Source organism: Dermacentor albipictus, chromosome 4 (genome assembly GCF_038994185.2).
Source record: "Dermacentor albipictus isolate Rhodes 1998 colony chromosome 4, USDA_Dalb.pri_finalv2, whole genome shotgun sequence".
NCBI classification, from domain to species: Eukaryota; Metazoa; Arthropoda; class Arachnida; order Ixodida; family Ixodidae; genus Dermacentor; species Dermacentor albipictus.
Genome location: NC_091824.1, coordinates 121,239,582 through 121,374,139, shown reverse-complemented (window position 1 = coordinate 121,374,139; position 134,558 = coordinate 121,239,582). Strand labels below are relative to the sequence as shown.

At 44.9% G+C, this 134,558-nt stretch overlaps 3 protein-coding genes and 1 long non-coding RNA gene across 4 annotated transcripts; all 4 read right to left on the bottom strand.

Moving 5' to 3' along the window:
- Positions 1-26,362: 26,362 nt before the first annotated feature.
- Positions 26,363-64,228, bottom strand: LOC135917752 (glyoxylate/hydroxypyruvate reductase A-like). The gene is made up of 11 exons (XM_065451346.1): positions 63,848-64,228; positions 63,160-63,306; positions 61,531-61,568; positions 60,454-60,584; positions 57,602-57,684; positions 52,673-52,766; positions 47,689-47,806; positions 31,420-31,487; positions 30,284-30,368; positions 27,859-27,903; positions 26,363-26,612 (listed from the first exon to the last, which is right to left on the bottom strand). The coding sequence occupies exons 1-11, from the start codon at positions 64,101-64,103 to the stop codon at positions 26,526-26,528; spliced, it is 1,152 nt and encodes a 383-aa protein (XP_065307418.1). The 5' UTR covers positions 64,104-64,228; the 3' UTR covers positions 26,363-26,525.
- A 462-nt stretch (positions 64,229-64,690) lies between these two features.
- LOC135917757 (putative ammonium transporter 2) lies at positions 64,691-93,842 on the bottom strand. The gene is made up of 8 exons (XM_065451351.1): positions 93,710-93,842; positions 80,557-80,783; positions 78,759-79,081; positions 77,456-77,527; positions 72,514-72,573; positions 70,085-70,161; positions 68,248-68,564; positions 64,691-65,789 (listed from the first exon to the last, which is right to left on the bottom strand). The coding sequence occupies exons 1-8, from the start codon at positions 93,840-93,842 to the stop codon at positions 65,400-65,402; spliced, it is 1,599 nt and encodes a 532-aa protein (XP_065307423.1). The 3' UTR covers positions 64,691-65,399.
- Positions 93,843-107,868: 14,026 nt separating this feature from the next.
- On the bottom strand, positions 107,869-118,045 carry LOC135917756 (putative ammonium transporter 3). Its single transcript, XM_065451350.2, has 8 exons — positions 117,961-118,045; positions 115,819-116,362; positions 114,357-114,428; positions 112,137-112,196; positions 111,958-112,031; positions 110,536-110,855; positions 109,550-109,750; positions 107,869-108,480 (listed from the first exon to the last, which is right to left on the bottom strand). The coding sequence occupies exons 1-8, from the start codon at positions 118,043-118,045 to the stop codon at positions 108,253-108,255; spliced, it is 1,584 nt and encodes a 527-aa protein (XP_065307422.1). The 3' UTR covers positions 107,869-108,252.
- A 14,428-nt stretch (positions 118,046-132,473) lies between these two features.
- On the bottom strand, positions 132,474-134,208 carry LOC135917781 (uncharacterized). The gene is made up of 2 exons (XR_010569407.1): positions 134,109-134,208; positions 132,474-132,777 (listed from the first exon to the last, which is right to left on the bottom strand). It is a non-coding gene; the product is annotated as an uncharacterized lncRNA (long non-coding RNA).
- Between the last annotated feature and the right edge of the window lie 350 nt (positions 134,209-134,558).

The following is a 134,558-nucleotide window of genomic DNA, read 5'->3' as shown; positions in this document are numbered from 1 at the left end:
GCGCGCTTACCGACCGCGCCGTCACCCCCTGGCAACCGCGCCTCGACGAGTTGGAGGCGAACAGGGACGCCCAAGTAACGTACAACGAAATCACTAAACACTTCTACTTGGGACAACGTCTCTTTCTGCCCCCGCACCCCAAACTAAACAGGCCTTATGCGCTAACGCTACGCTTGTTACAGACACATACCTATCCGAACCCCGCCACGTTACACATCATCTGCCCGGACGTCTACACCGGACGATGCGTGCCCCTCGTGCGGGGTCACGGCGACACTCGCACACGTGCTCCGGGAGAGCAGAAACGCTCTGCCCGACTCTACCTCGGACAAGTGGGAGAAGACCCTGCGAAGCCCGCCACTACAAGACCAGCAATGGGCCGTCCAGCAGGCTCGCGCAGCGGCCGCCAGGTACTCCATGTCGGTCCCTGCGTGGGAGACGCCCACTGAGCACTGACGTGCGTCCTGCAGGACCTTCAATAAAGTTTATCCAATCAAACTACTTCTAAATAAAGGACCCTGTTTGTCATATATTCGCATTGGCTCACTTTCATTTCACTCGCCCTCGTGTATATTGCAGAACTCCTGTATTTTATATGTGCTCTATGTTGCGACTATAATTTCGGTGCAATTACTCACAATACGCGACCGGTCACAGCTGCTCCTGCACAATACATTCCAACAAAGGACAGCGTCATTGAGATTTTTCCCTGGCCGTTGCATATGCATAGAAATGTCAACAAGTTCTTCAGTGACAAAGTTTCATTAAAATATTTGTCCTCAACTTGTTCATTTGATGGCCTTTACATTTTTCATATTAGCGGCATGCACGGTTTTGCTGGTTCTAAACTGAAGGGTTCTAAAGTTCGTGTGGTATTTTCCATACTTATTAAATAGACAGAAAACATGGAAGCATTGATATTAGTTATCTCCGCCACAATTTTTCAGACATACGAGTATATTCTTTCATGGGAAAGAATCTCAGTGCCCTTCACTCTGTGAAGGAGGATGACCAACGAAGCTGTGTATGTGGGCCCCTTAATGGTGAGCTGCACCTCCGCCGTGGGTCGGCCCGGCATTGCACTACCTTCGGGATCGGGCCACGTATGGGAAGTGCTTAACGCCTGCTTCACTTCCGCCTCGGGTCGGAACGGCATTGCACTATCTCCGGCATTGGCCCACGCATAGAGAGTTTTTTATGCGAAGCATGTTACCAGAGCTCAACCCAGCTCCTCAGGCGCGGCGGTGTCGCCTTCAATGACCTTTGACCCCATGCCATACCACGTGACACCGTGACGTCACGACAGAGGAGAAACGGGGCTCCAACTCGCGCCGTCGCTCGCGGCCTCGCCTTCAAGGCTGACCACGTGACACCGTGACGTTACGACAGAGGAGAAACGGGGCTCCAACTCGCGCTGTCGCTCGTGGCGTCGCGGCGGTATATAAGCAGCTGCGCTTGTTTCTAGGTGGCTTTGGCTCAACTCTTGCAAGATGGGCTGGGTGGGAATCGAACCAGGGTCTCCGGAGTGTGAGACGGAGACGCTACCACTGAGCCACGAGTACGATGCTTCAAAGCGGTACAGAAGCGCCTCTAGTGAATGCGGTGTTGCCTTAGAAACGAGCTGTTTCTAAGGCTCAGGCGTGCGTCGCTTGCTCAGGCGCACATTTCGTTGGCGCGCCGAACGCTGCGTTGCTCGACGCTCACCGTGTCCAATGCGGGGCGCGTAGTCGCTGCGCCGTAGCCCATTGTCTTACACCCCTTGGCGGGTCGACGGGAACGCTGTCACGTTCCACTCTTGAAGGCGAAGCAGAGTAACGCATGAGTTGTTTCTTCGTCGCCGAACCAAATATAGCCAAGCAGTTCACCAGGCTAAACAGTGGTTCAACAACTAAAATAAAGGCTAGTATGCTTCGCATCCTCGGCTTAACCTCAGCTAAGCCACAGCCATTTTTTTGCTTACCCCGCCAACAACACGAAAATTTCCTTGGAAGGTAGAGGTATACGCTTCGCTGTAAAACCATATTTTACTTGTCTTGGCAGTATGTAGCGTTCAAGAATTGGTTTGCGACATCTTTGACAATGGCAATGCAGTTATTATTTATCTATTTAATACCTCGACAAATACTGTAAGGAGTCCGAACTGCAACGTGAGCCCCCCCCCCCCCCCCCCCTCCGAAAGAAATTTCTGGCTACGCCACTGGTCATCACGTTCCCGCAGCTGTCGCGTAAGAACGCGCTCACAATTTCAAATAATGCACGATGCTTGAACGCCATCGACGGGCCCATCGTGGCTCGTAGGCAGGCTCATAGGTGATTATGGCATGTTCTGGAATTTTCCCGGTCACCGCGCGCTCACGCATCTGGAAGATTCGATGGCACATGCAAAAAGCGGCCTCACACAAGCGGCCTTCGGGGCCATCACGGCCATCATCCGACTACCGCTGACCGCGCTCGTTGCAATTTCCATGGCCACGTTGTTTCGCTATAATTTGTTTGCGGACACAAGCACAAATTTACCTCATGAAGCAAGTCCTCGCCGCTACCTGCCTTTCGGCTTGCCTGACAATGCACCTACACGCCTCAGTGAATATATAAAGCTGATTACAGAACAAGACAGCAGCCCTGCACCGTACCAAGGTAGGCCTTGCGAAAGCAGAAAATTGTGTAGGGGCTCTTCTTGTACATTCCAACATTTTCTTCGTGGCATGACGTAGGCGATTCCAGAAAGTGATCCCCGAAGGGGCGCTATTCTCACGCGATCCCCTAAAGTGATCGCGCGAGAATACCACCCCTGACCTCGTAAGCGCCGATAGTAAAACACATGTTAAATGAGATATAATTAGTGGTGCACAAAACATGGCGTCTGTTACGAGTTTCCAGCTCCACAATCGCTTCTGGCGCCTGCGGTGAGCAAAAGCATGGCCTTTGAGATCAGCTTCTGCTGCCCAGAGAGAGCTGCCGCTGGGTCGTAGATTTAGACTATTCTATTGCAATGCTGTTCCCCTTCGCGTTTCGTCAGTGGTTCGAGCAGTGCTTCACCCATGTCGTCACCAGGTTCGGCAGCCGGTGAACGGTGAAGGATACAAATAAATAGAAGCGATCGAGAGATATCCGTACATAATGCTGGTTCTTAGTTCACCTAGTGACAATACAATGAGCCGAAAGGATGGCTGATACTTCCTCGTGGTACATAAAGACTTTATTATTAGACATTAGTATTAGTAAAGACTTTATTAGTCAATTCTTCACTCGTACAAGTACAACTTGCATGTTTTCCCTCTACCTCTTTTAATTTTCATTGACATTCTTGTTATTGCGTGAGCGGCATCTTCAACGTACGTATTCCAAGTCGCACGGTTCAGGGCAGACCTGGCTGCGAAGGGCTGCGGCGTTTGTGCAGGTCTCGTCTGCGTCGTAAATCTTGAAGACCGTATTGCCATCTGCATCGGCCACTGTGCACCAACCAGAGAAAAATAAACACCACAGTAAATGCACATTGAAATTAGTAATGTTGATGCTCAATTCCAACTTCAAAATATACACACGTGCATGGATAGGATTGCGTAAGCGTGCCAACCTAATTTTGAATTTAACTACGCAGCTACGAAAGTGCAAAGCCAGATGCGCTACCCGTCATTGTAGCTCAGTGGCTGTGACGTTGCACTGCTGATCTCCAGGTCACGTATTCGATCCGGCCCCGATGTCCGCATTTCTACGGGGCGCAAAATGTAATAACTATCGTGCAGTTTGATTTAACTGCGCATTAAAGAACCCTCGGTGGTCAAAATGAGTCCGTAGTCCCCCACCACGGCGTGCCTAATCAGGTAATGGTTCTGGCACGTAAAACCTCAGGATTTCATTTCAATTTAAAGCCAGATACGAATATTTTCCACCTCTCAAAATAAACGCCAATAAACATATAGGGTGGGTAATTTTTTTTTTTAGCAGCACCAATTTAAAAAAAATTGCCTGTTGTGTATAAGACAATTCTAGCTCTTGAGCTAACTTACTCGATGAGGCTGTCATTGCTTCTACGAGAAATAGAAATGATTAATTGAACAACTAACTTAATTAGACTCATTAATGTATTAATTAATGACTTTACGGCACATGTTTGAATCTACGAATTGTAGCTTGTGAGTTTGCGAGACTTATACATTTTGAATGAATTCTGAGGAATTCGGACTTTGAAGTGGCATGGTCTGCCGATGAGCAGCGATGAAATTTGGCGCTCCGAAACTGTCCCATTCGACGTGAAACTACTGCTTCTAACATTGGCGTAATAGTGCTAATGACGGAACCGAGATAGCACAGTGCTCCCTCATGACTGACCTTCCTTGAAGTAGTAGGCTTCACCCTGGTATGGAGGTTGGAGTTGGTAAAGACGAATCTGTTCACCTAGAACGGGAAGAAAACAAAAATAATGTGCCGTTGAAAAAATTAATTTTCAAAAAGTGATGTAACTTTCTTTTAATCCCTGCAGCCACATATGGAGAGCAGATGGATAGATGGATGGAAAAACTTTGTTGACAGTCCTGAGATACGCGATTATCGCTCAGCGGGCCGCTCCAACGTTGGGACGGGCAGGCAGAGCCTGGCCGACGCTTTGTGGGCTCTCTGGACGGCCCAGATTTGGTCCCCGTATTCGGGGCTTCGCAGTAAGGTACTCCGTCTCGACTGGTCTGCTTGGTCTGTGCCTCGTAAGGAGGGGCATCGTCAGAGCATGTGTTCTAACTTCATTGATCCGCCGCACTGAGGGCAGGTATTGCTAGTATACGTGTCTGGATAGATCGAGTGTAATAAAAATGGGCCGGGGTATATGGCTGGGAAGCTTTTCGAGCGTCGTGCGTTGCAGAAATTGACACGTGACCATAGGAAAAGGGTCAGTGTAAGAAGGACGAAGAGAATATGTAGGTGGACGTGGGAAAGGATAAATAACCAAATGTGGATGTGCGGTGGACGCAAAAGATGCGAAAAGAGAAGTACTCCAGGGAAGAGTGAGGCCATACGTGCTGGAGGCGTAGCTGAAGGTAAGGCGAAGGGACTCGCGAACTAAATGCGCGATGAACACGTCTTGTACGCAAGTAAAACCTTTTGCGGTCTGGTAAGGATTTCAGACCACCCTCCGGATGACTCCACAGTAGCGTGGTGCCCCGTTGTGAGCAACAGCCAGGCCTTAAACGCAGGCTTTCCGAGTCGTGCGAAAGCGGCAGTCTTGACAGACGCTACATTCATATTTGCCCTCGAAATCTCGAAAACGTGCTCTCATGCCAGAAGGTGAAATTATGAGGCCGAATATGGCCAATTCATTATGGTTCTCGCCACTACAGAAACCATCGCCTGTTATGGGAAGGATGTGGTCTCTTTCTCTTTCCTGAAAGTACCTTTTAGGTTACTTAGCGCCATGGCATTAAATTTATTTTCCAGTACACCTGAAACTACGCAATAAATTGTCATAGACGTGCTGCTGATGCTAGTGTTCGTTCTCCCGGTTGGTGTGCATCGATTGATCTTAAGTGATAAAAATACTATGCTCTTTATTAGAAATTGCTTTGATTTCCTCGCTATCTGACGCGCACATACATGCCAATACATTTCGGGTATCTGCAACTCTATAGGGAATTATTCTTCCTCTACAGGACTCTTCTTAAATGTTCGCGTATGTACACCCGTGAGCAGAAGTATGCGGACGAGGAATTGCGCGATAAAGTCCATTTTTTTCATCTGCCTCTGAATGCAACTTGAAATTGAGGACTGCAGTCCAAACATGGCATTGCGAACTTACCAGCGTACTCATAAATTTCACTTTGTGCATGTTAATTACAATAAAATTATTTCATCGGCGACCCTGTGGTCCGTGTACTTTTGCTCGCGGATGTATGTCCACAACTCATTATGCCTTGCGCGGGAACTACTGAACGTACAGGTAATGGCGCGCGTCACAATTCTTTTTATGGGTGTCTTGTAAACCCCTTTGCATGGCTGTGCGGCTGTATCCACATGCCTCAGAGTGTGCAAAAACCAAATAGTTAAATTCTCAAGAGGAAGTAAGTAAGTGGGAAGTATTTACGTCGTGAAAAAGCAGCCTATTGAAGCTTAGATTTGTGGCGTTTTATTGATTCCAAGTATGCCAGAAAGACGTCGTCAGATAAATGCCAACATGAACTACGGTAACTCTGCGTATAATTACTTTACGTTTGTTTATTTATTTTTAATATGTTTCGCATAATAAAAGAAGAGGTGTAGCACGAATACGGTGCCGGTTAATCCTGGTCTAATGAAGGGTGGATGTCTTGCAAATATGCTTATTTGCATGGTAAAACATACACAGGTACTTGTGTATGTTTTACACTTGTGTCCGGTCTTGAAGCGTTGCTCTTTCTGTGTAAAACAACTGTGACACTTTTGTGCATGTAATACACTGTACATATACAACATACTGCATCTGTACTACTTAAGACGCACTCTTCTGCATTACAGACTAGGCTATAACAAAGAAACCCTCAGAACAACAGTGCGAAAAAGACAGCGCTATATATATGTGTATATATATATATATATATATATATATATATATATATATATATATATATATATATATATATATATATATATATATATATATATATATATATATATGACCACATTTATGAACCAGACCTTTGTTTGAGTTCAATAAGCAAATATCTTTAGTTTGTCACTTTTTTGGCGGCGTCATAAGATCTGGAGCATTAGCTCTGGGGACAAACGACCACACAATTTCAGCTAGCATTCCGAGACGCTTGATACGTTCAGAGCGCCGCATAGCAACAACTGACTTATAAAATTTGGAGCACGCTTAAGCTTCACCCTTAAGAGTGGAACGCGATAGCATTCAAAGATCTTGGACTGCTTCTCAGGCTTCCCGGTAACCGCAGCTTTCTTGCAGATGCGCGGAGGAGAGCACCCTCTGGATTGCGTAGTTGCAATGAACCGAGTGGGTCGCGCCATTCTATGAATTGTAGAAACGCTGATAAGGGGGTTTTCGTTTGACTTTCCAACTAACAGAATTGTTTTCTGGTATATACAAATTAGTCTGACGCTATCATGTATGTACGTAGTGTTTAGGTCGTACTTTACGATTTTTCTGACGCATTTTACTTTGAGGAATTCAGTTGTTTCACCAACACCTCTGCGCCACCCGGAAGGCCTGCGTGGTTGCGGTTCGGAAAGATTTCTCGCGAAACGACGTCCGACGCCGACACCGGATTTTTTGCGACACGGGGCCCTTAACGCTATGGCGTTAAAAAGATGGAATTTACGGGACGGGCTCATCGCAGAAATTCGCTGCTCGTTTGACATCGTACTAAGGCGCCATGGGATGTTCTTAGATAAGGTCCCTAGAAAAACCGGGAACTTTATTTCTACAACGTCAAGCAAGTCATGTCTTGTAATTTGACACGTTTTAAGGCTAAATAAATGTAACACTTTCTCAACAAGTCACCAATGGCGGCTGAGGAATGCCCTCATGATTAAAATCGGCAGCGCGTCTTTTGTCGTAATGCGCCATTTTGCCTCGTTGGCTCATGAAAGCTTCGCGCACACCAATTCCCGGTTCGTGGGATCTGCATATTTTTTTTTTCCTCTGCTATAAATGCAGCAGTAGAAAGGAAAGTAAGCCTATGGCAATTTTATGCGAAGCATATTACTAGAGCTCAACCCAGCTCCTCAGGCGCGGCGGTGTCGCCTTCAATACCACGTGACACCGTGACGTCACGACAAAGGAGAAACGGGGCTCCAACTCGCGCCGTCGCTCGCGGCGTCGCCCCCCGCATCGGACGCGGTGAGCGTCGAGCAACGCAGCGTTCGGCGCGACAACGAAATGTGCGCCTGAGCAAGCGCCGCACGCCTGAGCCGACGCCGACGACACCGGCTTTTCTGCGACACGGGCTCCTTAACGCTGTCGCGTTAAAATAAAGGCTAGTATGCTTCGCATCCTGGGCTTAACCTTAGCTAAGCCACAGCCAGTTTTTTTTTTTTGTCTTCTCGTTCGCTTTTCTAAGCTCATTTGCCAGACATTCTCTCGCTCTAGGCAAAAAAAAAAAGAATGAAATAAACAAACGGCAGCTTATGTGTACGCGCTATCCCTGCCTTCCACTTTAGCGTTAACCCCCTTTCCAACCAACCCTTTTGAATCTTCTACTAGAGATCAGTGTAGAGGTTGCTGGCGATGGCCGAACGTACCGTCTCGTGATATAATGGCGTAGTCTCCTTGTGATTCGTACTCGGCAGAGGCTTCGAACCTGCAATAGGTTGAAATTGTTATGATGTGACCAAAAAGCTACAAAATCACGAAACAGCACTAACGAAAATTAATAACGTCGTTGTGAATATTTTCTCACTCCTACTGGAGTGTTGATTGGGATAGCATCTCTCTTATTTTTTTTTCTCAGGGCACCTGGATTCAGTTTATGATCCCTGCTCTGACTTTTGTTCATCTTTAGAACAGTGCGCAAACATTGTAAATAGTGTTCTCGTTACAACTCCTCAGTCAACAGAGAAAATCGGCATCGTTATAGTACCTAACATTTACCCGAAATTTTTCATGTGCAGTTCCGGGGCCGAATTCAGGAAGCTTTTCGTTCGTAAGTGATGTTTACCATTGCCTGATCGCCTTCGATAATAATATGTCCCACATCACTATTAGCTGGCACGAGCGCTTTTAGCGTAAGAACGTTTTTGCGAATATGGGTCCTGGTTGGTAATAGTCAGAGCTTACGTCCTACGTCATGTTCAAAAAGTCTGCGATGATCTTGTGGCACTACGTTAACGAGAACAAGTACAAGGTCCCACTTCGCAAAGTTGGCTAACTGGATGGTGCCCTGCGAGTAAAAGCGTAGGTTACACACCTATTTGGTACACACAGAACGCAATTAAACGCCTTATCTCACTTTAGTAAATTCAATACTGTTTCGCGCTTCCATCTTTTACCTAATAGAAAGAGGCTAGTGGCATTGAGGTCGTAAACAACTCAGTGTCAGACCCTGGGATCCAGAGTGTCGTTATTCCATTAGACTTTCTTTTTCTTTCTAAACTTCAAATAGACGCTACCTGGCTATGACAACTACAGGCCAAGCTTGTTTGGTGAAAATTACAGATATAACCCATTAGTTTGATATGTTTTCTGGTAATTACGTTGACTTATATTCGAGTACGCACTCTAATATAAACACACGTAACTAGCAGCAATCTTATATAATTGCTGCAAGTTCGTGTTGCGGCTACAAATTTTCTTGTCTAACGTGAACTTCTATTACATTGCCGATACTTGATGTCAGTGACGCCAGGCTACCAGTTCTCCCGCTGTATTTAGCTGTTTTAGTTTCGAGGGGAGGGCTTTGCTAGTGCTCCTAAGGCTATAGTTGGCCTACAAGGAACGCCATATCAGGAAGGCTCCTAGCTAAGTTTTGGCCATGCTCATTTGCACCAAAATCTGAGCACACGTGCGCACATTTTTCCATTGCGCTTGGTACTAAAAGTGAATGTTGTTCACATGCGACCTCGTGTGGAAGCACCTAGACAAGTGTATTCGAAACGAAAAGAAGAAAAAAAGGAAAGGTGACTACCTCTGGTTCTCACGGTTGCCGGCAAGCTGGTACGTGCACAATAATTGTGCTTCGTTATTGGGCAGGTCCGAGCCTTTCCACAGAATGGTGAAGTCGCGCGATGAGGATGGGCCGAGCGTGGTACCATTTCGGTAGCATTGGTACGTCGTCACCTCGCCTTCATTGTGTATCCTCTGCACACATTCGGCACGTCATACGTCGTATGGATTCATTGTTTCTAACACTAAATTTTTAACACTTTAACGCTCTGTGTTAAAAACGAGGTGCTGGCGCTGATGGAAGGTACTTCACCATCAGAGTAACCCAAGAAAATGTGGGCTCGAAGTTCGTCCTTACAGCAGCATTATTCGAACAAGTTCACAATTAGCAAGTTAACTGCGCGATAATATACATGTTTAACGATGTTCTTCGTCAATTTGCTTCGCTAATGAGCCTCCTCGTTGCCCAAGTTCTTCTCATGCATTACCGATGAAGAGCCGCCTTTGTGGCAGTCTCAGTTAATAAAATCAAACTCATTACTTTATTCAGTGTTCTGCCGCAATACTGCTTCGGCAACATATAACGCACTAATAGAAAGTTTCAGTCATGTGTTGCCGTACGTTTGCAGCGCGGTAACTGGTGCAAGGCATGTGGTTTACCGTACTACTGTGTGGCAAGGAATTCTCGGTAGGGTAAGACGGGGGGAGGGGTGGCTAAAGCTCTCTAATAGATCCGCACCTAGGCGCGAGAAATTTTGACGCCTTTAGTCCCGCTGTCTCGGTAGTGGCCTCTCCCCACAAGCGCCAGGTTGAACGGAACACTCCGTCGGTGTTTTACCTCCATGCGTGAAACGATGAAACGCTCAACACCCGTAAGCGCTGGCTCGTTCCCCTCGTAAGAAAATCGCGTGATTCAAGGGTCTTCGCGGTGCCCTCGTGGCCGTTAGTGCCGACTGCCGTCAAGTGATTCAGATGAGCGACCGAACATGACAACGAGGAATAAGGGCTGTATACATATGCATTCCTTTCCTTCAATTCTGTCCAAATCTTGGCCGCTCTCTTGTACACGTTCTAAAAACCGGCGTTCAATGTCGCCTCACGCGATTGGACTAGATTGGCCTAGGCCGTGATATCGGCGCAGCCTGGACAATCGCGCGAGGCGAAATCGAACGTCGGCTTTTCGAACGTGTACAAGATAGCGGCCCTGGTCACTCGTCCGAGCAAATGGTCAGTATACTGGCTGTGCGACTGGCGTCATGCCAGCCAATGACGGAAGGCAAAAAAGAATGAAAAATAAAAGAATCTCTACACAATGCGGTTCCAGCAAGCCTAGTATGCCTAGAAATGTTTCGTATTTAAAACTTTCGCGTGATTCCCATAGAGATGTCTGCGTGGCACGAGAGCAAACGTACGTAAAGGCGCTTTTTTAGCCCATAAGCCTGCTTCTGACAGCAAGTTCACCATTTAAAAACGATTCGTTTTTCCGTTCACCGCGGGCCACTGTCGTTCGACTTTATTTGCACGGCAGGCGCCGAACGCGAACGAAGCGTGCCGCCCCGCGTGGGCAATCTGCTGGTGTCTCTCTTCATCTCGCTTCTTTTTTTCTTTTCGTAACACTGTCCCCCGCGCCTCTCGCTGACGTCATATACTCCTCCTTTGACTTCGTTTAACCCTCTCTCTTGCTCTGTTCGTATACCGGTTGCGACACTAATACAGCTGGCGCAACACGTGTAGAATAGAGTCGTTACTTGCCTGAAATAAGTCCTCCAGATCAGCTGACCCGACCGCCACAACCATTGCAGCAATCAGAGAAACCACGTGTGCGTATCGTATAGACATGGCTGGAAACAACCAAGCGATGGATCATGCGCTTGCATCGAGACACCTCGCAGTTCTGTAGAGGTTTCTTTTCTTTTTCTTTTGAAGTCTCAATACCCAGGCCGCAACCTGGCTTATAATAACTCGCTAATCTGTTTCGCTTACGTATGTGGCGCCAAAGTATGACAAGTGTATAACTATGCGACTACTCGCATTAACCTGTATATTAAACAAAATGAGATGACCTGATGATAACATGATTATTGCGCCATTTCTCCACTACATCCCCTGCAAGATATGACTTTATATGGTGTTTGTTTTATTAGTAGTGTGATAACTAAGCTGTTTTCCCAGGAACTGTCGTCACAAAGAAGCCAAATATCGGCGGCACTTCACATTACATTTAAAAAAAAATCATCGCCTAGCAATGTTCTCCGCTGTGCTATATGGCTATATGCGTCTGGCTTGAATCATCACTTTCTTTTAATTCGTATGGCTTTCCCTGCGGCGCATGCGGGGATTCTAATCAAAGCACTCGGGCCCTCCTTGCGTAGAAATCGTAGTGTTGCCTTAGAAAGCATATCGTCCATAAGCCAACGAGTCTGTATGTCTGTCTGTCTCTGTCTGTCTCTGTCTATCTCTGTCTGCCTCTGTCTCTGTCTGTCTCTGTCTGTAAATCAGCTCGTTAACTTGGCAGCTCTACGAATTTTCTCTCGTGGGGGCCTCGTTTCTGGACAGTCACATGTGGTGAACTTCCACTATAGGTGATGAGAATGTACAATTGGGACAGTTCCCGGGGCACTAGGGTGTAAGACCCTTGACCCAAATGACGGAACTACCTACTTCCTGGGGTACCCCGCCCTAACTATAACAAACTCATTACCCAATCTGTCAGATTTGTCTGAACGGAAACCTCTACATGACCGGCAACTACAATTTCTCGATTCTGGTGCCCGTTATACACAAAAATGTTTGCGACGTTTTCTCAAACAATGGTGCGCTGACTCATGTGAACGATGGTGTTTTATATGTTTTATTCGAATGCGAATACAACGAGTCCATTTCTATCGTTACGTTCGAAAAGCGGGTCATGTTCCACTGAGTAACATTCACCCAATTTTAATTTCACAATATTTGGCTAAAACTGCAAAACATCACACAAAACGACATACAAACGTCGGATTCGTGATTTCGCAAATGGCGAAAATTTGTGTCTGAATCCTGTAACCAGCACCTCACAGTAGCGCTAACTGTTTAGATGTATAATATTTCGTCCTATCGAGACATTTATTTCGGTATAGTAACAGCCACAAGACCTCCGTCGGCCCAGTTAACAAGAACATATCAAGTGTAACATAAAGGTCGGTTTTCTTTTGCCTTAACGTAAACGTAACGTAAACGTACCATTTTAGAGTCAGCGATAAAGTTGCGAATTTACTATATTCATGTTTATTTTAAGATTTTCGAATGCTCTTTAATATCTATGAATTCCGAGAGGCGCTAAATGAATTATTTGTACCATTCATCCACTGGAAATAGACTATTCATCCAAAAATCAGCAAATGGTATTCGGCGCTTCATTAGCGAAGGCCATTGTGTATACTCACCAGTGGTTGGAGTTGCAGTTCAGCTCTGACCAGCAGCGTCGCTTTTGCCTATATTGCAAGTGCCTACACTCTCAATAACTGTGCGTGTACATGTTCAGTTATATGAGGTCTGTTCAGGCTGACAAAAAACGATCCCCATTCCATGGATATGGTTGTTGACCCTGATGTGGACAACTTTATGTCCTAAGGAAACAGCTCGGGCGTCCGTAGCCCGAGTCGGAGCCCTCAAAGAGTTGACGTACAGCACCGCGCTCAAATGACGCCGATATAGAACACGCTGTGTTAGAACTATACTCGGAGGATGCGGTTGTTTCCGAAATTAAGGAAAGGCTTGCGGGGCACGTTTTTACCCCAACATTCCACAAGATTCGTTGCCTGACCTATAAAGGCAAGTAAATTTCGCGTTCGCACGCGTACTTTAGAGGGTAATTTTAGTTCTCGCGGATGCTGTCTTTCTCATTGTATGATCTTGTTCTAAGGCTAATTTTTCACTAAAATTATGGTAGAACGTGGTGGTCATTTTGGTAAAGCCACTTGTTGGGATTTCTAGAGCTGTATACCTGTCAAAACGTGGCGTGATTTATGCAGCGCGAAGCCGCGGAAGGACGGAGAGGAAAAGATAAATAACGACACAGTGCCACGTGTTTGTTCTTTTGCCAACGCTTTTTTTTTCGTTCGTATCCGCACGTCAGTGCTCCACGCTGCAGAAATCGCGCCATGAACTCACACCATTTTGCCCAAATCACTACTTTATGTAAACATGTTTCCATGTCGAACGAGACTGTGCTCGTGTGACTGTTGCATAGTTGCATGGGTGAAGCTACACCTGCACGACGGTCGTGAGGTGAAGACCAACGCATGCAGGGTGATTGGTGATTGACGGCTCACTTGCGGGTATCCCTATAACCTTTCTCACAACGTCCACCTCAAGCTAATACCACCACGGCTATATAAATAAAAAGGGGCGGGGGGGGGGAGGGGGTTGATACAGCAATTACTAACTTTACCAGTGTACATAAACTTTATGCACATATGCACTAGAATATTTCTGCTTAAGTATTCCTCGTCGAACTGTCACCTCGCGTCAAGATAAATTTAAGTGCGTCTCACTGCGACCCTCCCCTCTCCCGTGGTATTTCCTGGTGCCACGGTCTTCTTGTTAGGACTACATGAACAGAAAACATAAATCAAGATTTCGTTCGCTGCTTTTTGCACTAATGTCACCGTGATGTTCTGCACGTCGACGAAGGCTTTGAGTTGTGTGGTCTGTAATAGCGTCATGGACAACGGCCCCATTTTTCTCAACGTTATTCTCTTGACACTTAAGCGCACTTTCCGTTTATTTTTTACTTTCCTTTTGCCTCCAAAGCAGATTAATCCGACACAGATCTGCTGCTCATAAAATCATCAGTCATCATAAAGTCATCCTTCCCGAGGACTGAAGTGAGTTTTATATTCGGGGGCAGTTTCACGAGAGAACAGAGTTTCGGCCAGGAAACTCCATTCAGTTGTAGGCTTAACTTTGTTTTCATCGCTGCTTCCCACACTAGTACCTAACGAGAGACATGTAATTAATTACTTGTATTCAATCACACATTTAGTTGTCTTGTTTTTTATTGATTACTCTCTTTATTCGGTAATACTCACAGTAATTCAATTACTTTTTTTTTCAGTAACGACTTACATGTAACTACTCACTTTATTGACGAGGCAAGCTGTAACAGGCAACGCAGCATTGAGCACTTGAATTCAGCGGTAACTACACAGTACAATACCAATGGTTCTGGCACGTAGCAGCATCTTTGAAATCTTATTTTTCAGACACGCAGGGCGCTCAGCATTTCCTTCCTGCACCAGATATTGGACACCACCAGATAGTGGTGCCAATTTCGGAAGTTGATGCCAGGATATCACCTATATATGTACGGACGACATTTTTTTTGTGTGTGCTTTTCATTTACCCTAAGCCACCGGGAAGCGCCTTTTCCAAAGACCCAGTGACAATGACGAGGTGCGGCGCTTCAAAGAGAACCCAGACGTGAGCATGGCGGCATTGAGTAACCTCATTCTTTCGCGCAAGTTGTTCGTACATTACAGCACTGTCCTTCCCTGTAACGCACACAAAGAGCACCAGAGCGTACATACGGCGACCAGAAACGATATTTTTCAATGTCGCCGCTAGTGAATGCTAATGCTTTTGCAAAAATAATAATTAAAATAAATGAGGGAAGATTAGCGATGGTAACTTTAAAAAGTTATTGTTACTGAAGACACACAAACTGTGAAGGGCTGCAGGAGGTGCATGGAATAAAGAGCCAAATCAGCTGATTCTATTTACTATATTTGAACGACATTAATAAATCTGGGAAGGAAGGTAACATAAAAATTAACCATTGCAGTTTAGTAATTGCTCAGTTACTTTCATAGATCCTTAATTGGTCAATATATTCATTTGCATTTCTGAATGAAGTAATTGTAATTGTAATCGGTTACACTTTTTCCTGTAACATGTACAGGTCTGTTGCTTCCGTACAGAGGCAGACTTCAAATTAGTATACCACAAAAAGAAAAAAAATGAAGAAATCCTAATGCTGTTGCGCCATTAAAGCACCCGCTCCCCTTCCGAGAAGTTCCCAAGATCCCCGAGGTTGTGTCTTTGAAAAAGTCAAAGCTATAACTTTCGTCGAGATAAGCGTACTACTCATTCTCTGTCCCAGTCACTTTCAGCGGAAGCTCTCGTGGCGGCTGTCGGCGTTTTCCGTCGAAGCAATCCGCGGAAGGTTGGTGGCCGTGTGGTGATTTATAGATCTTTTATTTAAACGGGTTCGTCGTTCCGGCTTTACGACACTTACATAGTGTAAAGCCAGCAAACTGAATTGTTCTTAAATGGCTCGAAAGCATTTACTCGGCCCTGTATTCTCAAAGGACACAGAGAAGAACATATATTTCACCTGTGTCAACCCTACAAAATGTCGCATGCCCGCGCTTTCACCAGGCACATCGAATGTAGTTAGTCTCATACTACGGATTTTGAAGCGACGAAATGCAATACATATAAAAGGTGTAAATCCCCTACTCCTCTCTTTTTTATTTATTGAGTGGTTTGCGCACCCCCACTGTACGTGTCTGGAAACCATTGGACGTAGCAGCTTACATGCGTGGCATACTTGTCCACGTTGCAGGAAAAGAAAAACGAATACAATTACAATTACATTATTGAAAAATGTAATTGATTACAGTGAACAACTAGCGGAGGCACAAGAAGGTCGCGCGGCTTACAGAAAGATCGAGCCAACGACAACTGAACTAGCGAATTTGTGACGCGTGTAAATCACTCTGCAGAATTTTAAGGCGGTCGCGTGAAAGATAATTCACTACAGACTTAAAGAACTCCCGTTCTAATCTTTGACCAGCCCACGCCGGTCAGAAGGGCCATTCCTCTGAAAACGGAGCCGCGACCTTTCACCCGGCACGATGGAGTCGATATGTTACTATAAATAACTTTGTGGAAGCGCTTGCGTGCCTCCACACTTCCCCCTATCTCGCCCCCCCCCCTCCAATCCCCCCAAAAACGTTAGCTCTGCAGCCACTTGGAGTTGCACGCTGAGCCGTGGGCTATACGTTTAAATTATATGCACTCTTTCACTTTTCCATCTCACGGCCTTACATTGCACGCGAGTATGTACAACATACAGTGGTCAGCGGTGAGCCTTCCGGGTTACTGGAATACCAAGCGAGGCGTCTCTTTAGCCACGTCAGCACAATCATACGTCTTTCGCGCGTCGTTCTATTGAACGAAGTTTTCCTCCATACCGTGCGCGGAGTGCAGCTTATGCAAGTATCGGTGGTGGTGGTGGTGGTGGTGTTTAATAACTGTACACCGATGGAAAGCTAGGCTACATAAGAGCCGAGTATCCCAATGCACAGTTAAGGAATGCGCACACACATGTCGTCGCACACACACACACACATACTAACTCTAAAAAATTCTAAGGAAGAGAAAAACAAACTGGCAGATTCCTTTATGACACAGCTCCTACGTTTGTTTTGGTAACGGAAATGGCAAATGGCGCATACATCACAGAAATTACGTACAGATCATTAACATTTACACATATATGTGAGTATAGATTACTACTCCGCGATAAAATGAACCTAAAGTACAGTAACATATCGTTTATGCCCCTGTGTAAGCGTAAACACAGCTCTAGAAAAAGTGTGAAGTGTGTACAGTTTCCGGAATGGTACCTCTCTGCCGTACAAATAATCGCTATAACAGCCTACGTAGAAAATCGGCTAAGCTTTTCTTTTTTTTTATAAATGACCGTTTTCAGTTACAAATTCTCTGGACATGAATCAAGCTGCTCCTAAAATGTATTTGTTAAGTATATTTGTCTTTATTTCTACGTCATGCTGTACTCCAACTGACGTGTATTGAACTTGTGAAACGGCGAATATTTTTGTTACTGTACTTTCAACTACTGTTTCAATTTAGTATCCGTTTAATAACAATGATTATGTAACAGATAGTATGCAGACGAGGGGTCCCAAAGTCAACGACTGCAATGAGACTTCATTATGTACATTTTTTTTCTGTATGAAGGTTCTTGTATTGTGTGATGATTTCTTGCCTTTTTGTTTATTGGCATCTACGTTTTCATGCTTTGTTAGACGCTTAACTAGTGTTAGCGCGACTACTGTCGTGGCGACTTCATGTAAGGATGCGTAGAGGGAGCCTGTCAAGCTGTCGAACTACAAGATATCGCCCTGCTCCCTGCATTTCTCATGTATGAAATGCAGAAATAAAATTGAATTGAAATATAATCGAATTAAATTGAAATTCCTGCTAGCATTTCTTGTATACATTACAAAATATTAATGCTATCCTTCCGGCAACAAGGCTGGGTGAAAAAAATTTACGTAAACTGGATATAACGCCGACGAAAAGTTATTCCATATAGTCCTTCAATAAAGTATTAAGGGACTCTAATTATTCGTTCACTGCTGCAAATACGCCTCATCGCTAAACGGAGCTATACTTAACCATTCCCCTTCGCAGCGACGGGCATTTTACAGCAGCACAGTTTGTTCCAATACTACTTGCCAAGCCAGAAAAAAAAAAAAGAAAGAGAACAGGTTGACGCAAGCTTTAGCCTCTGTAGAACTTTCCCATTGCCCAAATTTTTCGTACGTGGCAAACTCCACGCAGTTAAAAAAGAATAGATTGATCTTCACTCGTGAACTGTACGTGCTACCCATGGCAGAATCTCAGAAAAAAACTCCGCAGTGAGCGGCGGGGTACTAACGCGTACTCCTTGTTCCTCACACGGACTCTGCGCTGACTATAATGCGCGAGGGCCAAGCCGAGTCCTTCGAGTAGCTCGTAGATGATGGCGTGTCGACAGTAGAAAAGTCTAATTTTCCTGTACTGCAGGTCAGCACTGCAGCACATGAACGCGTAAATGTGGTTTTTTGCCCAATATTTTTCGCCGAACTTCTATATACGTGAGGTTCCAGACGTCTCAATACGTATCGACACATTCATTCGTGACAAATATGCGTCAAGCAAACTTCGCTGCTATTGGCTCTTAGATTCGTCTGACGCTGTTGTACTTGGGAATTTAAAAAAAAAAGGTTCAAGGAGATGATAAATTTACAAAATGGTGAAAACATAATGCATACTTTATCGAAGTAAATTTTACACCAGAAAAGGGCTTCCTCTGCACCTAACCAGCAACAAGCTTCTGCAGCTTTTGCAATGTTCGAGCGTATTCAGTGCACACAAACTGTACTTTACTATAATATTTATCAGATTCCATTACGAATTTGCCTATACCCTGGCGGTCTCAATTACTTGAGTTGGAGAAACCGATAAACAGCCTTCACACCAGCGCGCGTGGCAAAGCAGTGCTCCAGTTGACGTCACACGCGAGAGGGCGCCAGTCAGGCGCGCGCTCTCCACACCCGCGAACGTAACTAAAAAAATATGTTGTTGACTACTATACACATGGAACTGGAACGCGGAGGAACTCACCCCGTTTCTTTATTCTTTTTGCATAATCAGTCATGACTAATTCATCAACTTGGCAAGCTTAGAGTTAGCGAAAAACTGTCAATGAGAAAGCTGATCCACGCATGGAATACATGGCAGTTAATGCAACCGGTGGATCAACAAACAATTCATCCGGGTTCGCAGCAATCGTGTCCACCAAAACAACAATGGGCATAACTGCGCTCGTGGTAAACCAACCGACACAGTAAATATTTCGACCGGTCCCAGCCAGCCTAATTAGTTATCGTTGCTTTTCTGCACAACGATCTGCCGTACTTGACTGTCAACCGGAAATTACAGGCTAGATGTGTATTTGATGTTTTGTTCTCCCTGTCTTTTCCCACTTTCGTTTCCTCACCATGCACCTGTGTTTATTATTGATAACTTAGGTGTAACTGTGTATTATTTGCCCGCGTATATGTAACTGTGTAATAATGAACAGTGAGAATGACAAAAAGAACATCTACACAAGTCTAGGTTGGTTCCCTACCCATTTATGCTCATTCTGTGGTGAAGCTGATAGATAGTTTCTTTTTATCCTGTCGGCGTTTCAGAGTATTACGAACTTCCCTTCGCAATCTTGGTCTGAATTTATCTGTTCCTGTAACCACACTGCAGCGCACTAGACATCTAATAGACTGTAGCAATGCTGCCTCTTGGAACCTCTATTCTTGAATTCACTTCAGCCACATAAATGTTCCCTCCACAATGCGGGACTATCTTACTGAAACCAATCGATTATCTTGCTAAATTGAATTTTTGTTTTCTTTTTGTATTTGACAAGGTTCAAAACCTAAATTCATCTCGTTCGTCAGTGCCCATTTCTCGTAACAACCCCAGTCTTGGCCAATCTCCCACTGCGGACGAGGGAAAGATTTTAATGCGAGATGGCTTTGTCAGGCTGGCGAGATGCCTGACATGATATATACTCCAGATGACTAAGGTGAAATCAAAACTAAAGGCCAGGAGCAACAAAAAAGAAACCTTCCAGTCAACAGCAACAACTACAGCGCGGTGTTTTCTGGAGCTATATATATATATGTCGTACGCGTTTACCCATCCAAAAACGTAGCCGTAGCAACCAGAAATGGAAGCGCGGACGACGGCCTCGATATATCGGCTGTGTTCGGCCTTCGCTGCTGTTGCCGATGCTGCGCCAGAGCGGCGGGCGAGCACAAAGAAACGGACCGGCTCCGTCCCCCACGGCCTGTCCATCACAAAGCGCACTCCGCGCCCCCGCTGAGGCGCTCGGAGGGGGCCGTCGACGAACAAGGGCGCTCGGGACACGGGAGAATCAAGTCGATCCCCCGCCGACCAGACGGGAGCGCCCGGGAGGACGCATGCGGTGGTCGTTGCTAATCCCGGACGCCGCAACCTGTTGTCGTGGCAACGGTACCAGTGTCGAAGTCGTGGCCACAGTGTTTCACGCTTCGCGCAGGCTTAAAGGGACTATAAATATTTAAAAAAATATTAATAAGTTGACTTGTAATACCCTTCTATAACTTTGAAAAATAACATTCTGGGGTTTTACGTGCCAGAAACCACGATATGATTATGAGGCATACCGTAGTGGGCTACTCAGGATAAATTTCGAGCACCTAAGGTTCCTTAACGTGCACCCAATGTACGGTACAGGAGTATTCATAGATGTATCCACCGGGGGGCACTTGCATACACTTAAACATCACGCACAATTCTTTGTTTAACTATTAAAATTGTAGCAAATGCGCATTTGTTATGTGCACTGTACTGCTGCTACTGGCGGGCTCCAGGACCTCTGTGCGGCACTCATTGCCTTTTGTCCATGGGCGATCTTGACATTTTACATAGTTGCAAGACATAAATGCAAATTTAAATAATTTTTCGGACCCCCATGGTTCACCACGTGTGATTGATAAGTAGGTCTGTGTCCGTTAAAGATAAGTAACTGACGGACGCATTTCCAGGCTCTCTTACTTATTGTTATAGCAATTCGCAATATATATATATACACGCACACACACACGGAGAGAGAGAGCTCGGATCATCTGCGGTTTGTCCCCCCTCCCCCCCCCCCCCAACTCCATAAATAGTTGATACGCGGGCATTTTTGCATTTCGCCGCCATCGAAATGCTTCTATGTATAACTTCAGGTCGTTCTGTGTGCCCTGTTGCGCTACACCTCGAGTCATGCGCAGTACCAACCAGCCAACCAGTCTGTTCTTCACCCTTCTATATATTCACTGACGACTTTCCATGGCAACAAAGGAAATACGGTGGTAAAACACGCTCGAGTAAGGGAGTTTCTGAAAAAAAAAAATACATCCCATGCTCCGCGTTACTTTAAGCTGGGGAATACAGGACATAAACACCTTATATACGACCGAAAAATAAGACAAACTAGACCAGTGAGTGTTAAACTCTGCTTTTCTCTTTCGCGCTCAAGCAAATGAGAAACCGCCATAAGTGCAAGCTACGCCGAAACCGTCATGTCTATCTTGAAATTTGATTGCCCCACTATTTTGAAATTTCTGACGTCACACTTCGGGTTTCCGCGCAACATTCAAAACACGGAAGTGAGGATGTCTTCTCGCATTGGCAACCTCTTTCTGCGAGATTAACAACAGAGTTTTGAAAAAATAATTCACCTCTAAAGTGATCAAGTGTTTCCATTTAGTGCCCATTTCAGTGGAAATTCTCATGTGTTCTCTGCTTTTGCAGCACGTCGCGTATACGTCTCATGATGTCAGAACTTCATTGATAGACTGAAAGACAAGCCCTAATGGTATCGAGGGCCATAACGTGTAAAACAAGGGATAGAGAGAGGAAGAATGAATGAATGTATGGTTTTTATTGGCGCAAGGGCCAGGTATGGCCAAAGAGCGCCAGGTCCGTGGTGATTAGTTCGCAATGTAGTTATGAGTTCTATGAAGTTGATGTGGCGTGGCTGTAAAGGGGCCTTAAAATATAGTCGCTCTAGAATGCGTAAAATCTATCTGTAATAAAATTATGTCGATGACAAATGACGTGTTCTATGAGCATTAAAATACATCGTGAAAGAATGATGCTAAATAGAAAATATGAGATGGTAAAATTACCTGGAGCACTACTGCCTCGCCAGAGCTCTTGAAACACGAGGACCTAGAGGCATGTGCTATACGAAACAGCTATCACAGCGGCATCCTCTGAAGAGAGGAGACGCTACGAACGTGTGGGGCTAATAACATGCGACACAACATCTTTCAGAAAACCTAGGACTGCGTTGGTGTCAAAGAGCGATTCTGGGCCGAGTAACATTACAGGATGAAGGGGGATGTGCTGCCGGTATTCTATGGGAAAATGTTTCTTTCTTTCAGGTTCGGCTTTTCGACGCTCCAAGAGGACGTGGAGGATGGTCAGCCTCTCACCACATCGACCACAGGTTGGCCGTTCATTTCCAGTAAGCAGAAAATTGTGGGTACCAAATGTGTTCCCTATTCTGAGGCGACAGAAAGGGACATCTGTTCGCCGACATGTTGTTGGGGAGGGCCAAAAACCTAACTGTGGCTTTATAACGTGCAGTTTATATTTGTTTCTGCGTTCCACATGCGTTGCCAGTTTTGTCGCAGTTTCTTTCTTAAGAAAGGCTTCACATCTGTGACAGGGACAGCAGCCGTGGAAAAAGTGATTAGTGATGTGAGTGATGTGGCCATTTTGTCAGCTAGTACATTACCCGCGATGCCTCTATGGCCAGGTACCCAGCATATTACTACGTGTCTATGTGATGGATAAATATTGCATAAGAGCGAGTAAAGTTAAATGACAACAGGCTTTGTATGCTTTTGTAAAGTAATGAGCGCTTTTACAAGACTTAACGAGTCTGTAAATACTATTGCTCTGTCGAGTTTTAATTTATTTATGTGTTTTACTGCAGACAGTGCTGCGTAGGCTTCTGCAGTGAAGATACTTGTTAGCGGGTTCAATACGCCAGATTTAGAAAGAGGTGGGACCAACAGCAGCATAAGACGCACCAGCATGTGATTTTGACGCATCTGTGTAGAATTCTGAGCACTACTTCGATTGAAGTTCACGGAGAAAGAATATACCTTATTTGGCAAGTTATAAGCGCCCCAAGGGCCTTTGTGCTGCATAGCCTTGGACGCCGTCCTTAGCCACATAGCATATGAGGCGCCACCTTGTGTTCATGATCGCGCAATTAAGGGCGATATACAGGTGGCGACGCCACGCCGACATTGTCGCACTAGCCTCGATTACGTCACAGACCGTAGCAGTGTCTGGCCTGCGTTACTTAGCATCATTCAATCGACAAAAACTCGGCGGGGCAACTTCTGTAGTTCTTTTTTTACTTTTGTTAGCGTGAAAAAAAAATAACAATTCAATGTACATAGCAATACTGCGAAATTCACGACGACACAAAATTACGGCAACGACACCGCATTCGGACAAACAATTCAGATTTGGCCTTCCTTCTCTTCATCGTTACAACACATTTCGTTGCTGAACAGATACCCAATCCTTGCCAGAGCAATACGGTTGTCAGTGACACCGAGTACGCTACGTGCAAGCCAAGGGCCTGTTTAATTTAGATTGCGCCACAATATTCACAAGTTCCGCAGAGATGGCTTACAAGTAGCGCACTTGATATCACGGACAATCACTTCGTGAACCATTCGTGAACCTTCGTGAACAATTGCGCAACGAAAACAGAAACATTTGCTGTCGCTTCAACACAGCGTCGTTTCGTCACTGGCAACCACTTCTTGGACCGGACTGCATCGCTGAAGCCCGCAGTTGTCTCGGGCACCATAGTTTGCACGATGCTACTGGAAACTAACGGATTAAACGTAGGTTCCCAGCTCTCAACAGAGCCATAGGACCGTGTAAATAATTATATATATAACGGCGTTCCTGTTTTACACATCACACTGCTTTCATGCCTGGAAGACCTGCAATATGCGGAGACGTTTTGAACTGGCAGTAAGAGGTTGCAAATGCCTAGCGAGCGACTTCCGATATAAGAACACTCCACAGCTATTGTCAGTGGTATAGTTGCGCTCTAGAAGCAATTTGTCTCAATAAGAGAGAAACATTGGTTTTCTTTATCATCATCATCATCATTTATTCTGTTGTTTTCAGCACATTATCGGGTGCACAACAAGCATGTTCCAAAATTGCTTCAAGAGCGGTGGTGGCAGGTGTTGCCCAATAGAGCAGGCAAGTTGCCTTGAAAAACGTTGTTGGTGTTCTGGCAACAATCTTCCAACATCACGAGAGCCACTTGCACGGAGACATATTTGAAAAGCTACATCAAAGCTCCACACTTGTGGGAACGTAACTTGCGCTTTGCATTAATTAAAGAATGAAAATGCTAAAAGAAACACACAAACACTATTTCTCCTGTGCAATGTTAAACTATCCGGAAACATCCCTACAGGTTCTTTGCAGCCGAACAACTACACTTTGCGTGCAACACGCCTAGACATGCCGATCCATGCATGCATTCGCGAGTGAAAATTCCCCGAAGCTGGCTTCACCACAGCATGTGTACTTGCGGGGGAAAGCCCACCTTTGAACGACGCTGCATATACTTTGCGTATATGAGGGGAAGTTTGTGGGTGATGTGTAGCCAAAGTTCAAAGTGTGTACTTCAATTACAGCGTAGAATTTAGCCCACCGTCCTGTGAGAACTATAAGTGACCGATATCAAATTTGGTGGATGGTGGAACATTATGGCCGACATGCATGCAAAGTTAAAAGCACGTGGGTGATGCACAGCCGATTGAAAATTCTTTAAAATAAAAATAAGAGGAGCTGGGAAAGTTGGTGCGGTAACACAATGAAACAGCTCTAAAGACAAACGCAAAAAAAAGAAACAAGTAGCAATTATGCACCCAAATGCGTTATAGTGTGTGGGAAACAGTGCTAACGCATGAGTGATATGCGAACAACATATTAAAGTGTGTGGTTTTTACAAGACACTGAAATATGTAATGCAACAGCTTTGCTGGAGATTAGACTGTGATTCCAACAAGTCATGCAAGCCTGTTGTCTTTTTTTAATTGTGGAAAAATTTCCCTGCAGACATTAGTTATTCCTACGGTTGAGTCGCTTTCAAAGACCTGTGAAACAGAATTGAATTAGGCGTGTCTCAACATTATTGCTTCTTTTCTTAGCAGCGCTAATGGCTCATGAAAAGACTGCTTAATTATTTACATTTATCAGTAATGAAAACATTGCCACTTATGTACACAGGTCTATGCGAGTTAATACATGGCTTTTATGCTTCACGTGGTGGACATTACGAGCGCGAACAACTCCACTTCTCAAACATATATTGACTAAAACTTGCTTTAAGCCTGCAACAACAATTCTGGAACATGCAATACAAAATTGAAGCTACCTAGTATGCAAAGCATACCCATTTGCTAGCAATCTCTTGCCTTGCACCCCTATCAAGAAATGTGCCCTGAAAATATGTGGCTATTGGATTGGTGTTTCATTTACCGCGAGTGCATTTTTTGATAGTTTTGCTAAGTGCTAACTACTAATGCAGCTACAACATATTTAAAGAATTGACAATGCCAAGCGAAATGTTAGTTGTTTTGTAAATGCCACTTGCTCTGCAGCTTCCACATCATTCCACAGCTTATTTCAAACAATGATGTAGTTTAAGATGTAGTTTTTCCATTAATTTATATGGTGTTCTGCACAGAAGTAGACACAACCGATCAATATTAATCAAAATAAAGCAATCAATGAAAGGCTCACACAACTTATATATATTTTTCATAGAATGTGTTCCTATAGTGTTTATATACGCAAGAACATACACACAAAAACGTTTATTCTGGCATTAGGAGAGAGATTCACACCCAAAGAATGTTGTGTGAAAGCCATCACAGCCATTGCCAAAGACAGACCTGTAGTAGCAACAACTTAATTTGGGCGAGTTTATTGATCTTGAGTAAAACTTGAAGCAGCACAAAGAGGGCGATGACGGGAACCAAAAGCAAACACTACTTGTGTGTTTGTTTTCAAAACTAAATTGCAGGGTTTTAAGTGCCAAAACCACAATCTGATTATAAGGCACACCATAGTGGGAAACTCGTGAATAATTTGGACCACTCGTGGTTCTTTAACGTGCACCTAAATCTAAATACACAGGTGTTTTCGCATTTTGCCCCCAGCAAAGTGCAGCCGCCATGGCCGGGATTCGAACCCGTGACCTCGTGCTTAGCAGCCAAGCACCACAGCCACTAAGCAACGACGGCGGGTAGCCATAAACATAATCTGTTCACTGATGCCAAGAATTCAGAGAGAAGCTTAAGGTATGAAAATACAATATTTATTAGTAAATATTAAAAAAGTACAGTTGTAATATTCATTATTTTTCCGCATAGATTTTATTTTATATATTAAAAGCTGTGACTAGTATACTGTACAACTAGTATTCGCCTTGGAAAACATGGTGTTGAAGGCATTCAACCTAATATCCAGATTCAAACGAAAATTTATGTATGAGTGGTTGCCCTGCCAGGAACTTTTCAAAGTTGATCATGAAACTCTTGACCACCTGCAAAACAGCAAAGCACAAGAATTTAGCACATGCACAGTATTAAGAAAATAATGAACTCTGTGTGCAAAGCCAACACTATTCAAACACGTAAATGTTTGCAACCAGCAGTGTGCAAGGCAAAGTTATGGCTAATATGCATCCACTATATAAGCAGAAGATGGCTGTAGGTTGCTGCAGCAATTATATTAAAGATCAGTGAAGACAAAAAATGTCGCAACTGGGGTTCCAAATTCATGTTCAGGTGAACCTAGAAGTGCATCAGGCATCAGTTTTTTGATTCCATAAGCACTTAAATCAAAGCATCCTTCCTGTATTTCTCCATTTCCACACACATGCAGTTTGACAATTTGGTGGATGCACTTCAATCTACCAGATCAAAATGTATTGATTTAAATCTATGTTGTCCTTAAATGTCAGCAGATACCCAAAAATAAAAGTCAAAAATAAACATTTCCTTGAATGTAACCCAGCTACATGAATCGCTGACACAAATGATTCACTTTTTCATCAATGATAGTTGCAAGTCCTTAAGGTAACTACTTGGCATGGTTACGAGCTCCCAGCTATAATTATTTATGGGGCTTAATGTCCAAAATCTAACAGCAAGCTGCGAGAAACACTGCAGCAAAAGGCTCTTGATTAATTGACAATAGAGAGTACACCTAAATGTAAATGCACAAGCATGTCTGTATCCTAACTCCACTGAAATGTGTTCATGGTAGCCTCAGCTTACAATTAATAAATTAGAGCTTCTCAATTTTTCGGGTAAGTGGTACAGTATTTTCCCCAGTGCCTTCATTACACCATAACATTCACAAAAACAGCAAGTTCAATATGAGGGTTAAGCTGCAGTCTGCGCTAGCTGAAAAGACAGCAAAAACACTTTTAGCAGTTAGTGATTCTGCTCTTGCAAGTGCCTCACACCATGCCAAAATGTGCAAAGGCCTCACACTATGCCAAAAATCCGGCAAAGGCCAATTTCAGGATAAAGATAACAATAGTTTAGGCCCATATAAATTCATGGGTGCTAGTCAGGACCTTCGGTCGGGATTGAATTAACCGAAAAATCAAAATAACCGGAGTTGAAATAACGAAAGTCTACTATACTGACCACTGTAAAAGCACAGGCCATACACTACTGCACTGTGGCTATTTGCCATTACTTGTTGCTAATTAACATGAGTAATGTGTAGCAAAGCTGCACTACTGTTAACCAAATGAGTAATGAAAAAAAGATACTTACTTCTTGTGGCCTAGAGGGGCCAGACATGTGGGGTGTGACAATGACCTACAAAGACGCAAGACATAAGTAAGTAAACTGAAATAACAAGTGGAAAGCTGAATCTTGACATCAACTACCTTAAAGGGGAATGAAAGGCTAGAGCAGTAAAATGCAGTCTCCAAAAAATATCTCTGCATTTCTGCCCCAGGTGATGACACAGTCTGTAAGAAAATTACAAATGAAGATAGCCTTTCATCTAGCAAAGTGAGCAGCAGCATCTTATTTAGATGTTATAGCACAGTGCAAGAACACTGTGCTAGGCCAACAACCTTAGGAGCCATGCTTCCTGAGGTGCTTTTTTTATGCAATCACACTAGCAACTGATAGAGGTCACATGGCTGGCTACAACTGGCACCCAAGAAAAAACTTGCGTGTCAAGAGATGTTCACATCGGTAAACGTGATCTGCCTGTTGCCACACCGAAATTGATCAGGATTGGTGCTGCTGTTTTAGTCTGCTAGCACCACTATCGCCACATAAATAACTATCAGCCTATTCCGACATCCTGCTTTAGACACGAAACAGTTGCGTTTCAATCAAAGCAACCTGTTACAACCAACTTGGACGTGTGACCTCAAGGGCTCACTAGTGTGAATGCACCCTCTGTGCGAACTGTGGGGCCGAACACAAAGGGGTACCACCCTCTCGGAAGAATAGACTGTCAGGCTTGTTGGTTCATGATGAATAACTTGAAGTGCACTTGCAGTGCTCTTGACAACACTTGCAGCATTACCATGCGCTGCAATTTCTTTTCCCTCCTACAAATAAAGCCAGTGGTATGAAGAGTTATCACCGAGTTCTACTGCAGAAAAATTCAGTAATATTGGGCAGACAGCAAGTTTTGTGTATGATGGCAAGAGCCACTACAACTACAGTAGAACCTGTTCATACGTCATTGAAAAAAGTGTGAGAAAGAATGTACTAACAGGGAAAAGTGCAATCTGAAGCCACAAATAACATTTGGCACACTAAATTTTAGTTGGCATCTATGTAATACAAGATGTTGTGCGAAACGTTGCAGAACAAAATGCTGATGCATACTGAGCTGGTAGCACCCGAGACTCGAGTTGTTTTTGCAGCTTCGGCAAGCTTTCGTTTGTGCTTGTTGAATTCAGCCTGGGTTAGCAGCTTCTTCGGGTGGAGCCTTTTGGCGGAAAAATTTGAGGTGCCCTTTTGGTGAAAATTACTGTGGCATGAGATGCCGATGCACGTTGCGCTGGTGGCGCGCGAGCAGCCTGCTTTGTAACTTTTCTATTGCATAGTGTTTTAAGATGGCAACACGAAACCGTAACATAATTGAGCTGATAAGCCATAGAGTGAAACATAATGCTCACTTCGCACCAGATGCATGTTTGGGTTATTGCCTGTTGAAAGCCTGCAGTATGCTTCCCACGGCACTACTCCACATGCGCTGTGAAGCACAGGTGAAGATGCTTACTTCAATACGGTTGGCGGTGATAACTGCGAATGTGACGTACGACAACGCACGAGGAGATTTGCTGGTACCGAAACAGGAACTTGAGTGTGTGTCAGTATTTTCACGACACAGGTAGGTGTGTAATGCAGAGAAGCTGCCATGGCAGGCACCTACTACTTTCAATTATGCGTGCCTCATGCCTTTTCTTGTTCTCATGGGATCTAGCGGCCGGTAAATGTAGAATATGATCGCAGTTTGCCAAAGTACTGAACGTTGGTGCCGAATGACTGCATTTTCTGGAAACGTATTAACCAGTAAAGGGAAAGTGCAACTGTATGGGATAATTTTTGATGTTGTCGATCACGAGCATTGGTGGTGGGAAATGGTACAAAACAGGATTGCATCAATGAGGTTTTACTGCATAATGCACCACCTATCCAGTTGTACCTTAAAAAGATTTTAGTACACCAAATGCATATTCACAGAAACTCTTTCCTCTTCAACATGGAATCCAGCTGTAGTCAGTCACTCACTCTTTTAAATTGCTTTGTATGTGTATCTACATGACTACTGTACCCTTAATTGTCTTGGGTCATATATAGTTACAACTGCAAACAAATTAACACAAACATCTATTGTCCCAATAAGTTTCAATTATATAGCATGAGTTACATGCATAACCTGCAACTATTCACAATATTGATACTGCAGCATTTAAAAGATTTAGCAATTATTAAACAGGGATGCAATATTGAATAGTAACAGCATATTACTCATTCCTATTTGGGAAGTCGACCAGTTTATTTATTAAAAAGTGTTTCAAAATTATGTTACAAATGCCTGCTCAAGCTCTGAATTTACTAATTCAAAAGAAAGAAGGTGGTGATGGCTAACCAGGGCTGGAGCAAGTTGTCAGGTCACACAACATTACGCTGTCTAGTCAAAAAAAGAAAATATTAGCAGACTTACATCCTGAGTTGCCCAAAGAGGACTTGATGTAGGCAGTGGCTCGACTTCAAAGACATCAAGCATGGCCCCTGAGATCCACTTCTCCCTACAAGACAAGGCTCTAATCAGGTTGGCTCCCACGTGTGGGAAGTATGTTGCCATGCTGTTATCCTTTAAAGGGCAAATCAGGCAAATTTGTGGGAAGTATGTTGCCATGCTATTATCCTTTAAAGGGGAAATCAGGCTAATTTAATTCCCCAGAGAAGTGATATCATAGATATGTTCATTTTGTCTTAGCCTATGAAGACAAATCAGCATGACGTGAATGTATTAATTTGGTGCAGAGTTAATGGAAATGTCCGTGCATATTCAAAATTTCTCATAGAGAGCACATGTGATATATGTGGTCTCATCCTCTTCGTATTTTATGACACACAGCAAGCTTTCCCATTACATTTTTGCATTTGCATATTGCACATTCCATTTTTGCATATTGCATCATCCAAGCCATATGTGTCAGGATCTCTCCCTCCTCACTCATCAAGAAAAGAGAAAGCTTCTTTGTCAAGCTATTAGTGGACCATCAGACAGTGAAATGCGTCAGTCAGTTTAGATGTAGGAAAACACGGGTCAATTTAAATCCCGAAATGTTTATGGAATCACTGGATTATCCTTTTAAAAGTTTTGCGTGGGAGTTATGAACACCCCCAAAGGGAACCAAATAGAGAGAAAGAGCACCTCTTCAAAACATAACAATCACTGCCACAAAATTCGTCTACCTGAATGAATGTCTCACTCGACATAGTAGTACACAACCGCAATATTCACCACCATTTCTCAGATTGAAGAAGCTGAGATGCAGTTTGTCTATTAAAATGAGGCAAAGCTCATAAGAAGGAGCAAACAAGTATTTAATGGATGAAAAAAAAAAATTCCATGCACCCTTACTGAAGAACACACTGTGAAATGTTGCGGCTGTTCTGGCTGTCAGGTCAGTGGGTTCAGATGCAAGTACTAAAAAATGAATGAGCATTCTTTATTTAAGTGGCAAAGCTTAGAAAAGAAGTAAAACTTTCTACGCAACATTGCAAACAAACTATACCAATCCTGTATACTTAAGTTATAGTCTACACTGTACAACATCGACTCAAACTCACTTCAGAGCATTCAGCAGGCAGCCCTCGGAGATTACATTCCCGCGACCAATATTGATGAACACGGGGCTCTGTGCAAGGAAATGAATGCAAATTAAAGGAATTGAAGTACCAAAGCTGAAAAATGAATGAAGGTTACAAAGCTCTACATTGAAGCTGTGACAACAGCCACTGCTAGATATCCTATTCTAAATTATAAAAGCAACCATTAGCGAAACATTAAGCAACATTGAGTGAAATAAAGCGACAACAAAATGTTTAAGTGACAATAGCTGTGATACGACAGTTTCTGAGCAACTTGCATTGGTGCTAACTCTTAAGGGGGCACTGAGTTTGTTTCCATTTTTTTTAAAGAAATACAAAAAAATAAGGAAGCAAACGTCAGAGATTCCTTCAGCTCTGAACTCATTCATTGCAAAAGCAGCATTCTCCCACAGTGAAGATCATCAACATGTTTTTGTTTGCTTGCTTTTGCCCTCAAATAATTGAGCTCACTCATTATGGGGGAATAAACAAGAGGCCCGCAGTGGTTGGTTCAGAGGGGGAAGCGGGGGGGGGGGGGAATTATGCATTAATGTAAGAATTTGAAAAAAAGCACATATTTGAAATATTTAAGTGGCTATTATAAATTTGTGGTAGTACAGAAAGTAATGCAAGTTCAGACAAATAATTTATGACTTCATCTTCCTTATGACGTACGTAACTTCCTTTCTGTTTGGTATAGTAATGCGTGTGGTAGGATAAAAAAACATGCAGACTTCAGCGCTCTAAGACTCCCCATATACACTTATAGTAATACTTTGCATGCAAAGTTGAAGGGGGGGGCCGCTTTTACTTCACTACATCCATTACTTTGTTATAACAATTGGCTGCCAGGAAAGGTTGGGGTGTGCTGTCAGTAACCAGTGGGTAAGCCAATCCATAAGCACACTGTGCACCAATGAAGGACCCCATAAGATAATTTTTTTTTCCACACATTCATCAGCGAGACGACTGTTTCCTGTCATGCAGCCTGTCAATACTAATACATCTTCACTGTCATCATGAGAAGTAATGGCGCAGCAGATCTTTGTGCTTCGTGAGCATGCCAGCAAAGTTCTGCAAGCCCCTGACCTCGCATAATGCTCATGGCTGTACACACGCAGACGCTTATACACAACAAAAGGCATTTATTTTTGGTGGCATCCAGTGACGGGCATTGTGCTAAATCGGAGGCTAGCAGCGCTCCACTGACATATTCAAGAAACGATGATAAGCCAAGCGATCGCCAAGAGAATGAGCAGTGGTCATATCGGGAATCAATTTTATTTTTTATTCTTATCATCTATAACATAAAGTGCTCAATCCCCATAATAGAGGTGGCATGGGTTTGCCATAGCCAATGACGAAGTACAAGAAAGAATGGAAAATTAAATGGATGATAATAAAATACGTTTCTTGGCTGTGTATGAGCAACAGGTTACTGTGGCCACTGTTAGACGCTGCAATATGCCACAGTTAGATGGCATGGCATGTATCACATGTAACTTCATACTACAAGCCACATACTTCTTCAGTCAAGGCATATCATGCCATGTGTATGAGAGCACAGGAGCGCATGGGAGCCAGTGGCATTGGCAGAGTGCAATACACAGCAGCAATCACTGACTTACCAATGTGGCCAGTTTGGTGCGTTGGTAGGATTTTTGAACCGCTAATTCAGACAACTTAGAAGCAGCGTTACAGGCCATCTCATTTCAACCTAAGTGGCTCTAAATGGTCTGTAGATCTCCATTCTGAACATAAACAAGTTAATTATATCTAGTTAAAGTAAATTTTTGCTTCATTAGACCAAGGTTTTTGAATGTATGGGTTTCCATAGAAACTTCATGAGGCACTAAGATTACTTCGTTATAACCCATTTCATTTAACAAGGTTTCAGTATTATACTAATTTTACTTAGTTCAAACGTATAGTCAATACAAGATATACCACACATGAAGGGGATGACAAAATGGTTCAATATATAGATAATATGAAATACTAAATTTGCCTGTCTGAAAACTCCACATGTTTCGAAGTTTCCTGACATTGTGAAAAGCAGAAATTAATGGATTTATTTTTGCAAAGTTTTGTTGAATGCATAAAAATTTACTTAATTTACTGTGATAGTAAGTATAGGGGCACACCACGTGAATTCCTGCCGTTGCTATGAAGTTCTGTCCAAAGTCTAAGTGTGATAAGAACCTGTTGTGCCTCCCGACACCATACATAACCCATGCTGTTGGTGTGAGGAAAAGCGTGACAGGGTGAGCCAAGAAGGATGGTGGCTTGACATGTGTCGTCTTCCTCCTCGCCCAGTGTTGTGTGCAAAAGACCATGGGGAGGCAAAGGCAGGCTGGTGAGTACGCTAGCCTGGATGTTGCTGTGCATGGCACGAACGAGTATGGCCATGTAACTTGGAAGTAACTTGTGGCGGGTACAAAAAGTGCCCGAGTCAAGACAGCTTGCGGCTTCATGTGCGCTATGTTCTCGAGCACCTAGTATTGATAATCAGACACAATGAAGTTAGAGGCAGCACGAGAGAGAGAAAATGATAAATGAAAGGTAGGGAGGTTAACCAGGACTGAGCCCGGTTGGCTACCCTACACTGGGGAAAGGGAAAGGGGGACGGAAAGATCAAAAGGCAGCACGAAGTGTTCACTGGTCACTACTGCTGCTCTTCATCATGCCAACGTTCTGACAGTGAACATCTGCAGTTATCGAGTGAGATGTGTTCATGTTTGCTTGTGCACGGATGACACCATGCTTGTTAACTTAGTATGAAAATGTTTACTGCAGTCTATACAGATGATAAGCCTACTTACCTTACTTCATATAGCTGTCTAATAATTTGCTGCTGCAAGCAATGCTTCACCTTTCAGGCAAACCTGTTGCTTCTTTTGCACATGAATGCCAGAAATGACTCATGCTGCAGAATGGTCTTCGATATACAACCGTATTTACTTAAATCTAATGCACACCTTTTTTTCCAATAAAACAGGTCCAAAAATTACATGCACGTTAGAATTGAGTGTGACGCTAAATCCGCGTTACCATATCGCCATTGGCATTCGGGAAATGGCCGCCTCGTACGCGCTTCTAGCCTAGCTGCCGTAGCTTCCTCCATATGCATACCTCCATGTTGTACATATAACCAGGCGCTAGTGTAGCCTAGTCTACCACCTGTCTTCCCGTTTTCTGCATTTATTCAATCAGCATGGAAGTGCCGACTGCGAGGATATGCCGAGTCCACTATGATGCCACATTTAAAAGGAAAGTTATGATGTGTGCGGAGATGGATGGAAATTGGGCCACATCACAGGCATTTGGAGTACCCGAAACTTGCGTGCGGGACTGGCGCAAACAGAAGGAGAGTATTTTCACCAGCAAAGCAACAAGGAAGGGTTTAAGTGGACCAAAGCAGGGCCGCTTCGCTGAAATAGAAGAGCTGCTCACAAAATACGTGAAAGAGCAGCGAGCGGCACAGCAGCCTGTGACAACCAATCCGCTCAAAGTACGAGCGATGCAGTTAGCCCTACAGAAAGGGCTAATGCGGAGTGACTTCAAAGCGAGCAGGTGCTGGCTATCAAATTTTATGAAAAGAAAAGGCTTTTCTCTTCGAAGGCAGACTGCGATATGCCAAAAATTGCCCAAAGAATGTGAAGAGAAATTGCACTGTTTTTAACGGTACGTTCTGAAGTTGTGCTATAGAAATGGCTACCACTTCGGACAGACTGGAAACGCCGATCAGACGCCACTCTACTTTGACATGCCTGCCACCACTGCTGTTGAAAAGAAGGGGGCGAAGCAAGTGCACGTTCTGCCTTCCGGCCACGAAAAAAACTAGAGTCACCGCAATGCTTCGTTTCGCTGCAGATGGGCACAAGCTGCTCCCGTATCTTATCTTCAGATGGAAGACGCTCCCGAAGGGAATCGCGTTTTCGAGTGGTGTGATTGTCCACACAAATGAAAAAAGTTGGATGACCGCGGACTTGGCAGCTGACTGGATTGATAACGTTTGGCGGAAGAGACTTGGTGGCAGTTTGGGTCTGCACGGGATGCTTGTGCTCGATGCGTTCAGGTGCCACCAAGACAAGCTGGCTGCATCACAGCACAGCTCCAGCCGCTCGATGTTTGTTTGAACAAGCCAGTGAAAGATAGAATTCGGGTGCTCTATACCAAATGGCTTGTCAGTGGCTGCCACAAATCAACGCCCACCAATAAAATGAAGCATGCCTTGCTGCAGGACTTTGCTTGATGGGTGAAAGATGCATGGTGCATGATCCCATCTGCCATGGTTAAGAAGGCCTTTAAAGAGTGCAGGATTTCGAATGCCATGGATGGCACCCAGGATGAAATGCTTTGGTCTATTGATAGTGATAAGTTGTTTGATAGTGACAATAAGCGATATCTATTGCCCCACACGACTCGCACCGGAGCAGTGAAAACCTTGGCGGCAAGGTATGCCACTTCCATTTGTGTTTTGATTCATTGTAACTTTAGCGTATTGGGAATACATCTGTTTTTTTCAAATGAGAGTAAATAGTATTTCTACATGAAAGCACGAGATGTGCGGTATTGCACTCTTTTTTTTTTTGTCATGAAAAACGGGTGCGCATTACAATCGAGGTTATAATTTCTTTTTGGTCACAGAAAGCGTTACAATCAAGGGCACGTTCGAATCGAGTAAATACGGCAATCACAACACTAACTCTAAAAGCTTGCATTGCCCAACTGAAAGACTGCGGTGACCACAGTGTGCCTTGCACGTCGAAGTGCTTGTACATTTCTATGCAAGATAATGCACATTACACTATCCATTTGCTTCTGTGCTGCATGGAAGCAGCAGGGAAGCAAACGAGCCTGTATGTATGTGTGCCGTATTGCCTCCAGCGTAATTGTACTGGTTATCACGCACAAAGGAGTGTGTCCTGTGTGTCCACTACAATGCACCTTGTGACTGGTCATCATATGCCAGCAGCAAGTTAATCCGGGCAGGCACTGTTAGATCCGAAAGTTCCCTTAAGATTGTAGAACATCTGTGTCCATTCCCACTCACATGTAAACCTGCAAGCCCGAATGAAATGCATTCAGCGTGGACCCACAAATCGCGCAGTGATGAGTCTTGCATGCCGCTGCTGCAATGTTCTTATCTTGAAGGCCACTGAAGTGTGGATGTAGCGAGTGGTGGTTTTGTTAAATCTACTGTTTTGTAAAAATCTGTCCAACTGAAGGTAGGGATTAGATTCGTTTTGGCTCTACGTGGAACCGTAAAATTCCTTTCGTGAAACTCCTGGTCTGAATTGAGAAACCCAGTGGCACAAGCATATCTGGTTTGGCATCCCATGCCCACAGCCACTGAAAAGATCAAGTGTCATCCACACTTTATTGTGGACGGTCTGGACGAGGAGTCCTTACGCACTGTTGAAGCAAGGTGGAGATTTGATGTTTCCAATATTGAACAGCCATTTGTAGCAACATGTACCTTGCTCGGTTTCCTATGTGGCATGTACTGCCCTTCAGATTCGATGTATTGTTTGACAGCATGCATCTCCCAATACAGTGGCATTCCATTGGCATTGAATACTCCTAAGGGCAAAAGCGTCTATAGATGTTGGGTGCAAGAAGTGATTGCAGCATCGTTAGAAGAAATGCACTTGCATGGATGTGTGGTGAACGAATGTCACGGTGAATAGGAGTCTGATACACGCATAGTACAGCACTATACCTTTAACATGATAGCATTCAGGGTCTCATTTCGCAGAAAATCTGGTGTCGGCGCCCGGCGTCCCGCATTTCGAACCACATATGGCCAACTACACAGGTCCTCCATATACAACGATAAGACATTTGAGATTACCGCAGAACGTACCAAGCCGGTGACCCAGCGCACGCCTTCGCCTCTCCCCGCTGCATCTAGCTCTTGTAAATCTGCCTAACAGTTACCGAGGGGTAGTGGCCGTGGGTTAAGCGCAGCTCAAACATCAATTTTATTTACTAATATCCGAAGTGTCATCAAAAGACGTACTGAACTCTCCTCTGCCATAAGTGCGTGTTCCGCTGACATCGTCGTCCTAACTGAAACTTGGCTGCACGAATACATACGTGATTCTGAGATATTCGATTCATCAAATCGGTTCCACTTCTATCGTTGTGACAGGAAAGATCGGCAAGGTGGCGGCGTACTAATAGCAGTCAGTAAAAAAATAGAGTCATATTCTCTTCACATAACGTCAAGCATCGATATCATATGGGTATCTCTTCAACTAGGCTACCGCAGAATAATCCTAGGCGCATGCTACCGGCCGCCTAATGCCTCTCCTACATTTGTTGCAGACCTTCACGATGCCATTAATGTCATAGTAACGCGTTACCCCTCGTCACCTATCTTTCTATTGGGTGATTTTAACTTTCCGGGCATCAATTGGTCCTCGGTGCAACCATCCTCCTCTTCGGCGCTATGCAAGGAATTCACTAATTTATGTTCACTGTTCAATCTTACCCAAATTGTTACTCAGCCTACTAGAGTCACTGAAGTTACGAGAAGTACATTAGACCTCGTACTAACAACATGCCCAGAACTGTGTTCAGAAATAACCTACATGCCCCAGTTAAGCGACCATTCTTTGCTAAATTTTTCTGTAAACATTCCCATACAAAAATCTGCTAGTCACACTAAAATAATACGCATGTATCATCGCGCCGACTTCAACAAAGTTAATAATGAACTGGGCTCTTTCCTGGCCACCTTTTTCGACAAATTCGACTCGCGATCGGTGAACGCAAACTGGCTCTTATTCAAGAACAAAATCTTAGATCTCACCAGCCGTTTCATACCCACTCGCGTAATATCTTATCACCTGCATGCGCCATGGTATAACGCGCATCTTAAGCGCTTGTCTAACCGTAAAAAACGCTTCTTCCGTTCAGCTAAAGAATCGCGCACTGAACATCATTGGTCCCGTTATCGGTCTGCAGCTTTCAGTTACAATTTTGCGGTCATAAACGCTAAAGCAAATTACCAGAATAACACTCTACCGGGTATGTTGCTCAATAACCCAAGAAAATTTTGGAGCGTCATTAACCCCTCTGAAACGTCTCGAATAATACTAACGAATTCAAGTGACGAACCAATATCCGACACTGCCTGTGCAAATGTACTGAACGATGTTTTTTCGAGCTTTTTTTCACATGGTGAAACTACGGATTTGCCTCAACTGGATCATAGCAACTTCCTCCCAATGTACCCTGTAGTCATCCACCCTGATGGTATAGCTAAAATAATTGACAGTCTTAAGATATCTTCCAGTGCTGGTGTCGATCTCATTACTACAAAGTTCCTAAAAAGTACTAAAATGTATTCATCACTTGCCTTAACTAAAATATTTCAGCAATCATTGGAAAACGGTGAACTACCGGCCGATTGGAAGATAGGTAAGGTGGTTCCTGTACATAAATCTGGTAATAAACACTCGCCTTTTAACTACCGGCCCATATCTATTACCAGCATCCCATGCAAAATCTTGGAGCACATACTCTTTTCACATATTGTCACTTTCCTTGAATCAAACTCGTTTTTTCATCCTTCTCAGCACGGTTTTAGGAAGTCTTATTCATGCGAAACACAGCTACTCTTATTCACGCACAAACTTCACGCAATTTTAGACTGCCGCTCTATCGCCGACTGCATCTTTCTAGATTTCGCGAAGGCATTTGATAAGGTTTCCCATCATCTTTTGTTACTAAAGCTGCGCATGGTAGGATTAGACACTAACATTCTAAAATGGATTGAAGTGTTCCTTACCCATCGTCAGCAATTTGTTTCCGTCAATAATGTTAACTCCGCCGTTCACCCTGTTCTTTCCGGTGTGCCCCAAGGCACTGTCTTGGGGCCCCTGCTTTTTCTTATATTTATCAATGACTTACCCAGTAACCTTTCCTCTTCTGTACACCTTTTCGCCGATGACTGCGTCCTTTTTCGGCAAATAACAAATGATAGTGATAAGCACATGATTCAGTGTGACCTTAACGCTATCTCAACATGGTGCAAAACTTGGAATATGACTTTAAATGCTGAAAAGTGCAAACTTATGCGCATCTCTCGTGTTAATAGTGAATTACCAGTATATACTCTTAATGGTGTGGTGCTTGATCCTGTTACAAGATACAAGTACCTCGGAATTCATATTACGTCTAACCTTAGCTGGCATGCGCACATTGAGCACATCACTAACAAGGCTAATCGCATGCTCGGATATCTGAAATGCAACTTTCACGCAGCCCCAACTAGCATCAAACTTCTACTCTATACCACACTCGTACGTTCACAACTGGAATATGCTTCATCAATCTGGGACCCTGGTGTTAAGAGTTTGATCGACCTACTGGAGATGTTACAACACAAATCAGCGCGGTTTATTCTTTCTGACTTTCGGCGTACATCAAGCGTAACCACTATGAAGACTACCCTGGGCCTAACTTCACTTGCATCACGACGCAAAATTGCACGCCTGTGCCTTTTTCACAAAATATTTTATCATGAGTCCATTGGCTACGAGTTACTTCTTCGCCCTTCATATGTTTCACACCGCACAGATCACATACATAAGGTAGGCATTTCTACATGCAAAACTAAAAGATTCTTGGATTCTTTTATTCCTCGCACGTCATATGACTGGAACCACCTTCCTTCCTCAATTGCCACAATTCCTGACCCTGTATTGTTTCGGACTGCTGTTACCGCTTCTATTGAATGATATATTGTGTTGATCACTTATCCTAACTTATCTATGTCTTGGTAATTGTTCTCTGCTGTTGCTTGTATTTCTGTGTTATGTATTACCCACTCCCCTCTGTAATGCTTTGCCCTGAGGGTAAAATAAATAAATAAATAAATAAAAAATAGCACAAGAAAGTTACTGAACTAATTGAATTTCTCAAGGTAAAATGTGTAGAAATATCTTAAAGTACGACTTACACACAACCTACAGACATGGTAGCGTCGGATTGTAATTTGAATATAGGAGAAAACATAATTCTGTTACACGAAAACTCAAAACACAAACCCCTTTCACAAATCTCAAATGCCATAAAGCGGCGCGCCTAGTTCTTTGCAACAGCTCCAGATAGCGCTCGCCTCCGCCGTATCGCAGCCCACGCAAGAGGCCACGTTTCCGCCAGCATGCTTGCCTACGTGCATAGCGTTCGTAACCAGTGTTTCCCGGTAAACATTACGGTGATATAAGCTGCAGTTGCCGGAAAGCATGAGAAGCAGTCGGCGACCTTTGAATGCTATCGTGTTCCACTCTTAACACTTTTGTTACCATGCCTATTCAAATTGATCCCCAGTGATCGATGCTTTAGATCACCGATTTCGACATAGTGGAGCCGTTTCTTATCCACCTAAAGCCATCAAGTACTTAGTACAGGCATTGAACTTTCAGAATCGGTTTAAATTTTCACATTCTGGCAATCTTGCGATTTTTGACGGACCTTTTTGCGAACTAATGTCCATATGTTGTAGATAATAGAGGCATGGCTGCCACCTTCTGCCGCACTCGAGAAAAAAAATGGCGCTCACAATTCGCTGCACCAGCGTCAAAATTTTGTAAACGAATGACTCCCAGCAAGTCAAGAATTAAATTATATCGCTGGCTTTGCCGTCCGACAGTGTCGAGTGGTGATAATTAACCAAAAATGACGCCAGCTGTTCGCTAGTGAGCTTAAGTTTGGAGTCCGAGTCGTTTTATTGCGCCAAAGTGTATTTCTGAAGGTGCTCCACATGTCCAACATATGGGCCTGGCATTTTCAACCAGTTTCCAAGAATTTTTGTTTCACTTCTCTCGTAAAATCCAGGAAAGGGGCGCTGTCGGTGTCACTATGCCGTTTTCGAAAGTCACTCCCATGACATCGCCCCGCGTGGCTGCGTCGCGAGAAAAGTATCATGGTCAAAACTATGTTGCGCCTGCACTTCAATTTAGTGATGAGGACTTGAGTTATGATTTCGAAGATGACAGTAAAGCAGATTCGAGCTCTGACAGCGACAATGTTTTCAGTCAGCATGGGTAATCTGCAGCTGTTCACCAGCGAGTTTCCTTTACGGCCTTGAGCAGTCTCCTTCCTTGTGCGCACTTATCTGCTAATCTTTGCACGACCTGAGAACTCTACTGATTATCTTCAGGGTGCATACTTCGCTTGGATATGATGTTCTAGCTCAGAAACTTCCATTCACACCAAGAATGCTGCCTGTAGCACATCTCGGCCCAGCACTACAGATCAGTGCAAGACAGTTTACAACTGCTTGGAATTTCTTAATACTCTCCTTCTGTGCAGAGGTGATAAGGACAACCTGCAAAAATGCAAACAAATATGCTTCGATGCATAATCTTGTAGTTCCCCAGCTATGCTGAGAGTGATCGATCCTGGAAGAGGTGCAGGACTCTAGACGAACTGGTGAAGTACATTCCTTGGACTTCTCATCAGACCATCTTCAGAAGATGCCGGAAAGGCAGAACTACAACATGTGTTACGAAGACCGCAAAGATAAACAAAACAAAGACATTTTGTGGGAAAAGTGCGGAGTGCACCTACGCTTAATAACAAAATTCAGGAACTGCTTCACTGCTTGGAATGAGTGATGAACTGGTCTTAGTTTCTTTTTTGTATCCAAAGAAAAGCGATGCATTGAGCATTTATTTTTTCAGACACTATTCCTGGGTTATTTATCTTTGAAAGGTATATTCTGAATTCCCTTTGATATTAGTGTTTCTGTAGATATGTTTTTTTTTTAAGAGGCAGCAAAAATGGCATTTCTAGAATTTTTATGTTTTACACAACAAAGTTTTTGGTTTGGCAACGTATGTTTTTAAAAAGAGCATTTCATTTTGCACAATATGCTATGCAGCAACGTGTGCTGGAATATTATTTGTAGTGGTAATAATTTTTTTCCGAGACCTATAAAAACTACCATTTTCGTGTGGTATGGCACTTATGCTTTTCTTAGGCAAAGCATAAGTGCCCTCCAAACTTTTGCTTAGGATTTTCAAGAGGATGTTACAACAGTTTGATACAGACAATAATTCCACATAGTATACAGATTTGATATATTCAGGATCGATTGCATAGCTTTACAGTACCTGATGTTTGCAGCTATTTCGCTAAACGCTTATGACCATTTGTTTTTGTTCGAGGCAATTGAACTTGTTATTTCAATATATGATTCAGACAGCATTGCTTCATCATGCTTATTTCCATTCCTTTTGTCTGTCATCATCACCTCGGAAGCAGGAAAAGTATTTCATATGCCTACGACAGTACCCGCCTTCACCCCTCTCCCCTTTAGAAGAACCCCACCTATATATACCATATACACTAGTGTAAAGGCCACAATTTTTCTTTCCACGATTTTGATGGGGTGCGGCCCTTCCATGGAAATGTGAAATTTTTGTTCAATTTTCGGTCTATGTATGAAAAAACCTGTTTAATCGTGCCATATACATCTAACGATAGGATATCTGGCATCTAGCTGCAGACATCCTCGCTAGATGTCTTCATCGGTATAGCTGCTCGGACTCGGCTCGTCGCTGCTGCTCGGGTCATCCACACGTTCATGTATCCAATCGTCCTCAGCTGTCCATGGCATTGGAAATCCCGGTGACCTTAAAACTCTTTACAATAATGTCCGTGGACACCGCACGCCACATGTTTAAAATCCAAAAGTATACCAGCTGAAGTGACGCCCTCCTTAGTCGTCTGGTCAGCGTTTTCTCGTGGTGACTCGCTGCCATCCATTCAGAGTACTGGCGCCTGAATTCTTCTTTAAACGGCCTATTAATAGACACATTCAGTGGTTGCAGCATGCTTGCTAAACCGCCGGAGATGACTGCCAGATGCATACGAGCTTCTGCAAGACGAGCCTTCATGCGCTCTGTGAGGTGGCCACGAAAGCTGTCCAATACGAGCACGGCCTTCCGTCGCAGCAGGCCTCCCGGCCGGTTAGCCCACCCCGTTTTCACCCAGTCTACCACTAGTTCATCGGACATCCAGCACTTTTCTTGCACTCTGACGATGATTTCATTTGAGAAACGCTCCTTGGGTAGCATCTTTCGCTTAAACACTATGTACAGGGGGGAGCTTCCTTCCGTCTGCTGTGACAGATAGCATTACAGTGCAACACTGACGCTCGGCATCTGTCGTGCGCACAAGGACGCTCTTCGCGCCGGTTTGGTTGACTGATGTGTCCTCATGAGCACTGAACCAAACAGGCGTTCGGTTCACGTTTCCTATCTTGTCTAGGTGGTACTTGTGGTCCGCTCGCAGCCAATTAACAAAGCGGTGAAACTTGATCCCTCTGTCATCGTACTCACGTGGAAGACTTTGGCAGAGTGTTGTCCGGCGGCGGATGCTGAGTTGTTGTCGCTTCATAAATCTCCGAAGCCATCCCTCGCTTGCCTCGAAATCCGTAGCTGAAATGTTCATGTGGCGTGCGATTGCAAGGGCCTTGACATGGAGCATCTCATTTGACAATGCTTAGCCATCTTTCCTGATGTCCATGACGTATTTCATGAGCTCTTTCTCGAGTGTTGGAAATTTGCAAGGCTTGCCGCGGAATGCTTTCCTAGTCTTGTTTGTTGCGGCCAGCTCTTCCTTTTGGTCGCACCAGCAACACACGCACTTGTCATTGACGTAGAAATTCTGGCCGGCTGCACGTTTTCCATTCTGTTCGGCGTATGTGACAACTTGAAGTTTGAATGCAGCATCGTACGCATTTAAGCGTTTTTTCTTTTCCATCGCAAGCGGTTGCGCTATAGGCAGTCGTCAAAATGAACAGCGGCACAAAGGATCAATGGCGCCGGCGAGAAAAGCGACAAGATCTCCCAGATAGTGCCGTACGCCCGAAGCTCACAGATAGCGCCGCGTGACGAAGCCGCAGGACACCTATTGCCATCTGGTGGCTCCCACAAAATGCGCCGTACGTGAGACACGACGACGCTGTCGTTTGCTGACGAGTGCAGCCCTTAGTCGAGTGTATACAGTACTGTGGCGAGAAAAAGCATATGTTGCCTTGAAGAAGACAAGTGCACTTATCAAAACATTGGCTCCTGCTTTCACCTTGTCCTCGTTTTGCTCATCGTCTTGAATTTCCATCTCCCACCTTCCCCATGTTTGTGCCAGTACTGTAGCACACTAAGAAGTTTTAAAATCTTTTGTGCCTGCAAATCATTCTGCAAAGCAATCTTTAAGAGATTCTAGAATTTTCTATTTCCAAAGTTCCATGTGTCCCACAGCATATGCGTACTTAAAGGAAATGGCTCACAAGTTCCTGATGATGGCAGGGCGAAACCCGGGTTTTGCCCTGCCATCTGCTAGCCGCCTGGTTAGCTCGGATGGTAGAGCGGCTGCCTCGGAAAGGCGGTAGTCCCGGGTTCGAGTCCCGGACAAGGGCGAATTTTTCTTCAACTACAAGGCTTTTCTTTCGAGTAACCCAAATGGGTTTACTTTGTAGCAATTGCTACGGTTGGGTGGATGTCTCATTTTCCCTTAATTACTTCTCCCCACCTTGCGGGTTTCCGTAGAACTATTACGTCAAACTCTGGCCTCTGCTTCGAGTTGTTGACGAATTCGGCTTCGCCCTGCCATCTGCTAGCCACCTGGTTAGCTCAGATGGTAGAGCGGCTGGCCCAGAAAGGCGGTAGTCCCGGGTTCGAGTACCGGACAAGGGCAAATTTTTCTTCAACTACAAGGCTTTTCTATCAAGTAACCCAAATGGGTTTCCTTTGTAGCAATTGCTACGATTGGGTGTATGTCTCATTTTCGCTTATTTAACTCTTAGAATCTGTGCGAAGTGCAACAACTGGCATTAAATGCCAAGTGCTAAATTCTAAGGCATTGAATGTGCGACAGCACAGTGGCTAATGCATCTGGCTGATAAGTGCTCATTGCTGCAGTGAAATGAATTTGAATCCCAGAGGAGGTGGTGGTGGTCATGGACAAATTTTTCTGTTTCTTTGCCCTGTGTCAGTGGTGAAGCTCAGGATTAGAAGGCAGCCTGATAACGACACAATAATGTAAATGATGACAATGATCACCATTAGTGTAATGGAATAGATGGACGGACAAGCAAACCTAGTTTCGAGGCCTTGGCTGTTCTCTCAGCAATAGAAAGGAATGTAGGGCACAAGCTTTGTAACAACAGATGATGATTAAGTGGTGAAATTCATAGTAAGACTAAATTTCCTAAATTTTTAAATAGAAGCCTGCTAAAGTGTTCCTACCAGCAAAACATTTGGTGAGGTCTAGTAGAATGCACGTGAACTCGTGTAAAAAGCATGTACATTTTATCAGTCCTAATGACATTCAATTCAACTGAGTTAATTTTCCAGAAAAATACCAGGAAGAAATTATGGGTAAAAAGCGAAATCAACTGCCTTGATGAGACCCATAATGCCCTACTAAGCTGCAAGTAATGACGCAGGCAAAATACAATGACTATGCAATGACAGTAGAGGAACATGGAGCAGAGAAAAAGCAAAAGCAAAGCAATACAGCTGTCATTTTAGCACAAAAAAAGAAAAAATTTGAAAAAAAAATGTGGGAATAGGTAGTAAATATGTTTTCATGTACACTTACGTGACACTGCAAGAGCGTACATACAATGAGAAGAGAGGTACATAAAGTGGATAAAACAGGAATAAAAAGGTAGCCAATACAGCATATACCTTAGTATGCACAAAAAAAAACTTGTGGCAGAAAAAAGAAAAGAAAGAAAGACTGGGAATATGTATTAATGGTATGCTTTTAAATAATATATATATGAAACATTACAAAATACATACATACAAAGACAATGTAATGACAAAAGAACAAGAAGCAGATAAAAGAAGTTCCACAAAACAACAAAGCGATGAAACATGATGCTCAGTATTGAACTGGTATGAGCGTTTTATGTGAAACCATCATGACAGCTCCAAAGATGTCGGTTGCAGTGCTATAAAAAGCCTTGTCGGCTTGACTATGCTGTGTTTATTCAGAATGTTAACTCCCTTTGGTTCGTGCATGATGTGCATTGCCAAGTAGATGCACACTAAAGGGCCAAGTGTGGAGTGTGAACCTAGATTTTTGTGTGGGCATGCTATTTGTAGATACGGTAGACTCTCTTTTAAACGGAACCTCAAGAGACCAGGGATATTGGTTCCGCTTAACAGGAGTTCCAGTTACTGAGACATTGCAAAGAGCATTGCATGAATACAAAAGCAACCAATCATGAAGATGGTGTTCTGTTTAAGCAGCACTTTCGTTCAAGCGATTTCCGTTTATTGAGCTTACACTGTACTAGTACTGCAGCCTTTACAAGCTGACTCTTCTGTAATACAGATTTATGTGTTTATGGGAGGAGGGCCTTAGTATTACAACCTGTGACTTGGAGCTTGTTTTGTTTGGCAGGTCATCTGGCATAGCTAAGTAAGCTCTTCACTGTGCCCTGCCTTTGAAATGTCTGGGCTTTTCTCAGGCATAAGTGCTGAAGTTTGTTATACGTTGGTGGCAAAGGATAACTTTATGTGCTTCTCAGTTAGAACCCAACAAGATCATATTGCTTTGGTTCTGTTTGCTCATCTGGGGACAGGTCTTCCTATGATCTTAAACCATGGGCAAGTGCACAAAAGCTTCTTGCAACCCTGCAGCAGTCATCATTGGAGCTCTCATCGTGGTTTCCCATGAAGCACTTATGCCTATTCGAAGACACCTAACATATTGCGATCTGGGCTGATAGGATTCCCATGTTTTTCCCTGAGTTCACGTGCATCTCATGGTACTTCCCAAATATCTTGGCTAAAGGAACACTAGTTGATTCTAATAAAAAAATTCGGGAAATTTAGCCTCTCTCTGAATGTCACCACATGATTATCTCCTGCTGTTAAAAAGCTTGTACCCTGCACTCCTTTTTATTACTAAGGCAGCAGTTAAGGCCTCAAAACTTGCTTTGCCTTGTCCCTTCGTGTTATAATCCAAGATGGGTTCAAACATGATATTAATAAATAAAATAAATATAAAACCACATGCCTGTTAGGCAATATGAAAATCTACCAAGGTGACACAACTAGCAAAGCTGCAGGTGTCTGGAGAACTTTGAAGCAAAGGGCTAAATTTATTAAACCTAGCTGGTTGAAGTCTGTGTAAATAGTCTCATTTATAACAAGAGCTTAGCAGAGACAGCGCTGTATAATATACCTTGCCAAGAAAATTGGTACTCACATTCTTGCACCGCCTCAGGACATCCCCATTGAGGATGCCAGTGGTACTTGGGGTGCTAGGGAGTGCGTTCACCAGGTAGTGACAGTCTTCAAGCAATGAGCTCAGGTCTGGAGAAATCCTGGAACAATCAAGGTACCACTATTGCTGAGAATACCTTGCAATACTCTGAAAAATTCAAAGCTGCAAAACATATGGATGGGCGCAAAACGGTCCTTTGTCGTGAATGTTTTCCTCCAAAAACTTTGTATCCAGGTGTTTTGCATAGCTGAGCATAGCGAAGCCTGAGCTATGCTAGGCAGTGCAACAGGGCGCATGGATGACTTCTTCAGGCTATTTAAATATGACACCAAAGCCGTGTACCCTAGTATCTAAAAGGACGGTGTGCTTGCATGCCGTTTGAGCTGTTTTAGTCAAGTGCACTCGCATGTTTTATTGAACACTGAGCTCACATGCAAAATTCATTAAATTTATTATGCGTTTGTTATTGTCACCACAGATTGCCAAAGTGAGTGAGCTGCTGCAGTATATTGCGTCCATGTGACTGCATGATTGATATGTGCCCAATTTTACCCACATATCTCTCTGCATTGTGCCCCAACAGCCCAAAAGCAGATGCGAAGTGGACAATGATAAAAATTTAGCATGAGACGCTGTTGTGAGTGCACTTGGCATCAAACTACATGTATTCTGTCAGATCTCTTACCTACCTTAGTAAGGAGAGGGTTAGCAAAGCAGAGTTCTCCAGCTCCATGTGAACCAATTAATGACAAAGAAGGAAAAGAAACCTTCTGGAAGGCTTTTGGGATAATGGAAAGAGAATTTTCTAACACCTTTGGTACACGTGCAAGCCTAAGAGTGCATTTCTCTCAAAATGCCTATTTTGTATTTTTAAAATCTTTGATATGCCTTTTTTAGGAAACTGCTAGCCACATTATAGACAATTCTTACGGCTTATAGTAAACTGTATTGACAATAATCTGAAGCTAAAATATTTAAAATTTCTTTGTCATAATGCCAAAAAAAATTCCCCTTGCCATTCTCCTTTTAAAAGTAATGAAAAGTGAGAACAATATTTTATCAGATGAGGCCTGTACAAACCAAATGCTTTTAGTTTCCGCTTGAAGACAGCAACACGTGGAATATACCTGCCTATTTAAATGGTCATCCTGTAAATAGCTTTTTAGAACACGTGCACTAAAATTTGAAAATCAATGTAAAATTTGACAGATAATTACAGGAAAATATTGAAGGCTCCGCGGCAATAAAGCTACTGAATGTCATGCTGAAGGGCATCCCCATTCAGCATGCAAGATTTCAGATTAACATATGCAGTAGCTATTACAATAAAATGCTAAATTAAGGTGACCCATTTACCCTACCACCTTGTCTTAAGGTCTGCTGCCATCAGCATGTTTTGCTGCAGTGATGGTGTAGACAAACTGGCCGTAAAATTGGTCTGTCATTTGATCAACTGCCATGACATCATGGCAGAGGTGAAATTCTTTTAACATCTGTATCCTTCACAGGGTGCCAACCAAGTTGATATTTCCAAATTCCCTGAGCTTTCCAGGTTTTCCCCGAATGCCTTTGCAAGATTACTTGAGGGACACAGAACTTTGTTTATGTCAAGAAAAGTTAACACTATGTCACCTGATGCTGTCACTCTCTAGTAAGCATGCTAAAAAATAAAAAAACAACTAAATCCAGTTTGAATAGTGAGGAGCAGTGTTCATTTTATTCAAAAAGGAAACAGAAGGGTGGGGTTAGTAAAATGCACAGCAAATAATATGTTTGAAAAAAAAAATGGTAAAACCCATTTCAAATAGAGTAGGACATTCTCTATATGCGAATAAAAATAAGATGCATACAGAAGCAAATATTTTTGAATACAAGCTATTTCTGTCAACTGATAGCAAGTTCATTGGTATGAGGCCCAAACTTTGTCACAAGTGAGATTCTCTCTCAGCAGCTGGAAAGCCAACCTCAACTGTCCTGACATGCTCGCAGCCTGCGCACCACGCCTCAGCGTTGTGTTCCACTGCTTTAAAGTGTTTATTTTGGCTTGGATGAGGGACACCTGCATCTCGGCATCAGTCAACACTTTGTTTTTTGAGCTCAAGCTCCTTTAAAGAAGCAGCGGCATGCTTCCTTTCCCGTTCATTCCTTAATGCGTAGGTCGTTTCTGTTCCCATCCTCCTTCAGCTGCACGTTTGCCCCATAGACCATTTGAAACATCCTCTTAGTCAATTTTATAGTGAACGTCCCATTTTTCGGACTCCCTAAGTCCTGCGAAAATGTCAAAAAACATGCGTTCGTTTTTCGAACTGCCTGATTTTTTTGAAGTCCTTAACGACTCAAATCAGCACAGGCACATCCAAAAAAGCTCTGAAGGCCTGCTAGTACACTTATTAGGCATATCGTTGCTCATACTGTGACAGGTGATGGCGGGTGCACGCGTGTACAATTAAGGAATACATACTGTGTCCCGTGACAATTGCTCCTTCCTACACTTGTAATGCTTCACCGCAACACTTTCGCGTACTCTTCACCATGTAATATTGCTGTATTGAGGCGAAGCTGAATTTCAGAAACCAGCATTATCTAACGCGCCATGTTTACCGAGCTTCGAAGCCAATGGCAAGGGCCACAGAGGCAGAGTCTGTGCCATTACTGACAGTGGCAAATGATTTTAGTGAAAAACAGGGCAGAGAACAGCAAGAAGCTTAATAGCGAACGTCAAAGCAGCTAGGTCTAGCGTTGCAACAGTGGTAGCTAGGGCTGCCAGGGGATCTGCGTGCGAGAGTGTCGGTTCGAGGTGGAAAGGTAAACAAAATGGCAACGATGGTGGTGGCTTTAATTAATGCTGTTTCAAATAGTCTGGAAAATCAGATGGCGAAGGGATCTCGCGTCAGAAATTTGAGATGTTCTTGTACACTGACTCTATGGGGTACGCGGTGGTGCCGTGAAGCCGTCGAAATTATCGGGCATCCGGCAAGTCGGCCATTGACTGCACACTGGCAACTCAAGCGAATGACACGGCTTCAAAGAGGATTCATTACGATTCCTCTCTGTTACTTGAGCCAGCAATACCGCGACTTTCGTTCCCTGTCAACAAAATTACTGCTCATTTTTCCTGACAGAAGCGAAAATTCCTTGAGTATTCCCTGAGTATTTCCAGACTATCCAAAATCCCCGAGAATTCCAGGTTGGTGGACACCCCGCCCCCAGGAACTAGCTTTTGGAGTGCGAGGGCACAAAGTGCAGTTGCACTGTGGTTTTGTAGGTGCAGCTTGTACTGAGTTCTCGCGATGCCCCCCCTCTATAGAAGTGGGGTACAGGTTGTTGCCTCTATAGCAATGAGGTCCAGTGACATACTGTCACACAGCACTCCTTTTCCTTTGTCATGCACCAAAAGCAGCTACACCAGCTCTCAGAGAGCAATGCAAGACAATTACATGACTAACTTTATCTAATGCATTGCTTGGATTAAAAGACATTATATTCAACAGTGTCAATGAGAACAGTTTCTCCAAGCAAAAATAACCAATTAGACAGAAACCATTGGGGGATGACTGTCCAAGTCAAGCGAGGCTTCGGGGTGTAAAACTGCCGAGATGCTCACTTGCATGTGATAGGAGCATGTGTATAATGGCAACGACAAGATGACAGAGGGTGGCGATGGAATGACGATGGCATCACGGATGCGGAATGACAACAGCATGATAATGACAATGGCAATGATGCGACGATCACAAAATGCTGACGATAGAATGGCCACTTTTCTGATAAACAACTGACTAGACCTGAGTAGATTCTATCAAAATCATGTAGCGGTGAGCTGGTGTGGGAACTTCAAGGTGGCATTGTCACCCATTTTAAAGCTAATTGCTTTCTTTTTCACTTTTTCGCTTGTTATCATAGCCTGCAGTTGGTGGCTGGATGTTGAACTTTCATCACCAATGTAAAAACCGCAACACAAAGGGCATGCATGCTCATGCAACCAGGTGTGGGACACGTTCATTGACGAACGCCAACTATTATAGCTCTTTTAGCCACACGTGCTGTCCACCAATACTAGTGCTACAGATGTAGTGGTTAACAGGTCTGAACTCTGTGGAATAACGCAATTAAACAATGAACACTAACTAAACATTCTTATTGCAAGAGATATATGCCGCCAAGCATGCCATTCATTTAATAAAGAAAATAGCTTTCTTGAAGCATTTGGCTATTCAGTCATGTTGACAATAATCATTGATGATTTCTGCACAATATCTTTTCTACTTTGCATCCTTTCTGGCTCACGAAGCCTTTTCATGCAATATGAGCAATTGTTATGCTGTTATGTCATATTGCTATGGAACAGTATTTGCGAAGACAAAGAGCCGAGCAGGGTGAAGACGACGACGACGATTAGAGGCTAGCGCAGGCTGTTGCCTCTTGGCGAAGAGCGGCGAATTGCCTTGTAAACGTACTTGTATATAGCTTGTCGTTGGCGTCTTCCTACGTAACAATATTATGGAAGCATAATTGACTAATGCAGCTTAACATTGCTTCAGTATCTGTACCAAAAATTAAAAAAATAAAAATAAATAATTTTTTTCAGCTCATAACAGACAACTGCAAATACTTGCCCCATATGAATATCAGACAGCCTAAAGTTATAATTTGAACTGTTTCTCTCTCTTTCTCTCTCTCTTAAATCTGAGTTGTTATTGGTCATGTAAAAAAAAAGACGAAAGCATTCATTGAACAACTTTATAATAGACATAGTTGAAAAGCAGACACCAACCGATACCAGTCAACAATACATGGTATAGAGGTAAATACAAGCATAATCTAGGCCCTGCTAAACTTTCTAGGGCCACTATTCATGGAATATACATGAAGCAGCTAGCGGACGGGCTCTTCAGCACATAAGTTTAAGAAATGGCTTTAGTAAAGTACTTTAAGTTTGAAATCAAGCATTTGTTCCTATACACACATCTGAAAAGATGAACGGCGCAGTTCCTCAGAGCCCCTGCTTCGCCTGGCAAAGCCGGTCACCGTAGCTCCAAATTGAACGAGGGACTTGGCAACTGCATTAGGGAGATAAACAGATGCGAGACCTCATTAAAACAACAATCTGTGCTAAGAACTGCATCAAAATGGCTGATACAGCCCAGCAGGAAGAAACTAAAGCTATGCACCGAAAGTAATCACAAAAGGTCTTCTGAAGTAGCAGTCACATGATGCAACATCAGGATAAATTGAACCACGAACCAGAAAAAACTTATTAGAGCTCCTGTTATGCATAATTACATGTAGTATCGCAGAATTGTATGGCTCCATAGATGGTTTTTAAGGATGGTTTGGTCTCGGGCACACATTTCGGAACCTAAATAAAGCCACACTTAATCGGGTCTGAAGTGTCCTTGTTGACAAAGGAAATGATAGCAAAGTAGTGCGAACACCGAAAGGGCATTTATTGCTATTTTAGAGCGCAGCTCTTTGGCGTCCGTTCCTGGGTTTCGCGTCGTCGTCGGCGTTGTCGGCCTCGTAACCAGCTCCACCCCCCTTCGCTGGAGTGGGAGACGAAGGACGCGAGCCGCGAATGGCGGAGACCAATGAGAGCGGCCCCTTCAGTGACGTGCGCGCGCGATGCTGGTGTCATGCGGACCCTCCTTACGGCTCAATGCGCACTCGTGTCTGGTCTCAGCCGATCCGCTCGTTTCGTACTATCGTCTGCTCGGGCCAAAGCTCTCGCCCGCGCCTGTTTGGTTCTGTTGGGTCGGTCTCGTTCGCGCTTGTTTTGGTTGTTATTGTGTGACATTGTTTCTTAATCTGATTGTATGCGCTATGCGAATTGTATAGTACTTTCTGGAAGCCATGCAGCACCAGCGATCACACTGGAACCTCTGACGAGTCATGTATAAACGCCGGCTCGCTTGATCCGCAGATCAGATTTTCGACCATTACCGACTCTGCTACATGTCTCTCTCAAATTCTTTGCTTCAAAATATCGCGAAATGGAAACACGTATAGAGCTGCGCTCAAATTTCGCATTAGGGAGTATCGTAATCGTCGGATAATTTTTTTTATACAACAATGTCAGCTAGCAAAAATACATACAAGGAACAGTTCATATTGAATGAAAGTTTAGCAAGTCGGCAGGGATTAGCAAGTTGATAGGCATGCAATTGCATATACAAGTAGAATGACTTGTATATGTATATTCCACTTGTGTCTGTGTTTGCACACCTGTTTTCCCATAACCAAGGAATAGTTCCTCAGTGGAACACTCGGAAATCAAGTAAATTCAACTGACAACACAAGGTTAACAAGAAAATATTTGCCCATGACCAACAAAGTTGCTTAACAAACTACTGACACCAAATTTGAAGCTCGAGTTATTTGTGTTATTCAATTCCCCTGCATACATAGGTACTTGTGACTGAGTACTAATGGCACACATTGCTTTGAACAAATTTTAATATAGCTTTAATGTCAGTGCAAGCAGCTAATCTCAACTGCAGCACCTTGTGAAATCATCAACAATAAGCAATAAGTGGCACCTCAGATGCTCTGCGAACTTTTGCTGGATCCGCGAGTATTGACATCATAGGCTGAATATTTGCACAGAGCGCAACAAGATAGACACTGCATCCTGTCATACTGGTCGTTCACTCGCACTGAAGATATTCAGTATGATCCAGCATACGATACTGCGTGTGACTTGTATAGATTATTGCACCCAACCAATTTCAAACAAGTTCTCACAGGATGCAGCCTTGAATGAGGTGCCAAGCAAGCAACCAACACATGAAGATTGCGTGTCTGACAGAGACAGCAGCAGGCAGGTTTTTCACAGATCCCTACAACCGAGGTGTTTGTGTCTATCGTTGCTCGTGGCAGCATAAAAAGCGGCTACAGTTGGCTGCTGACACAGAATAGTAACTAATAGAACAAATCTATACTGAAAGTGCAGCTGTTCTACTAAGCAGCACCCAGTACTAAAACACTGGCATCACCAGGAGCTGCAATGCGAGGGCACTCATCTCACGGCAAAGAGTCAAACACCGACCATCTCTGTGAAACCTACTGGCTCGATCAGTGGCTGTCCTTGGAGCCGTCCTTGGATGGCTCCGATGACATCGCTGCTTGCAGTACTATCAATTTCTAACCAGCTGCTCTGCAGGGGCCAAACTGAAAATTGTTTGCCATATCCAAAGGGGCCATGACATTATCATCCAACTATTGCATGTTTATCATTATACTAATTGAGAGTAGAGTGGCCAATATGGTTAAATAAACACACACACACAAAAAAAAGGGGGGCTCTCAGTGCACATTCCAACTGAAACTTTCAATTTGAAATCACTGCTAAGTCCCTCCTACCAACAGTGATCGCCATGTTGGCATGGCTTGTGTGACGTCAAGAAGTGCAGGGCTAACACTATATTGTCTGCTTCGAAACATTCTGAAACCATGTACAGTGCTCAACGATACAAACCTGATACTCACAGTGCATAGCTTCCGACTTTTCTTGCGTCACTGGTAGGCACTAGGTATCACCCAGCACTCGCAGGTGGTGCAAAATGTGCCACCCGTCATCATGTTTGTATTGCTGAGCACTGTATGTGCTGTGCCGAGAGGGTGCTTTCCTACTACTGTGCAAGTGCTCCAGCACAAACCACTGTGAGCAATGGTTTTCCTCTGGAAGTCAGCAACTGCTCCTGGATTGTTTAGACAGCGCACTATGCCTTCAATTCTTTCACTCATGCAATAAAAGCGCAACAAACCAGAGAATGCTTGGAGAAACTAGCTCGGGCTGATTTTCAAGACACATGCGCAAGAACGAAACCATGCATATACTGCAAACTCAAGGTGGTGTTCAGAACACAGCGACCATGGTGTGTTGCTGGCCAAGTAATAGTACCTAAAAGTCAGCCTTGGCCTTTAAGATTAGCTTCCGTTATTCTGAGGAAGCCATCACTGAGAGTGCAATTTAGAAACCACATAGTGACCATACAGAATGCACTTTGTTTTGTCACCCATCAGTGTTACCACACTGTTGTATGGTTCTACTGAAATATTTAATATCGAAAAGCAAATTTTCTACTACACAAATGCACTCAAAGTTTACCAGCTTGCTGTGGTACGCATATGATTTAACATGCAACGCTTAATTCAAGCTTGAAAATTTCGTGTCATGGCCAGAAGAGCCTCCCACTAAACTATGAAAGAAACTTCTAATGGTTCCTCAGTAGAAAAGCTTCACAACTGAAGGTAAATTCATTCTGCTACGTTGATCAAACTCTGCACTACTGCCTTCCCAAGGCAGTTTATCGGACACCTTAGCTAACCAGGTGGTTATGGTAGAGTGACTAGCATGGAAAAAGGAGTTGGTGCCAGGCTGAGCCCTAGGACAAATTCAGACACCTAAATATTTTTATGAAGCTGCAACTACGATAGACAACTTTTTCTTGCATAAGACTTTCTCCACTTTAAGAATTTCTGCAGAATTCATTTGCTGATATTTGAATAGTGTGAGAGAGCCTAATGTATAGTGTTCTTGGCCGTTAGCTGATGGGCACTAACGATGCAGTGACTTACAAATTTGTTGCTTTCACCCTTTTAATGAATTTGGCATTTTTACAGTACTTCATGCACTTTCTGAGGGCTAACTGTCTGTCTATCTAACTACCTATCTACTTTGTCTCTACCGTCTTCCCACAGACTTAGGTTACAGGGTAGTCCATGGTCTAATGGTAAGAGCATGGAGCTGTTGTGCTAAGAGAACTGAGCTTTAAACCAATCGTCAGGCCAACTTGGGTCATGGCGATTTGACATTGAGTATGTGCCACTCAAACTATTTCACACCTACTCGTATTACTGCGTTTACGCTATTGCTTATGTGCAGCTCTTCAATGAACCTCTTTCATCCAAAGAGCTGCACATAAGCAATAGCGCAAACCCAGTAACAACCTCTTTCATCTAAATCACACGCAGTCTTATGGGAGGTGGTGGGACTCGCTTTAGGCAAGTCAAAATGTGGCCCCCGTGGGACGGGGTCACATGATCTTTCCGGCTGAGAATGAGTACCCTACCGGTGCAGTTGTGGGCTTAATTGTATTTTTTCATCCAAAATTGGGTCACTGGGTATGTGTATCTTGGTATTTGCTCCACTTAAATGAACCTTCTTGATGTCAATCGGGATCACTGGGTAGGCACCACAAGGTATATAAAGCTGTTTCACATTAACTTGGGTCACTGGATATGTGCCGCTCTTAAATGAATCTAACTCCAACTTGGGTCTCTACATAAATGCCACCGGATATGTGCCACTTTTCAATGAAAAAAAAAAAGAAGATCATTACAATTTCTCGAGTACTGAGCAGAGCTGAACTCTTGTCATATTACCGCAAACTCTGTTCTTGTCTTTCTGTATTGTGCATGTGCTATTGCTCGCAGCCTGTTTTTCTGTTCAGCGCATATGGATGGCCATCCATAGCGATCATTTACCATTGACATTTATCGCGAGATGAGTTCTGCCAGAATTTTCTTCTTGAAGACAAGAATGCTTCGACTGTTACTTAGGAGTAAACATATAAAAAAAAGTGCACTTGCAGGCTCTAAAAGTAATTTGTTTGACTGAAAGCCAAGCACCACATGATCAAGTTGACTTTTTCACAAGTTGCAACAATCTTTACAGCATGAAATGAGAAGCAGTATGTAGAGAACAGAAGTAGATGAATATGACTGGTTAGAGTTGCTAGTCATGGTTATCTATTATAGCCATATCCAAGGTGCTCCACACACTGCATCGGTTCACTCAAGATGTCTAAATATCTCGAAGTGCTTGAAGCAGTCGGCTGTTCCTGCAACATGCAATAGGTCACGGTGCTTCTAGTAAGCCACTATAAGAACTTACTCTCTTCGCCAATGACACCAGCTCCAAGGATTGCGACACGCAAGTCTGATAAGGTCCTAAAATTGAGCGATATAAGATCATCCCTGAAAAGAAAGAGTTAAACAAGTTTTTTGGTACAAAAGAAGGATTACCACAAGTATGGCAAACTTAGTTACCAAGTGCTTGTTATGCACATGAATTAATGATTCCTTTGTGATGCCCTCTGGAATTCTTAAGTGTCATTAGAACAGTGTGAACATTTAAACTAGCAATGCGACAATCCCCATACTACCGCCAATCACCACACTACTATTAGCTCTATACTGTGATTGAGAGATAGCATTACTATCCTGCTGTATGGAGCACATGCACCTTTTTTGAACTGTGCATGTACAGTAAAAGACTGATAGATGCAAATAAGGAAGTGCTCTGCATGGGTGTTATCATTAAAGGGACATAAAGAGAAATACCAAACCACTTTAGACTACAAAGTATTATTTCAGAAACCTACATTAGTTAATAGGTGCAATTCAAGAAGAAAACACCAAGGCTAGAATTAGATTATTTAATTTGACATCAAAACGTCAGCACCAATACTTTAGCATGACATTACAAATTTGAATGCATTCTCTTTTTTAAAGCAAAGCTTTCTTTGCAACTCCTCCCACACTTTCCTGACTGTGGCTACTGTGTTCTGCTGCAAAACAGTAAAACATGTTGTTGGGTTAATTGTTGCATTGTACTTAGGAAAAAAAAACTGCCAAAAGGACACACACAGGAAACATACAAAACAGGAAAGAGGCTGCTGTCTTGCTGAATAGTTTGCACTTAAAAAAATATATGTATATGTGCCCGTTAGTGGGATTGAACCTCAGTCCCCCAGCACAGCAGGCCAATGCTCTTACCATTACATTTATTGTGCACAGTTATACATCTTTCGTGCCCACCCCAACTACCTCTTTGAGATGATCACCACATTGTTACATTGCATAGGATGGGTGTGCGAGAGCACACACGCATGCACCAGTTTCCTTTATATCAAAGAAGCAGGAATGAAATGGGCAAATTCATAGCCCTTGATTAACCCCTTCTAGATAGCTTGCCCTCACATAGATTTCAAACCTTTGTTGGATCTGCGTAATTATTTTTTTACAAGTGGGCTATTGTGGTGCAGTAATGTTCTTGAAACTTGCCAAGTTCAATCTTTGACTTCCTTATAATATAATGCAGCCCATCTACGATAAAAAATTACCTAAGTCTGAACAGACACCATCAAAATCCATGATGTCACAGTAAGCTCACGCAAAAACTCCGCTTGTCTCTCATTGCTGCATCTTTTCTGGCTTACCAAAATGGCAAGAGTGGCTTTTTTGTATTGTAGAAAAGTAATTTACCAATACAGTTGAGGTTATGTTTCTCTTAATTGCACCTCTAAATGTTTAATGCTTCAAATTGCCACATGCACAAGAGAAAATTATTTAAACGAAACAGTGACAAAACTCATACAAGCAATGAAGCAAGCAGTCAGCAGCAGACCCTAGTGAGAACCATCCTCATTTATTTAAACTTAGAACTGTACAGGATGCTGACCAAGTTACTGAGAGCATGTGCAACATCAATGAGCTTTCGAATTTTAAATTTCCTTCAATAAATGCTTGAGATTTAGAAACTTCAGTAACTTGTGTAAAGTGATGAGGAAAAGCAAACTCTGTGATCACAATATGCAAGAGACTATGATAGACATTACACATATCCATCGAAAAACTAGTCCCATGAAAACTGACAGCATTATTGGTACAATTTTGACTATTCTTTAACGCAATCTCTGCAGGCTCAGCTTGCAGCAACAAGCAGTACTAAACCTTATTAAAGTAATTAAAGTAACAACTGTGAAAGCAATAACAAACATACTATATTAAACTTTTATCAATTCTACTCAGGTTAATTTGATGTTTTGTTTAGTTTGGCCTCGACCAAAAGTCTTGGCCAGTGCCCATGCATTCCTATGGGCATATATGTTTGCTATTTCTATCTGAATATTGTCCTTCACCGGATAACTTAAACTTTGCTGGTCATCACACATGCACCTGGCCCCACAGTGCTAATTCAAATAGCGTCAGAGTTGTCACATGTCATCTCCTGTTTATTTTCGGCTTTCCCTAGAAAAATTCTCAAGCGATAACGGTACCTAAGATGTCTGATTACGGTACTTGTGGGATTATAATGCACACCTTTCTTTTACCAAGAAAATTGGGCTGTAAATTGCCTGCATGGTGCAATCGGATGGAAAACCAAAATGGCATCAGGACGCTTGTATGTTTTATGGCATAACATGGCTGTATTGCAGCGTAGCTACCTATAAAAATAACCGTGCAGCAAAGCTGACTTCAGAAGACTGGTCACCATTATGCAACACATATTAGGCTCTTGCTCATTTTTCTTACTAAAAAATCGGGTGCGCAATAGATTCTATTTTGTTTAGTAGCTTTATTCTCATTCATACATCAGTTTTCAACTTTGGACACATATATAGCAGGTACGCATTTGATTTGGGGCCGTGTTAGAATCGAGCAAATACTGCCAAATGAATCAGTAATGTGTTTTATCATTTTTTCGGTAACTTGTTTAATTCAACCCAAAGGGTAATGCAATAAATTTCACTGGTCTCGTCAGGGTTATATTAATGGAAGCCGACTGTATTCCAGGTAATCACCATCTTAGTATACACATGTTAAATTACACTCAGACATAGATAAAGCAAAACGAATCACATCACAGGTGCTTTTCACTTAGACATGTCAGGCTAAGAAAAAGCATTTACATGCAGCTGTATTGTGCAAGGTATACACAATGGAGAAATTGGTGAAACATACCAGTTTCTGGTCTTCTGCAACTCAAAGTACCTATACAGGCCTCGCTCAAAGTTGATGATGCCAGCCACAACGTATTCTGCCATGAGGACGCCGAAGCAGCTCGCCCGTACAATAGTATACTGTGGAACAGGCTGGAAGAGTAAACTCGTGCATCAGGTAATCAAAAATGAAATGGAACAAAATGCTATTTAGCATACATCTGTGATGACAACAAATAATGAGCAAAGAGCTGGGTTAGCTCATACCTTTGTAACATCAAGCAATGCAGTGAAATCTTTTTGGGCGAGGAATGGAAGTTGCCTGGTGCACTATTACAATAACAGCAATAAATCAAGGGAACAGCACATCAGAAAAGCATGTCACGAGATGCACGAGTGCTGCATTTGTGAAGGAGATAAGTGTGATACTACAGCACAGCGCAATGTTTTGACAGGATGCAAACATTGTGAGATTGCTCAAATAATACATTGCTTTGTGTATATTAAACAGATTCGCAGGTCGCCTAAAAGTGAGACATTGTTATTGAATCACCGGATGTTATTCAAAAGAGGCTTTCTTCCTCGCACGTTCGCTCAGGAACTGATGCCTTTTCACTACGACTGTGGCTCCGCTGCAGCAAGATTATTTGTAACAGTCTGCACTTATGTCGGTCTTTGTACCCTTCAGGAGTAAGCAAGTGTTTTTATACCTTATATATGACAGAAATGAATATTTGACCAATTAGTATAGTGAGTTCTCCAATCCAATATGTATTGAATAGCAAAGACTATTTCACATGCACTTGAATATTTGTACACACCATGTTTTTATGTATGTTGATGACTATCTTGTGGTCATGAATTGTGCACAGCATGAAAACGAACCTGAAATGGCCAAATCACTATGTAGCGTTCTTGGGAAATAAAAAGAAAATGCAACATGGCTCGTTTATCCACAAATTGGCACAAGATGATGACTGATATTTTTAAAGATGTGCTTAGTCTTCATAACTGTTGGTGTGTTATGAAGATATCAGCCACAATCTATAAAAGTCATCACAAACTATAATTTAGTCTACTTGATGCTGCTAGAACTTACCGCAGATCTGTCGATATTAGGAATAAGATTTTCAACACCTGCGAAAGAAATGGGCATGCTATCAATGATAACGTGAAACTAGATAATAGGTAGTTAATGTTTCTGTGCACATTTAGGAAAAAAGAAGTTTCTCTTCAAATGAAAGGAGGAGGATGTCGCATGCAGCATTCACATGCAACTACTCTGTTTTGGCAATGAAAAACAAATTAAACTTAGCACCGACTTTACACTTTTACACAAAAGAAATAAATAAAACAATCAGACAGAGCTGGCTAATAGGTTATGATGGTTCATCCATGTGTTTGGTATTTCACTGACTGCAATAAATAAATTACGCACTGAAGTGTCACTGCTCTGAGAAAAAATAAACATGACAGTACATGGGACAGCATCTAATGGGAACTGCAGACAACCACGTCTCATCCTTGTTTTTTTCTACATGTCACAGGAGGACACAGTGCTCAAAATCTTTGGTTTAGTTCCATCATACAATGACTCTGCATGTCTACCTCATTCGTATCACATCACATTTATACCAGCATTGTAAGCAATGGCCACATGGTACTTTGGTTTGCTAACCTGAATAGACAACATTCAAAGTGCCGCTGTAGTTGGAATGTTGAAATGAAATTTTGGGAGTTTCTGTTTCAGCTCATGCTCTAAAGTTCATCTTGAGTGCTCTAAACGTAACTATTTGGATTGGCTCATTAGGGTTAAATAGAACGGAAATACTACAGTGGCATGACAACGATGATGCTGCTCCATGTTGGCACTATCCACACACATTTCCTTGCACAGCAAACAATTATTGTTCTGAAGATTACGCAAGACCTGTGCAAATGAGCACCATTTGCTTCAGCATTTTAAAAATGTAATAGCTTTGTGTACAACAAAAAGAAAGTATTCCAGTGGGAAAGCATTCAAAGGCTGTGGACAATTCCACACAAACACTTAGTTTGCACGTGCACTAGGAATTTTACCGAAACAATCAATCAACCCATAATTAGCTCAATTTCAATATAACAAGTCAGAGAACTGGACTAGTTGGTGCTGATGGACATTTAATGTATCCATCACACAAGGTATTCACAAGTACTTGTGTTTAGCACAATAAACAAAACACAAATGGCTACACAGTGCACTAGTGTCTGTGTTCCTTTTGCCCATTTGTACTTCTTGTGTTATTCAGAAGCATACTCAATTATGTTGTCACGGACACAATATATAACTGCTTCAGCAATTAAGATAAACTCTTTTCATGAAAGAAAGCAGTACTAAGTAAGAGTGCCCTAACCTTGCAGTTTTGATGGCATCTATCAGTGCTTGATGCAGCAATGTACAACAGAAAAAGGAAAATGCTGCTATTAATCTAGTGTTAGCTGACCATTTGGGCTGGTTTATTTTTTAATTCACAGCTTGCATGGCTGATTTTTCAGCAGTTTATGATGATTTTAAGTGGTTGGAGGTGGAAAGTGTGTGCAATATTTAGACTAGCAAGGCAATTTCATCTGGGTTACCACTTCTGTCAAGCTGACATCAAGCGCTCAATAAACACAGCAAAGTTCGGTATTGCAAAAAGCGGGGTAAGCCCCTATACTACAAAAGGCACATTGAAATCTTTGTACTTGCCCGCAGATGTGACCTGCACAAGCTTCATTTTTGGCAGCTGGTAGAGTATGTCCTTCAATATGTGGGTGTCGGTGACCAGGATCTCAACACTCTGGAGCCTTTTGACAACTTCAGGTTTAATCTTGGGGCAATCATCATGCACAGTGACTGCAAAGTTATAGGAACAGAGAACTGCACGTTCGACAAACTCAAACATAATTTGTAGGTTTGGCAGAAATATGTTTGCTGCCAAATGACACCTGAGGAAACGAACGCAATGCGGACAGTAAACATCCTCTCTGACGTTTATCTGCATGGTACGTTACTAGCGCTTACGAAGCCCGAACCGTGAGTGGACATCGTACGGTCGATGTCTTAAAAGTGGGATGTAGCCGCGGTTTCAATCCGAACTCAACTCGGTCATAACTTAACTTGCTAAACATGATAGCGGTAAAGCGTGCTCGAAAATACAATGTGACAGCGCTCGATCTGCACTGGTCCAACCGTGCTCGGAAGTTGTACGTATGATAAGGGTTTAGCTTCGTTTGCTCACAGAAGAGCGAACAAAAGACAGTCTGAGTGCCAATAATTCCTGAAGATTTGCTTCCGTGCAAAACGCCTTACGATATAGAATTGTGCAAGCAGTCATCACTACGGTGAAATTCACAGCGGGAAGGGCACACCTATTGGTGCACGCAATTATACTCACATTTTGCGATGATTTCAACTACATCGGCTCGACCTTTCACTGCTTCTCGGAGATGTTCGGCGAGGTTTGGAATCCGCGAAACGACGTAAATCTCCGGACGTCCCATTTTGGAAACTCGGGCTTCCGAAGCAAAGGAACGAATGGCAGGTTGTAAGCAAGGGAACTCACGAAACCGCTCTAGCTTAGCGGCACGAGCAGCTTGCCTACACGAGATCCTCACATAAAGCGATGACGAACGTAATGACAATTGGAACATGACAATTTCGCATGACGCAGCAGTACAATATTTCCACGGTAACAGCTTACACTACAACACGTAGCGATGCATTTAAATTTTCATGCGTCCCCTTGCAGCTTGTTACCAGCCCAAACATTACAGTTGCTCAGCTGATAAAACACAATCGAACACTCCAACATGACGCGCAGCAAGCGTGGCCTAAAACTTAATGAACCCATTATTTGCTCAATTTTTACAACATTTCGGAATAAAAACTGCAAGTCTTGTATTTTCATTAAACACATGTAGTTGCTAGCGGGTGACAGTAGTCACTAGTTTCGGTTTTGATTTGGCGCGCTACTCAAACTTCAAAAATGATTCAAATTGATAAGAAAACTCAAATGTAAGGCAACGTGCCTCTGTTTCTCAATAAAACGTTTCCACGCATAAGATTATATTAGTCTTTATCTGAGATATATTGTATTTTACCTGATGGAAAAACATGAACGCGAATGCAAAAGTTGCATATTCACCCGCGCTCCTCCAAAGCTCCAATTGCGCTAAATGACAAGGTTTGCTTAGTGGAAGCGGATATGTCATCTTTAAATTGGTCTCTACACTTCTGCACATTTAGAAATATGTTATGATTTTTTTTACTTAGCCACCATTTACATGTGTGTTGAACACGTAACAAAATACTTGTAAAAAAAACGCATGTAAGCAATACAGATAACGCAGCATGATTTCTGGTGGTTTGCTTTTATTAAGACCATATTGTTTGGTTGTCGCCTAAGCAAGGATCCTTAACTGTTGCAGTCAAGGTGATAAATCTTTCTGGAACACTTCACTGCTCAATGTGCAGTAGAAATAAGTCTCTGAGTCAGTTACAAAGTTGGGCGCACGATATATTAACACCGGCAGCACCTTCCTAGTGGTCTAAAATGCACCGATCACTGCTCTGAGGAGAGAAACAGAACATGGCATTTTGTCTCATCCGATTTATAAAGAGCTATCAAAACTCACTTCGCTGAAACGATATAACGTAGCCTTGCACGCATTAGCTAAGCCTTAGTTAGCCACGTTTCACTAAGCACGCCGAGATGTGCATGTGACGCATTAGACGCCTTCATAGAATCTGTCTGAGGCAATGGCAATGCGAGACGCACAAGAATAGAGACATTGCAAGAACGCAATTGCGAATGGCGAGTGTCTTTGCTCCTTTGGCTTCCTGGGCCACGCACAAAGGTAAAGTTCTGCAGCTGTCAACTGTCAAGCCCAAAGCTGCTACCACGTATTTCAGAACGTCATCAAACACAATGTTCCGAGAACAGGCGGTCACGTGGAGTCTGTCTCCGACCAGGCAGGCCTGGGAACAGGCCTTCTCCACGTTTGATATCCAGTATCCATGGACCGCTGTAACACTGCAGGGCGGCCATTCGGCGTGTCCTCTGTTTGTGTAGCACTGGAAGTTCGCTGGCGGTCCAGGAAAGCCTGCTGAGGTGGACGCTGTTGTCGACGTGCCGCAGTGTCGACAGGCTGTTCCGATGGGGCCACTGCGGTGCGTTCTTCACCGGTATTGAATTTTCCATTGCTGATGGTCGCTATCGCCGCGCCAGGCTTTGGCTGTTCTGGTTTCTGAAGGTACTGAATGCCATGCTCGACGAAATCCGCCCCGATTTGTTCTTCCTCCAGAGACATTCTAATGGGAACGATGCGATTGATTACCTGTGAGTATAAATGAAGAGCATTGTAGAAGAATGAATAGTTTGCAATGTAGTTTACAATGCATGGTTAGCATTGTGCCGCTCAAAAGAGACAAAGCTATGCAGCTATCCAAATAATTTTTTTTACGGGGAGTGCCAAGGCAACGCACAAACTTGAAGCCAAAAGCATTGTATATCTGTTTTGCTGCCCCGAAGTTGACTGTATATATACGCCAATTTAGTAGTACGTATTGAAAAATACCATAATTAACAATTCAAGATGATGGCATCAAAGTGCACTAAGTATATAATGGCTTACAAGAGGCCGCATGGGCGCTGGTCCTGAAGATTCCTAGTTTCTGCGTTGTTTACCCGGAGCTATTAGCAGTTGGCGTAGCAGTACGCTGATGACTAAACATTCGATGGAGAGGTAGCCAAGTGGCACGTACAATCAATCACAAAAGTTTACGGACCACGGGATCTCAGAAAACGTTAAATTCTTGAGCAGCCTGTAACAGCAGGCAGTAAAACCGAACATCACAATGCTGTTCACATATACTGGTAGAGCCTGTAAACCCGAATACTAGGCTGCGTTCTGAGGCTGCGCAGATACTCAGCTTTTTCTAAGGTTTCGTGTTCCGTAAAATTTCGTGGTTGACTGTACTCCGCGTGCCCTGCTCCAAATGTATTATTATTATTATTATTATTAGTAGTAGTAGTAGTAGTAGTAGTAGTAGTAGTAGTAGTAGTAGTAGTAGTAGTAGTAGTAGTAGTAGTAAAAGTAGTAGTAGTAGCAGCAAAAGCAGCAGCAGCAGCAGTAGTAGTAGTAGTTATTCCCGATGAATTAAAAAGAGAGAATGGGCAGCGCAAATGTCTCGTGGTTACGCAAACACCTGAACAGCTCCGCAGCTAAGAGAGGAGGAGGGATACAGAAGCTTAAGGGGACAAAAAAAAATTGTCTCATCTGAATTAGTCAATTACCCTTATGCAGTACAAAAAAATAAAGCCACTCTTACTTGAGCGGAGGCTTCACAGGCCAAACAAAATAAAACAAAACAAAAATATGTGAGGATGAAAGTCGGGATGCGAGTGGCGATGCCAGATACAATTCCCCACACTATAGCTCACTGTGACGTCATGGATTTGACAGAGGCTGGTCAGACCTAGACTTAATTTTTATCGGTAGATATGAACTACAATGTATCGTAAAGGAGTCAGAGGCTAAGCTTTGCAAAGTCCAAGAACTTTCACTGAGCCACAACCACCCAAATAATAAATACTCTAAGACTTGTGGCGCCACACTGACGTACCCGGACAACGGTTTCAGAGCGAAATAAAAAAAAAAATGGTGGGCGACCGTAATCTTTGACTCTTAGTGGAACTGGCACCTCGGCGTTGGTGTTCTTTGGGTTGACTTTAGGCGAACCGTACTCGGAGGCAACTGTTTTGCAATAATTAGCCGGTTAAATATCACGCCACCTTCCTGTGTGCTGCGTCATTCGTGACGTTGTTACTTCCGCTTTCTACTTCTGGGTTTCCAGGAATTTCGGCAAAGTCGTTCTCACGTCGCGGGTCTCTAAAGTATACAATTTCGTGCTTTGGTGCGCGGTAATCAGCTATTTCAATTTCTAATTATTCCACACACTTCACTAACTCAACTTGGAACTAAACTTATGCTCCGATATCTCATCTCTCCAATGAGTTTTCTCTTGTACTATTTCTTTTTCTATTCTTTTCTGATTTACTTTCAATTTCGTCTCCGGTCGTGTCAGTGATGCCTAAATAATTCTAATTATTCCATACACTTCAGCAATTCAACTCGTAACTAAACTTATGCTTTAGAATAGTAAGCTACTGGCCTAGATGGTTTGACATGATTTCACGAAGGGGAGCGCCGCAGTGTTGCGGAAAAGAAAGGTGACCTGGAACGGAAAGGCTCTCACACTTGCAACTAAGTTTACTTTCAGAAGCAAACCACCGGGAACGCTATTGCGCATGCGCTGACATCGAAAATCGTGAAAAAAAAATGTTTTAAATATATTTTTTTCATAATTCTCGATGTCAGCGCATGCGCAGCGCCCCTTTGCAAAATCAAATTCATCTTGTGCTCTAACATCATATCTATAACGAAAGCCATGAATTTTATACTATATTATTTTTTTTACTTTTTCTGATTTATTTTGAATTTCCTCCCCGGTCGTCTCGGGAGTTGAAGCGGAAGTGCTGCGCAAGAAACAAGAGTGTCACTCGACGGTCATGCCACTTAAAAGAAAAAAAAGCAACTTTGACCGTCTTCTCTTCCAGTAACCAACCTCTTCTGCGAATAATTCTAACTGCTTTACCGTTTGTCTTTAGTGTCCCTTCTGGAGAGAAAGAGGGCGAGAGAGAGAGAAAAAGGATAAGGAGCGAAACAACGCAGTGCTCACAAAATGCATCCGCCGCTCCCCAAGAGCGTGAGTTCTCCCCGACGATTGGCTCACCCAGAGGATGACGAACGTGGCCGCGCAGCTCCACACGGTGATGGCGACCACGGCGACCGCCTGGACCCCGAGCAAGTAGAAGCCGCCGCCGCGGAACACGCCGGCGCCTCCTCGGCTCAGGCGCAGCAGCGTGTCTCGCTCGACGAACAGACCGACGGCCAGCATGCCCCACACGGAGCTGAGACCGTGCACCGCGATGGCACCCACGGGGTCGTCCACGCGCAGCCAGTCCAGCAGCGGCATGCCCACGTTGGCCAGCAGGGAGCCCACCGATCCCACCACCACGGCTTCCCACGGGTGGTACAGGGCGCAGCCGGCTGTGCGTCGATCATTTTTTTTGTTGTTGTTGTTCGGAATTGTCGTTGTGGTTTCGAGAACGCGAGTGGGGCTCAAAGGCGCACTAGCATGGTTTTCAAAAACAATGGAGTGCTTCGTTTGAGAAAGTTTGGACTTCTCGTCGTATCTGTTTCTCACCTGTAAGAATTTCTACTCGGAACAATCATTGTCGTGTTTTTCTTTACCATGTAACTCACGAGTTGATGCGCACAAATATTCATTCCTTGTTCCCACTAACGTAATGGAATAGACTTGGTGCGCAAGTTCTCACGGACATCTTTGGCATCTTTTCAAGAACATTTAGAATAGTATTTTTTCCTGAGTTGCATTCTCTGCTATCTTGTGATTGTATTTGCATTTTGATTGATAGTAGACCGTATTTTTTGTTGTATCTGTGTGGTTTCGCCCTGTAACAGCCCGTACGGGCTTACCGGTGTTGTAAGTGAAATAAAATAATCTACTCCTCGACAGAGATAACGTCCCTTTCCCGACCGTTGTGCATAGGAGGGACGCCAAAAAGCTTTGTGAATTACGCTCCTACACAAAGCTTCAAGTTCTTTCGTAAGCGCTCAGTGTCACTGACCGGCCGCGTTCGCTAATAACGTTCGTCACCACGATCGCCTGTCATGTGTCATTCTGAATAGATTTAGAGCAATAATATTGGCATAGCAAGAAGTAGTGGTGCGTGCTCAAAAGCATGAATCAAAACGGCAGCATGTGTGAATATACGGGCCTTGTGCTTGTGCTCTCCAACAAATTGACAACAAGGCTCGTCATTTCGGCCCCAAAGGTCGAATTCGCCAAGCTTCTTGTTCCTAAATGTTCTTTTCCCACTGGTCGACCTCCTTCACTAATAATATGTCCAACATTACTGGCATTTGCGTTTTAGCGTTAGAAAGTTTCTCCGAATACGGGTCCGGTCTTCTGTTGCACAGTTGAAGAAAACATTTCTATACATGTATGGGAATGATGATTGTAGACATGCAATGTTTCCAGTTAAGGTAAATAAATCTTCGCGTTAGAACATTACTTAAATTGTGTCTGCTCCTTCATTAAACATTACGCGTTATTTTTTTTATGCGTGTACTGTGCTTTCCTGCGTAAAGACGACATTAGGAAACAGCGCTGCACGTGCAAAAGTGAAAACACATCACAGCTCTTCTGTCTTGTGAATTTTTACAGTTACGACAAGGAGGCATTATTTTGGTGTTTGATATGAGTCAAACAATTTGAGCCAAACCCACTTAAATTTAAGCCATATTGTAGAAGTCTCATGCGATTTGACATCCATATGCTTGGTATACTGCATCGTGTAGTCTCCAAGTTATCGCAACAAAAGTAATCGCGACAGACGTGCTGGACGTTTTCCCCTGAGGCAACGTCGATGGGAGTGTAATCGAAAAAAGCGAACAAGCGTACTGTATCTTACTTATAGCGCAAACAACTTATCATGTAGCAAATATTTTTACAGCCACCATCAGGAATATTGTTCAGGGCTTACCTGTGATGGCTACGAGAGAAGCGAGAATTCCGTTGATGAGCTTGATCACAGAGAACTTCCGGCTGTTCACCGCGTAACTGGATGCACAAAATATAAAGAAATGCAAGCACTTTCACAGAAAGCATGAGACGCCAGAAACCCCTAAACAAAAATAGCAGCTGTTTCCACAACCTTGCATACTGGACCAAACTATCACAAGAAAATACATGTTTTTCTTTTCTACGCGAGTCGAGCGCAGGAAGCATACTGTGACCAAACATAGTTTCTTGCGTTAAATATAGTTTAAGAATATGTTCCGTGCAGATGATTATGTGCTTTAATGTGGTAGGCCACAGAAAGATTCTTCTGTGTAAATCAAGAGCCAGGATTCAAGAAACTTTTTCCTGAATAAGCGTGCCTTATTTAGCTTATTCAACTGTTTAAATTGCAGCAAATGGTTCATTTAACTTTCTGGCATATAAATTTTCTCATGTGGTGAAAGTGCTAGTCGCGCCAGCAAGGATAAGTAAATGATGAATCGCTGAAATGAGTAAAGCTTTGGCATTTATGCAGCTGAGTAGGAGACCTGTGCAAGGAACTAGGATACATGCAATGTGATAAATATAAAGAAAGTAGGGTTCGAAAAACTAAGCAAAGTGAAAAAAAAATCCCAATTTTGACCAACTTATTTGCAAAATGAGCTGTAAATGCAAAAGACATTGTATCAATTTCATTTGTTCTAGTTTGTTGCACGCATCTCTTGTTAAGAAGGAGTGTGCGAATTTTAATGTCTAAACGTTGATTAAAAAAATGTTATCAAAGTTTGCGTAACATGAGGTGAAGCAAAATGTTGTCTTGAGAAAAAGGTGCCGCCTTTTGCCTAGGCACCAAGACAAACCGCTCTTGAGCGTAGTTTTTTTGTCAATAAACAAATAATCAAAAAAAATCTTCAAACCATGTGAAAGATGTCAAAAACTGCACAAAGGTCTAAAATGCACCAGATTCATAGCTGGAGACCCCATGAGATGCACTACAGTCTCGGTTTGTTCGTGTGGCTGCTCGGCGACAACATGAAAGGAAAAAAAAGTATTTTGAATAATATTTATATAAAAGAAATAGAACTGATTTTCGGTTTTGCAATACGAGAGTATGGGTTGGAAAACTCAATGTAACTCCCAAACTAATGAGGATAGGAAGACGATTGTTTGGCAACATGTTGCTGAATGTCTGGACTGAAACGTAAAAAAAAAATTTTGTGAAAAAAAATTGACTTTTGAATGTGGCTACCATATTTAGATAGCAGAACGCAAAAGTGTGCGAGTATATCCATAATTTCTTCATGATTTTATGTCATATATCCTAGAAAAGCCTTTTAGGGTGTCTTGGAGGCGGTGAGCTCTTTTTCTTCCTTGAATGTACAGACTACAATAGATGTTGTGCGTACACAAACTGATCCTGTGAAATTAGCGTTAATATCTCACTACTGGGCAAGTAAACTTGCCAATAAAGACCCATAATTCTTATACTTTAACTCAGATGGGGTAATATCTGCTGAGAGCTCTCCTTGCAATTATCACATCGTCATGACTGCCTCAACGACAAGCCCTTTTTCTCTCTCTTTTTTTTCTTTTAGAACGTTTACAACAAAAATATTACTACTACGAGACTATAGGGTACCCATGGGGTGCTAAGGAAAGCAACACGAGAAGTAATTTTTCATTTTTTAAACGAGATACTCGTGGGAGTTTCGTGAGCATAAGAACTATTCTTGGCGTTTTGCCCTGTAAATAATTCACCATTTCATTTTTCATTCTACCCATCTGGAGAGTGAGTGAGAGAGAGAGAGAGAGAGAGAGAGAGAGAGAGAAACTTAGTTCGAAGTCCTTGCTGGGGTCAAGGGAGGCGGGGGGCCGGGAGACTAGCCCCACCGGAGCCTCGTTTCCTCAGGCGGTGGCCAGACCTTGATTGTTGGTGGCATCGTCGGCCAGCCGGACTATCCAGATTTAATCATGCGGGCATTCGCTGAGCAACATGGCCTCCCACTGCTCGGGTGTGGTGATTCTGAATGTAAGAGTAGTGCTGGCGTGGCTTGCTAGACACGCCGCCAGGCAAACCTCTTCAAAATCCTTTCAATCTCTCTCTCTCTCTCTCATCGTTTTCTCTTTGTAATTTGTTGATGTTGATTCCTTTTCAACTTGTTGTTGTCGCCTTCAACTTATCGTACCTTTTCAACTTATCCTGCAGAAAATGGCCCACCTACTTTCTTTGTCTTCTTCTACCCCAACCCACAGTTATGTGAAAAATTTTGGCGTTTATTTTAAGTTAGTAGCCAATATTAGTGATGTGAACGGGCAAAGAAAAAATACCGGCTGGCAAGTAATGATTGTTCTCGAGGTAGCTAAATCATGACAAAGGCCACAAACAAGTTCCGAACGAAACAAAGTTCGTACCTGAAAACCAGCGCGGTGATCCCGCCTCCTACCGAGGAATTTATTGTCACTATGGCCGACCTGTGCAAGATAAAAAATAACGAAATTATCTTTGTACCCCTTGTTGACATTCAGGACAACAACAACAACTGTCGGACAATCGTACAACCACTGCTGCTATAAGCGATGTGCCGGAAAAAATATAACAGCGATGACATGAAATACGCTCCGCATGATAACCTCGTTACTCCCTCACCACCGACGCCGCAGGCAGTAATTGTGTTTGACATGCCTTCATGATGAACATATGCAGAAACAACCGAGCACAGGCAGCACTCGTGAAGGCAATATTTCATGCCTGAAATCATATGTCCCCCATTATCAACAACACTAGTGGATTAGAATGTGACTATCGGTGTCTAAGCCGTCATAAGTCATGACTTAGTCTTTTCTCGATCACGTAGCATAACCCGCGTGTGCGACCACTGTTAATGTGAATCAGCTCTGCAATTTAGCACCCGTGGAAATCGTGGCGCATGGACACTACAGGGACATTCACAGCAGAGAGAGATCCACACATTGTGTGCCACCCAGGGATCTCTCCATAAAGGAACAAAATCTCGCAGCCACGTCACGCCTTTATCGGGCATTGTGGATTCGTAGAACTTATTTTCCTTAGTCACAGGACTACTCAGTCGTACGTCCACTGGTACAACGTCTGGGCGAGTCGCTCTACCTCTATCCGATTGCGACCGGATGGAGAAGAGCTTCGGCTGCAAACGAGGTTGCAATAATACTTTGATGGGTGCCTTTTAGGATCCCTCCGCGAGCATATACCTATCACCACCTTTTCGTCACAGGAAATAATTTCTCAGCAAAAGCGACAGCAGAGGGCCGCGCAGGATGGGGAAGAAAAAGACAGGCGCAACGAAAGACAACTGGAAGAATCTTTATTCTCACTCTCACGGGGCGTGGGAGGTTGCAGTTCGGTTGTGGTCCGAGTCGAACGTAGGGCGGTCGCGGTGGCACGGTGGGCGGGAAGCGGAGAGGCCGCGGCGTCAGTCATCCTGGCTAGCCCCCTCGACGTCGCTGTCGTCCGAATCGGTAGCCTCGTCGGAGTAGTCGGACGAGTCCTCTTCCTCGTCGTCTAGCTCACCCTCGTCGCTCGAGCTCTCGTTCACCATGTCCTCGCTCTCGACGGCGTCAGGTTTTTGGCCGCCGGCCTGGTTGGCTCCTCCTCCGGGCGCTGTCGCCTTCTTGTCCGCGGTTCCGTCGACCTCGCCCTTCTTCAGTTCGCCGGACGCCAGACGCGGCGGTTTGATAGTCTTGCCGCGGGCCTGGCCTTCGATATGACCGCCGCCAGGCACGGCGGCGTCCCTAGAGTCACCTTGCTCGTCCTTGATGGGCGACGTGGCCAGATCTCCGATGTCCTTGGTCATCTGGGTTTCCAGCGGAGGGATGGCTTCTGGCGCGTTGGTCATGGCGGAGTCTCGGCTCGTTCAATCGTTGTGCTACTGGCTGTCAGGGCCTGGTGGGGCTCACTCGTTGTTCGGATTGGACGCGTGACACGGCGGAGCTACGTGGGGCCCTGAGAGCCGCTGAACCTAAGGAAAGCCTTCCCGAACAGCCCACGTCGTGGCGCGTGCTGGTTGCGAGCTCAGGGTATGCATGCCGCGTGACGGCATAGAAAAAAGAAGAAATTGGAAGTTGGAACGTGGCCATAAGATAAATATTATAGGCAAGGGAAGCCTACTTAATTTGTGTAGGGTACAATTACGATTTTGCCGTAATTCTTTTATTCGTTTTAAGGAGACGAAGTCGCATTACACGTACTTCCAGGACCGCTGTACACTGTAGGCTATAGGTGCTATTTCCAGGCAGAGAGGTGAAGATGAAGAAGAAGTAATGACACCGAATATTGCAACGTAGAAAATATTGCAAAGGGACTAGATGACAGGTTCTCTTCAATCGTTCCACCGTACCTATTTAAACCACTAGCGCTAGAGGAATTTAGGGAAGTCACATTCCAAGAACTGGCGGATGTTATTCACTCTCTGCCTTCTTCAGTGCCAGGTCCAGAAGGAGTTACCAAAGCCATGATAAAGAATCTGTATGAGCTGTCCCCGCAAGAAAGTCTGGATATGGTAAATTACTCTTTACAAATTGCCTGGATACCTTCAGTTTGGAAACTTGCTAAGGTAATTTCGATACTTAAAGATACAGGGAGGTGGATATTATTTAGATAGTATTCGATCAATTTCGCTCAGATTCGGTTTGCTTAAGCTAATAGAAATGATATTGAATTGCCGAATGACGACCTATATTTCTGAAAACTTAATACTTAGCTCCACTCAAATTGCCTGTAGATCTGGTTGCGCGATAAGGTGTGCGCGCGAATACTTAGAGAGTCGCAAACAACTTGCTGGTCGCCGAAGGGAATATTCAGCATTAGCGACCCTAGATCTAGCTAAAGTTTATGATTCCGTTGAACATGTCATACTGATAAAGCAACTAGAGAATTACAGGTTTTCGAGATACATCACGGCATGGCTTTCGCAATTTTTAGGGGACAGAGAATTCTACTGTTTTCAAAGCCGATGTTCATCGTGTAGGTATAAGGAGAAACGCGGATTACACAAGGGTCAATGTTTTCTCCTGTTTAATATACTTTAAGCGCCATCCCTCTGCTCCCGAACATTCACGTAAACGTTTATGCCAATGACATCGCTTTTTTTGGATCGAATGACGATTACATTCACTTTATCAATTGTTACAAGATTACTTTTGTACTCTTGACATTTGGTTTAAGAACACACGTATGTCACTGAACGTCAGTGAAAGTGCACTTCTCTTTCCTTTAAATGTTCCCGTTCGCATTTCACTCGTGTATGGTCAAGCGTTCATTCACCAGGTGGATGCTCTTAAATACCTTGGCATCACTTATGATGGGACACTAAACGGGAAAAGCCACATTGATAAAGTCGCGTCTAAGGCAAATCGTGCCGTGAGATGGTTGCGTAATATCAGTAACCGACGATATGGGGTGCGAAGACGTACATTAATTATGATATATAAAATGTATGTCCGACCCATCATGGAATTTGGGTGCGTCTTGTTTTCCGGCAGCCCAGATTATAAAATTCAGCTTCTGATACTGTTATATTGGGAAGCTCTGCGATTGCGCCTTGGACTCCCTAAGTTTGTTGCAAGCACCGTTCTGTAGATGGAAGTGCGAATACCACGTTTAAAAAGCAGATTCAAGATTCTTACCGGTCGAACATGCCTAAAATTAATTATTCTCCTCAAAGAAGATCAATGTATGTTTTCATTGATGAACTAAGTATATTTTACAGTTATCATTCATCGATACTACACACCCCTCAGATCATATTCGTATAGGCACAGGTAATAACGATGAATGTGCAAATTCAATGTATTCACCACGAAGTCAATCCAAAAAAAGGTTCCAGATTAAATTTGACGATATTTTCCCATCAAATGCTAAACTTTTCCATTCCAATATTTAAATGACAAATTACAAGACTACCTTTCTCATCTGTAAAGAAGCAATATAATAGCCACTGATGCTTCGCTGTCAGACGAAAAGGATGGCGTAGGCATTTTCTCTCCTTCTCTTGGTTCGTCCTCAATTGCCCTGTCATATCTGTTTTGCCGACATCAGTTTATGTCGCCGCGGCTAGAGAGAGAGAAATTTATTTACAGAAAGGCGGAGAGGGCGACCTGAGCTATAACTTTTTCTGGCCTAGTACTCGTCACTGGAAAAAAAGGGACGGGGAGGGAATGGGCTGATGAATGATTGGTGTCCTTCATGACAATTGGAAGCTTCCTTCACAAAATGTGTATGTCTTGGACCACCTCTAAATTTTTAGTTACACAGGTCTAGTCTCGCTGTGTCCCCGCTATGTTCTTTCTGCAATGCACCTGAATCTAGTGAGCATTTCTTTCTCTCGTGCGGCCGATTTCATCGACAAAGAAAACTCTTACATAATTCATTACGACCACTTGGACTATGGCTAATCTCGCCGCCCATTTTTTGTTTTGGGGTGACTTCACTGGAATCCAGCCACAGGGATGCTTTTCTCGAAGTTTGTTAGGGGACAACGAAGGGACGGACAGTCGCTACAATGGCATTGCGCTTCTGAGCTCGAGGTCGCAGGTCTGATCTCGGCCGCGGCGGCCGCATTTCGATGGAGGGCGAAATAGAAAAACGCTCGTGTACTTAAATTCAGAAGCGCGGTAAAAAAAAACCCAGGTGGTCCTAGTTAATCTGGCGCCCCTCACTATACGACATGCCTCATACTTAGATCGTGGATGTGGCACGTAAAATGCTAAATTTCAATTTTTTGACAAAAAATAATCTATTCGTCGTCTCGCCAACAGTTTAGCGAAAGCTACGAGTCATATAAGCCAATTAATAGAGAGAACCAGAAGAAGGGCTTCTCCATTGGTCCGCCTCTGATCACTTTTTGGCGACGCTGACTATTATTATTAATCATTATCTTTGTTACCTACACGGTTTTCACGTTACGGAGGGCAGCAGTAATAGGTAATGTGTTTCCCATTCCTGTATGGAAGCTTTACGGAAAAATCACTGGGCGCATAATGAGCGAGACAACCGGCCTTCTCACAAAGCAAAGCCGACACGTGACGCGTGTCGGCTCTTACTGATTGGCTAACTCGAGCCATGTAGCTCTCACAGCACTGCACACAATTGGTGAGGCGAGGTATAGCTGTGCAAGCACAGCGACCATAACGGCAACTGATTGGAGCTGCATTTCGAGGGAAAGCATTATCTGAAGCCCATCATGGATTTCGTTTGGCTTGAGCTGATTGCATGATCTTTATCATAAAATTGTGCAGTGCGCATTCCTTTGTAGTGCGAGCTTTTACAACCTTTGTCGAAAATAAGAGCAACCAAACGAAAGATACAAGCGCCTCTTACCTCGCAGCGTACTTCCATTTGTGACCGGAGACCCCGAAGGTACTCCCACAGTTGAAGCCCAGCCAGCCCCACCTACAAGCAAAAAAAAGGGGGAGGCGAGGCAAACGTTTGCTACGTTGCGCCAAACAGAAAGAAAGAGTGACAGCAACTAGCACAGAACGTTTCTGATGTCCTCATGCTGCAACAAACATTCATATGAGAGCACTATGAGAACTGTAGAAGCCACTGATACCCCTCTATCACAGGCGTGCACACAAACGCACAAGCACTTGCGCATTCGAAATTTTTACGCACGTTAAAATCTCTACAGGCCAATGCCATGTTTTTTGTTTTTCTTCTTCTACGCAAATTGGCGACTGGCGCGACTAAAAATCTTAAAGAAGGGCTTGGGCTTATTGAAGAAATGAGTGTAACAAGTGGTGTGCTTGTTAGGTCCATTTTACAGCGAAAGCTGTATATGATTAACCTTCCGTAGTTTTTCGGCGTCTGGCAACAGAAACGGACTTAGCGATTCCTAACAAACGCGTATGGGTTCAGTGCGGCGGCGCAGATTTCAAAATACGGACAGATTAGAACGCTCGCCGTGATCAATAGCGTGACGTCAAGGTTATCGCAGTATATAAGCAGGAGAGGTATCAGCGCTAAAGACAGCTGCGTTATCGACGGGGCGAACACGTATAGTTCGTACACCCGAAGAACAACATGCGTACGAGGAGCGCCGGAGAGAAGAGCAACGATAATGTAAACGGCGCCGGCGCGAAACGACCACCGACGAAGAACGTTCCCGCGATGCTGAACGAAAACGATAATCGCTGGGCACGGGCACCTCCGAATGAGCAGTGAAGCCAGACTCGCAACTCAAAAAATGACCCCCATTTCATTCTGTGAAGATGGAATGGCAGCGAAGGCACTTTCCTTTCGTTTGAGAGCTATGACTGTCATCAGCTTTGGCTGCCATTCCATCTTCACAGAGTGGAATGGTTGTCATATTTTTTTACTAAGCACAAGTCCTTCGCAGTGTTCCAGCACCATATATACAACGTCACCAACCCGCCAAACTTGCCGGGCTTGCCAGTTTGATAAGAACATTACCTATAGCGATTACCCATTTATCGGTTATAAATATTTATCTTGAGCTCGCCTCAACGACTTGAAGCGTGTCTTCATGATCGCGCACGTGCGCATGATGATGATCATGCTTTATTAGCATCCCCTTTGAAACGAGGCGGCGACAAATAGTCACCTAACCTGCTTGAGTCGTCTTCAGCAGCGACACCACGTGGCGGGCGGGCGCAACACTCACCACAGCATGAACATGCCGACCAGCGCGTTGGTGGGCGATCCCATGGGCGGCGGCTCGATGCCGTGGTCGTAGCGACCGTGGCGGGGCTTGAGCATGGCGGCGGCCACCAGGGAGGAGGCACCGCCCACCAGGTGGACCGGCGCGCATCCGGCGATGTCCACCACGCGCAGCTTGTTGAGGAAGCCGTGCTGTCCCCAGACCCAGCCCGCCGGCAGGCAGAACACCACCGTGTTGAAGAACGAGAAGATGCAGTATGCCACGAAGTTGCACCGCTCCGCCATGGCGCCCGACACAATGGTCGTCGCCGTGGTGGCGAACGACAGCTGCGTGCAACCCACGTCGTCCAGGTTAATAAGATCCTGTATAAGGTTACTGCATGTTGAAGGGATGCTAAGAACAAAAATAGAATCAATCTAGACTTACTCAGATCCGCAAGTAGTAATATCACTAGATTTGTGGAAGAATTAGCAGCACCAACAGAGCCGTGGAAAGAGGAAATATCAGGGATGTTTTTGCAGAAAGATCCAGTACAATTCCTAAGGTCCAGTACAATTCGTCGAATTGCATTTTATTTAACGTTAATGCCCGACGGCAGTTAACCTTTAATTGTCAGCCACTGAATGTATATATTAAATATAAACGGAATGTTGTACGTCATGAGAGCTGGTGCGGTATATTTGCGGCGGCGGTGCCACCATATCCTTAGCTTACGTAATTTTCTCGTTTAATAAAGCTTTGTTATCGGTAGAGGTAACACTCTGGGCATGCTGGCGTCTTATGCTATCAGTGTGACTGTAGCACGGTTACTTAGCGTCCCACTAAATGTAACACGCACGTGCATGGATTGCGTACATTGGAGGTATTCCAACTGTGGCTGTCGACGGAAGCCGTGCCAATACTTTATGAAAGCGGTCAGTTACGAGCCAGCGCTACCACCATACTTCCAGACCAGCCACGCAGGGAAATATGCTCGCGCAACGCCCTCCCGTGTTTTCTCTAACGTTGAACCGGATTGTATGTTTGAATATTAGCTTCCAAGAGCTCGTGTAATAATCTTATTTCTATTTCAAACCTGCTTCGACAAGGTGGATCAGCAACTTGTAAGTCAAAGTAGACACAAAAAAAATCTTTATGCATTCATCCCATCAGCCAGCGTTATTTCGCCTCGTCATTTTATTTATGGGGAATGCCTTCTCTTATTTTGGTACTCAATCTTTTAACGTACGTGTGTCTACATACCTCGATGATATGACTAAAGCAAATTGTGGACCGGTGGGGGTTACGTCGCTGTGTATAATATATACCCACGCCTTCACAAGATAATTTTCTGCTGCCATATGCTTGTGCACTTGACAAACATAACCCATGGATTACTTTTGAATTACAGGAGAGCCTTTCCGCAGCTTCCAAACCAAGTTAATAGTAACAAAGAAGTCTGTTGCGCGCACTCTGCTATCAGTTGTAAACAGGCAGCTACGCAGTGACGTGGTAAAAGCTACTAATTCATTGCACGCCTTCCCACTCGCATAACAGTATTCGGGAAGATGAAGTCCATCGAACAAATATTTCCTTGATTTTCTGTATGTGCCCTCCAATGGCGACATTGCTCACCACGTGTGTTGCATGCAAATTTGTGGTGGATAAGCTGCGGTGAGGTAATGGTGTGTTGCTTAAACTGGCTCAATGACCTGATAACTTCGGCGTTATGCAGTATCTTGAGAAACGTTTGATACCTTTGGCATTACTATAGCCTGCCTCGAAAAGTTCACGGCCGTGCCAGTGGCAAATGCTTTCGCACCTGGAAGATATAGGTGGCGAAGACGACGCCCATCTCCTTCTCGTCGCTGTCGAGGAAGAACTTTCCGAAGGCGATGAACTGGTTGGTACCGCGGTCCTGGCCGAAGCTGAAGCCGTAGCCGAACATCCAGTAGCCTAGACCACCGAACACCACGTCCACCGCATTCTTCACCATTATGTTGACCTCGTTCTTGCGTGTCACGCAGCCGGACTCTAGGAGGCCGAAACCTGCAGAAGCAATAATAAGCCAGGGATATGAAAGTAACAGTCACGTGAACTAGGTCAGCAGAGTGTTAGTGGGAACTGTAGCATGGAGTGGCGTATCTTTGTTTCAAATAATAGTTGCGCCAGAAAGGTGTGCGTTTATAGACAGACCACTCGACTTCGGAGCCCTTGTGTTATTGGGCTGCTAAAAGCGAGATCGCGGGATCGAATCCCGACCACAGCAGCCGCTTTTGAATGGGGCGAAATGCGAAAACACCCGTGTACTTATATTTAGGCGCACGTTAACGAACTCCAGGTGGTCCAAATTATTTCAGAGTCCCCCACTACAGTGCGCTTCATAACCAGATCGTGGTTTTGGCATGTAGAATCCCATAGTTTCGGAGCAAATGGTCGAAGGAATGCAATATTTTCCTGAACCACTAATTAAGTGTCGGCAAGGCTTTAGGGTAGTCGAAGAGCAGACCCTACGGAGTTCAAACTGGTTGTGTCCAGCGATCAGCAGCCCAGTTCTACTTACTAGGGCTGACTGTTCAAAGCCACAGGCCGCTTGTTTATACCCAGGCACGTGAAGGGGACGCTAAATGGAAAAGTAATTCGAAGCTATGTAAATAAATTACCCTTCTACAATAAAAAAAAGGCAAAAATACACTCCCACCGTGAGAGGCTTGATAGGCCATGAAAGACACAAACTGAAAGACGGAGTGCGACCACCGCCTTAAGATTACCGCACATTTCAAGCTCGCAGTGATGTCGAGGATTTTGTACACATCTGCTTGGACCTAGTTTATTTTCTCTTCATAAATATTGGATACGTTGTCTTATAAATGAGCCAAATTGTAACTTGTAAAAGTTTAGAGAATCTTTACTTTCACTGCAGCGGCGCAAATACACACAAAAAATGAAATATATTGAAATACGTGACGTCACACTGACGTACCGTCGCTGTGGTTATGGCGTTGGTGTCTCACTAAAAAAGTTGACCTTCGGCCTTCGTTTTTTTCTTCAAGCGCGCGAAATCTAACGCGAAATTAACGAAAATAGAGTTTGGAAAGAATATTCTGTCAATCTAAGCTTACTTACGGTTTTTCGTTAGTTTCTCTGTTCGCGCGTTTTTTCAAAGTCGCACGCTGTTCGCGACAGCTAATGACCGCGTAATAGCCGGACGCGTACGCAGCGAATAAATGCTTCGCCTTTGTGCACCCAATTTCCTGATTGGCTTAGTGGGCGCTAGCTCCCATTACACTGCCTGGTTTATGGGCTGTATACCGAACATGTATGCCGCTGGTTTCCTTCTACGAACGGTCTGCTAGCGTGGCCGTTGCGTAGCCCTCTCTTGCTTCTCATCCCCCTTTTAGTGGGGATTACCCGAGTTGGCCGCGCGGTTGGTTTTACGACGCCACCACCGCGGGTTGCCCCGGAAGAAGGTTACGCGAAACATTTTCCCGCTACGTGCGGCACTGGACTGCGCAGATTGCACGCAGGCGGCATACGGCTCGTGTCTCATAAATGACACTGCACGAAGCTCATGTTTCATGTTTATTATTGTCTATTTATTAATATTTTGCATTTGTAGAGCTCTCCCCAATACAAGGACAGCTTACGTGTGGCCCTGCTGAAAAGCAAAATCTGAAACATGCTGTAATTTGACTTAGCGGGGAGCTGCTGCCCCAAAAGATAGTTAGTTAGTTATAGTTAGTTAGTTAGCTCGTTCGTTCGTTCGTTCGTTCGTTCGTTCGTTCGTTCGTTCGTTCGTTCGTTCGTTCGTTCGTTCGTTCGTTCGTTCGTTCGTTCGTTCGTTCGTTCGTTCGTTTGTTTGTTTGTTTGTTCGTTCGTTCGTTCGTTCGTTTGTTTGTTTGTTTGTTTGTTTGTTTGTTTTCCCTCTACTCATCGCTTACGCCTAATATGAGGAATTGGACAAGGTTCTAATGGATTTAGAAGAAGGCGATTAGTATTGCCAAGAAAACAACAGAAATAATTTGGGGGAAAGTCAGAGAGAGAGAGTGTGAACTTTAATAAGCACCAGCAGTTTAGTCGGCTGGGCCTAGGCCTCCCACGATGGGACGTCGAGGTCTTGCCTCTTCGCCGCTTCGTAGGCCTGCTGGGTCGCCCAGAGTTGGTCGTCGAGATGGGAGCTGCGCAGGGCGGCGTGCCATCTCGATGAGAGGGTCACGGGATTAAGGTCTTGGTATTGGTGTTTGCACTCCCATAGCATGTGGGGGAGTGTTTCCGATTCAGTTTTACAGACCTTGCACGTCTGGCCCGGGTAGATATCGGGGTATATAGTGTGATAGCGTGTGAGGGAGGGGTATGTATTCGTCTGTGACAGGCGAAGGGTGGTTGCCTGTGCCCTGTTTAACTTGCGGTGAGGGGTGGAGAAGGTTCTTCTTGCGAGGTAAAATGACTTTACAAGATCGTTGTATCTTGTAAGAGAAATAAGTCAGAGAAATAAAAAATAACATAAGAAATAAGAAATTTAAACAAAAGAATACCTCTTTGAAATAATCGTAAACTCTCCAAGGGCGGGGCAAGCATCCTTGTGACATTTCCCAAGAGAGGGGGCTCCAAAAGAAACAATTGAAAAAAAGAAACACTCCAATTTGTCCAAATACCCGCCGTGGTTGCTTAGTGGCTGTGGTGTTGGGCTGGTAAGCACGAAGTCGCGGGATCGTATCCCGGCCACGGCGACCGCGTTTCGATGGGGGCGAAATGCGAAAACGCCCGTGTACTTAGATTTAGGTGCGCGATAAAGAACCCCAGGTGGTCGAAATTTCCGGAGTCCCCCACTACGGCGTGCCTCATAATCAGAAAGTGGTTTTGGCATGTAAAACACGATAATTTAATTTTGTTAAATTTGTCTAAACGTTGGTTTCTTGTGTTGTCGACGTCATCGTCATCATAAATTTTCTAACATGGGTTCAGTGCAAAAGTATATTGCGATTGTAGGGGGGTGTATCATTATAAGTTCTATCTCTAGCATATGTGGACGGAGTTACATAAATTATTCGTAGCCAAAGTTCACCATATAACGCATACGCACCGATCCTGGAAGCCAGCAGCAGAGAGCCACATTACATTATTCACCGGTAAGGGCTCCCCAGTACCGCGGGTAGACACTATCAGGGTCCTAGGAATGTTTATCGAGTCGAACGGGGCCAATGGAGCCGCCCTCAAACGCATTTGTTCCAAGACCGAAAGCGCCCTGGGCCTGATCCGAAGAATCGCCAATAGGTACTGCGGAATCAAGGAAGACAATCTGATCCGGATTATCCACGCCTTCGTGCTCTGCCACCTCGCTTATTCAGGGGCTATGCACAATTGGCTCGTATCGGAGCGCAACAAGATCAACGCCTTAATCAGAAGAGTCTTCAAGCTTGCCGTCGGCCTTCCCATGCGAACGCACACAAAAGACCTTCTCAATTTGGGAATTCACAACACGTTCGAAGAAATCGTTGAAGCCCAAGAATTTTCCCAGTTTGTCAGACTCTCCGGTACCCCAACGGGCCGAGCCATACTTGGCAAGCTGGGACGTAACCCCATGGTCGTCAGTCTCGACGCTGTGAAGCTGCCCAGCGACGTAAGGTCCAAAATTTACATACACCGGATGCCACGAAATATGCATCCCACCTACAACGAAGGACGAAGGCGAGCCAGGGGTAAAGCTCTGCTCGCCAGTGCCCGCTTGAACAAGGACCGAACATGCTTCGTAGACGCTGCTTCCTACGTTCAAGAAGAGGCCTTCTCCTCAGTGGTCATCGACTGTGATGCTAAAATCCTTAGCTGCGCTACCGTCCGCACTTCTAATTCCAGCGTTGCAGAGCAAGTTGCTATTGCTCTTGCATTGACGGACAGTGTACATGACACGATTTATTCGGATTCTAAGACCGCTGTCAGGGCCTTTCAGATGGGAATGGTGGCTCCCCAGGCCCTACGTATCATCCAAAGTGCCAAAGACATGAAACATCACTCTTTGGCCTGGTTCCCTGCGCACATTGGGACCATTGAGGGTGCCTTGATCAACCCCAACGAGGAGGCGCACTCAGCTGCACGAGGTTTGACTGACCGTGCGCTGGGCAACGCGTCCTCTCCTGGGCGACCCGAGCCTCTCTGCTCGTACAACGAAATATGCAAATACAATTATCTGTCAAGAAGAGTCCTACCTGCGCCGCACTCCTCGCTGTGCAGGGCCCAGGCAGTCACTCTCAGACTACTGCAAACAAGCACTTACCCGAGCCCCGCAGCGCTACACACAATGTACCCCGACCGGTTCCCAAGCCCGGATTGCCCTCTGTGTGGTGACTATGCGGACTTCGAGCATGTCCTGTGGGGCTGCGCCTCTGCCGGTCCTCCTTTCACTCAAGAGGAAATGAAGAAGCTGATTAGGGCCCAGGATCAGACCTCTCAAACCCTGGCAGTCCAGAGGGCTCGCGACAGGGCCGTCAGGTTCCACCTGATGGTCCCCGAGTGGGCCTAGCCAGGTGGCGTGGCGTTTGCTTACGTCTCTAGTGGACAAAATAAAGTTATTTCACTCACTCACTCACTCATATAACGCATACGCATCCTGTGGATGAGACATTTCCTGTCTCTCGCTTCTTCTTCTTTTCTGTTTTTCTTAGTGAAAGAGACTCTTGTGTGCTACGTCCTTTTCGCATGCAGGAAAAACGGTGCCGCGGTATCTTGATGCAAAATATAGCTCGCCATTAGTGTTGGGAAATTTAGGCGATCGATCGTTTTTTAGACGAGAGAAGCAGACAAGAATTCCTTAATCGATTAAAAAACCTCGCAGTAAGCTTTCCTTATGCACTGCCTAATAGCCGTGAAATCTTGCTGATCGTTGTCGAACGACGAAACATTAAAGCCACGGTTCCTCTCTTCATTCAGTGAGCAGTCGCAAATGTTGCCCGTTGTGCAAAAAAGGTATAAAAGTGACCTTCTTCATGTCCTTATTATTATTTTTTTAGAGAGAAATCTTGTTCAAGTTTTTATTTATATGCTGCACTAAATGGCGAAAGGTCCGACTGTAGCCGCAAGCGCTACGCCATTTTCTGTGTCACGGTATTGTGCTCTTGCTAAAGAAAAAAAGTAAGCTACTCGGGGAAAAGGTCACGAGGGCCGCCTTGAATGCTATGGGCGAAAATTTTCTCTACGGCAGCCTCTAAAAAAGTAGAGTACTGAGCTTTTGGTATATTACTTGGCGCCATCTTTCGCTCATGAAGTAGCTGTCTACCGTGTGGCGTCAACAATTGCGCTATTTTTTTTCCATGAGCTCTCACATATATAAAAAGGAAAGGAACGGAGTAGACTGCGCCTACAAGGGGCTGTAAAGAAAGCTTAGTTAAGGCAATGTGGCCCTGCAAAATTATCAATAAAGACGCTCCCCTTGGCAAGCCTGCGTAAATACCTTTATGAGATTTCACCGTTCCGTGCCCAGTTTAGCTGCTTTTACTACTACTACACTGCTACTAACTACTGTTACTGTCATCAATATTATTATCATGATCATTCTAATAATATCGTATATCGACTGCAGGGCGAAAGCTTGTCTCTCTGCTTCCTCTTGTGTCTATATTTTAATATATTGTCCCGTTGTACAGTGACGGTGAAGAAGCGAACTGTGCCACAACTGTGAGTGATGAATCTCTCGCGAACTTGTGTCCAGAAGGACAAGTAACAGTCAGAACACAGCGATAGCGGAGAGCCAGCGTATTCACCGTTGCTCGCGTATGTTCGTTAACGTACACGTCACCATTCGCGTCGCGTGCGCTATCTGGTTAGATAAAAGCCAGCGGCAATATTTTGAATATGTGTGATACATACGAATACATGTAACAAGCGATAACTTTGCTACAGTGGTTAGACGGTGAAAAACGGTCATGGAGATAAAAGGCAAGCAATGTAAGCGCATCAAATATAAAGTTCATAACGCATGATTGCACTGTTCTTTTTTTATATATATATTTAGCACCTCGCTAGCCTATACTAAGAACATACTGGTTGAATCTTCCTGTGTGTGCGAGATACATACTGCGCATGCTTTGTCCCAGTGGCGTGACATCGACGGTCCAAATTTTCTCCAGTCTTAAGGAGTTCCGTTTGCCCGCAAAAACCAGTGGCGATTACAGACAACTTCATTTGTGAATGTCACATATGCTGGTCGTCAAGTGCATTTTGGTGTGCGACATAGCTTGCTGCAACTAGTATAGTAAATAACACGCATGGCCTCCACAGTGAATACACATAGTGTGCACAGTGTGCATGCAAGTTCGTGTGGGAGCTTATACCACAAACAGTGCACATAGGTTGCTCATATATAGTGCTACATGGATGTAGAGCCGATTCAAATGGACATATTTTGTTTATATACTTATTTGTCTTTTCTCCTACACCTTATCTTTTTTTTTTCTCACAATTAGTCGCCTTGCTGTGGAAGCGTCAAGCGTGCGGATCAGCCGACTCCTGGAGGTGCCGAGCTCTTTGCTGTTAACTCTCTCTCTCTTTCTCTCTCTCTCTCTTTCTATCTCTCTCTGTCTCTTTCCTATGGTGACTGAAGCTCGTCTTCGGTGAATCTACATCTTCTCATCAATGCTGCGCGGTTCCGCGGTGAAGTGTTCCGAAGCGTCTTCAAGGAAACTTGTGCGACGTAAATGACTAAAACGCCCGTTTCTACTGACACTTATCCGTCTCACTGTCCGCTCACTTACTGATGAGTGCGCTTGTCTACTCTGCAGCAACTTGATTCGGTTATCACAGCAGTTGTCGCGAACTTATCCATGTCGTTTTTAGGAGGCTGCTCGGATTTCGCTGGAATCACGCAGTGTAAAGACGCTCTCCATCTTCGACATCTTGCATTTATGACGCCTGTTTCCACATTCCTAAGCATTTATGTGCGCTCAGTCTTCCTGCGTACGAAGGGCTGTTTGGGTTGCACTTTCACATTTATTTCGAACTTTCTAGGAGGATACGTCGCTAAAGGGGTATTGTCTTTGCCGCAATATGTTTTAAAACGTTTTCGGCCACATTTTGACTTATAACATACTTTCTTCTTTCCCAACAAATTAATATTCATTATTTTCATTCATAATTTATATTTGCATTTTTTCTGTAGCTTATTTGGCATGACTCGACGTGAACATCAAATACTCGTGGGCATCAGCAGGTGCTTTTCTTTACAAGTGACATAGGGAGGTGACTTAACAAGTATCGGAAACGGTTTGCTCGCCTGCCGCAAAAATGTTTAAGCTTTTCTTTTTCTGTCCTTTCTCGCTGCAGTATAGTCCGAAGTGTTTAGTAACGCCTCGCTGTCCGGAAAAAAAGCAAGATGGAAACAAAGGTTGCACGTCAGATTAGCAAAGAACGTAGGTGAACTGCACTCGGCCTGGCCCTCTTTGTTCTCAGCTCGCTGCATTGTGCACGCTCCAGTTTGGCTCGAAAATCGATCACGGCGTCTCTAGTCGACTCAACTTCTGAACGGGCCGAAACCGAGAAACGACCGGCGTGGTAGCTAGCAACTGCTGCCGCTCTCTTCCAGGAAGTGAGCGGGGAAATTTCCGCTTCAGTGCCTTCGGCGCCGGCCGGCACAGTGATTGCTACAGACTTATTACGTTTCTCTATCCTTCTCTTTTTGTCTCACTGCTTTTCACCCTCTTTCTCTCTTTCGTTCTGTCTTGTTTCTCCAAAGTTCGGTTTCCTCGACTTCTTGTCGAACCTCTCGTGCGCTTGTGCGCGCGTTAATCAAAGCTGCTGCCCAAGATGCAAGACAGAGACCTGGATCGCTCCTCTTTTGGAGGCTAAAATTACTGCATAATTCTTTGCCATATCTTCCGTGCGGCATAGCTTGTAGGCAAGATCATGTGTACAACGTTTTCTTGCTTACTTTTTAAACAGTGAGAGAGGCTAATAGAACCCGACACCAGGAAAGCGTAAGCCTCTCATCCACCCGACAGTAGCCAGGGATACAAAGGGAACCACACAGGTCCTTCAAAGCATTAAAGCTTCGCAGTCGAAGGAAATATCGTCCGGGCATGGGAGTGTCGAATCCCGGACCAACGCCATTCCGCGTGGTCGCTCAACCGTCTCAGCTAACGAGAAGGCTAGCAGATCGCGGGGCGAGGGTGAATTAATGGACAACTGGAAGTGCAGCGACACGACATACTAGTGTTTTTTTTTAACCATACAGATTTTTAATAGAAAGCTAGTGAGCACAGTAATGAATGCCTCGATTTAGCGTTGAAATTTGATGATAAATATATATAATTTATTTAGACTTTAAGATTTGTAATAAATGAGCATGCATTAAAATGTGGCTACCTTCAAATTCGCCACTTAAACATCTGTCCCTAAGGCACTAAGAAAAATTTCATTAAAATGTTTTGTCAATTATTCTTCTGAAACTCACGTTATTAGCGAAAAAGTATGTTCACCTCACTTAGGAACCCCTCTGCAAAAACGCCACGTTCGCTGTGCTTATAGCCTTTTTGTAAAAAAATTGTATTTTCTCAAAAAACGCCGTGTATCTTAAGTCAATATTGTGGAAGCCCGCAAGGTAGAGGAAGAGTCACTGAAGGAAGGAAGAATTTCTCATCGACCCCAAGTAGCTTTGCATTAAGTCACATATGTGAAATCCATGAAGCTGTCATACCTAATCAAGTACTACCATTGCACATTTAAATGAATGCTGCTCGTTAAGAGTACATGTGCGTGTAGGAAGCAACGGGCGCGGGAACGGGGGAAGGGAATTTTTTGCTGAGGACATAGGTCGTAACTGCATTGCTGGTCATGGCAGACAACTTAGCTAAGCCACTGCAAAATCAGAGCACTTAGTATTTGACGAAGGCCTTAAAGGGAAGCTGAAAGGTTTTCCAGAATAAATGAGTGAACATCTGTACATAATGGTTTTCAACCCTCCGAATTCGAATATCGTATCGAAATTGAGCGAAAGAAAGCGCAAATATATTTTATTTCGACGAAAAGTGCAGCAGCGGACACGCCCAGCTCGCGCGTCTCGTTTCCGCCTGTGATTGGTCGGTGCGCCTCCTGACGTCAACTCTAGTAACCGACCGCTGTCGCTACACATGAAGCGCGATGCCAGGTAGTTTGGTGCTGTTTTTCTGAGACGGTAATGGAAAATTTAGAGAGACTGCGTTTTTCTGAGGAGTTCGGCGTTACTCCCTACATGTACGAGCCGATTGCGAAGAGCCGGCCTCTCGAAGAAGCAAACGATGCTGGTGCGAGCAGTGCTTTCGACGCGAACGAAAGCGAAGTCTTGGGATCTCCTCGTGTTGGAAATGCTCTTTGGTGAGTATGTTTTTTGCAAAGCGATCTAGTGATCTCGCCGATCTTTCGCCGATCTAGTGAGGTCGTTTCCGGTCAAACAACTGCAGTGTTGTGTTCCTGCATGCCTCCTCGTGGAACGTAAGCGCGGATGCGATCGTTGGCATTTGTGCGCTGTCCAAAGCTGTCGGCAACCTACAAATACGGTTCAAACGCGTGAAAAGCTTCCCGGTTCATGCAGTACGTGTAGTGACCTTCATCTGTTGACTACTACTCACGTTGATTACCACTCACGTTGACTACCACGCACGTTGACTACCACTCTACATATACGCAGACGCACCAACAAAGGAATGCAGGGTCGATCGAAGCAGATTACGATGGCACGCACGCAGAAACAAGCGCGGTCAGGCACGGTCGCGGACGCTGCGAAGGAACGAAACACTAGAGTTGACGTCACAACACCGCGGTTTCCGGTCTCTGCTCCGCTCGCTCACTCGACGGGGGGCGGAGCTACAGCGCAATTTCAACCGACGATTACGTCGCTCCTAATTGAAAAAAAAAAAAAACCCAAATTTTATCTACATGGTTTATAAGGTTCCCGCATCCGTATATGAGCGTCTTATTGAATTCGACAGACTCTTCAGCTTCCCTTTAACCTGCAGAACCAGGAATGAGCATACAAAATAAAGAACATAACAGATCGCTCGAGCAGGTATTTTGGACGCTTCCAGGAATTTAACAGTGACTGAGAATACTTTTGTCTTGCTCGCCCAAAACTCGCCTAAAAGTTTTCGAATTCGTTACAGCTCTTGCTGTGCGTCGAACAGATTTTATTGCAGATTGCGGGAACTGGATGCGAAATACCCGCGATGCGTTCTAATTTTATTCTATTCCCCTTTCCCATTATATATTTTTTTGCAAACTGGCATTATTCACCTTGCAAGTTTGATCTGTTGTGGCCCTAATGTGTTAATTTGAATTCTCTGTAAACTATGTTTGAGCGGGTTCGGACTTCATTCCATAACTCTTTTTAGGTTGTATCTATAAGCCAGGCTACATTCGATAGGCTGGTTTTTCTTTGCTATATCTTATATAGATAGTCTGGCATCACCAATGATACCAGCATCACCTAGACACGCATTTAATTAACAAAAAAAATGAGAGCTAAGTGTTGCCAATGGTGTCGCTCCCAAGGACTGATATAAAAACCCCGGTGGCCGCATTTCGCAAGCCGAAATCGAACCCCCGACCTCGAGCTCAGCAGCGCAACGCCATAGGCACTAAGCCACCGCGGTGAATACTGTGAGAGAGAGAGAGAGATTGTGATAGAACACGAAGTTATCAGCTGCGATCTCATGCCACCATTAATTATTTAACGTATTCCTGACTTGTGCACCGTGAGCTGCACGCAGAAGGCCTTGATGCCATGAAGCGACCACACGATTATCGATAGCTGACTTGATGGTCGCAAGACAACCGTGTCCTGTTGCTGTATGGAACAGAAGGCCGTAAGTAGTCAATAGTAGTTAATATTCAATAGTCAATAATAATAGTAATAGTCAATAGTCAATAGTTAAGTAGTCAAATAGTAATCATAATAATAAAAAAAACGTTTCGCTGGCCTTTATACTTTCCTTGGTTGTATGATCAGTTGGCTTCATATATGCGTGCGATTGCTATTAAAAATCAAGCTCCTCATTTATCGGCACTTTTCCTTCTCATTGCGTGGCGAGGTCTGCGACTCTAGCAACCTTAACGGCTAGAGGTAGTACGCGGAAATTTACGAACAAACTTACTGGTAAGATGACGCGCTAGTGGCGCCGACGGTTTAATGGAGCCGCCGCAATGGCTGCGAGTGACTCCTACGGCTAATTTATAAACACGCATACGGTGAATAAACGAGAAAGTCTATGTGGAGGGACTGCCGTCATTACGAAGAGGACGAGTCATCCGCCTTAAATACTGGCTAAATATAGTGAAAAAAGAATACGGTACGCATCAACACAGGAAAGAAAAAGCATCCGCGGCTTCAGACGTACGCTTGGTGGTCTCAATGACGTCGCCATTTCATCTCTGAAAGCAGAGAAACTCGTCTCTCTCAATCCAATTTTTGTTTGCTGAGTCGAGAAACGGTCACACTTGCGAATGAACGAAGTAAAGGAAATAAGTTTTGGTTCCCGAAATCAGGTTCAAACACGCTGTAGTATCTGATACCTTGCCGGTTTTACGACAAGCAGAGGGACCGAGTGGCCCGATTTTTGTGAGTCGCAATTGCCTGTATGAAGTGAAAAGCCACTGAAGCTGTGTTTAGTGCTCTTGGACACCATGGGGGATTTTATTTTGTTTGCCATGCGAGAAGTATTAGTGGCTGACAGCTATACAAAGGCGCCTTCTTCTTCTTAATAAGATGTTATTATTAAAGACTGAAGCCGATCGAAAGCATATGGGAGATATAAATAGTTTCTATTTGAAGCGCATGTAAATAATAAGGAAAGGAAAAATGAAAGTGATCGAAAGCACAACTTGTCTCTAGTGTGAACCTAACCCACATCTCCCGCGCTATGCGTGTGATGTTCTACCACTTAAGCTACGGCAAAGGCTATCCTCTCGTCAACCTATTTGAGTACTTGTTCCAATTGTGGCCTTGATGGTGATGGTGATGATGATTTATTGGCATCCTCTTTGAAACGGGGTGGTGAAGAATAGTCACCTAGCCCTGCTTAAGTTAATCAAGTCTGCTATACATGCCTTTCATTCTATCATTTTTGCGTACACCTCCTTTATCCGTAATAAAACAGTGACAGAGAACGCAAGGGACCAGATGAAGGACACGTACACAAGGCGCTTGACACGTCTTGATCTCCTTCATATTATTCTCTCTTCTTAACCGTTTTTTTAACTTCCTTAAACTTATTTGTCTACCTTGTACTGCCACCTATGCCTGTAACTGTTCCAGCCCTGTCAATCTCTCCCCTGTATTTTTTTCCCTGGGAGTGTTAGCTAGCGGCACTCGTGGCCATGGTGGTGGATGTGGCGCATAATTTTTAACGCAGGCGTCACGTAGCTTTTGTTGGAAGACGGCTGAAGCACTCGTGGGAAAACATGCAGCAGCCAAGGTACAGAGCATGTTAGCAGGCAACATAGGCGAACAAGCTCGCAAGTGAAAGTCTACTTATAAGAAAGTTCATATGAAAGGATTAGCCATGTAAGATGCATAGAACAATCATAGAGAGGTGAAAGAGAGCTATGCGGCAACTGCCGCAAGAAGGTGCACAACGCCTGTCTATTCTAGAAGAGAAAAGGCACGAAGAAAAAGAATTGAACAGGAGAGAATACATGGAACTGGCATCGTGAGTGAATAAGGATAAAATAAGGTGGGAGAACAACACCGAAATAACACATGCATGTGCGTCACGTATTCAACGAGGGAATGGTCCACAAATTAGTAAGAAATTGCAGCAAAATACCATAATCATCATAGCCACCATAACCGCGCCTACAAGCACAATACAAACACTGCGCAGTACCTTCGATATATGATACAAACAGTTTTCTAAAATGGAGGCACGCAAACATATTAACAGAGGAGACCGGACTGGACACCGGACGCTTTTATGTCCTGCTAATTTTGAGGACACGTCACTTTATATGCCACTTACCTGACTGCATCGTGAAGATGATGAAAGAACTGGTCATGATCCAAGTGGCGTCGTCCCAGGATATGTCTTGGTAACTGTGACCGACATAGCCGTCGTCATTCGTGCCGTTGTTGGAATCGGCCCAGGTCTTCATGATGGCTACAGTTCGGCGCGCCGAAACTGCCGGCGAATACAGAATGCTGGCCCCAGCAAAACGAAGGCAATCTCGCGTAAAGGCACGTTTCGGCGTCCCGAAGCTGGCAGAGCCGGCAGGAATAACGCTAGGTCACCATCTGTAAACGAGATAGAAAAAAAAATATGTGCCGCAGTTTCGCCACATGGGCAAAATATTGACAACAACAGCGATGAAGGTTTTTGCATGCTCATATTTTTGCCCACGCCGTTGCATGTACGCGAGACCACGATTACGGAGCGCCTCACTAGGTGACCCACGTAACGAACGCGATGGCGTATTACCCAGCGTCTATGATCTGCCAAATTTTGGTTGAACCATATCCGGGATCGGCACAGTTCACTTCTATACTGTTTCGGCCTTTTTAGTCGGTGAGGAACAGACTGAGAAGAGACTAGAAACTCCAGGGAGGAAGGCAAAAGAAATCTTCGCTTTTACAAAGTAATTGTGCTCTTGAAGGAGGATATTCGTTGCAGCGAGGATATTTAGATACCCTTCATTGCTCCGTTTTGTAATTCCGTTGAGAACCAAGCCGGTCAACGCTAAATCGGTACGGGCTACAGTGCAGTTGGCTGTTACAAGATGGTCGTCGGCAGGGCAATCGCTCCATCGTCTACTCGGTGAGAAACACACTCACTCCAAACCCTTCCCCTTCACCACATGTTTCGGCCAATCGATTGGTTAGAAAACCCGCTACCAACCAACGACTACGGAAGGCGGCTGAAGTGGCAATGAAGCTGTCGGTCAAACAGGGAGAAACGACCGGGCCCGGACGTTATTCACAGTCTTTGGAAACATATTGAAATTCTTCATCGACATTTTTTCTCAGTGTGGCATGCCGAACTAGTTCATGTTAGATCATCATCATGCTCATCCTCATCACATTTTTTTCGTTATTACAACAACAAAATACTTTCTTGGTGTCCAATTACCCTAGTCTTGCATCTCCCAAGTCCTTAATAACTATGCAAATTCCCTAACTCCATGGAACCATCCAATGATCTAATCTAATTCCAATTATCCTATATTGCCGTTCTAGCTATTTGCCGACCTCGACTGCGTGTTCTTTCCTTTGTCACCCGTTCTGTTGCAATTATAAACCGCTTCTTATCTGCTCTACGTATTGCATGACATACCTGCCTCCATTTCTTCCTTAGAACGTCGGCAATACTAATTTTCTACACCCATACATACCGTTGCATTAAAGCAAATCGCACAAAGAGCAGTGAGAAGGCGAGAAGACAGCCATGTCGTGCTAACGTTGTCGTATTGTTCTCATTGTCATTCGGGGTAATTATTGTCTTTAATGTTCTGTTAAATGCGCGATCATTTGAGCACTGCTAAAGTTTCGACACTAGCGCTGACGCACCAGACATTTGCTATAGCAGCGCGTGCTCTTGTTTTGACACATGGTGCGCATGCGCAGATGGAGCCCTGACAGTAGCTGTAATGGTGTACTAAAACACCACTTTTCATATAAAAAAGAAAGAAAGAAAAGAGGCTCTGCACGCATTGGACCGTAACCAGTGGCACAAAGAAGCCCTCATTCGGGGACGAAAGGCAAGGCTTTGAACAATCTTATTTCTAAAGCATCGATTTCAATAGGAGTTTTGATTCTCCTAGATGACGTCGTAGACAAAGCACACAGGCCTTCATTTACCTGTAAGGTGGCGTCAAAAGTGTTCTTACCACCAGCAGCACCTAGGAACTTTTTACGTAAATTAAATGCAGGAGTTGGCAATCATTTTATATCCTTAGATTAAGACCTTCAGAAGGGGTGATAGTCAAAATGAAATATCTCACCAGCGTGCACCATTTAATCCTGTCTTATCGACAACAAAACACGTATATTTTCGAGCGTAACAGGAACTAAGATTTGCCGACAAAGGCCTAGCTTTGTCTGAACGCAGCGTATACTTAACGGTCGAAACGCGTCTCCCAGCAAGAACGCGGTATTTATACCAATACTATTATAAATGCGTTCTTACGCATAGCGTAATGACGTTTTGGGACTCGGATTTTTATGAGGAGTGATACTGCGGAATTCTCATGGTGTGCAGCCAGTGCTGTGCGAAAGGTGAGCATTGTATAAGCTCGCGCGGTAGTTATACTTTAAGGCTTTGAAGTTGCAGTATAGAATATGTCAGCGTTAAGCGCCAAGGACAAGAGAGAATCGCAGAAGTCACATTGTGCAGTATCACTACGATCATCTCTTGGGACATTGTCAGGAGCGCAGCTGCGGGTCGATATTATATATAACGCACGATTTTGGTCAAAGTGTTTGAACAAAAATTAATGTAGGCAGAAGCGATCAAAACGTGCTTAGGAAGGTGTGTCAGTGTATCACCTGTTGGCTCACTCGATAATGAGACAGCGTTTTAACAAGGAGATAGCGTGACGTTTTGAACCCAAATATGCGAATGTCACTTGTATGCTACATGTGTGTTTCAAGTTCCCAAAAGTCAACTGTTGACGAAAATGCTCACCATTTAATTACACGTTACCAACGTGCCCAACACATAGCTGCATCTGAAGATTTGTTACAGTTGGGCGTCGTGGCAACAGCGCTTGTATGTAACGCAATGTCTTTAGCGCCTCGAGAGACAGAATAAGAAAGCTTACTGGCTATTTTTTTTAAATGCGCCTCCAGGGTGAAACACCTATAGCCCGGGGCCCCATGTGTGCCAGCTACCACCTCCACCAGAGCTACCAGCCATTGTTGGCCAGTACCGGCTGGGTCGGTCAGTCGCTTCAGCATGGAGGTTTGAGAACGAAATTGTGCGAAAGCGCAACAGTTTAACGTTTGCAATCAGTGCGAATGCTGTGTTAAGTTCACACAACATTTTTCGACACCACTAGCGAAGTCAGGTTCGCTACTAAGGTTGAGAACGGTTAGGAATTGTGGAAATAGAATGAAATCAGATCATGTTGACGAGGGAATGACGGTCTCAAGAAATCAGACATTTAGAAGGACGGAGAAATGGGGAGAGACACGGGCAAAAGGAGAGGGGTAGGAATCGTGTCGGTTTTAGTGGCACGAGTAATGACGTCACGCAAGTGGCCCGATAACGCACACGGCGTACGCAATGAAAGTGGAGCGAACAGAGCTTATTGTGCTCAAGTCACCCCATACAGACTTGGCAACTAAAGCGTCAGTCCACTTGTGTAGCGTTCAGGGGGCGCATTCTCGGATGATCACTCTCGGCGGTACTATCGATTTCGCGTGACGTAGCACAAAGCACGTTGATTGATTCGAGCGATTTTGCTCAACCAGCCAATCGGCTCATTCGGTTGACTGTCTGAGAATACGTCTTCACAGCACGCTCCAAGAGCGCAGGTCTTCGTTATATGCAGCCCCCCTTCAACAATAACCTGGCAGAGTCCAGCGCAAAGTGGCACGTGTCAATCAAAAGCTCGGCCATGCTAATGCACTTGCCCCTACGCCTCGCGTCCTTTCGCTTAGTATCGTCGTGTGTCGATCTCGAGCAGTCTCGGGCGAAGTCTCGAGCTTCGGAGCGCTTCTCGTAGCTTCTATTCCAGTGCATTATTGGTCAACGCTGCACGTAAGTCAGGTTTCAGCTTTTCAAGAGTTATTTTATGCAATTGTGTGTGATAATTGGTCAGCTTACAAGTGTTGAGCAGTCATGAAGGCCATAAAGGCGACAAAAAACATGAGCAGTGTGCTGCCGAATTTCGAATTGCATTTTTTAAAAGCGTTGTAAACCCCCAGACTGACTTTTCATGGCTCACGAAACCAAGCTCAGTTTGTGCCAGTCATACAAGTGCAGTAAGTTTATTTTAGGCTTTAATTGTACACGCGAAGAATAGATCATCATAGGTTTTTTCTCGGTCACCACATTTCTTTCTTTCTGTTACTTTATTGACTTATTTTTGTCGAAGAAAATCTAATTCAAGCTGAACAAGTCGTGCAAGCTATTAGAGGGCACCACAGCATCGCTGCATAAGTCGTATTGTTTAGGGGCGAGCTTCGAATAACAACGCAAAATGATACAACCGTTTACAGTTCTTGCGATTCTGGTCACACTAGTCTTTTTTTCCACTACATCGTGCAACGTATCTGACATACCTTACTATGGTACTTACGTCACAGAAGCGCCAAGCGCGTCGAACTTTCCTCTCAGCGAAGGCAACTCATGAGACTCGAAGCGGGAAGGAACACAAACCCCTGGTGACCACTCAATGTCAGCTCTCCAGGGCCACATACAAATTCTACTCCACTTTCGGCAGCGGCAAGCGCGCGGCCAACGGAGCGCTCACAGGCTCACGAACGCACTCCGATCGACGAGAGGGCCGCAGTCTTGCGATCCGCGCATCGTCGGTGGCTTGCCATCGCGCGTCGACTTGAGCCGCGCGGGGGTTCTTTCTTTGGTGATCATGATTGATTAGATGACTTACCCGTGACTACGTCATGACGTCACGACATGCGCTCTCTTTGTCTCTCTCACTGTTCTCTCCACTACTCTTTTTTTCTCCCCTCTCTCGTCTCGTTGCGAGGAGAAGCCGCCCTCCCCGAAGGGGAGGGCTCCCGCTTCGGTTGCCACGGCGACAAGCCATGGGACGCGGTCTCCGCGGTCGGCACGGCTCCTGCCGTGTCTGGGCCGCGGGAAAGCTCTGTGGCCTCCTATGCGAACCGGCACGGAGCGGCCGTGTCTGTCCTTGCACGCAGACCTTCTTAACGCGGCCGTTATAACGTCTCGCCGAACACTCTTTCGATAAGGCAAATGCCCGACAGTAGTTTCTGATTTACCTGCACCAAAATGATAGAAATGACGATCGCCGTCTCTCAGTTGACAACATCCGATCTTAAGCCTCTTTAGATGACTGATTCCGCGTACATGGGTGCCAACGATGGACATCGACTACGTTAGGATTGATTGATTTTCTAGATACTTTGTTGACGAAACTAACGATTCTGTATCGTGAGCGTTCTTTTTGTTCTTTGTCTTCTGTTTGTTGCGCGTTACATCCTACAGCCAGAAATCCAACACTCCACCTCGACACCATAGTAGCTGGACGCATCGTCATGCCACCCCCGCTGACTCAAGATCTTCTTTAGAGGCAAAAATCTTTGGTTGGCGGCTGCTTGCTTCACTTGTGCAGACTGCGGCCCAACCATTTCTATAGTTCCTGAAATCGAAAGGTCTCGGGGGATGTTAATATAGACAACAGATGGATGACCGCATGTGTGCGCAACTGCTTCCATTCGATTTTTCATTCATTCATTCATTCATTCATTCATTCATTCATTCATTCATTCATTCATTCATTCATTCATTCATTTCATTGCTTTCTTTTACGTTATTCACTTCTTAAGGCATAGCTTTAGGTCTTTCCATCATTCGCTGTCTCTTTGAAGGAGGGAGAGATAACAACCAAAGAAAGGAGGAAGGCAGGGAGGTCAACTAGAGCAGAAAATCTTTCTTGCAACTCTATATTAGGATAGGTAGAAAGTCTAGAATGAAAAAAAAATGGGCGGGATAGAGAGAAGCAGCGCACATACTCGCAATAACCAGTCGTTCACAGCACACGTTCACAATGCACGATCGATGCGCGGGACCAGAGTAGCTCCGATTCACCGCAAATGACACTTGTGGAGATCATCGTCACGGTTCTGTCCGAGTCTGTCTGAGTATTGCGGTAAGCCAATATCCACGTGGCTTAACTCTCGCGGAACATCTTCGGATGCTGCTCATCCCTTCGGGGTTTTACCTCCGCGCAGCCTGCACGAGTCTCACAGTTGGTCGCCCTATTTATATTAAACACGAGGCGCGGCCCACGGGCGAAATGATCGGAGCGATCGGCTCGGTAATGGCCGTCTCGGACACCTCGTGCCGCTCTCGTGTGTACCGCTACACCGTGGCCAGAGCAGTGAGGAAAAGGAGACGTGCGCAACAGGTTCATTGCACCGTGCCCGCCGTCGCCCCGGCGTCCCCCCGCGGCGACGGCAACGGGCGGAAATGATGTCCGAGGTCCTTCTCGCGCCCACCCCAGGACTCGGAGTGCTTCGGCAAAAGTCACGTAGCTCGCCGGCGCACTCGATTTAGCCACGACGCCCAGGAAGTCACCTCGGCGTGATTGTTGCTAGGAACAACATCGGCCGCCTGTGCGCCTTTGGGGATCCCCCTACGCCCCCATTTCGCCGGCGGCCTCGTGTGCCTTCATTTCTATTGGATGGGCAGGCAGGGAGGGACAGGAGTCCCTAAGCGACTGACTGCTACGACAACCATCGCACAGTACTGCGATTATAAATGAGTGATTGTGTAAGTGACTGAACGAGTGAGCGAGAAAGAGCGCGACTGAGAGAGTTAGAGGGATAAATAAAAAAAGAATGAATTCTGATGTTCACTGCCTTCACCGTCATCTGAAGTGTAACAGGCAATAGCTGACCCCCTCTTCTCTCCTTTCCTTTCTTTTTCCTCTTATCTCTCTCTCTCTCTTGCGCACGAGTTCTCCCGCATTACGCCGTGACTCATTTGCACATCACATCCCCCGCTGCAGCGTGCTGCAACATGATTAGCGTTTGGTGCGTGCTGCTCCACCGCACGTACTGCAAGGTTTGTCGTGAAGTATTACATCGTATTTAGCGTACAGTTTGATACAAAAATTACCATTGGGAAATTTGGCACTAGTGTCTGCGGGAGCTGCCAGAATGGCGGTTTTGCCGGCATGGGAATGATGGGAATGATGATGTATTCGCCTAAACTTCGTCTTCCCTGCTTCAAACGTCTTCGCGACTTCGCAAATTGATGACATTCAACAAAACCTTGCGTTACAATTGCGACGATTCGTAATGATTATGCATCTGGGCCGAGACTTATTGCCTTCGTTTGTTAAGCAAAAAAAAAAAAGGCTGCTTGGAAACTTAGATAGATAAAGCGTAATAAATAAATACGCAAGAACGCCTGAAGCCACAAACGTGTAGATTAGAAAAATTCATCTACTTACCCATTGTTGCCGTGGTTGCTGAACGGTTGCAGAGCCAGAATTGTACATAATTAATTTTGTGGAAATCTCTGTGACCTTTTTGAAAAAAAACGACGACGAAGTGTCTCTTGGTGGAGTGTTCTACGAAGTTTTTCCTTCTTCCACATGCGAGGAACGAAGCAACGTTCTGATTCACATCCGCACGGACTTGACCTATGTTACGCATACGGTTTAGCCTCATGACTACAACCAATACGTATGCCTCCGCGTCACAAAGAACAAAGGGTATTTCACTCCTATTGGCTGTTACATCTCCAATCAAGGCAGTTTGATTGTGAAAGACTGAAATATATAATAAAGGAAACTGATGGCCCCTGGGTCATCACTGGGGACTTCAATGTGCACCACTTGCTTTGGGGAAGCACCAAGATCAACTACAGAGGAAGGGATGTTGTGTCGCTTGCTTGTGATTATGACCTCTGCATCATGAATGATGGTAGCCCAACGTATCTGCGGGGTCCTGCGTATAGCAACTGCCTCGACTTGACCTTAGTGTCCCGGAGCATCACGTCACACGTTAAATGGTATTGCGACAACGAGACTCGCGGGAATGATCACATTTCCACCTATCTAAAGATTAATTAACTCACTCGGTCTTTATATTGTGGTGTCTTGAAGAGCACTGACTGGACTATGTTTACGTCACTTATGCAAGAAGCGTGTAGGAGAGATTTCACCGGCAACGTCGACGACACCATCGCAGAAGCAATGAAAACTACCAAGTGTTTATTATCGCTGGCGTCAAACCAAACGGATTTCGACATTTAACTTGAGAGACTTCGTGCGATTCGACCACATGCAGAGCAACGATACAGACGCACTAAATTAATTTATGATCTCAGAGACGCACGGCGCATTCAGAAGAATGTTCAGCGTCGCATAGACAGACTAGAGAGTGAGCGTTGGAAGACATTCTGGGAATCACTGTACCCTCGCAAGCCACTTTACCATATTTGGAGAGCTGTCTGTGGTCTTCATTCATCCCCCCAACAACGACACCCTTGCGCAGCTTTGGCCGTCCATCTTGGCCAAACTGAGCTTGATGTGGCGGAGGAATTCTGCGCGTGAGAGTCACTGGCGAGCCTGTCAACATCAACATTGATGTAAGTGACCTCCCTGCAGCTCGGGTACCAGAAATTGACATGTCCTTTACCATGGAAGAATTAGAAGCTGCCTTGGCCATTTCTAAACGATCATCCTCTCCGGACCCTGGCGGCTTTACCTATGCTGCTTTGGGACACCTTGGAAAGAGGATAGAAGAGCGCTTCTGAACAGTTTCAACAACTCATGGCGTAGAGGTACAGTTCCCCGGCAAAGGAAGTTAAGAAGGCTGGTATCTTTACTAAAGCCCAGAAAATATCCGTTGGATATGGCGGCATATCGCCCTATCGCTCTGGCCAGCTGCATCGGAAAAGTGATCCGAGCGCTGCGTTTGGCGTGAAGATCTCGACACGTCGGACGCCTCGAGGCCTTTATGGCCACCGGCCCGGAGGTCGATGGTCCCTTCTGCCGGTGCGGTGGGACAGCGGTAGCTGTAGGCCTCCGGGGGGTGGTGTGGGGGTGGATGGCGTCACCGCCGGCTTACTGCGTGTGGGTTGGACAGCCGCCCGAAGCCGCTGTGTCGCCGCCCCCTGACGCGCCACATCGGTAAAGCTGTTCTTGGAGCGAAACCCGCCCGCGTGCATCCTTGAATGATATGTTCTCTTTTACTTTGATTGTTACTATTTTTTTTCCATGATTGGCAGGACCACGAGTACGCGGCATGCTCTCAATCACAGTTCCCTCAGTGAAGAAAGTTTTGACATGATTCAGAGAGAAGTCTTCGTTAGCACTGCATTTCGCACAAGTTTGACGGCCTCGGCAATTCTGTGAACTGTGGCCGAATCGCTAGCACTTAAAGCATCGCAGAGGATTTAGGATGTACGGTCTGACTCGGATCTGCACATACCCTGTCTCGATAGTGTCGGGCAGTTTGCTTGAGCCAAGTGCTTGATTTCTTTTCTGTCACGCTTCATTTTAATTCCTTTGACATTGATCGCATTCTAATCATTCGAACCCTCTACAAGTTCGGCTTCAGATAATAGTTTTAGAATAGGGGCCCCAATAGTTTGGGGCCCCAAAGAGTTTTGCGGGTGTCAGCATTGGGACACGTAGGAGTGAAGAGGTTTAGAATAGGGTTTTACGTTTGCGGATAGCGTCTTGCGCTGACAGCGCCACTACGGCGTCAAAGAAAAGCTATTAGAAATAATTAAATAAAGTATACCATTTTATGAGAGGAATAATAATCTTGACTTGCGTGTATTCGCGTTTAATTACAATTTAGAGGTTATTCTGTAAGCAGCAAACAGTTAGTTGCGCTATGGTGGCGATTAGTTTTGAGCAAACCAACTTTACTAGCCTTCACAAGCCAAGCTTAGCCGTGTTAGGCCTACGAGCCATAAAATCCACAATCGAATTCAAAATCAGCGGCGTCTAATGATTCAATCTTCATAACACACGCTAATTGAGAGAAAGCGATAACCGCAGTCACTTCTCCTAGCTTGCGAACTTCACGTGTTACCACGACTCGAACCCAGGTTTGTGCTAGGTTAGAGCCGTCGCTTCGATGGGTGCCGCCATGTTTGCCGACGCAAAACTTTTGGGGCCGCTATTTGGGCTCCCGCTAAATCGGTGAAATAGCGTTCCCAACGCAAAACCCAAACGCAGTTTGCGTCTTGCGCATGCGCAGTGGCTTCGACGCTATTTCTTTGGGGCCCCAAAACGTTTGGGGCCCCTATTCTAATACTCTCTATTATGTCAGATCAGCATCGGAGACAATGCCGTGGGTAGCATTTATGGTACGGTGTGGGGTCACTGTTACTAGAACACCCCAAGAAAAGACAAGATTGGGCAGTTTTTCATGTTGTTTCTGATCGCGGAGCTCTATAAACAGATCACCGCTTCTTCGATGCTTTGTAACTGCGACCGTCAGAGATTTCGATACGACGAAGGGTGATATCATTTTCACTGTCTCTTCAGGTTTATCATAGTGGATTACGTGAAAGCGGCGAAAGTTCTGTGTTTGATTGGCAAAAACCTCAAGACATTTTCTATGCTCCGTCGTTTTTGAGGGCGATCAGGAAGTGGGGGAAAAGCAGTTGGCATGAATGCACATAAAAAATTAGGCAACAGCGCCGACCGCCCACCACGGAACCGAAAGAGGGGACGTGGCAGAGCTTGCATACAAGTCTACCCAACGCCAGTCGTACGCCGCCACTGTAGCCAAATATGGTGTACCCAAGGTAGGATAGCCACACAGGGTTAACCCTTACCGCCAAGGAGAAAGGAAGTAAATGGAAAAGTGGAGAAGGCAGGGAAGGTGAAAAAATGAGAAAGGGAGAGATGAAGATCTGAGGAGAGAGAGACGGGAAAAGGCGTCCGCCGTTTTCCTCCAGGTGGGTCAGTTTGGAGCGGCCGCCTGTGTGAAGCAGAAGCCAAAAGGTGCGTTGCCTCCGCCGGGGGCCCTTAAAGGTCCCAACACCCGGCATCGGCTGAACCCACAGGATCCCCCTTTCCCCAGACACGGCTAAGCCGCTCACGATTACACGCGGGTGGGTCCAACCCTCACGTGCTTGGTTACGTGGTGTCGCAAAACACCAAACGTTTGCTGACGCAGATGTGTCAGCACCTGTCTTAATTAAAGATTCACGTTCAGTATTGAAACTGTACAATCGTCAACTTGGATTTCGTTCGGATTAGTATGTTTAAAACATTAAGATAACTGTCTGTTCGAATATGGGTAAAGATAGCACACTGTTATATACTTGTCTCTCAGTCTTCCATGCCTCTATGTCTGCTGTCCCTCCTGCCGCAGGGTAGGTAACGTATGTACGAATGATTTGAGTTTGCCACGAAGCTGTTCGGCGTGATTGCGAACATAGTGTTCGCTTGTCAAAAGATGGGCCACAAGTCTTTCATTACGCAATTAGTAATAATAAATCCAGCACTATGAATCCACCGGACATTGATACGTGACCCACATCTCAAGATTTTGCAGAGCTTGGTATGTCCGAATGCTCTCGCCTTAAAATTTTTACACGCCTAAACGCATTAATATAAGTACCGCGCTATTCGTTGGCTGTTTTGTTAACTGTATTTATTCGTACCAAACTAAATGGCTCCGCTCTTTGTCATATAATTATTAAAAAGAAATACAGGCACCGGTTTTGTTTGTTTGTCTTTTAATACATTTGAATACAAGATGGCAGATGATTGGTCTTCAATGTTTTCTAAACAAGAACTACTGCATTACATAGAGGTCGGTGTACTCACAGAGTTAAATCATGAATAGTTTCAAACTATTTGCAACAAGGTTGACAAAAGAAGAATTAATAACAATAACACACATGTTTATGACAAGTAAACGTGTATAGTACGTGTACATATGGCAACAAACAACGTGGTGAGACGCTGAAATTGCTCGCTCCTTTTTTTTTTTAATTGAGACAGCTGGACACTTCGCCAAAGCTGTCTGAAATATTTTAGGAGACTTGGTCATGCGCATGCATTGTGATGTATCTGTACTTGATGTATAAGAAATAACAAGGATGCTATTTTAATGCACTGATGTAACATCTTTTGTACTTTTCGGCTCAACGCGAGTAAATAGATTAGTTATAAGCGCTAACTCTTTGTATTCTAGATTTATATATAATGATAAATAATGCCCAGGACCTAGCAGTGTCATCGGAGATTCCGATGAGGTGCAGAGAAATTTCATAGTGAATTGCTGTGGTGACAAGAAATATAAGCCATCAACGCAGAATCCTTCGGACGGAACTGCGGCAAACACATGAAAGCCCAAGACCAAGCCGTTGAAGAAGGAGGACTTTGTAAGCGGATAATTCACAGAAAATCACGGAATATTGTCGGATCTTATGAAGAAGGGGGAATACATCCTGCTCGAAAAGCTCGCAGCCTTTATATCAGCAATGCCTTATAAGCTGAAACGTACAGGAGATATGGGATAATACTAACACAACAATGCTGCACAAGAAAGGCAACGTCACACGAGCGACTTACAAAACCACTCGTTTGCCATTTGTATCAAATGGCAAACGAGTGGTTCATTCAGACGACAATTTTTAATAGAACAGCGAGTGAAGAAATGCGTGCATTTAGTCAACCAAAAAACGTGATGACACTTAAGAGATATATTTATAAATAGATCGCATTCCTTTTGTTAACGAGGTTATAGAAAAGTCTGCGGAATGTTATCAAGAGAATCAACGAGGGTTGATTCAGTGACGATATATGCAACCATGCCAACATGGTGTATACGTGGATATGCTAAAAAGTATATACATGGATTACATTTATACGACACGCATTGTCCAGAGAAGTGGTAAATACGGAGACGCGAGGGCTTCATGTAGGAAGACACAGTTCCTCAGTCACTGGTCACTATACGACGTCTACAAAAGGTGTAGAAAGCATCATGTTGAGAAGAACTGCGGACGAGAACACACAGTGATCATGTCAACAAGCGGCTGTAGTTTCAAATTACTATGTGCTGTTAAATGAATCTGGATATGATTTGCAACAAATGATTGAGGACCTTAACCGACAACGTTAGGTTACGTTTGAAACTTGATGCGCTAAAGCATCCTGACAGGGGAAAATTTTTTTGTGGATTGTTGCCCATCTCCGAAACCGGTGACAAAGCGCACTCATTTGATTTAAGCAGTGTAAGGCATTCGCACAATGCGAAAGAAACCTACAGAAATATGAAAACGAGCAGTAGTGCATTTGAAAAGCACTCCAAAGCATGAGCGGTGGCTTAACTGGTATCCGTGAACTAAAAAAAAAACCTGTAGTAACTACTGAATTCTATCAGTACCAACTTACGGAGCCGCGGTTTGTAGAGAAAAAAAATATGAGACCTAAAATTAATCTTAGAAAAAGAATTAAGCGAAAGAAGACACTTATGGCTGTAAAGTTATAATAGATAAACACTAATAATGGATTAGATCTCCAACATGTGTGTGATTATCATAGCTGATCCCGATAGGAAGCAAAGTTGGGCAAGTCATGTTATTCGTAGAACATGCTACCAGTGGTCTAATCGAGTGAAAGTTCATTAATTGAAAGGAAAAGAAGTCGAGGATGGGCGAGATTTAGATAGAGTAATGAGATTGATTTATCACATTTGCTCTTCTAAGGCGCTATATAGATTACGTAGGACGGAAGCAACTGTAGATCACCGGGTGACTCTTCAGTTCTACAGTATATCTAAAAAGAAGTGCTGATAGGTGTTTAAATGGAGCCTGGTTAATGCACAGTCGTCAGCAATATAGAGGGAACACCAATTTTTTTTTCATGCGCCCATAGGAGGCTTAACACACATGCACTCCATAAAAGTGTTCCATGACACTAAATGTTCAACAGGAAAACTAATTAGTGCGTATCAAGTTCCTAGATTTAAACTCACTCACCACAAGTTATGGCGTTTAAAAAAATATTGCTTTCCCCCTTTCACATCACTTTCGATTGTACATTGATCAGTCAGTGAAGGTACAAACGTGTGGAATTTATGTCGTTAACATGAACTCATGCACTGTTTGAGAACAAGCATCGTTTTCAGAAACACTTGCTTTTTTAATTTATCTTTTTTTTTAATTTAGAGCTAGCCTTTATAAAAAATAGCGTCAGTCGAACACAATCCTTTCAGAGTAGGTAATTCTGGTCTTTTCGTTTTGCCATTTTGTCATTACGACTGTCTCAACAACTTTCTCAAGTGGCAACGTTTACAGTTTTCTCCATTCTCCACAAGCCCCATGGGACACCAGCGTAGATCTATACGTCGACGAAGAAGACATAATAAACAGTAGCTTTCTTTTGCATGAGACATCTACATACATTTGGGGAACAACACCACAAGGGTGGAAGTGTTATATGGCGCCTTGTACGGCAGTGATCAGTGTACTACTTGGAGAGGTGAACGAGGTATGATAAACATAGTAAATACTCTGACACCGTGCGTACATTCTGAGGTAGGAAACGACAGAAGAAGCGCAGGGGAACAACCTGTTAATGATCGGAGTCCTGTCCCCAATAATGAGGGGACTTCGCGAAGCACAAGAAGTAAAGACCATCAAAGACCATCACGAGTGGCGATCTGCCTCAGCTAGGCCTGGCATGTATACGAAAACGCAGGGAACATAAATGAGTAGATTATGCGCCCCAGTGCTGTGGAAAGACCTAATGGAGGACGTATATCCCGTTCAGAATGAACGCAAACAGAAACGCCAGTTTTTCACGTAAGCCCTTGCTGCTCCTTCAGGACGTCGGTAGACGGTACGGCCGAGCGAGCCGCAATGGCGGCGTGCTAGGCGACGGTGCAGTTGCTCCTGTAGTTGGCCACAAGTCTGATGGTCATCTCCTGCTGGTTCAGCGACTCCTTGTTGGCCAGGCCATCGTGGCACTCGGTGCTCATGGTCTCCCAGAAATGGGTCGGTGCGTCCCGCCGGAAGTCCGGCGAGGCGCAACCCACCGGAGACACGTCTCCCGCACTGGAAGCGCGTTCCATGTCATCGCACTCGACGGGGACGTCTTCCTGTACAGGAGATGGCACAATCAGAGGTCACCATTGCGAAGCGGCTTAGTTCGTGAACTGAAACATTTCCGCCCTATAGAAGTTTACTGATAAAAGAGAGGCCATCAGTTTCAATAAAAACTTACAGACAAATAAATGGCAACTGCTCGGTAATTAATGGTCATTTGTCGCTTTCTTTATTTTCTTTTTTGTCTGCCGGTGTGTGTATGCGCACTACGATTTATTATAACGCTGAACGAACAAGCCCCAAGCATCCATAATTCGGAGGCTTAGCGAAACGCGTACTTGTGAGTCTCAGTGATCAGACGTAGAACAACACAGTTAGTTTCCCAATATACAAAACCATTCGTTCCCCGCCTCGCATGCGAAGTCCCAGGTGAACAGCAGTGGGACGGGGACTCGACCATTGTTGTTGGGCGCTAATCAGTCATTTAAGGTCTGAATGTACGGCAGGAGACATTAGTTCCACAGGTGCTGTTATCCAAGACATTCCCATGATACCTGTTGTAATCAATTCTTTTATTCGGCTTTTTTTTCCCTATATATACTCCGCTCCTCTATAGAAGTCATCCAGTCAACCTTTCAAGAACAAAGATTTTGCCAATATCAAGACATGTCTTTATTCATTCACATCTTTAACTGGGATCTACGTCATCTTTGTGGTATACAACAAGCCCGTTCCCAACCACATTTACACGAATGCCGGAACTGCATTGCTTCGAACCTCTCTGGTGCACCCATTATTTTCTTTATATATATATATATATATATATATAGTCGTCCACGCAAATGTATATAAATAAACGAATGTACGATCCTTTCGTCACAATGAGCAACGATCGAGCCAATAAATGTGTTCGTACCTTTGTCCAAATTATTTCTGTGCAATGGCTCAAGATTTTTTGTTTGATCGCTCGGATCAGACTTCGGAGATGATTGGAGATTGCTCGGAGAGGCATTCGTACTGCTGTTGACATAAAAATAGAATTATGATGACGATGATAATAATGATGATGATGATAATGATGGCGATGGTGATTCTTTTTGGAGAATCGTTCGACCCGAGCACCTTTTGGTCGGTCTCGCCCTCGTCTTCGGCATGGAGCAGGCTTGCGTCTGGAGGCTCGGTCTCGGCGCTCATATCTCGGCAAAGATGGGTCACCGGGAACGACTGGTCGGGCTCCCGGTGATCGATGCAGTGTTCCACAAAATCCGCTCCCAGCAACTCATCACATGGCCGCATGCGTAACGGCGTCACTTTGTTAATGAACTGGGAAATGAAAACAGATCGTCTTGTAGTACGGCCTGCATTAGACGTTGAGAAATTCGTTATAAGCAAGTATATGACAGATCGGCCTCTGTCGCCATGTTCTGGCCAGCTATTCGGCACTGGGGGAGAAAAAGTACGCGCAGGGGTGAGTGACGATAACGGTGAGTGTGAAAGAGAATCAAGAGGAAAGGTAGGGCATGTGCGTTCTGAAGACGCCGACTTTATCACTTTTGTTCGTACCGATTTTTCATGCCAGACGTTACAGTAATTAGCCCAGACGTCAATTCTAGCGCCTACACCAGGACTAAACAATTGCTCTCATGCAAAAATTTAAAAAAATAGAAGAGAAATAATTTTTATTTAAAGCGAAAAACAGGAAGGCTAAAGACGTCAGGTATAAGACCTGACGTCGGTTAATAACGATGTACATTGTAACGAGATAACCGGCCAAGCAGGTATAGATATAGCTTGGACGTTAATAGACCAACAGGTGCATGTGCAAGCAAACTAGCAGACGACTATATTGACCCTTTTCTTCTTCGATATCCGCTGGACAGAACAATAATCGCTGCCAAATAACTGTTGCAAACTGCTCCGCGCATACTATCCTCGCCAGTGAGAAGATCCGCGCATTACAATTTGCCGGAACATTATTCTTGACCGTACGGTATGTGACACCAACGCCGCGTCTTCATGATGTCACGCTCTGCAGCTATTCTGTAGTTCATCAGAACAAAACCGCCTTTTACAGAAATAGCACTCTCGCTAAACAGGTTAGTGCTCACCTTAAGCACGAGGAAGGTGACGCTTGCGCTCCAGGCGATGATGGTGAGGCAGGCAGCCAACTGGATGCCCAGAAGACTCCCACCGCCGCCCTTGAAGAGACCGAGGCGGTGGTGACGCAGGCCCTGGTACCGGGTTGTGTCCAGAAACAGGCCGACGGCCAGCATGCCCCAGAGACCGCCCACGCCATGAATGGCCGCGGCATTTACAGGGTCGTCGATGCTCAGCCAGCGACGCATCAAGGACGGCACCGGAGTTGTGCACAGACCGCCCACGGCGCCGATCAGCAACGCTTCCCAGGAACGATAGAAGGCCGAACCGGCTGGAATCACGGGGCAAGAGAGTCACTCGCCTGTTTTGAAATGTTCTGTTTGCACATCTCGCCTTCACCAACGATTAGAGAGTGCTGCCCGCAAGGACCACTTTACCTGCTTTCAGTCAACATACGCTACCATAAACTGACAACTCTTAGACGGTAGATAAAAAAAAAAAACATTCCTGCCCTGTTTTTTGTTTGAGTCATTTGCAATATCTCAAGTATAGCATCGTGCCGGGATGATTTTTTTCTCTTCTTGGTAGAAATGAAGGCCGCCACTGGTCATTTGTTTTGTGCTGGTCGCATATTTTCATATCACGGGTTAATCAGCGAAAACGGCCTTTGACCGATGACTGCCCATACCATACCATAATGTATCGATTGCTTCTTGCCACACCTGCCGCGGTGGCTTAGCGGCTATGGTGTTGCGCTGCTAAGCACTAGGTCACGGGATCTAATCTAGGCCGCGGCGACCGCATTTCTATGAGGGCGTAATGAACGAAGCGTCCGGGCCCCGTGCACCAGGTTACAGACACCTTGGTGACAAAAATTAATAATCCGGAATCCTCTACTACGGCGTGCCTCATGATAAAATCGTGCTTTGTTTGGGGGTGTAAAACCCTACAATTCCTTTATTCTTGACACATCACCAAGAACACCTAATTAAATGCCACACTGCTGAATTATGACTAACCTGTTATATCTTTGAAATGTTTGCAGTGTCGAAGTTAAAGGTATAAAGGTCTGCACCTACGTACTTACGCGCATACGTAAGAAGGCAGAGATGGTGCCACCTGGTATACGTAGTGGCGGGTGGCAAGATAGTCCTATACGTATATTTCATAAATGCGGTCTGCGCCAGATGCAGTTTGGTATGCGTACACAAGCGGCTGAATTTTGACGGTGTTGATCGATATCACTATAATATTGATTGAAAAAAACGTACTCGGACGGATAATTACAGAAAAGTGTTGTATTCCAAAACATGGGCACATGTAGACTCGCTAAAGCTGTTTTTTAACAGCTATTTGCTCAATTGTGCAGATTGTTTGAAGAGACAGGCTCTTCTTGAATTTGGTATAGCACTTGGTACATATTCACTACTAACCTGTTATCGACACAAGTGAGCCAAGAATGGAAGTGATGATGTCTTCAATGTCAAAATTCTTGTGAACCAGATAGCTGCAACACAGAAGGAAGAGTATCAAGGTACAAGTATGGCTTGCTGGATGACTTCATCACTTATGCATAACATAGTCATAAAGAAACAAATTGAATAAGTCTTACGTTGCAATAGTGCCAACGAGGCCACCGCCGATAGAAGAATTGATCGTGGAGACCGCTGACCTGAGCAAGAATTAATCGGCATAAATATTCGATCAAACATGAACTCTGAGGGCAGAAATCGCATTAAGAAAAGAAAGCTGCTTACGTGCGCTTAATAGCAAATACATCCAAATAATCTATTCTGAAGCTGTACCAGGCAATTGTTGTTGGCTACCTCCGCTACAGTGCGCCTGTACTTTCTCAGGTTAGTACATCTGCCGTACGCACACATGAAAGTGCTCAGGCTCATGGAATTTGCCTAAGACTATCGCGATGTGCGTATACTTGGGGCACTAGTTAATGCAGAGGCATGCGCGTGCCTAGCTCGAGTTTATCTGCAACACGAACCATTGCGAGTGCATCTAAGGCCACTGACTAGACACAGGAATCATCCACTGACGAACGTCACAAGCACACGGCCTGTCGCCGCCTACTCAGAAGCGGTGTTGCCGCAGCAAGACTTATTGCATTCGGACTTCGAACCTCATGACATACCAGAAGTTCCACTCTGGACGATGGCAAAGCCAACGGTGAGACTCTCAATCCCCGGAATAACGAAAAAGTCGAAAATGCCGCCTGCTGGGCTCAAGCATTTCGCGTTATCCTACATTGCTTGCATGTATGGATATACCCAACACGTTTTTGCAGATGGTTCTGTGACACAGACCTCTTTCGCGGCAGCATACATGGTACGTGGAATGGAGATCGCGCAACAGCTCAAGATAGGACACAGAACGTCGTCTACAGCAGCTGAGTTGACCGGAGTTCGAGAAGCAGTCCGTTGCATACTGCAACAAAGCCTCGAGAAATGGACAGTGTTCTCTGTCTCAAATCTAGCACTGCAGCTCATCAGCATTTATATGAATCGCAGAACCACATATAGTACCCTCGTTTATGATACCATGCCTCTGCTTGCTGAGGCGTCTCAATCCGGGCATACCATTGTGCTGAAGTGGATTCCTAGCCATTGTGTAATAGCTGGAAATGAACAGGCTGACGCGAAATCAAAAGAAGGCGCGCTCTTACGGAAAGATTATAAAACCTAATTTTTCACAGTATGACATCAACGCCTTGCTCCATAACTGCATCAAAACCTCCATGGCGCAACAATGGGACGATCCCGATTCCCGAACATCAGCAAGAGCGCCTCCATAGACTGGACGCTGGTTTGCGACCCCGCCTTCCACTTCGGTTGTGGATAGGGCAGGAAACACTCACCCATCAATTATGGCTCGGTGCGGCGCACACTAACCGATACCTTCACAAGATTGGACAATCTCGGGACCCTGACTGTAGCGTCGGGACAATAGCTAATGTACTTTGCGTGTGCCCTCAATATGCGGCCGAACGAAGAACACTCAAATCTACTGTTGACTGCTTGGACTCCCGCCCCTATTCGGAAGAAAAGCTTTTGGGCGCGTGGAGGAGTGTTGACTGTGCCCAACGTGCCATAAAAGCACTTTTGAACTTTTTAAGTCAGACTGGTTTAGACGATTGCCTCTCGAACCTTTGAGACATGCAGTCAGTGCGAAATGTGTTTGTGCAATAACTTTTGCGTGGACCAGAATACTCTTGCGTGTATTGTGTCTACAACGCGAATCTGCGTATTGGGCAACGTGTATATAGTAGCTCATTGTACCATTACATAATCACCTGCCACTAACCTTTCCCTGTATTTCTCACATCCCCTTTCCCCAGTGAGGAGTAGCAGGCCAGAGACGCTGTCTCCGGGCCGACATCTCCTCCTTTCTCTTCATTAAAATTACACTCCTCCTTTATTTGGCAAAAGACGCGAACAACGACAGCAAATGGGTGCTTAAATGTTACAAGAATTGGTAGAGCATGCGTTTTGTTGACTGCAGCCCTCACAACCTGCGGCCTTGCTGAAAATATAGCATCTGCTTAATATGGTGTAGGTTATTATGGGCTAATAAAGGAGAAGAAAAATATTGCTGTGCCAATGTTTTACTTAAATATTGCTCCAAAACTGACAGCTGCTAGTATACGAGCATATCAGTTATCTCCGTTAACTGCGCGTGAAAACAACCATATTAAGCAACCTCGGTGCAGTCCTGATGACTGATAATCGCTTGCCTCAAAGCATGCGTGTAATCTGCAGTAACATTTAACACAAGAGAGAGAGAAAGAGAGGGAGAGGGAGAGAGGAACACAATGACATACCTGGCAGCAAAGTGCCATTTTTCGTCTGATATGCCGAACGTGCTGCCGCTGTTGAAGACAAGTGAGCCCCACCTTGAGGAAGAATATATATAAAGAAAGTCTTATTGAAGGAATACATAATAATGCTGCAAGCTGGGTGAGTTTGTATGGTTGTATGCTTTGAAAAACCATGCGCGTGCACGTGGAAGGACTTTGAAAGTCTTCTCTGCCTATCTTGTCTTTTATCACTGGTGTTTTAAATATTCCACGGTTTCTATATCTCGCCTGCAAGAAGCACTGGCTGCAGCTCAACCATTTTACGTCTTGGTATGTGAGTTTTATAAAATCACCAGCGTCCACCGAAGTGGCCGCGGCTATAGAGTTGCGCTGCTGAACACAAGGTGGAGGATTCGATTCCTGACGGTGGCATCGGCCACATTACAGTGGCGGAGAAATGCAAAGCCATTTATGTACCATGCTTTAACTCGAATCCTTCCACTACAACGTCCATCATAACCACTGTACAGCTCCTGGATGTTAAATCTCATAATGTACTTAGATTAAACGCAAGGCTAAAGTTAATGGGCTGGTGGTAGACAACCATTATTGGCTGTACATGTAATACAAGATATCTGAAATCTCCAGATATACAAGAGCAACTTGTCAGCGGTGTCATATCCTGCCTTCAAGTTCTACTAAGGTGTGTTGCAGCGAGCCACGCCAGGACGCGGGCGAGCAACGTTGAAAAATACGCTTATAGCGCTGTCAAGCGACCGTTTTGCGACTAAGTAAATACAATTTTCTAAAGCGGTGGAATGGCTATCACGCCCACTTTTTCATGAGGTCCATAACGTTTTCTGAAGAGTGACTCAGCGTCAACGCCAACCTCTTTCATCGATGTGAACTGTGTCCTTTGTATGTCACGTGGCTCTTGCAGAAGCAATTACGTGAGTGTTTATCGACTTCGTGCTGGAGGCGACGAAATGTAGGAAACTGATAAACATGATAAGTAGGTTTTGTGGAATGTATGCGAATGAGCTTACGTTCCAGCTGACTCGCCTTAATAGTTTTGCTTCTTTCGCATTGACCTCAGCCCCTTGTTTCAGTACTTTGCCTTGTGCCGCGGTGAGAACTCTTATCATGACGCACGGCCGACTCACTAGAAGTGTCCCAAACGAGCCGACGACATGTGTGACCCATTACATGTGTGGCAGCGACAAGCAGGTGATACGAGCCCCACAAACTGAGAGAGACGCACAATACTAACGACACAGAAGCTTTCAGGAAGTGTGAAATATACTGAGTCGACACTGTATACAGACATCCTGATGTATGTATGTAGAGATATACAGGGTAGGGTCAGCCTAGGAACACGGTTGATGTGTGCATTATAGGGTGCTAATCAGTGGGAAAGTTACTTTGAAAAAAAAATTATAAGATAACCAAAGTCCGATATCGTTCATGGGCTGCAAAGTGTGCTTACCACAGTGTGAATGCGCCGATCATGGCGTTCGTAGGGTTGCCCATGCGCTGCCTGCTGTGCCGGTCCCAACTGAGTCTAGGGCCGAGTACCAAGGCCGAGATCAGTCCTGACGTGCCTCCGAGCAAGTGTACGCAGGCCGAGCCGGCGAAATCAATGACGCCGATGCGGTTGAGGAACCCGTGCCTGCTCCACACCCAGCCGGCGGGTATGCAGTACATGAGCGTGCTGAGGGCCGAGAAAAGGCAGTACGCGTGGAAATTTGTGCGCTCGGCCATGGCGCCCGACACGATGGTGGTGGCCGTGGTGGCGAACGACAGCTGGAAGATGAACATGGCGAACTCCTCGCCCATCACCTCGGAGCCGGCGTCCAGGAAGAAGGAGCCAACGCCGCAGAACGGGTTGGTGCCGGGACCTCGGCCGTTCTGCAGACCATAGCCGACGCACCAGTAGGTCAAGCCGCCAAGGACCACGTCCACGGCGTTCTTCATCAGGATGTTCACCTCGTTTTTCTTGGACACGCAACCGGACTCGAGCAGACCAAAGCCTGTGAGCGACGGCGACGAGAGTTGTACACGGTGAAAGCACACGAGAAGAAAAAAAAAAGAGCCCACCAAGTGGTGCCACAGAGGTCACAGCTTGTAAGAGGACTTATGCTTCGCTGGTCATTATTTGCAGAAAATTGATATGTTACGCTGTGATCTTGTGTAGAACAGGAGGACTTCATTAGATGTCATTCAATCTTCTGGCTTCTCTACTATTGACAGACAGTATGGGTTCTCTGGCATAATTAATCAAGCTTGAGTCTCATGTGGCATTCTCCATATACATACAGAACGTGGACTGGGTGGTGTAGGTCCTCAAGCTTGAAGAGAATCCTGCAGCTCTGTACTCACACTGACCGATGTTTATATACCTCCTGCGTCACTAAGCTAATGAAGAAAATGGTGTCCCTACTTTTCCGTGCCTACTTTTGGTCAATTTTGTTTCCGCCACATCATCCCTGCGCGATTTACGCATCCCTTCTTCCTTCTTCATTATCATCTTTATTCCCTTTTTTCTTTTGTCCCTTTCCGTTTTCCTATGTGTAGGGTAGCAGGCCAGAGCATACTAGCTCAGGCCGACTTCTCTGCCTATCTTCTAATAAATCCCATCTAATGGTTTCGCAGATAGGAAGCCTCGCTTCTGCATCACGTAACGAGGTCTGCCTATTGACAGTGTGGCCATTCGTGACGGGAAATGCCCTTTCTCCTGTAGGTTTTTCACGCAACCAGACAGGGGGCATTGAGACTTTTCTCGTACCCATGATACTATGCTGCTGATACAGTTCTTAGGCGCCCAAGGAAGGAACATCTTCTGCATGCGGGTTTACAACTGCTGTATTCTGAGGGACTGGTTTCACGTCTCCTCTCTATTTTTCTGTGTTCTTTCCATGACTGGCACTGATTGTGCCTGCTTAAGTGCTTCAGTGACATTATGGACTTGTGTAATCGAGTTTTACCACAGGACATCTTTATTATGCGCGTATGTATAGGGACCCAGTCTTTCTATAATCATCGTATTTCCTATTTTCCCTTCCCTGTATAAGGTTATCAATTGGACGTTTTTTTTCTGGTTGACCACGCTACCCTTCCTCTCTCCATATATTGTCTCTCTTGCTTAGGCGGGTCAATTGCCGGTCTCTATCATCAAGCTAAAGCCACCTGTGACCGCCACCATTGCCGACACTTTGTCGAGCGGATTTATCAAGTTCAACTAGGAAAATAAACTATCGTGCAAATAATTCCTTCACAGTTAGGCTGGATTAGTAATTCAGTAAATACAGTGATTCAGTAATTCCTTCACAGAGGATACAGGAATTCCTTCACAGCTAGGCCTCCAGAAAAATGCACATGTATCCCCATTTTTCGGACACCTTTAACAAGTAGTGCTTCCTTGAAAGTTTTCAACAGATAACGGTATTATAGTATCAACTTGTACGAGCAACCCCTTTACAGCGAGGTGATATGTAACGCGCGATGATAATTTCATGGTCTTTAAGAAAAAATAGAAACTATACAAGAACATAAAGCATTGTAGTCACTCAATGCAAAAAGGGAAGCATCGCGTATATACGAACAGCGCTGCTGACAGTTATGCACCCACCTGTTTGCATGGTGAAGATAACGAAAGACGACGTGAGTACCCACGTCGCATCGTCGGGCTTCATGCTCTTGGGGTCCACAATCATGGCTGCTGCCGCTGCTTCCTTTTAAGCGGTTGACTGCGAAACGCGCCTGGATTGCGTCAGGCCCTGTGACTGAGTTCCTGGGCTAGCGTATACCACAACAGCTCATTAAAAAATTTCGCATAAGTGCTCACTCGCGCCCTTACTCTCGACGCACGCCTTCTCGCGAGAGAAGCCGTCCGGTTCTTCTGCGTGCGGGCCTAGCGACAGGCTTTTCTTTGTGATGTCCAGCTCCCGAGCCTTTACCACCACCGCAGTGTGGCCTCGCACTCGCTTACTCGAGGAGCGAGTGAGGCGCAACACTGCAGCTGGCGACGTGCGAGCCTCGTAATCCCGGCGGCTCCGCGTGGCGTGATGTTTGCTCGCCGGGCGGCAACCCGCGCCTGTGCGCCGCGGATCGGCGGATCTGAAGCCTCTGGGGAGTTTGCCGGCGGCCGCGGGGGCCGACGAGTGCGGCGAAGCAGGAAGTAGAACGGGATATTAGGAGGCTGAGCGGCCGGGCGACGGCACGCGTCGGACGCCGGGGGAAAGGGAAGGGCGTAGCGAGTGAGAAGAAGGGTAGAAAAAGGGAGAAAGAGGAAGGCGGCAGAGAGAAAGGTTGTCTGCGAGCTCGGGCGCTGTCAGAAGAAGGGGGAGAGAGAGAGAGAGAAACTGGAGGTGAAAGACAGAAAGGTTAACCGGACCAACTGTCTGCTTGGCTACTCCCCATTGGGGATGGGAAAGGGTATAAAATATGAGGAGAGAAGAACAGACGATACGAAGAGAATCTGTCCGCACAAACACAAAAAAGGCGACTAATGAAGACTACATTTTTTTTTTCATTAAGTTTCGATACTTAAAAGAGAAAGAGAAACAATACAGCTTTTAGAGCAACTCGGGCAGACGTCGGCTGCAACTAGGGTCTAAGAATTCTCTTTGCTGTAACTGGACGATTGTCAAGCTTGTTGAGCGTGGTGCGGAGGATGTTTCTTTTTCCACTGAAACGAGGACAAGGAGATGCAAGGTGCGCAGAAAAAGAATCTTCGCCATAATAACTGTCCGGTTGGCTACCTTGCCCAGGAGGAAGGGGTAAAAAGAGCTGAGGAAAAAGAGCCCGGACACATGAAAAAGGGCTGCCCGCACGAAAGGTATCAAGAAGGCGCATTATATACAGCTAGCGAGCCATCTCTAGCGATACAAAAGATACTGTTGGTGTGGGTAGCGGGCCTTCGAAACGAATATTTTGTCAGCAATTACGTTCAGCACGACGAAGATATTACTGCAGAGGGGAAGACATGCACACGTGTTATCCTGCAACTCCCACAAAAGAAAAAAAGAAACAAAACGCAAACAAACTGGGCCCCGATCGCACCTTGGCCCTGATTCGCACAAAGCATTTACATTATAATTATTCATCAGAGTTGATTCTAGCCGATCGTGTTGATGGATATGCCGCTGTAGCAAAGCCTGCTAACCAGTGGGAACCAGCCCTTACGAAAAAAAAAAGATTTGTGAATAAGACCCCTGATTTGTATATTTCAGGGATGATTGGTCCTAATTTACCATTACACCTTTGCAAATATAATGGTGTAAACGTCACCCTCTCCGAAGAAGACAAAGTGCAAACTGTGCGTTCCTGCACTTGGCAAGAACTTTGGCACTAGTTTTCAGTTTTCTTTAATTTCTTGCTATGTGGCCAATCCTGTAACTGCATACGTGCCAGTATTTGAAGGTTCATCGTTAACGTCAATGTGGCTGTAAAACTTGGTTTCATCACGGGAGCCCACCCCCACATTTCCCGTCTCATAAAACGCATGAACTGTAGACAAGCACTATAGCACTACACTACGAAATTGACTACACCGACATTGGCTTGGCAAATTTCTTTTAACCTATCTTTTTTCTTCTCTTCCCTTCCATGTACCTTATCCAGCTTCTTCAATAACTGCTCACTTCTTCTTTTCTGCTTTCTAATGCCTTAGTATCTTTGTCCATCTTGCGCCATTTGTTTTCCGTGTATAGGGTATAAAAACGGATGAATTCTCGTAACATAATAAACAGCATTGGAGAAGCCAGCAACTATCGGTGACCCCCGGTGACTTCACTCTCAAGTATTACACAAATAAAACGCTGCTTATAGTTTGGTGTCCTGCGCATTCAATAACTTCCAAGGATAAAAAATGTAACTTTCTTGGTGATCTTCACACTTCCGGCTTTCAAATCGCCTGCGGACAGACCATGAAACACTACTCCATCGATAACGGCTCGGTGTTGCTTACAGTCGCCGATACCTTCACAAGACCATGTCACTATGTTCAGCCATTTATGTACTTCTTTGTATATTTGTTTAGTTATTTTCAATTGCACTGCGCTATCTTGTTTTTGCATTTTACCCGTGCCTGCTTACCTCTGTAATGCTGTTCGGTCATTAGGGTAATAATAAATGAAATGAAAGAAATATAATAAAAAAAAGATCGGACGGGGACGTAATCCTAATTGCGGCGTCCACCACACTCCAGAAATAAAATACCACGTACTGCTTGCATGTGTAGTGCTGTTCGGCCATTAGGGTAATAATCAATGAAATGAAAAAAATAATAAAAGAAAAGATCGGACGGGAACGTAGTCCTAATTGCGGCGTCCACCACACTTCGGAAATAAAATACCACGTACTGCTTAGCTGTGTAGTGCTGTTCGGCCATTAGGGTAATAATTAATGAAATGAAAAATATAATAAAAGAAAATATCGGACGGGAACGTAATCCTGATTGCGGCGTCTACCACACTCCAGAAATAAAATACCACGTACTTTGCATATGGCCTCAATATGAGGGTGAGAAAAGGACGCTCAAGTTTATTGTGGACTCTCCACCGCTTTTCGGAGATTTTGGGCACGTGGAGACCATGCCCAATCCATACCCAACTTATGGTGCATAAGTTCGTTGCCGGACTTTGTATGCGAGACGGGCTCATGTACGCTCATCTCTAGAGTCTGTGTGATGTGAATACTGCGCGAGATGTGTTTGCACGAGAACGTTTTGTGTGGACGTCTTATATACCTGCGCGTGGTACGTCTACAGTGTACATCCGAGTATTAGACAACGTGTATATAGCATAGTCACCTGCCCATCTACCTCTCTCTTTCCCTGCCACGTCAATTTTTCCTTCATCCCGTTCAAGAATAGTAGGCTAGAGACACGCTCTCCGCGTCCACCTCCCCACCCTCTTTTTTTCATTAAAATCTCCCCCTCCTCCTTTCGTCATTCACCACTTTACCTTAACGTGATAACGTTGCCTCCTGACTGTGCACGTATCTCTCTACTGGACATTGAACAGCTGATGGGTGAGCACAATCCTCAGCGCTGTCATTCTCAAGTAGTAAGCGAGAGCACCAGTGAAAGAGGGTGAGCTTGAGAAAGAGAGAGCGGGAACAGGAATTAATGCTCGCGCGAGAGAGAAATTTAGCGCCATCGTGAAGCTTTTCGTCCACAGGAAGTCAGGAAGCGCCCGTCAAGGTCACCGGCCTCTGCAACGGTTTTAATAACGTGGCTCGATCGTTGTTGACGTTTCTGGTTGCTCCACGTTCCGGCAGGTCGATGTGGCCGTATGTCTATAAAGACATCGAGAGATAAACAACGCCTCGGCGCCAAGATTGTCATAAGACAAGGGCATGGGAGAGATGACAGAAACGATGACAAAATAACGTCAATATTTAGGAGTTCGCTCTACGTACGGTACTGTAGTTCAAGTGCACTTTGCAGAGGACAAGCGCCATAAGTTATTATAGAACAAGGATATTCCATTTGCACAACACTGCTATACTTGGGTACGTGCCGTAGTCATGCAAGCAATACCTACTGGAACTTTCTAAGAACAAGATGCAGTGCTCTACAAGTAAACAGTGTGGAGTGCCTAATAGAGAAAGAAAATGGAAGAAAAAAAGAAAGAAAAATAAGCGGCGTATAGCGTGGTCCGGTCTTCGTTTTTGTTGTTGTTTATTTGTAATATCGCGTCATATCTAGTAGTCATTTGCATATCTGCTAGTAACATTGCCACAACGGCTGACAGATATTTTGATAACAGAGAAACGCAAGGTCACGATGGGCCGTCACGATGGGCCAAACGCTGGGCCGTTTCGGCGATGTTTTTCAACTCAAACGCTCTTCACGTCGCAGTCAGGGCAGTGTGACAGACGTATGAGCATACCGCTGCAAATTTCTTACGCACATGTCACAACACAGCGCCATAGTTTCCGGGTAGTGAGGCTGTAACACCACACCGAGATGCCGTGTCTATAGCGCGCGTCCATTATTTTTACATTCGGCAACCCGACGACTGTGCTGCATGGAAAAGTTAAATTCCTTGGCTCCTGAAAATCTTTGGAGGAGAATTTGGCGTATGAAATCATCCCGGTGGCGTCATTGGTCATCAAAAGAAAAACTTGAAGGACGCTTAAGCTTCGCCTGTAAAGCGAGAGCATTCAAAGATCCCTGACTGCTTCTCAGGCTTCCTGGAAGCTACAGCGTATGTAATCATAATGTGTACCGCGAAACGCTGGCGGCAAACGCTATGTTTTAAGGCTTTAAAGCTTTAAGGCTGTTTCACTTGCTGCGACTGGAACAACGAAAATCAGTGCAGTCACGCGTCGCAATGCGATTTTTCGCGGCCTCTTGCGTAGGCTGATCGCGAAGGTAGTGCCACAGCCGCGCCCCAAAACATTATATCATTTTTAGGTTTCTGTTGTTGTTCCACACTTTTCATATTTAAGTCTGAGAAAATTTAGCATAATAGGAATGCGCAGTTGGTGCTCTGTTTCATGATATTTGTTTGTGGGCTGTCGTTCTCAATATTCCGAGGAATGACTTTGTAGGAATGTAAGGCAAGGTATGAGTAACTTTAGTGATAGAATGGTGTGGCAGTATAACCCGCATATACCGCATGTCATATAGCAAGGCGTGGCATATACATATACTTAAATATATACGAAAATTGCCGTTCACAGACAGCTTCACCGATGACAACGCCAACACCGAATTTTCTTCGACACGCGGTCTTTGACGCTGTCGCGTTGAAGCCTTCCCGTTGGCGTGAGTGTGGCGAACAGACACCAATGCACAGAACAAAGAGGTTGTCACAATTGACGGCCATTTTAACAGGGTCAGTTGTTGCCCAGCATCTCCAGCCTCGGCAATAACCGTGCTGTTTGTCAAGTCGAAAAATGTCGTACAGACTAACATCGTAATTTGTATCGTATGTATGTATGTATGTATGTATGTATGTATGTATGTATGTATGTATGTATGTATGTATGTATGTATGTATGTATGTATGTATGTATGTATGTATGTATGTATGTATGTATGTATGTATGTATGTATGTATGTATGTATGTATGTATGTATGTATGTATGTATGTATGTATGTATGTATGTATGTATGTATGTATGTATGTATGTATGTATGTATGTATGTATGTCACATCGTATGTGTCACGACTCCTTTTGCTAAAAAGGAGTTGGCAACCAATATTTTGACATCTTCGGACCAAGCATACTGCTCCCTTAAGGAGTCAATGGTCTGTATCCACAGCGCAAGATTGTCCTGGAATCCGTGGAATTCGGGAACTGCTGTCTTTGCAGGGTTTGTGATAGTTGGGTGACTGACGGCTGAAGTAAAGCAGCTGGCCATTGTTGTGCCATTACCACAAGCCCGGATCCCGAATCTGCAAGATGCAGAATCTATCCTGCGAGCGCCATAATTCTCCCTTCACAAGTCAAGATGCTGCGCCTTCGTGCGGGAGAAGCCTCGGCGGAGCAGCGTGTTTTGACGTGCCCGCGTGTGCCCGACGGCCCGGCGCCGCACCTCCCTTGCCTGGAGGTCACCGCGCGCGCGAACTTTGAACCGAGTGGCCAGCGCGGTCGCTGGTTGGACCCCTCGGACGACCGTCGTGTGCTGACTTTGTATTGGGCCGGTTGAGTGACAATGGGCCTCGGGGATTATAAAAGCAGTGACAAGCCGCCTGAAAAACAGGATCCGCTGACCCCACCTGGAGAGAGGGTCGCTCCCGACTGGGGTGAGATGTGTCACGCGTTTTCGCCGGACGCCGTCGTGCGAGAACAGTCGCGTTTGTGTGAGCTCTCGGCCCCAGTGCCGATCCGTTCATGTCCTGTATGATAACCTGTATATAATGTATAAAGTCCCTTTTGTTATTCTCATCGACGCCAGGCTCGGAGTCTTCGCTACCAACGCTCTGTCACGAAACGGGTGACGAGCGCTACGGGACCACAAAGCCGTTATCGTGGTGCAGCGGTGCAAGTTCGTAACACTGGTGGCACCGGTTGGGTGTCATAACACTGGATGGCAGCTACGGGATTGACCGGCATCAGCTACCTCGGCGCGGTGAGTGCCTGAAGTTTACCTCAAACACCAGACTTTCTCTGACACAGGTTATAGTAGCTCAGGGATTGACTTGGTGTTGCATTGTGTTTAACCTTGTGTGTTTCAAGCCTAGTAAGAGTGTTTTGAAAACCAGGGGATGCTGAGAGGGTAAACAGGGCAGTGTGTGAAATACTTGCATATGTCTTACTAGTAGTGTTATAGTAGCGTACGGCAGGTATTTTCAAAAAGGGTAAACAGCAGGAGGACAGTGTGAACGATGGAGAAGTACAAGGTGAAGGAACTTCTCGAAATTTGTGAGGAGTTGGGCATTGAGTTGGGCTCAACCAAAAGAAAGAATGCGATCCTTGAGGTCATGAGGACCGGGGACGTAACGGCTGAGGAAGCCGCTGAGGCCTGGGCGGGTATCAATGAACGTCGGGAAAGGGAGGAACGTTGCGAGCAGGAAAGGAAGGAAAATGAACGACGGGAAAAGGAGGAAAGGAGAGAAAAGGAACATCGGGAGTTGCAGGCAGAGAGGGAGCGACGTGAGCACGAGCTTAAAATGAAAGAGTTGGAGACCCGAAATAGCTCGCCAGCGCCTAGTCTCACTTCTAACGTTCCAAGAATACGCGATCAACTTCCACCCTTTGTCGTCGGAGAGGATATGGCCAAATACCTCGTGAAATTTGAGCACGTGTGCGAACGGAATAGCATTGAGCGATCCCTCTGGGCACAGAATCTGTTAGCGTTGCTTCCTGGGGAGGCATCAGACGTAATAACTTGCTTATCGAAAGAGGCGTTTGAGAGCTACAGTGATGTGAAGGAAGCGCTACTGCGGAAGTACAAATTGTCGCCCGAAGCTTTCCGGCAGAGGTTCCGGTACGCAAAAAAGGGTAAGGAGTCGAATGTTGACTTCGCGTTTCGTCTAAAAGCCGACTTGGTGGAATGGCTGAAGGGCGAAGAGGTTTACGACGACCGCGACAAAATTGTCGAATGCATCGCGTTGGAGCAGTTCTACCGTTGCATTGATGAGGATGTCCGGCTCTGGCTGCAAGATAGGCTAAAGGAGGTTAAGCTAAACAAGGCAGCAGAGTTAGCGGAAGAGTATTACACCCGCCGCAGCTTGCACAGCAAGGCGGTGCGCGTAGAAAAAGCTGATAGAAGAGATGTGTTTTCCGGGAAGTCCGACGAACGGAAGCAAATCACGCGTCGCGAGTTTCGGAAAGATGAGTCTCTTACCAAAGAAACTGTAAGGGAAGGACAGAATGCATCTCAGAATGCTAACGATGGTCCCAAGCAGCGAAACGATACGACGCGTTCTTTTGAAAAACGGAAGCCGTTAACTTGCTACAATTGCAAAAAGCAAGGGCACATCGCAGTGAGCTGCCCGGAGAAAATTGCTTTTGCGACAATACGGGAAACTAACAAAAACATACGACTATTGGAGCCATATATGCGGGAAATTAAGGTAAACGGCAAGAAGTGCCGAGCACTTCGAGACTCTGCAGCAACTATGGACGTTGTTCACCCGTCTTTCGTCTCCTCTAGTGATTTTACGGGAGAGTGCGCTTGGATACGGCAAGTGGCCGAGGAGGAGAGTGTCTGTTTACCGATCGCAACGGTTACCATTGAAGGAGAGTTTGGGAAACTTAACACAGAAGCCGCTGTGTCTGCCGCCCTCCCGGAGCATTTTCCCTACCTCTTCTCAAATAGCTCGGAGCAGCTGCTGAAGGATCAGGGCAAATCATTCTTTGCCGACGTGGCGTACATGGCCCTCACGCGATCCAAAGCGCGCCAGCTGTCGAGGGAACTTGACTTTGAGTCGGTGAGCGAACAGCGGTGCGGCACACGGACTGATCAGGGTAACTTGAGTGGCGAGCAGGCACAGGAGAGGCAGAGCTCGGAGGCTGGCCTGGTCGAGCGTGTCCTGGAAGTGACTGGGAGTGACGCGTACCGTGCTAGCCGCGATAAGGACACGACGCCGCAGTTAGGCGACGCAGGCTTCCTACTCGCTCCGGTTTCCGCCAGCTGGCAGGAGCTGGCTGCAGTTGAAAGAGAAACTCTGATTCGCGAGCAAAAGGAAGATTGTTCAATAGCCGATCTGATGAAGAGCGTGAAACTGGGAGTGAAAAAAAAGAGGGTTTCATTTTACGAGGAATCTGGCTTATTGTACCGCCGCTACACAGATAAGCAGGGTCGCAAATATGAACAGCTTCTGATTCCTCGGAAATATCGCCGACAGTTACTGGAACTCGCGCACGAAAATGCGTGGGCAGGGCATCTTGGCTTGAAAAAGACCAAGGCTAGAATGGCTCAGGAGTTTTATTGGCCGTATTGTTGGAAGGATGTCGAACAATTCGTGCGCTCTTGCGACACCTGCCAGAGAATCGGCAAATCCACTGACAAGTGGAAGGCACCGATGAAGTTGGTGCCAGTCATATCCGAACCTTTTCGGCGACTAGTAATCGATATTGTAGGCCCTCTGCCAGAATCAACGAACGGTTGTAGGTATGTTCTGACCGCCCTGTGTGTCGCGACCAAGTTCCCCGAGGCAGTACCTCTTAAGGAGCTAAATTCCTCCCAGGTCGTGGACGCTCTGCTCTCAATGTTCGCACGCGTCGGGTTCCCTTCCGAGATTCAGTGCGACAATGGCAGCGTTTTTACCAGCTGCCTAACTTCTACTTTTTTGGAAAGATGCGGCATTAAAGTAGTGCACAGTTCCATCTATCACCCGCAATCTAACCCAGTAGAGCGGATGCACTCGGTGCTGAAGCGAATATTGAGAGCCCTGTGCTTTGAGCGTCACTGTGACTGGGAGGCCTGCATTCCCGCCGCTATGTTCGCCTTGAGATCGGCTCCCCATGAGAGCACCGGCTTTAGCCCCGCGGAGCTTGTATATGGCCGGAGCCTAAGAACTCCGTTGCGCATGCTGCGAGAGTCTTGGGAAGGCAGTGACGACGACCCAAATGTAGTCTCGTACGTCCTCGACCTCCTCCAGAGGCTCGGGAAAACCAAAGATCTTGTAGAGAGCCACATGAAGGCGGCGAAAACCTTGTCAAAGGAATACTACGACAAGTCAGCAAAAAAACGCACCTTCGAAGAAGGTAGCCAAGTGATGTTGCTGCGACCGTCGAAAAAAAACAAGCTCGAGGTTCATTGGGAGGGGCCCGCAAAGGTTGTAACTAAGCTTTCCGATACCAACTACGAAGTTAAATTAGGGAAACGGCCCAACAAAATTTACCACAGTAACTTGATGAAACCCTACATTCAGCGTCGCGCGATTATAAGCATGACGATAAATGCTGACGATGAGGAAGGGGCCGAAATCCTGACGACGGCTGATATGAAGGGATGTGGTATAGAGCTAATGGTGGAACAGCTGACGTTGGAAGCGCGTCTAAGTGCCGCCCAAAAGGAGGATTTAAAGGGAATCGTTTCAGAGTTTAGGGAGGTTTTTTCGAGCCGTCCCGGAAGAACGACGGTCCTAGAGCATGACATCGAGTTAACCTCTGATCAACCGATCCGCAGTAAACCGTACCGGTGTTCGCCCGTGCAGAAAAAAATCATGGCTGAGGAGATTCAGCGCATGCGTGACTTGGGGGTTATAGTACCAAGTGAGAGCGACTACACGTCGCCCTTGATACTAGTCCAGGCTCCAGGAAAAGATCCGAGGCCATGTGTCGATTATCGGCGTCTGAACGCGATAACCCGAGATCAGACATATCCTATACCGAACCTGGAAGAAAGGGTAGAGACAGTGTCGAAGGCAAATTATATCTCTACCCTGGATCTCGTGAGAGGCTATTGGCAAGTACCCCTTACGGAACGGGCTAGCCGCTATGCCGCCTTCGTTTCCCCGCTTGGAACATTCCGGCCACTCATGTTGAGCTTCGGCCTCAAAAACGCGCCGTATTGTTTCTCTAGCCTGATGGACAGAGTGCTGCATGGTTTAGGCGAGTTCGCATTGCCGTACCTCGATGATGTTGCCATATTTTCGGACACTTGGGAATCACATCTGGAGCACTTGCGAGTCGTGTTGAGCCGGTTGAAAGAGACAGGTCTTACTGTGAAACCAGCTAAATGTCACCTAGGTTGCGGTGAAGTGACTTATTTGGGCCATGTGGTGGGGCGCGGCCGGCGTAGACCGTCCGACATCAAAGTAGCTGCTATTTTGAACTATCCCCGGCCAACCACGAAGACGGATATACGGGCCTTTTTAGGTTTAGCGGGATATTACCAACACTATGTGAGAGACTACTCTGACCTTGCCAGCCCGCTAACCGACGCACTTCGGAAGTCGGAGCCCGTCAAGGTGACGTGGGACTCAAAGAAAGAAAATGCGTTCCAAATGCTGAAGCGAGCATTAAGCCATAAGCCCGTTCTGACGGCACCAGACTTTTCGAAAGGTTTCGTCATTCAATGCGACGCGAGTGATCGCGGCATGGGAGCGGTACTATGCCAGGAAGATGCTAGTGGTCATGAACGACCAATTTTGTATTTAAGTCGCAAACTAAGTTGTAGAGAAGAGGCATACAGCACCTCTGAGAAAGAATGCGCCTGCGTTGTGTGGGCCGTTCAGAAGCTGGCTTGTTATGTCTCCGGTTCTAAGTTTGTTGTGGAAACAGACCATTGCCCTCTAACTTGGTTAAGTAGCATGTCCTCTAAAAGCGGCCGTTTGCTGAGATGGAGCATGACCCTACAGCAGCACAGCCTCGTTGTCCGTTATAAGAAGGGAAGGTTGAACGCGAACGCTGATGCTCTAAGTCGTGCATTCTAGGCCTCGCTTCTTTCAGTGGCCTACTCGTTCCTGCTCGTTGCTTACCTTCTCTTACTTCGCGACGACCTGTCCTGTTCACAGGGAGATCGGGGCAAAAATGAATGACCTCATTTGCTTCCTCAGTAGTATGTTTTCGGTCCAAAGCGATTTCAAGGGGACCATTCTATTTGTCATTATTATTGCTGATTATTAATTGTTTCTATTTTGTTATGTTGATGATTTGAAAACTGATTGTTTAAGCCTTGTGTGCTAGATCGTACACCTGCCTCTTGTTGCAGCGGGAGAAAAAAAGGGGAAAACAATTTAGTTAGGTTGATTTGAATTATGGCCTTGTCTGGTGTTTGACGGGAGACAGAGGGCACTTGTTCGTGTTGGGTGTTGCCTTTTGCCGGTCGGTTTTGCAAGCTGCAGAACGACCAAGCGGGACCAGTGGCGAGAAGCAAGGTCTTAGGAACGACCCGAGCGGAGCGGGTCAAGGTGCCTTGGCGACGACGTGGTGAGCAGAGCTCCTGTCCTGTCGAGTCGGACCTGGGCACGTGAGGTTACCTGGCGTCCCGACACTGGACGTGAACTTGGACGAGCCTGACGAACGTGCGCGCCTGGCATCCGAGCCACGTGGAGGCAGCTCGTCTTCCCGGCGCCTTATCTGAGGGCGGGGATGCTGTTGTGCCATTACCACAAGCCCGGATCCCGAATCTGCAAGATGCAGAATCTATCCTGCGAGCGCCATAATTCTCCCTTCACAAGTCAAGATGCTGCGCCTTCATGCGGGAGAAGCCTCGGCGGAGCAGCGTGTTTTGACGTGCCCGCGTGTGCCCGACGGCCCGGCGCCGCACCTCCCTTGCCTGGAGGTCACCGCGCGCGCGAACTTTGAACCGAGTGGCCAGCGCGGTCGCTGGTTGGACCCCTCGGACGACCGTCGTGTGCTGACTTTGTATTGGGCCGGTTGAGTGACAATGGGCCTCGGGGATTATAAAAGCAGTGACAAGCCGCCTGAAAAACAGGATCCGCTGACCCCACCTGGAGAGAGGGTCGCTCCCGACTGGGGTGAGATGTGTCACGCGTTTTCGCCGGACGCCGTCGTGCGAGAACAGTCGCGTTTGTGTGAGCTCTCGGCCCCAGTGCCGATCCGTTCATGTCCTGTATGATAACCTGTATATAATGTATAAAGTCCCTTTTGTTATTCTCATCGACGCCAGGCTCGGAGTCTTCGCTACCAACGCTCTGTCACGAAACGGGTGACGAGCGCTACGGGACCACAAAGCCGTTATCGTGGTGCAGCGGTGCAAGTTCGTAACACTGGTGGCACCGGTTGGGTGTCATAACACCATATGTTGCAGCTGTTGTGACAGCTTTCCCCCGCGTTGCCTAAACCGAAAGCCGCCGTGGAGGCTTGTATGCCACTCCCGGGTGCTACGGCGGGTTCCTGCGATGGTGGCTGCTGGTTGTCATCCCCTTGCGAATTCGGCCGAGAAGCCATGAACAATGTCTGCGACCCGGGCAGTAGCGTCCGTTTGGGAATCCAAGGTCAGGGCAGTGGGCACTACTTGCACACAAGGAATCACGGTGTCCTGCTTAAGGCCGGGTCGCCTTAAACTTGCCTGTTCACCGACTACGCCTTTGTAATGAAGAAACGAGACTGCGCACCGTTCATTGTTCTTGTTCCTCGGTGAAATGGCGCAACCCCCTCTGGGGGATCGGCCATGAATCGGGCGATGAAAAAGCTGTTATCCATTTTTTTAGGAAAATAAGGTGAAATGAAATAAATATACTGTAAATATTAATTAAAATGTCTTCGGTTGCTGATATGAATGATCAAATATCTAAATATTACTGTAAATATTATGTGAACTTAAGAAGTAAAAAGAATAATTTTAGCATACAGTTCCTTTTGTCTCGCGCAGAAAGTTGAAGAGGGCTTTACAAATGTTCCTGTGACTGTAACCTATAGTACGGTAGCACCAAAGGAAAGAATTACCGGAAGAGCAAAATTCGAGTGAAGGTTTTGGAAGGATTACTCTAAAACTATTTTCCTTTGAATAATGAACCAGCTACATATCGAAAAGAAATCTTGCAGAGATTTACTCTCATTGCATAAAGGGCACAGGGTTGATATAGCCAGTCCAGAAGTTCAGCGGGAGGACTCAGCACTCCGGCCTCGTGGTCGTTTCTTCAATCTTTCTTGTGGGGTGCCATTTGTTGTTCCAAGAAAAATTGAGATGCATTGACGTCAGATGTTGACGGCGATGATTTGACGAAGTTATTCGTAGTAGTATATTTTCTTAATCGCGCCGTAGTGATGAAAGCAGATGTTGGTAAAATATGGATTACGAGACCATCGTGGAATGCTACTGCGAGTGCATCAGCATATTCATTTAAGGCTAGACCTTCTTGGCCTGGCTTCTAATGAATTCGACAATTTGGTCGTGGTTAGTGAAGAACAGACAGACAATCGGTTAAAAATGCGACTGATGACAGATGATGGTAACCTGCGTAAAGATAAAACAATTGTTAGTAATTTCACCTGAAAGATAGGCTTGAAGTCAAGTAGTCGAATGGAAAAGACCGATTTAGATATGATGATAAAATGCCCACACTGGCCTTCTCTTCGCAGACTGAAGTATGAGTCACTGCCACGGTATTTGTATCTAGGTGTGTAAGGTGATCTTTCAAAATGTCATTCAGATAGTGATAGGGCAAATAAATGTTTAACATTGTTCGGAAAAATATCATCAAATTCAATTTTAGCCACTGAAACAGAGTAATTTAGTAAGGCTACCTCACAGGAGTGAACATTTATTGGGTCCAATAGTTTTTTTTACGAAAACAATTTGAGGGCAACGTGAGCGATATCACTGATCGTTAAAAATGAGGCCGATTCAATAATAAAAACATATTCTGACGTCTTCTGTGGAGATTGTTGTATCCCTTTTGGAGTTGTGTTTACTATTCGTCCTCGTCGACCCCCCTTCCCTGTTCCTTCAGGCGTAAGCGCGCTTCCTCTTCGTCATAGTATATATATCCGCGAAGAGGCTTGAGTTGCCGCTACACCCCTTTATTCTAAAATACTTCGACTGTGTTTAGTTTGTAAAGGTAGAATTTACGACGTGGTAATCTATTACACTCAACTTCTTAGAAACCTACTTCTTAGAAGTCCATTCCACAGGCAGCTTACAATGTAATTTCGAGTGAACGAAATCATAACTCCTGGAAGCGTTCTGGCAAGTAACAGTCATATATACAGTGAACGCATTCAAGTCTATCGCATTTGAATAATTCACTGCTCCGAGTCCCGCATTCTTGTCACCTGATACGCAGGTAATAATTTATTGTAACATTGCACTCAGGAGGCCCGGTCTACGAATCGTGGTCTGGGCATCAATCACCGCCTTCCGTAGCCGCCGTATCCTCCGTGTCCATGGCCTCCGTACCCTCCATGGCCTCCGTATCCGCCGTGGCCTCCATAACCACCGTGGCCGTAGCCTCCGTGACCGTAGCCACCGCCGTGTCCGCCGTAACCTCCGTAGCCTCCGTGACCGTGGTAGCCAGCAAGGGCGACAGCAGCCGTGAGCACGAGGACAGCGATGTAAACGATGAAACGCTGCCAAGAATGTGCGTAGTGATCAAATACCGCTGGCATATAGACAATTCTATCCAAGCTAATGTGTGTTAGTGCATGTGTTAGTGTGCGTGTGTGTATACTTTGTTTCTACCTCACTTAATTTCTTTCCTCCCTCACCATCTTACGTGGAGTATAGCGTGCCAAACTTGCCGACAGGCTAACCTCACCAGTACCGTTAACTTTCTCTCTCTCTCTCCCACTAAACGGGTACAAAAAAAAAGAAAGACCATTCTTTTAGGTAAGTGACATTCGAAACGCACCAGGTGTAATCATGCGCGTTTAGATCTATATGGACTTATATAGACAATAAGGAGCGGATATTAAATCATATACAGCGACATTAAGGTTGCATAAAAAAGCGAAATAGCATGTAGAGGTGAAGTCATTCACTAGTGCCACTATCATGATCACCGCTGTCGTCGTTGTCATCCCCATGGTCATCACCGCCATACACCCAACATTACCATCGCCACCACATGTCGTCATCGCTGCCCTATGTGGCATTTTCGTACTCGCTGGCTCCCATAGCCGCCTTGATAAGTTCACGACAGCGGACGCTTTGATTCGCTCTTAAAGAGTCTGGCGCGAAAAACGTTTATTTATAAATATATGTTGTGCATTACATGGCGTGATGCTTTCATTTTATGTTCGGTAAACGAATGCGTGCGCACTTTAAAGAAATACCCCAAGATGGTTATCAAAATTCCTCAAATAGATGTGCACGAGGCTTGATAGGTGTGCTGAAGCGGCACTACTAAGCCCTTTCTCGGGAAATATGATTACGCTACCTAAAGCAAATGCAAATCTTCCAAGGCAGGACTCGTTTGCCACAGAAATGTGAGCGAGAAATAACTTGAAGACAACGGCGATCTAGCTTCCACAGGCAAGTAGCTTTCTGTCCTCTCGATGCTATACTACTACGTCTAGTTCTTGAAGAAAACCGTTATGTGATTTTCCATTTCAGAGATGACTGTGGTAGCATATTTGGTAGGTAATTTTTCTCACACGTCAAATTAAGTGCATTAGTGCATTAGGACACCAGGACAAAACCATCTTCATCTATCTGGCACGTAAAGGAATGTCTTCTATGCACACAGAATACTGAGTATCTTCAAAACTGAGGCATTAAGGTAGCTTTGTACGTCGAACTGGTAAGAGCTAAAATAAAGCGTTGTATCATTAAAGAAAAATGAGATGTGTAAGCTACAAGGTACCTGGTGACAAACTGTTTTCTTGGCGTTGTAACAGCCTATTTAGCGTAAACTACGGCTTTAACTCAAGCCCTGTATACAGCGGGTTATTTGACTCACCATCTTTTTCCTTCCGCCTAGTTCCGGCTGGAGATGTTGCTTCTCTGAGACAAAGAGAACGATGCCGATGACAGACTCTGCCCCGGGTATATATACTAACAGGAAACGCCTCCGCAGTCACGTGAGTACTACACGTGACTCTAGGGCGGTTTTGGAGTGAAAGGAAAAAATAAAGATATTGCACAAAAGAAGCAAGCATGTGTGTTGTATTCGACGTCGCAGAAATCCAAGAAAAAAAAGTAGACAGCGTTAATATGACCATTGTCAGTTAGGACTGCAAAGCGTCGAAAGAAGCCGTGTTCAAAGGACCGTGAACGCGCGTGCTAGCTACACGGGCGTCTGCATCTACAAGCAAGAGTGCACCCCTGCAACAAAGTCACTTCACCGTTTTTCACACGCATGCACACAAAGAAGCAAAACCGAGGAATTCGTAGAAAAACCGTCGAGTAA

Excerpts from the sequence above, each read along its gene's own strand:
- LOC135917757 (XM_065451351.1), bottom strand. The coding sequence starts at position 93,842 with ATGAAGACCTGGGCCGATTCCAACAACGGCACGAATGACGACGGCTAT. Across the intron at positions 79,082-80,556 it reads TCGCCACCTATATCTTCCAG|CTGTCGTTCGCCACCACGGC; the intron begins GTGCGAAAGCAT and ends GGTTGCACGCAG. Across the intron at positions 77,528-78,758 it reads GTCGGCATGTTCATGCTGTG|GTGGGGCTGGCTGGGCTTCA; the intron begins GTGAGTGTTGCG and ends TTTTGCTTGTAG.
- LOC135917752 (XM_065451346.1), bottom strand. The coding sequence starts at position 64,103 with ATGTTCCAATTGTCATTACGTTCGTCATCGCTTTATGTGAGGATCTCG. Across the intron at positions 60,585-61,530 it reads CTAATATCGACAGATCTGCG|CCTGTTCCACAGTATACTAT; the intron begins GTAAGTTCTAGC and ends TTACTCTTCCAG. Across the intron at positions 27,904-30,283 it reads CTCTTTGGGCAACTCAGGAT|GTCATTGTCACACCCCACAT; the intron begins GTAAGTCTGCTA and ends GCGTCTTTGTAG.
- LOC135917756 (XM_065451350.2), bottom strand. The coding sequence starts at position 118,045 with ATGATTGTGGACCCCAAGAGCATGAAGCCCGACGATGCGACGTGGGTA. Across the intron at positions 112,197-114,356 it reads AAATGGCACTTTGCTGCCAG|GTCAGCGGTCTCCACGATCA; the intron begins GTATGTCATTGT and ends ATTCTTGCTCAG. Across the intron at positions 108,481-109,549 it reads AGGGCGAGACCGACCAAAAG|GAAGACGTCCCCGTCGAGTG; the intron begins GTGCTCGGGTCG and ends TCTCCTGTACAG.